This window comes from Pholcus phalangioides, unplaced genomic scaffold (genome assembly GCF_987345545.1).
Source record: "Pholcus phalangioides strain wild (caught in Gottingen) unplaced genomic scaffold, Ppha-v1.0 ptg000015l_1, whole genome shotgun sequence".
NCBI lineage: Eukaryota > Metazoa > Arthropoda > Arachnida > Araneae > Pholcidae > Pholcus > Pholcus phalangioides.
The window spans coordinates 88240752-88349845 of NW_028301608.1; the positions used below are offsets into that span (position 1 = coordinate 88240752).

General features: G+C 36.5%; 2 protein-coding genes across 3 annotated transcripts; both read left to right on the forward strand.

Annotated features, from left to right (window-relative positions):
* The first annotated feature begins 19070 nt into the window (after nt 1–19070).
* On the forward strand, nt 19071–78753 carry LOC149076971 (uncharacterized). 2 transcript variants are annotated; one of them, XM_089244698.1, is made up of 3 exons: nt 19071–19483; nt 43813–43937; nt 77446–78753. In XM_089244698.1, the coding sequence occupies exon 3, from the start codon at nt 77509–77511 to the stop codon at nt 77995–77997; it is 489 nt and encodes a 162-aa protein (XP_089100824.1). In that variant the 5' UTR covers nt 19071–19483; nt 43813–43937; nt 77446–77508; the 3' UTR covers nt 77998–78753. The 2 variants fall into 2 exon arrangements, with proteins under 2 accessions (XP_089100824.1, XP_089100823.1); XM_089244697.1 differs by lacking the exon at nt 43813–43937.
* LOC149076972 (uncharacterized) lies at nt 62963–64126 on the forward strand. Its single transcript, XM_089244696.1, has one exon. It carries the CDS (start codon nt 63261–63263, stop codon nt 64008–64010), a length of 750 nt encoding a protein of 249 aa, XP_089100822.1. The 5' UTR covers nt 62963–63260; the 3' UTR covers nt 64011–64126.
* Nucleotides 78754–109094: the final 30341 nt, after the last annotated feature.

The following is a 109094-nucleotide window of genomic DNA, read 5'->3' on the forward strand; positions in this document are numbered from 1 at the left end:
CAACCGTTTTATTGTAACGCTAGTTTTAGAGATATGCCAAAAGTGTTCAAATTATTTTCTTAGACATATGAGCCGTATGCTAACTGACAAGCACTTCACATCTACACAAACCTTTACTATAACCCCCTTCATAGCCATCAAGAGTCGCCAGGTGGACCCTCGGGCTGGGCAGCGACGAGAAAAATTAAACTCGGTCCGTCGGTCGGTTTTTTCCGAAATACAATAGTATCGGAATAGTTCTTTTCGCACTGGCATCTTATTACTGAGCAGTTACACAACAAACGTAGAATTAAAAAATCTCTAAATAGAAATGTATAGAAGTTATTTACGTATGCAGTATGTACGTAATACGTGGGATGTTTTTCGTAAATGAAATAGAGCACTACGAAATAGAAAATATGCATTTTGAACTGCATATTTCACCACTTTTTTAGTGCATTTGATCCGGGATCTACTCATAATATTCCTAGCTTGACGCCAACCGCGAAAGCTTGCATACAATCTTTCATTATATTCCTCTCTCTAAAAACCAGTCAGAAACATTATTTCCCGGAAGAGGATTAAAACATAATGAGTATTGATTAGGTTTTCGTTTAAAGACAACCAACCCCCTTTGAAAATTATATTGCATAAATTAAAAATTTTGAAAAAAAGAAACAAACTTCACTTCTCTCAGCAGCCGTTCAAGGCAAATAAATCCCTTTCTCAATATAATGAGGCAAAATTTGAGGTTTAAAATAAATTAATCCGGGGAGCGAAACTAAAGCAGAGAGGAAACGCTTAAGGGGGAAGGATAAGCACACTAATAGTAATGAAGTTAATGAATGTCATGGTTGGCAAAAGGAGAGAGAGAGATATAGGGCATGCGCATTAAAACACAAACATTAGACCGGAAAGGCTTTGAAATTCCAAACATAATTTCAACCTTCTTTAAACCGTTCGAAAGTAATTAACGAAATGAGTTTCCATCCATGGAATATTCAATACCCGACGATTCTATGCATTAGAAAATGAGTATGCGTGACATAACTTTTGAAACTGGGTATTTTCTAAGTAGTTTGGCATCAATTAAGTGTTACATGCAAATTTTCAACTCGTCTGTTGCTACCGTATTTTCGATGAAACCCAGTTAAAATATAAGGTGTCCCATAAATTCCGAAAGTTCAGTTTCAAAATTGATGAAAATTGTTTAACCCGTCCGCCGTCCAGTGTTTCTGACGTAATATTGCGTCGAGTGTTGAATGGAAGAAACAGAAATACCATTCTTTGCTGCTATTGTTATTCCACGTGTGTGCGCTTAACAAAGCAACCCTAAAATCAGTTTGGAATCCACACACATGGAAAAAAAATCGACCTAGAAATCTATTTTCCTCCTCCTTACCGCGAATAAATGTAATCGTATTTTCCGTTTTTGATTAATTTCGAAAAATTTTCATTTCGTCATCTCGTTTGAAGAATTAAGAGGATTTGTAACATTCGAGGGATTAAGGAACTCGTGTATATGAATGCGGAAAAGTTATTTTCACGAGGAGGGATTTTTTTTTTGGAACAAATTTTAGTTCAAGTTTTTATCGTTAGAGAGCAAGGGATATCAGTCCGGCAGGAGTGATTGGACCCGAACCTTTCTTTAATCACTTCTGTGTCCGAAACTTTCGATGAGTGGCCCATAAAGCAAATAACCACATCAGTAAGTGACAAAAAGAGTGACCCATCAAGCAAGAAGCTATGTCAGTGACCAAAACAGTGTGCAAGCACGCGGATGTCTAAAAGAGTGACTTAGAGCGTGTATGAACAAGGGAGTGATCAAAAGAGAGAGAGAGAGAGAGAGTGATAAGATTAGAGACACAGCTGTACTTGCAGGAGTGGGAGTAATTAAGCCAAGTGAGTTATAGTACAGGGTGTCGAATTCGAAAAAATATTATAAAAGGGTCCGTGACCTTAATTTTATCCGCGCAGGGAAGTGGTGGTCCGCGGACTTCATCTTATCGGAGCAAAGGCTTAACGAAACCCAGAACGTCGAAAGAGCTCACTGTATAGAAATACTTTTTGAAGAAAGCCGGCTTCAGAGATGAGAAAACAAAAAGCAGCCGACGGGCATCATGTGGCCTTAGGACTCGAGCTAAGAAGCCCCATCCTGTCTTCAAACCAGCAGCATAATTACTACATCTTGAACAAGCATAAATAAAATATGAAAATAAATACGGGACACATGCTGATGGTTTCTTTTTCCCCTAATGCTATTATAAATGCGCTTAAATATATGTAATTTCATGCTCGTCCTTACGATTGTCTGCGAGGAAAATAGCTAAAAGGTTCAGCTGTTTTCGCGGGGACAGCTGGGTATATTCAGCTCTAAATGCATTCAGTTTCATCTTTTTGTAGTTTTTTATTCTTTCTCTTCCTTTGTAAATGCATGAATATATAATGAAATGAGCAGAGCAAGGAATTTTCTTTCAACGTCCCGTAATTGCCTTTTCTCTGATGAAACGAGCTTCAAGTTAATCCAAAAAAAAACACACGTCTCTGAATAATATATAAAGTCTATGAACAAGAATTTAAAGCCGAAAAATACGCACTTATACAGTGAATAAATAGTTTATTCAGGATCGTGAACTGTCATCGGCGCGTGTATAAAATATAAAAATGCATTGAGATTTCTCTTATACACGATTTTTTAGGGTCCAATTCGCGCGATTATGTTATTTTATTGGCTTTGTTACACGTTCGTTGTTGCGGGGATTCGCAGATTTTTTTTTGAGATTGTGGAGGAGGGGGTGGGGCGTGTTCAATCCTTCTGGTTGGCAATACTCGGTTTTCTGTGTTTTTCCGATTTCGAGGAGTAAGTCTGAAGTGTTTTCTTTTTCTCCCAAAAGTCTGGAGAAAGTGAGCAATCAAACCCGCAAATAAAAAAAAAAACTGACTAATGGAAAGTTATGTGAAATCTCACTTCTTGTTTGGAAGAGGGACACCAGCGTTTCCTGAGCAGACATAAAATTTCCCACACGTGCCACTAATTTATAGCTTTTGCTTTCTTTGAAGATTCAAAACTTCCCGTATATAAGGGATTGTCTCGTAATGGGAAGGGGGGTTCTCCCAGTGCTTTTAGAACCGGTTTCACGTTTGAAATAGTCTCTCCCAATATATAGAGCTGGCAGACCCGCAACGTATACTTAAGACCCGTTTACATGTGTAATAAAATATCCCGAGAAGTTCCCGGTAACAGGGATTTTCACTACACCCGTTTACATGACATATAAGATTATGCCGGTATTCCCCCCCCCCTTCTTTTCGGAAGTCGCCACTGGTCACGTGGGTTGAACGGGGTGGTTGGCTCAAGATGGCAGACGAAGGAACTAACAGCAATTTTCGCGGCACAAAGGATTATGGGAGAAGAGGTTGAAGTCACAGACCATTATTCCGCAGCAAAGATGGGAGTCTTTAAACGGATCTCCGTCCCCCCCCCCTTCTCCGTCCCCCCATGAGGGGAAAAAAGTTGCCTTGCAGGTAATAATCACCAAAGCTACCCCCCGCCCGCCACAATCTTGCGCATAAAAAAGGGGTTATACATAACGTGAAATTTCAAACATTTACCTTCAATTCAAAATGCGGAAGACAGTTGGCAGCACCAGCAAGAACACAAATCAAGCACAACTCTGGCAACATAAATACGTTAGGGGTTATAAATACTCTCACGCATTCCAGCATGTATCAACTCCGATTCGCATCGCGAGGTCCTGAGCTCGAACCCCCACCGTCGTCACGGTGGTGGCTGGCTGAAGTTGGTTTTCTTTGGTTCCCAACTTCTTGGCGCGAATGCGAGCTGATCTTCCCTTTATAAAAAAATCACGCCACAGAGAGCAACAGACCTACAAACGATACAAATGTAATTCAATCATTACACTTCACTCAATTCCCTTCTGAGGTATAGATAGCAGCACTGAACAATCAGACACTATCTCAAACTGTTAGGTACACTCAATTACACTTCTAGAACAACTCACCAGGTAGTAAATTGCCCATAGATGGCGATAGACCTCAGTTGTGCTGCGTTTGAAAGAAAGAAAAAGAAAAGAATGTATATCAAAACTCGTTAGAAATTAGGCAGAGTAATGTGTACGAGGAGCATGTACAGTTAAACAGTAGTTCTATTCAACTGCTCAAGTTCCCTTGGAAGACAGAGAAGGAACCATTTTCTGGTCCGGTGGTGGTTAAATAGTTTATAGGGTTGCAATAAAAATACATGTAACGGAAGAAGTATTTCTTTTGGATAATAGATTCGAGTAACACAATCGCCATCAAGGTTTCCGTTCGAAATAAAACATCTGTGTTCCTTTAACGTCTCTGTTCTACGCCAAGCGTTCACCGTTTAAGATCACGCGGAAATCTCAGTTGTTGTGCGATTTCTTCATGGGAATCGAAACAAATAAAGTTAAGAGAGATTATTTCCGGATATTATGCCGAGGTAAACTCGGAAAGGAAACGTTGCGGGTCTCCGACGGGAATCGTAGCAATCGATGCAAGCGTGCTGTTCTATTGTGCACCACGAGAGACACGACTTTTTTTCCTCCCTTATATACAGAAAGTCTCTCTTCTTGATGTACTGTATATAGGACATAAAAAAAAAATCATCCCACTCTTTCTTTCTACCGTCGCCACCTGGGATCCGTTTGCTGAAGTAAAGGGAGAATCTCTCTCTCTCTGTCAAGTCCCTAATTCAACGCGTCACTCTACTGTGCGTGTTACAGGGAAACAGATGTCGTTTCTCTCGTTGTGTGCAAGACAAGCGCACTTGCTCGAATTGCAAGAGGACCGTAGTTCGAATCCACGTGATCAAGTTTTTTTTCCTTTCGAGTAAATCTCGGCATTATATCCAGAAGAAGAAGAAAAAAACCTTTCCTTGATATATTGTACTCCTATATATATATACTGCACCGCACATGCACCTCATCCATATTCCTCTGTGGAATTTCTAATGAATGGGCACATGTCGGATTGTTCGCGTATGTCTTGTGAGCCTAACGTGAAGTTTGTTTCTGAGGAATGCTTGCTATTTAGTTCTTGTGAAGTGGATGTGTAGGACTGAGAAAAATCCTCTCTCATCAAATCATTTTAATATGCACTAATATTGACAAATATTTCATTGGAGTAATATAAAATACTGTATCTCTATTATAGATACATAGATACAGTATTTTACATTGCACCACCAATGAAATATTTGCAGTCTTTGTACTACTACTTCATGCACCTAGTATATATACAGTATATATCCCTCTGAGGAATTTCTAATGAATTGGTGAATGTCATAATGTTCTTTGTATATATTCTGTGCTCCACTTGAAGTTCGTTTCTGAGTAATGCCTAGTCCAGATACGATTTTTTACTAATTTTCGCGAATTTGAATAACTAATTAGTTAATTAATTATGATCTTAATTAGCATCAAGATCGTTGTGATTGATAAATGAGAAGCTTTCAAATTTATGAAAATGAAAAAATTCGCATTTTTACTAATTTTCATGAAAGTTACTAAATACGAAAGTCAGCTTTTGCCGAAGTGCTTCGTAAAAGCCCGAAATGCATACGTTTTCCAGCGTATTTCAGGCTTTTACCAACTCGACTTGGTAAAACCTAGGTTTTACCACTCTTCGGACTTTTACCGTAACATATATATATATATTCGAATATATAAATGATGATACATTCGAAACGTTAGGAAAATTTCCATTTGGACCGACGCCCCAGAAACTCATCTAATTAGATATATTTTATATATATACACGCATTAATGAGTCAAAATGTTATCGATGACCGCATACGAGCCTTTATGAGAAAACGGTTGCAATTTCTTTACTATTTCCGTACAGAATTTATATATATATACGTACGTCGGGTACATTCCGTGTTTTATAATTCACGAGGCAAAACTCTGACATTGATGGATAAAGAGATGGATGTGAGGGCACATGTGTCCAGAGGTTGAATTTCGCATTAAAATTTCAAAATGGCATTTTCAGGAAGAAAAATGCCTCGGAAAGAAGCAACAACATCTTTCTCGAAACATTGAAGATGTGTCATATTTTAAAACTATATTTCCCGAAATAAATCCTCCTCTTTTCCCTATAAATTGATGAAATAAAAAAAAATCCATAGAAAAATATGTTTCCAAAACTTCTGAATATCCATTAATTTTTAGAAAATTTTCTAAAAACGAAGTGAGTTTAATAACTAAAGCGTATCAAATATTTTCAAATATCGACTTTGACATTCGCTATCTGTATCAAAGGACGTTTGAGGATTTTATGACCTCAACCTCCCCCCAACGTAGTCTCTGTCAAAATCTTTTCCAACACCAGGGGTTCTTAACCAGGGTTCTTTTGTGTTCCGTACACCCTTTGCGCCTATAAGATGGATCGCCGGGGGCCCCCCTCTTTGCCAATAAAATGAAGGCAATGGCCGCCTTCACATTGAATAACATTCAGCAATGTATAATCAATGTAAAAGCAATAAGTTAATTGTTTTCTCATCGAAGCTCATGACCTCCCCACCACGTTTCCCCTAAACCTTTCCATGACAATTCAAATTTCCAATAATACAAATACAAATACAACGCCACAACAGGCAAAATGCCCAACGAGGTGGCTGAGAAAAAGATGCCCATAAAAATATGGATGTCATATATCCAGAGTTTTTGTTTTTTTTAGTGGTTTTGTTTTAGTTGGGAAAAATTATTGTCGTTTGACCAGTTACATTGGTCGGGTTAGTAGCGCCATCTGTTATGGAAAATGATAAAATAAGTTAATGAGGATGCGCGAGTGGGCGTCTTGCTTTCGCATTTTTCGAATCTGGTAACCCTTCCTATACATGCAACGGTAAATGTGATAACTATTGTTATTTTACTTAACAACCGGCTTTTGAGCACAATCGCTGAGCATTTTTGTAAGTCGGATTAATTTTCATAAATTTATCCGTTCTACCGGTGATTATGGATAATACCCACACGCCATTGGTAAATTTGATAAATTTCCTTAAATTAATCGCTTTCAACGGTGATCATGCGTAGTGTCCAAGCGTCGTTGACAAATTTAATAAGTACAAAAAAATTATCACATTTACCGGCGATTATGCATAATACCAAAGCGTCGCGTCGTTGGCAAACATGATAAATAGTATTATATGATATACATCACAATTCATCACACATGTGCTATCATCACACATGTATATCACGGTACGATCGCAAAATTTGTTATCATTATATCGGGGTCCCTTTTCCAGATAACGTGTAATGACAGATATGTCATTCGTGTTTCAGGGATTGTATAGTTATTGAAATTAAAAAAATAAAATTTTTATACAGTCTCCGTGTACCCCAAAACCCAATCAAAAAGTTGTTGCCCTGTCTCTACTGATGCCAAGAAAAAGTTTATAAGTGAAATATTCACTGAGATATTCAAATTCGAGAAACGGATGAAATTTGGAAAAAAAAAAACAGCGTTAAATAGGGGGTAAAACGGTTTTTCCTCAATTAGAGCTGTTTTTTTCCCAAATTTCCTCCGTTTTTAAAGTCAAATATCTCTGTGAATATTTCACTTAGAAACATGGAATTTTTTTTTTGTTGGCATCAGGGCAGCAAGTTTGCAATAGGGTTTTGGGACACGCGGGGACTGTATAAAGAGTCGATTTCTTTTATTTTAATGTTTATACAATCCCTTTGAAGCATGAATGGCACATGTGAGTGCTACACGTGATTTGGATACTTTTTTCTAATCGGAAGTATACGGTTAACTTCGGTGGCCTTGTGTGTTAAAGGTCCGATTGTGTGCCATTCACGGATTGTATGAGGCAAGTGCTTTCTGGGAGCGTATGAATGATCTATCGGTTTCGAGATTTTTCATGCCGAATCAGGACCCGTAGGTGACTCACCGGTGACATTTATTGCATCATATCTTATCAGCTGTTGTCTGGAGGATTTTTTTAGATTTTGTTGTGATTTACACGAAATTTTTCAAATGCGTGTAAACCTCTCACTTTATGTTAACTTTAAGCTAGTGTGTGTTTCTTGAAAACTAGGTAAGTTAACATTTCTGTTTAGAAGTTAATTACGATTAGAAAAGTCTATTCGAATTGTAAAAATACTGCATTTTGGCAGAAATATGACATTAAAAAAAAAATAATAAGGATTCTGTGGTGATTTTGTGCCACCTGTTTTGCCAGCGTTTTTGCCCTTTTTTTTTTTCACTGGTTTGTTATTTTTTATTGTCGCACAGGAATGGCTTGCAAGTACGTGTGGAAGCCGGTGGTCGACCCTACCGCAATTACTAAAATTAAACATTTGAAGAGGCGCTTCGTGAGATAAGAAACAAGCAGATGCTCACCAATTTTGATCATAGTGGGAAAGAAGTTTGTAAGGGCCATGAAGAAAGTTGGCAAATTTTACTCATGGGTCTGACTCAGCCGATAAAATTGGGTATCCGAGGAACCAAATCATAATGAAAATCAAGAAATCTCCACCAATTAGCAGTGACAACAAGTTTGTAGTGAAAATGAAGAAATGAATGTTATATTTATAGTGTTATTTTCGAGTTTTGAGTCTTCTTTATTCTTGTTTATGTTTAAGCAAATTAAAATGTTGCAAAAAAAGTAAAAATAAACGTTTTCTTTACTTAAAAATGTCTATAAACTGGTTTTTTTTTAGGTTCCAGAGACCATTTTAGTTAACAATTCAAAAATGGCCTTATTTTGGGAAGCAATAATTTTGTTTTCAAAGGGCTCCTAGTAAAAAAAAAAAAGTCAACACACTCGGAATTCAATAAAACTGTGTGCGACAATGTGCCATGACTTGTTACCGGGAATTACAGGCGAGGAAAATGCGATGGCACGAGGAAGGGGGTGGCGACGATGTGTAGTACAAAAAAAGTTCTCTATCCCTTCCATGTCGTCATAATTTGTTTTTTTAAAACCAGAAATCGAAAGCTGAAGGTGTGAGGTTACCTTCAGTAAAATTCCCAGCCGCCTAGGCGAAGTATTAGCGAAAATATCAAGAAGGAACCTCAAAAAAGTGGCGCAAAGTCACCCCAGTTTACGTTGAGTCTGGATCAATGGTTCGTCAGTAAAATATCATACCCCTATTTGCTACGCACCCTGTACATGCACCGTAAAAATCCCGAAAAACCATACTTTTACAGCAATTGTATGATCCCCCCCTTTCTCTGTTGCTGTAGATTCGTGATCTATAACATCCAAATGTTTTTCTGGGCATTTTTTTAAATATTTCCTCCTTTATGTGTGTTTATATTTTTCATAATGCCATTTTCACATTTTTTTCTTAATCATCTTGTAAGACAATTCGTCTTCTTGTGACTTTAAAATTCGTATTATGTTAAATAAAAGGCCTTCAATCCTTTTTCTAGTCGCGAGCACTGCCTGTACCCGTCATCAAAAGAAGATCACCCTTACGGCAAAGTTTAACATATGAATGCATGAAATCAGGATATTTCAATCCTCGAATGCAATTTTTACAAGGTATTCTCATTGGAAAGTTGATCAAGTGCCCGCGAGCACGAAATCGAATGCGAGCATCGAACACTGTGGGCACTTCAAGGAGCAACGGGTTGGAGATGCCTGGAGTATGGGATGTATTTTTCGGATCCATCTTTATCCTATAACTCCCTCACCCGGACACAAAGAAAGTAAATCAATAAATATTCATCATACTGATAAAAATAATGCTACGTGCCTATAAATTTAGCGCAATGGCGTACAAAAAAAAGGAGTAATCAAAAACCGAAATACGATCGCTAATAATTTATTCACGACGCTTCACGCGAACCCTAAAAAATTCCTATCTCATAAATTTTAGTTAAAATTCCTCGTATACGTTATGACCGTGAGTAATTTTTCTTTATTTGCGACCTGGTAATAAAATATACGTACATGTATAACATGGTATAAATCTCTCGTAAAACCAGCTTGAGAGATCGAATCTTTCAACGAAAAAACTTACCAACATACGAATAGAGATATTTCTTGGAGAATATCTTCAATTTAAAAGAAAGCATCTCGTAGCTTTTTTACGGTGAGTTTGACACGAAAATTTCGCTGGTGTAGTATTCGTAATATATCCATGTTTACACGCAAAACATTACTCACGTTTGATGAATATGCAATGATTATGGTTCGTATATATGGCACACTGATTAGTTTCTGAAATTTCGGGAAAGATTAATTCATGACATCAATCTAATGATTTAGGCAGAACTTATAAATGCTTTTATGGATATAACAATCTCTCTTATACAGGGTGATCCATAAATTCGTAAACAGTTTAAAAGTTCGTAAAAATTGAAGGAATTGGTTTATTTGAATGCGGTTCAATCACGTACAGGGACATTTTTTTGTGCAAAAAAATAATTCAAATTTTAGTCGATAGAGAGTGCTGCATGAGATCAAACCTCTTCTACGTACGAAACGTTAGTAAAATCCCTAATAACTCAGGCCCTTGTCCAGGCCTACAACGGTAAAAATCTTCAAACATTACACTTCACTCATAGTTCGAAAAATATGTGGTAGATGGCAGCACTATAACATGCATTACACAGAAACAAGCTTCACGTTAGGTTCAAAATACGAACACACACATTCCAACATGTACCAATTCGTTAGAAGTTCTGCAGAGGAATATCGACGAGGTACATGTGTGGTTTTGCAGTAGCGATTTGTGGCTGAGGTAAACAACAACTTCATCAATAGTATTTTATCGAACAATGTCAACATCACAATGGAAACCTTATGTAAGCGCCAGAAACAGGAAAATTTCAGAAATGAGCTGTTAATTTTACACCCGGCATTTTATGACTCTGATTTGCATATATCCAGTGAGTTGGTTTCGTGCAGTGGGTTCTATCGACAGAAATTTAAACTCTATTTTTATCTCTGTGTACCAAAAATAAATAAAATTCTCTCTTTTTGTGAGAATTTAAAAAATTCTTAAAAATCGAACAAATTTACAAGTTTTTGAATGCACTTTGCGAAAGATATATTCTTACAAAGAGGAATTTTGTTTTTTGATACAGGAAAAAAAAATAGTTTAAATTTTTGTCGATAGAGAGCGATATGCACGAAATTAAATCCCTGAAAATATGCAAATCCGAATCCTATAAAATGCATAGTGTACGCTTAACTGAATTTTGAAAGTTTCTCATCGTAATATTGACAATGGTGAATAAAGCACTTTAAGTGAAGTTACCTCAGCCACATATCGCGCCGGCTAAAAAAATCTGCACGACGTTTCGGAAACTTCATGAGAAAAAGGTTCAGATCCGAAATTCGGTGATTTGCTTTTGCACTGTGTCCTCTGTTGTCAAAATTTTGAACTATTTTTCTGTATCTAATAGAAAACTCCCTTCGCGTGAGAATAACTTTTTCTCAAACCGTACATTCGCACGTACCAATTCCTTCAATTTTAATGCATTTTAAAACTATTCACGAATTTTGGGGGCACAATGTACTATATTCTAAAATGCTTGGATTATTTTGTGCATGAAATTTCTGAATTTGCAGGATTTTTCCCATTCATTAGCAATAAACAGATAATGATATAATTATTGTTCTTTCAAAAAAAAAAGGAAATAATTGAAAGGGAACAGAAAACTACTGGCGAAGTCATTGTAATGATGAACTTGTAAATGTGGCAACCCCTCTTTATGTTGCTAACTTGAACGCAGTCCCTGGAAAATGAGGACCCTCTCTATACCCTTGTACCCTGTATCGATTACCTATCTACCTGTTGACGTAACATAAACTCGGCTCGCGGTGGACGACGCTTCCTTACGTCATTCGGCGACATTTTTCGCGACGATTATGATAATCACCGTGAACGTGGAATTTTCATTTTCTCCCCTTGCATTACCATATTCTCCGGGCTTTACTGAAAATTTTCTGGGTTTTTATGTTCATTTCTCCAGCACTTCTTGGAAAAGGTTTACCGTGCATATGTACGAGGGGGATTCAAAATGTCTCTTTAGGCATACAAATTTAATTATTAGTGGATCGTAGATGGCTCTACGGGTCACTAATTATTTATTTCTGATTTATATTCTGTGTTCTGAAAGTATGGACAAAATTTTTTTTTACTTTACAAAACTTGAAAAATGCAACCAATAATGATAATGATAATGATTACATTCGAGCGAATGTAACCAATGGGTTTATTGGTTGTTGTTTCCAAGTTTTGTAAAAGATCCTTTATAGTGTAATCTTTAATTTTAATTAAACTTTTATAGTGTAATCCCGGCCTCAGACCGGGTCCGTCGAAGGCAGGTTTCCGTCTCATACAGTGTTTGTCTCGATTGGGTCCTTGGTATTTGACACATGTGAGTTTCAGTGTGCCTTCATGCATCTTATAAAGTCATCTTTCACAGAAGATTCCTTCACCTATATCACAAAAGACAATTGAAAAAAAAAAAGGACATTTTTTTACACTGCCGTTTTGAGAGAATCATTTCTCCGACTATTCCCGCAGTTTAAGGTGGTTAAAGAAATGGCGTCCGTTGGACCCCACGTAGGTGAAGAGAAAAAGTGTGCACAAAAGTCACATATAACTAGCTGTCCATGTTGAAATGTTAATGTGTGTGTGTTTGTGGTGTTGGCTCCTAATTTAGTGGGTTGAAAGTGTATCGTATGACAATTGTGTCGTCATCTTACATGCTATTGAGAAGGTCAAGAGTCACATTTAGGTTTAAAAAGAATATTTTTTAAGCCATTAGTGGTGCCACACTTCAAAACTTTCGGAACACTACGTATTTAAAGCGTTTTTGTGTTTTAATCGAAGTTGAAACGTAATTGGTAAAATTTGAATGATAGAGAAATAACCGCAATAGTCTGACACACGTAGCACTTATTTATATTATAATAAGAGGGTTATAATAATCTACATGAGTGTTTGGAATTCATTTATTCCCGTAACTCTCATCCAAACAGGAAAAGAAAACTGAAATTTGTTTCCGTCCTTAACATTTCAAATGGATTTCGGATTTCCCGAAACTTAACCAAACGGAAGGAAGGTTAGGTAGCCGAAGACGACGACAACACTGACATACACACACATATACGTATATCCGCAGGATAAACTCTATGATGTCCAATGTCAAGGACCACCCTAAAGTGCGCATGACATGCGTAGGATGAGCGTGACATCGTTATTGTAGTCGCGGAATACATTTCCGTTCGACTGACTATTTATTGTGTTACTTAAGAGAAAAGCACGTATAAGACTCTCTGGATGTCTCTTAGACAAGAGCAAAGACCTCTAAATGGAGGTAATAAATTTCACCGACCGTCCATGGAGAAGAGAAATTTACTCAAATTAAAGAGCGATAAAGACTACCTTCCATCTTCCGCAACGAGCGATATATTCTCATCGCCATCCTTAAATGCGATGCAGAGAGATAATTGAACCAAAAAATTATTTCGATATAATATTAATAATAATAATAATAATGCTCATCTTGAAACACTTTTTCAATAAATTTTATTACGATATTAAAATATATCAAAAAAATTCATTTTTCAGATTAATTGGGTAAATAATCCCCATTTCTGAACATATTACTCCTAATTCGAAACAGCTTCTGGATAGTAAATCGACAAAATCTTCCAATTACTTTCCTCCCAGGAATATAAATATCATTAGGAAACCAACGAAAAAATGAATTAAAGTAATAATAATAGCTAAGGCCGATACATAATAAGACGTTGATTACTGGTTAGAGTAGATTCCAAGCTATGGTAGTGTAATTTAATCTCTGTTTCGAGTAATGGCCACGGGGGGCTTATGTGGCAAGAGTGCGTGTTTGAGTTCTTTTGATCATCTCATCTGGTCTTTGATCAGCAAATATCTAACGATGTATCTTTGTTGTTACGCTTCCTACATCTTCTTCTTATTGTCATTGGCTGGAAGGATATCGCCGTGATCAAAATGAACGCTCCTCTGGATACGAATCCTTCCTTCTGGCTATCGGATACCGGACTGTTTGTTGTTGCTAGAAAAATTACTATGTATTTCTTGTTTATGCATTGCTTGCTACCCGGTTGGTTTTCTTCGTGAGTTTTATCTATGGCTATGGGCAATGTTTATCAGAAAGTTGTTAAATTTTGAGGGGATTGTCTAGAGATGGGAAAGAAATTGAGGGAGAAAAAAAATCAGTTCCGACGTTTACCGCTAGAGTGTGTTTTCATAGCAAGTTATAGTCTGTATGCTAATTTTTTGGAAAAAGTGTTTCAACTGTTCAGCTTCTATTTGATCATTTTTGTCGCACGGCGGTCATTTTTCTGTACACGAGAGCTAATTAGACCGGGACCTACAATTTATTGTCGATTCCGAACGGCAGGTTTGTCTTTTTTATACTCGTCGAGAGGTTTGTGAGCTAACCCCTCGATGGGATTTTGTTATCCTGCGGTAGCAATTTCTTTCTGTGGTCATGTCGCCGTTTTTGTTCTACCCCTGTGACAGGAAAGTTTTCTGACAAGGACGAACCAGGTATCGAACTCGCGGCACCTCTAAACATCCTTCGGTACTTTAGACGAGTATCTGATCGCCCTGGGCTATACCGCGCCCCTGTGCATCTTCTATTTCAGAAATTTTGGCTAAACTAGGTGTTCTCTCATTCCGTAAGCCTTTGCTCTTAGTTCTATAATGCTTGAGCTGATGTTTGAATTTTCTTAACGAGATTTGTCATAGATCCATTTTGCCAATACCTACTGGAGCTTTTTGAAGAAGTGTATCGATATATATATTATGACTTTTTTTTAGCTTCAATTGAGTGCTCTTCATAATCCTTTCCCCCTTTGGTACGAGTCACCAAATTTTCAGGGAGTAATCATTTGTTTTAATGGAATCTAATTGAGAAGATAACCAACTTGACTATTTTCGCTTGTGATTAAGATTGTAACGTTCGAGATGAAATTTTCGGCATCAACCCAATCCTTAGTCAGCGCAAATTCGAGCCGGTTTTCCTTTCGAAAACATCTCTCCACAGTAAAAAAAACAGACCTTTCAACATTTAAATTACGTTCATTAAATTTCATTTACTACTGGTTTTATCTTTAGAAGTTGGATGGCAGCACCTGAAACCAACGTGTTCAAAACTAAGCTACATAAATACATAGAGGTTTTTCACAGTAATTGATGTTCCGACACAGCCTCCTCCTCTTCGAAAGTCAAATGATTGTAAATTTTACCTATGTGACGATAGAATAGGGATGAGTACGAATTGGAAGAAAGAAATGAAAAAGCTCATGGAAGGGGTATCTAAACATCTCGACACAACAGAATGACTTTCTTTTCCATCCTCACTGCTTCACCAAGAAATATGACGTTGATGTTACAGGAACATGCTTTACGTTAAGAACCAAAAGTTATGAAGAGATTTTCTGTCTCTGAAGGGGGTTTCAAAAATTTTTCCTATCCCTTTATTAGGAAAGTTCCTAAAGTTTCACAATTTGTGCGAGTTGTTAATGCTGTAGACAACCCAGAATATTAACTCTCGTTAGTTGCACAAGGTATTGAACCCCTCAGTCGCATTAAATATTAGGAAATAGAATCGTAGACTCTTTAATTATTGACAATTCTGGATATACAGCTAATTTTAATAAAAGCGCTTATTTCAGAAACCCCATAACTGACAAAACATTCGAAATTGAGTTAATACTGGTTTCTTGTAGTTGATTGATTGACGCTTCTTTTAGTGCAGAAACCCACGGAAAAGAAAGTTTTGTAAACCCCCCATTACATATGTCCCTGAAACATTCGTTTAGTGCAGAAATCTCACAACAGACATCACTTAAGGGATTTCTGCGCTAAACACTTGATATCACTGACGGAAAAATCCCAATACAAAAGAAGAAAAAAATTCATAATCTGCTAAAGTTTGCTAAACATACCACAGACTATGTTGAATTCTACAGCATGATTTTGAGTTGGCCGATATCTGAAGTTAAAATAAGGATTGCTCTGACTATGCAGAAAGCGAATGATGTTACACATGATTCTTTTATTTATTCAAAAAATATCTGTAATTCACCAAAGTAAAATTCAATATTTCGTTATACATGCGAGAATATATCCTCAAATTAACAAACTCCTATCAGTAAATTATCATGGTTTCATGCCCGAAAGATCTACTGTGACCAATTTGATGAACCTAAACCTTAACAATAATTGAATCAATTGATAGAAATGACCAATTGGATGTCATTTATACTGATTTTGCTAAGGCGTTCGATAAAATTCATCATTCTATTTTATCTGAAAAAGAACATTTGGTTTTGATTGTGAACTTGTGGATTAGTTCAGTAGTTATCCCCAAGGCAGAATTTGCTATGTATTTCATTGTTCCGCATTAAGCAAAAGTGTTAATGTAACATCCGAGGTCCCTCAGGGATTGATTTTAGGACGGTTATGCTTTTCAATTTTCATCAGTGATCTTGTTGAAATCTTTGAAAAGTGCCTGATGTTTGCCGATAATTTAAAGATTTTCAGAATTATTGATAATGTTGAATCCTGCAATAGACTACAACAAGATACTCGTATAAATCTTCTGTCTGCATGGTGTGATCGAAATTATTTGTATTTGAATATTGATAAATATTTTGTGATCTTTTTATAGTCACAAAGTTTCGCCTATAACTCATTCATACCATGTAAATAATATTGCTTTGTCAAGGACGGAATCAACGACTGATCTTGGTGTCTTATATACTTCTGATTTTACTTTCTCAAAACACATAAATGATATTGTTTTCAGTTCTTACAAAAAAACTTGGCTGCATTATGAGAATGACCAGAGATTTTGGAGATACTGAAGTTCTAACTGTGTTGTTTAACTCTATTATTTGATCTAAACTTGAATATGCATGCATTATTTGGAACCCAGTTCCTGATTACCAAACAAAATTATTGAAGCCTGTCCAATATAAATTTCTCAAGTATTTGTTTTTCAAACAGTACGGTGCTAATCATGATATTCTTTCTGGTACGTTTTTACGCTCGTTATTTCATGTTGTTAGTCGAAGTGATCGAAGAGATTTTTTATTGATATCATTTTTTGCATATAAGTTATTTCATAATAAGATTGATTGCATACAAATTTTACAGGAAGTGAATATTAATGTTCCAATGTATCGAACGAGATTTTGTAATTTATTCGCAGCTAAGATCTACAGATCCAATTTATGTCATTTTGATCCAATTCATCGATTCAGTCATCTATATAAGTGTCGAACATGGCATCTAGATATATTTTATTCCCCTTTGGAGAATTTTAGAAATAACCTTTTTAAACTATAATTTTTTTATGTTTTTATTCTCAATTTTACATATTTTATGTTTAATTTTGCATTTATTTTTTATTTATTTACTTTTTTTCATTGCATTTTAAAATCAACTTTATTTGACGTTTTAAACTGTTTCAATATTTTAGTCCCTATGAAAGTAATTGTATATTTGCTTTCATTTACTTTTTAAATTTTTTAAATTTTTGTTAATTTATCTTTTTATTTTGTGTTGTTTTTCTTGTGCATTTTCTGCTTTTTTTTTTTTACTTTCTCTAACCGTAACTGGATATTTTCTCTGCTGTTGGAATGATGAATAAATAAATATCATTAAAAAGTTAGCTGTCAGCTTTGTTGATTTTTACGCTTAACTGAACTTATTAATGTCATAAAAATGGTAAAACAGTGTTGTAAATTTATTTTAGTGCAGAAACTCCATAACTGCAGAGGATGGAATTTTTTTAAACCCCCCCCCCCCCACCCCGAATTTTAATGAATATATCACTTTTTCATTTTACGTATAGAACCGTCTTTCACAGTCGGGAATTTTTTCGTAAAAAAATTATGTGGTTTTATTTAAATTAGAGGGTTTTTCTTGAATATCTCAAAAAATTAAAATTCTGCACTTACGGGGTTTCTAAAAAAAAGCGATTCAATTGGAAAAAACATGTACATATGTTTTTGGTTTTCTAAGATAAGTTATTCAATTTTCACAGAGTATGAATGAACATGCAAATGTTCTTCCTATATCTCATGCAATCTCTTTAAAATATTTTCTTTTATGGTTGGTTAAAATACAGTCGAATCCCGTTTTAACGAATACGTATTATATACGTATTATACGTACGGCATATTAACGAGCGTATATATGCCGAACGGAACCGTCCATTGCACGGTTCCGTTCGGCATATATACGCTCTAGCGAAGGAAAATCTCTATCTCCTCTGTAGCTTAGTGATCAGAGCACTCGTCCGGCAATCGAGGGACCCGGGTTCGACTCCCGGTAGAGGCAGAGATGAGTTTTTTCCTTCCTTAAAAAATTAACATCTCAAATAATAAATATCTTCACAACATCCAGTCTTCCGTATATCTTGTAATAACAAGTGGAGAGCGACATTCATGTCATATATGCCAATAATGTTTTTTTGTCACATTCAAGCAGACTTGATTTAGAGGACAACCGAACAACATGTTGCAGGAAAGGATAGAACCATTGTGTCCTGTAAAGCTGGACGTATGTTCTGCGCGTTAAGAATGGTAGAGTGGCCATGTGTCTCGAAAGTAGTCTTCATTGTGGCACAGCTTGGGAAACGTTACTTCTAAAGCAACCTTTCCCAAGCTGTGCCACAATGAAGCATTCCGCAACAAAACGAGACTTCATCAAAATTTCGTTCCGGGAACTTTTCACTCAGACAATGTATGTATGAACCCAAGAAACAAATAATTGATTTATTCATAGCTATACGGAATAATATGACAGCAAAAACAAAAAAAGTTACGAACAGAAGTGACTTATAGATCCATGGGACATTCCTAATATTTTCTGTTGCATGGGTCAACTAATCTATCTTTTTCCGTATTTTTCCCAAGAGATTCCACGGACTGATAAGTTGTTAGCTTTAGGAAACTAAAAGAAGCAAATGTTACAAGAAGAAAAAAGAAATGCATGTATATATAGAAGAGGCAACAGGGAGCGCTTGCATCTTCCAGGATGAGAGAGAGAGAGGATGGATCGATCTTTCTGCATGCTTATATCTATTCCCGAGTTTTCCGTTCCAGTGTACAACTGGAATTTCTCAGTGAACTCTTTTTCGGTTCTTTCCACGAGATACTTCCCACATTACCACCAAATATCCAAGGCTATTGCTATTCACTTTCTTTTTACCTTTTTGCATACAAAAAATAATTTTTTTGCCCTTAAGATTCGAGTCTTTTTTGATAACAATATATTTTTTCCTCTCTTAATATTATTATGACTCTTGGCGGTGGTATGACGTATTTTTGGCGATAATAATCTTGAATTTCTATTTATAAGGAGAAGAGACAGACCGTTGTAATAATTTACAGACTTATATATATATTTATTTACCCGCGTGTAGTTTCGATTTTACGGCAACTGTATTGCATAATACTGTTTTGAAACTGATATCGTAGGTAAGTACTGTTTTGCTGTGTTGTGAAAACTATACGCGTTTTGTGTTTTTAGCATGCATTGTAATTATTTAATGGAATGCAATTTATATCGTTTTTAATGTTTTTGTGTAATTGATAATTTTGGTTTTCATTATATTTATAACCCGTGAATGAATATTCTGGTAGATGCAGCAGTCAATTTGTTGTGTAACCAAAAAAATACATAATTGCGGATTATAATTATTAAATAATTATGAAATAAAAGTATTTTTTTATTAGCAGGAAGGGTATGGTTCGTAAGTACCATTTTACAAAATAATTTGTATATTCGATATTCATTAACAACAGGGAATTAATGGGGGGGGGGGGCATTATGAATTTGAATGCATAATCAATTTCAGAGACTAAAATTTTCTTCTTGTTGATAACACTACTACTTTGATAATACTTATGCTTAAATACTAATTGGATTTCTCATTTTTGCATGAATAAAACATCAAGTGTGTTAATTTAGCTTTTACTTTAGTATCAATAACGAAACCATTGTGTCCCATGAAAATTTGAATGTAGGTTTATTTGAAATTTTTAAATGCAAAAAAACTATATAGATACCAATATATTCTTACTATAAGATTTCGTTATAATAGAAAAAAATGCATTAATAAAGTACTTGCATCATTAATGGTAGGTCAAATCACACACGTATTTAGTAGTACTAAGAAATGCCCGGGAAAAAAGAAAATAATTATGAACATATAATTTACTCGTATAAAAAAATTTTTGCGAAATTTTTTTACATTTAATTCAATAATATTGCTATGACAAATTGAAATTTGAAAGAGATCATCGCTATTAATTGCATCAAAGTTGAAACATTTTAATGTAAATTTTGACAATGAAGAAATGTTTGTACATCAAATATTAAAATGAGTATAAAAATTATAAAATTAAAGATAAAAAGAATGTTTTTATTTCATAATTATTAGTAAATAATTATGCAATACAAATATATTTTTTTATTAGCAGTAATGGTATGGTTCATATGTATCATTTTTGACAAGTAATTTGTATGTTCGATATTCATTAACAATGTAGAATTCCATTATGAATTTGGATAAATAATAAATTTTCAGAGACTCAAATTTTTTTGTTGTTGATAATAATGTCATTATGTTGAAATAATTATTGGATTTCTCATTTCTGCAACTGTTTTAATTTAGCTTTTATTCCAGTGTCAATAACGAAACAATTATCGCATGCAAATTTGAATATCATTTTACCTAATACTTTAATGTAAAATTAACTATATAAATATCGAATATAATAATCTTATAATATTTCGTTATATATAATAATAAAATAAAAGTGTATGATATAATATTTATTCATAAACGCCTTAAATCATTTAGGATACGCAAAATAGTGTGTTTAATATTTCCGAGAAATGTCTAGGAAAAAAGAAAATATTCATGAATATTTAATTTAATGGTTTAAAAAAATATTTTTCAATTTTTTTAAAATTTAATGTTTCGAAATTGTTGCTAATACCAATTGAAATTTAATAAGGGATCATCATTAAGAATTTAATCAAAATTAAAACACTTTAAGATATATTATGAAAATTTAAAAAAATGTATCAAATATTAAAATGATAATTTAATTTGTGTTGATTTCCATTTGATTTGGTGACATTGAAAATTCAAAATAAGACGAAAGTTTAAATACATGAGGAAAAAAAATTTTTTTTAGTGAGAAGAGAAATCGCTTTCGAAGAGGGAATAGCTTTACAATAATTATATTTTTGATTGTCACTAAATTTATTGTATTGTTTTCAATAAATTGCTCTTATTTTTTGTTTTTATGAAGTTCCATTTGATGAAATTTTTATTTAAAATACACAGTATTCCGAATTTTAAAATAATTATAAATTAAAATCGATTTATTTTTGCTTAATTTATACGGAGGACTTTAAGCGCATTGGTGCATCCATTGCTATACAAAGTATTCCGTGTTATTAAATGTTGTAGCATTTTATTACAAAACCACCGTTAAATTTTTCTATGTTATCCTTTTAAAGTTATTATTATTGATGACGTTACGAGATTACTGTTATTAGTAAACTTTTTGTGTATTTTTTAAAAATTCATTGAAATCTATTACTGCTCTATTAATACCCCCTCTCTCTCTATTTGCTATATACGCTCTATTTAATACTATATAATTATTGTGTCTGTTAATATTATTTCTCCTAAAGATGTTCTTAGAAGTTTAATCTTACTAAAAGCCTTTTCAGATATTTATTACTGCCCAGAACGTTCGTATTGCTGCTTAAAGCATTCTTGCAAAGGCATGTTTTTTCTAGGACATTATTGAGAAAGCATGTTCTTTCTAAAAGACATTATTTGAGAAAGCATGTTCTCTCTAAAGGACATTTTTGCAAAGGATATTGTTTCTAGAGCATTCTTGGAAGTCAATCATTTCTTGGAACTCAATTTTTTAACAGGGCATTCTCAAAAGCTTATTGTTTCCAAGGGTATTCTGCATTCTGTTATTTAAAAGGGCATTCTTGAAAAGTCTGTTCTTTCAAACAATATTCTCAAAATATAATTGTTTATAAGGACATTCTCAAAAGTATATTATTAAAAAGGGTATTCCTAAAAGTCAATTGTTTACAAAGGAATTCTTAAAAAGTCAGTTGCATGAAAGGATTTTTTTTAAAGTCTTGTTGCTCAGAGCATTCGGTGCATTCTTAAAAATCTATTGAAACTTAGGGTATTAAAAGTCCAATATTGTTGAAGGCATTCTTATAAGAGCATTATCTCTCGGATAATACTCGGAAGAGTATTGTATCTGGAGTGTTTTAGTAGGTTACTATTTTCTATATCATTCTTAGAAGACTATTCTTTCACGGATAGTCTTCGAAGGCAAAACGTTAGAACACGTTTGAATAAACGTTATAAACACAGGAAGTTCAATTCTAAAACTTATTACTAGACTTACGGTTTTAACTAATTACAACTTAGGTGTAAAGTGTTTGTTTCATTTCGGAGAACATACTTACAAAACTAATTACTGCTAAGTAGGCCATTCATTGCTGGTAAGACATTGCAATATTATTATTTCAGTAACATTCGTAGAAGCCTTTTGTTGATTTACCTTCATGGCTATCGTTATTTTTACTTACTATTTTGAAGCCACTGTAGAGTTTACAAAAATACTTTTCAAGTCCAATTGGGTAACTGGTAGAAGATATTTTTAATTAGAGTTACTTTTTCAAAATTATTCGATGATATAGTTATCTTAGAGCATTTATCCCACGAAAATTTTCTGTAAATTTCACTTTTTATGTGTAGTCGAACTTGGTTAATTCGAAGTCCAAATCATTGGGAAAAAGTTCGAATTATCAAAAATTCAAATTATCTAATTAATATACTCCTGATTTGCAAAATGACTACAAATTGAAACTTAATAATCAATATTGACATAGGATAATAATTATCAATTATTACAATTTTCCAAATTTTAATATTTTATAGTTATAATAATTGATCTTAGCTGCTGGGAAATTTCAGCATCACGACAGAATTTCTTGGCCATGTTCAAAGCCTGATTTACAGTAAAAGTTCACTATCATGTGTTACGAAACTATTTCCCAAATTTTGCTTATCATTCTTATGCTATCAAGAAAATATAATCTCATTAACGTATTACAGTCTGAACTTTCCTTACACTTTCCACACTCTTTAATAACGATAAAAACATTCAGATTTTGAATGTTATACCTTGATCTGTCGGTTGAAAAGCATGATCAGTTTTAAACGGTGCACAGTCTCAATGTACATCAGCTGAACAATGTTAAAATGGGCACCAACTTATCAAAGAAAGAGTTGAGAAAAACAGAATTTTCAAACCTATTAGTCTTTAAAAATTTGTCGTTTTATAACTTCATCGAGAAAAGCAAAGCTTGGCTTGTTGTAGATTTTTCCGAACTAATTTTTCTCTCATACAAAAAATTTCCTCGGACTTCGAACTATCCAAAAAATCGAAAAATTTCGAATTGAACAAAAACCCCATTAAATTAGATAGAAAACTCTCAAGGGGAATTTTTAAAAAAGTTCGAACTATTCAAAATTCGAGTTAACAAAGTTCGACTTTAATTCAATGCAAACAAAAAAAAAGGAAATCGAAACTAATTCATAAAAAAAACCCTACAAAAACTATCTTAGAAATACTTTTGCGCGAATGCTTTTGAGAACAATAGACCTCTAAGAATGCCCATCAAACATTCCATAGACTGAACCAACGATCCCAGGATAGTTCGGAGCTCGAAATTAACTGTTAGCTGTTGGTAATATTTTTCTCCTTCAGTGGAAAACTCAATATAAAACGCGTTCCATTTTGAAAGTTAGAATGATTTTCGTTCGGGTTTTTAATTACCGATTTTCAATTTGGTTTCATTTTACGATCTTTCGATGTATCACTTTCTCTCACAGCAGCTAAATATCGAGAGCAAATTTCCATTCAATCATCGCACAGATAGATAGGTAGTTAGTTTTCTTTGCCCCATTCGGAAGCCATCACAGCCGAAAGTATAATGAGATTAGTTCAGTAGCGTAATTAGAGGCGAGGCATTGTTTTCGTATCCCTGTGATTAGTTCCTTGATGAGTGTACGCCTTGAAACAGTTTATACGCAAAATCTAGATCGTTAAACACTGCTGTAGAAACAAATAGAAAAAACATTGTTGACTGACATAAGCCTGGAATAGACTGTCTGGCGTCTTTCTTCAAGTTTGAAAGACATCGTTTAATTAAGAATAGCTGGAAGTTGGTTGGTGGTTGATAGTGTTTAAATGCTTAATCAGTGTTTAGATAAAATGCCGGACTGTATTCTTGGTCATTTAATCGTTCAGGTTCACTTACACTGAGTGGCCATTTTATTATGGCCGCAGCGTCAATATTTCGTTGGGCCACTTTTAGCCTTTAATACAGCTTCGATTCTTCTTGGCATAGACTCTACTAGATGTTGATAAGTCATTCGTGCAATATAAGGCCACGCTTGATAAATAGCACTTCCCAATAGTGTGAGAGATTGGATGGTTGTAGAGTAGATGTAGATGTCTGATGGCTCTTTCAACTTCATCCCACAAATGCTCAATGGGATTAAGATAGGGATTGTGGTGGGAGGGGGGTCGCTAAGCGACCTCTGACCCAGTTAGAGAGATCCCCCCCCCCCTAGAGATCCGTGAGTACTCTGTGAGGGGTCCGCGGCATGGCCCCCCACATCCTGAAGCAGGGCCCCTAGGCTGGGATATTTCACGGGCCCCCTTATGATAAATTTATAGCGTGATTAACGAAATAAAAAGATGAAAATCATACCGGGCCCCAGGGCTGGAGCTTTGTCAGCCCAGCGCTTGTGGGGGCCATGGTCCGCGGGATCATTTCTATTTACTATCATTGCATGAAAATGTGATCTCCATTTTTTTATGATATGAAAATTAGAAAAAAATACATTTTGGAATTCCGGGGGGGGGGGTGTCGAAATTGATCTTCGGACTCTACAGAAGGTTTGCGACATCCAAAAAGTTGGGAACACTGCTCTAAACTATCCTGTACAATACCAGCACTATGGCAGGACGCATTACATTATTGAAAGTAGCTATCGTCATTGGGATGAACCATAAACATAACAGGATATACTTTCTCAGCAACATATACGTTCATATACGTTGTTCTTATCTTATTTAGACATTCATGAACACGAATTGAAGAGTCCAAAACGTACCAGGGAAAATCATCGCATTGGCCTCCACCAGCTTGAAGGGTTGTAGAAATGCACTTGCATTGGCGTTCATGCTTTTTTGCTGTATCCGTCAAGTTCTCACTTGCCCATATGCACGGTTTACTGAGAACGTGATTCATCGGACCACATAATTTTGTTTGAAATTATCTACTGTCTGATCATTGTGCTTCTGAGTGAGTTCGTTTTTCTTATTGGTTGCACACAGACAGCAACTATGTCCCACCAGGCCTTCGGCTTCCATATCCCATACATTATACGGTGAACCGTTCGTTCAGATATCTTATAAGACGATCCTTCATTACCATCTGATGCTATCTGCTGCACTGTTACCGTTCTGTTGTCTTGCACAAGTCTAAAGGCTCCCCGTTCCACAGGAACATTCACAAGTCGGGATGGCCACAAGTTGCACGTTGAGACTCTCGCCCAAAGCTGCATTAAGAGTTTCTTTCAAGCGGCTTTGCTCTCGCCTGGCCGTCCAGTCTTTAACCACAGCTGCTCTTGAACGTTTCACAACCGCGGCTTTTTATGCTCATACTCACTTCGCAGCACCGAGCTCGTACAATCACGACATGTTCGTTCAAAGTCCGTCAAATCACCATCCCGGATAGATACTCCCTTCCTAATATACAGAACTTTACCATCAGATTGAGTGGTAAAAAGATTTTCTCAAAAATTAGTTTAATAAAGGCGTACCACCAAATACCGATCAATCCCGAAAAGACATTCCCAAAATCACCATAATTACGCCCATTAAGTTATACGAATGCGTTTATATGTGTTTCGGCCTGAAAAATACAGCTCAAACGTTTCAGCGTTTTCAACGTTCAGACAAAGCGTTTCATGATTGTTGTTACGATATCTCGTCGATTTGTTAATTTCATCCATTGACGGAAAAATCTCATGAAACTGAATTTAAACGTGTCTTTGAAATACTAAATGGTCATGGTATCGTGATAAATCCATCCCAGAGGTGTATTTGGCACGTAAACATATTTTGACACATTTCGTCTTTCCCGTATCTTCGCAAACAATTCACCTATTCTACTGTCTCAGAAACGAAGCTTTCCTTTTTTTATACTAGCCTAGCTTTGTAGTGGCAACTGCGTAAAGCTGTTATTCATTTGCTCAAAACTGTCAACTAGTCATAATAAAGTGGCCACTCAGCGTATAAACCATGTTGTAGTCATAATCACGAAATTCATAACCTGACGAATCGTCCTATTTAACTCCTCTACGATCACGGACGAAATATTTCATGCAAACGCCCGTGCAATAAATTTAATTCATTTCTCCGTGTTTTCGTTCCTCTCTCCTCACCATCGAAAGGTTTTATTACTCTATGTGTGTGAGCAGAAGTTTTTTTTCCCTCCTCGTCTTTCTATATAACTCTTAGTGACTTTTCCCCCACATATAATGTATCTTCTACTATATGCATGTAAGAGCGAAAGAGATCACGTAGGGTGAAATTGGAAGAGGAATCTTCTTTCTACTCTCTTATCTACTTATATAATAAATACTGTTTCCCCCTTTTCTATTTAATTTTTCTTCCTTTTTTCATATATTTTTTTTCTTCCCCTTCTTCTTCCTTTCTCTAACGTGCGATTAATTTAGCACAAGGTTACCACATTTATCACCGATTCGTCTAATATAGATCATCCAAATTCGTTGCCAAAAGCTTGTACGTAGAATGGGATAAAGGATAAAGCGCTGGTTTACTTGACACGGAAATACTAACGATCTCAACAAATATTGACACAGAATTGAATCGCAAAATACTAATCAGCGTTTTAATCGAGCAAAAATGACAAATTTCTAATTACTTGTTTTAAATATTTTAATTTTTTTTCTGATTTAGAAGAAAAAAAAAACATTTTTTTTTCAATTATAATTAGAAACTCAATTAGAGGTTTCAAATCATTATTTTTCTGTTCTAACTTTGCAAATATTTGAAGAAAAAAAATTGTGGATTAATTATTTAATGCCACATTAAAAGTCAGGTTAATTAGCTTAACTAAATCTTTATAATTCGTTTTTCTTCTGATAGTGACATTTGTTAAAAAAAAAATTATGATTAGCATTCATTTTTGACGTTCCGAAAGATTTAATTGCATGCATATTTCATTATTTGATTTCATACTCACTAGTAGAAATAATTTCTTTTAAGGCTTATGAGTTCCTTGTATAATGTTAATTCTAAAATTGAGGTACACTATATGACCGAAAGTATCTGAAGACGTACGTTTGTGTTTTGTTGAGTATGTATAAAAACATATATATAGAAGGATAAGGTTGTGCTTGTGCCACGATCTCAGCCCCTACACTCTGTCTTTTCTAAACCACACATGGACCTATTTTTCCGCACATCAATTTCCCTACCATATCGGCGTATGGCAATTTCCAACCTGTGGAGTTGTGTGGGAAATGCAGGAGCCAGCTATCGATAGTCGCTCCAGGTTCGGTAGATAAAGAACTTCTTTTTCATGTTCTTCCCCAGATTCAAACCCGTGGGCCTGGACGGTAACCTTCATGGCGGAAGACGAACATTTTATCCCCGTCCTACCCGGGAACAGCCGATTCCTGGCTCTTGCCGGAATGAACTATATATGTACTGCGTACCTAACGCGCGTGATGTTTGTTTCTTAGAAAAGTATGTTATGTGCTCAATAACTGCTGCCACCTGTCTATCAAATTCAGAAGCAAATACTCCGCAGGTTGTTTTGCCTAGTATTATGTGTGAATTTTAAAGGTTGCCCCGATTGGTCTTCGTGGTGGGACATTTTTTAATGCGAGACCGGCTCTCACTCTATTTGAAAGACTGTTCACTATTGTGGGTCGAAAAAAAAATGAAGTTTTTATTTTCAAATTACTATCGTGCGGAGAAGTTTCCTTCTTTATTAAGAAAAAAGCTTTTAAATCGGTTGGCATCTTTCGTTCGCGCATCGCACTGAAAGTTTATGGAAATTGACGAAAATGGTGATTTTCTTATATTTTTTAATATTAGCTAAAATTCTACGATCCACATACAAAAGTATGGTATGCTTATTTCATGGTTAAATAAAGTGAAATATAAATTAAGACGTTATTAATATATTCCACTTTTTATCGCGAATAGGAATTGACCAAATTTTTGTAAGTTTCATCGTACAACTCTTCGCCCGTCGACCAAGAACTCACCTCGAGATGGCTGCACGTCGACTTCCAACCACACCCTACCCAATCAACCACCCAAAGTAGGCGCGTGTATGTGTGATTTACATTATATTTCAAAACTAGTTACCGAAATAAACTCGTTCGTGGGGAACATTTGGGACTTTTTCTTTTTACTTTTTAGAGAAATCGGGAATAGCTGATCCTGATAATAGTGTAGATCTTATGTAGCCATCTGTAGCTTCATGCCTATATACTTTAGTTGAGGCATCGATAACAAGTTTGATAATTGTTGTATCTTCCCCCAATGCTGCGGAAAGTATGTGATGATCATAGTAATTCATCAATTCGGACTCTAACAGCAGTTTCCCTGTCACAGTCGAGAGATTCATCAATCTCTAGACTGTCTGAGTATAACAGGGAAACTTTTTGATGCCTCTGATGTGGTTAGTACTGTGGGACTGAGAATGATATATCATTATCTTTCATGATAATATTATATGAGGATATTATGTGCCTGTTGTATGAGGATACAACAGGTCAATATTACAGTAGGATTATATAATCTCAGTGCAATCGGTAGCTTCAAAGTTTATCTTAGATAACACGAAGTGTCACGAAGTGTCTTAGATAACACATTACACTGACGTGACGTGATTTCCCGTCATGTCAGAGACGTTGTGAATTCTGATTCGTGAAAAGTCTGTGATCTGGGAATTCCACGTCACATAAAAAAAAAATCGCAGAAAACCACCCACCACTGTGCTCTGAACGGGGTTCGCACCTGGATCTTCACGATATGAGCACAGCTCGGTGTCTATACGGCCGCACAGCGACTATCAGCACTGCTATTGATCAGGGATGACAATGTAATCCAGATTGAAGCTGGAATGTTCAGTTCATATCCGATTGCTTTATGGGAGTGAGATTAAGACAATTGCTCACACAAAATCAATACCCTTTATACTAGCTCTGTAAGAAACGCAATGTTCGACCAGGAGTAATATCATGCTAGAGTGCAACCTTTACCAGGCTGATAACGACGTTTCCAATAGACTTCAATTTAAATTTCTTTCAGTATTCTAAAATAGTTTTTTTTCCAATATTATACGATTTCCATGAATTAGACAGTAAACGAAAAGATCGACCAAATACACTCATGTCCATAAATTAAGGATAATGCCAGCACCGGCAAATAAAGGTTCAGAAACAAAACAAACGTTACTTATTCATAAAGCCCATTTATTAAACAAAAGATAAAGAACAAAAACGATGGTGTATGTAAGATACCATTCATAAAAACTGCGATTTTTGCTCCCTGGAGCAATTGTAAAAAATATCTCCTTTACAAAAACTTACTATTACATGGTTGGTATGATGGTTAATACATTGTATGTCTCCCATGCGATGAAATACAGTCCGTACAACGCCTAGGTATGCTGAGTATCAAATTATCGATCTGATCTTGGGGAAGATCACTCCACTCAGCGAGCAATGCTCTCCGAAGTTCCGGTACACATGTAGGAGGTGGTTGACGGGCTGCAACTCGTCGGACAAGCATGTCCCACACATGCTCTATCGGATTCAAGTCAGGTGAGAATGCTGGCCATTCCATACGGGTTATATATTCAGATTCAAGGCATTCGTTTACGATGTTTGCTCGGTGAAGACGGGCGTTGTCATCCATAAACACAAATTCTGCGCCCATGGCATCCCTAAACAAATGTACATGTTGTTCCAGAATGATGTCCCGATAAATTTGGGCTTTCATGGTTCCGGTTTGAACATGCAGATCTGTTCTGGAACCCAGTATAATGCCACCCCAAACGAACAATGCCGCACCACCGTAACGGTGTCGTTCAATGATGTTGTCTTGGTGGTAATGGGTACCTGGCGTTCTCCATATGAAAGTCCGACGTGAATCAGACTGCAAGCTAAACCTGGACTCGTCGGAAAACATCACACAAGCCCACTGTGACGATGTCCACGTTGCATGTTCTCTACTCCAGGCTAATCGCTGCCGACTGTGAGCGGAACACATCTGACAGACCTGCGAGCATATATACCAATATCTCCCAAACGTCTGTACACTGTTTGCCTTGAAACTGTGGTACCCGTAGCTGCAGATAGCTGACGAGACAGGTCGGATGCTGTGCTCCGTCTGCTTCTTTTGGCAGTTACTGCCAAATACCGGTCTTCATTCGGTGTTGTAACTCGGGGGCGACCTGTACTGTAAGGTCTACTGACATTTCCGTTATCTCGGAATCGTTGCCAAAGCCTAGAGATGACACTTTGGGCAATTCCAAGATCCTCGGATACTTCCATCTGAGTACGCTCACATTCCAGGCGGCCGATAATTCTACCACGTAAAAAATCATCCACATTCGTCCTCTGGGCCATAACTATTCGCTTATGGCACTGAGCGCCTTACAGAACTCTTGCGATCAATTTTACTTCTTTGCCACCATTCCTTATATACTTTCCTCTTGCACTCTCGTCATTGTGACGTACTATCGGCATCATCTGGTGGCGTCCTGAAATTTGCATATCATTCTTGCAGATGTGTGTGATAATTCTACAGGTGAAATTTTTACTTTAGATTTCGATTTCCGTGTGATTCTGAATTATTTTTAATTTATGGACATGAGTGTATTTGTCGAGCAGTTGGAACAGTAAAATCTCTCAAATACAAACATCCAAGGTACCAAAAATTTTGTCTACTAGCGGGGAGTGTCCGTTAAAGGGGAGGTATGATATTCAACGATATTCAGGTGCAATACGACTTTTAAATTTATGCGACGTTATTTTCGGTCGCAATTGGTTCCTATACATTTTAATATTGTATTTTAATATGTGATACACCCCAGTAGGGTAATGCATAATCCCCATAGGTGTCAGTTTGATTAAATTTCACATTTTTACCACGTTTTCCGGCGATTATGCATAATTCCCAAATAAAGTTGCAAAGTCTGATAAATATAGAACACACACATATTTTTGCACAACACATATTTAAAAATAAAAACTAAACTAAAATGAGTGTGAAAAGAAGATTAAAACTATAATCAGTCTTGTAATGTTCGTACTCTGGTGGCTCAGTGGTGGAGCCCGCCCTGACTGTAGCCGCGTAACTAGTCTTGTAATGTTGGCTTTCTTCACACGTATCAACACGCGCAAAAAAACCAACACACACATTTCCATTTAAATTCACTATCCTGGTGATCAAAGTTATGTACAGATTATTAAGTAATTAATTGACGATTTGTCATATTTAGCAATACAAGCTTGGGATAAAACATAATATTAGTTGAATATGATATTCACGGTCTAGCCCCATTGGGGATATGCTAAAACTGTCGGATGGTGATAGAGCATGAATGGCGTTCGGTTTGTAAGAAAAAAAAAGTTGAATATATATATGAAAATTCTTGATTTTTGACAAAAAATAATAAATTGGAGTTTAGAAAAAAAAATTGAATTCACTTTATATTTTACTGTCCGCTATCGAGAATGTCCGCTAACGGTGAGAAATGCATTAAAGCGGCATTCCACGCGTCCCGGGATCACAAAAGTGTCTATTAACGGGAGGTATATCCGTTAAGGGAGCTTTCACTGTAGCACTCACTGACTTCCATTCTATTATAGCACCATTAGACGGGACAAACGCGTAACAATGCCAAAATTTCAAGAACTGATTTTCCACAACAGTAATATCCAATAACTTCCCAATCGTTTAAAGTCATAGCGTTTTCCTTCCATTTTACGTTTGAAGAGTTACGAATTTCACGAATTACGAACTCGAAAGAATTACGAGTCAAGCGATAGAGAGATCGTGATTCTACATTTTTGAAGAAATCATGAGAAACGATATTCGAATTTCGTATCTATTTCAATGTTCTTTCTTCTTCAATGAAGAATATAAATTCTCCTAAATCGATCTAGTTGTGGAGACAAAAAAAAACTAATACGATCGCATTCTAGGTAAAATACCATCTCTCTCTCCTCATTGTTATATCCTTACAAAATACCATTATTCTATTTAAAGAATTTGGTATAGTAAGTTGCTTACGAGCCAAGAAATTGCTATCTATCTAACATGTTATGTATGCTAAGAATGAGTTAATACCGAAAACGATGTTATTTTGGCCCATTTTTAAAAATTTTAAAAATTCACTTTGCAATAAACCCAATAGTATTATTCGTATAAGGTTCTGGTTCCTTGTTTTTACATCGATAAACAATCTTTTACAGTATTATGTAATAATACTTGTAAATAAAAAAATACCTTTTTTTATTAACTTATGCTAATTTAAAAAAAAATGAAACATTTTGGGCCAATGTGTGTTAACCTTGTATGTGGGAAACTTTGGCCCACTTCACTTTTTCCTATCTTAATCAATCAAATGAAGAGCTAATGCATTTCTTGAACCTGAACTCATAACACGACTTCAATTTTTTAAAGAAAACATTTATTTGAACTTGTATTGATCATACAAATAGCAACAGTTACATGGTTTTTTTTCATAAAAATCATTTATGTCTAGCAAATTGACCAAAACAACACCTCTTCTAACAAGCTTCATAATGGATAACGGCTTGATTATTAAGAATTAACAATCACACATTTTGTTAACGTGGCTAGAAAATCAATTTTTTTTCCCTTTCGAAGTAATTTCAATATTTATATGGAACAATCCTTCAAGCAATTTGAGTTAAGTACAGTGATCTCTCGGTTATAAGAGGATCTTCTGCACTCTAGTTTTGAAACAGAGATTCGCCGTTGCACGTCCTGAAAGGTTTCACGTCCTGAACTTACAGCAACCCATCAGTGGAGGACTACTAGTTAATGAATGAATTCAAATGAATGAAAAATAACGACCGAATTCGTTATTTATTTATTCCAGATTCCCACTGCCCGTGAAATTACTGGAAATTTTTTCAACATCAGAAAATGTCTGGGCTTGTGAATGCTAAAATAAGGGGCAAGAAAGAGAGATTCACTAGATATATATCTCGTCAATGCCGCAAAAAGGGTTAAGTACACTGTGCCGGTTTGCAAGAGAGCCTGGGTTTGAGTCCCGGCGGAGACAAGATGAATTTTCTTTCCTAGTTCACTTCAGCATGATATCTAGAAAATATATGTTTTCTTGATACTGTGTGTAATTTAATAATTTATCTAACACGATTAACTTTATTCAAAATATAATGATTACAGCTTTTAAAATACTTCTGGTGATAAAAATTACTTAGGTATGTCTAGTTCGGTATAGAAATTTTATCTAGTTCAACCTACTCTTTTTCAAGGATCCCGGGAAATGAGTTCAGATTCCCAGGAATTTCCCGATGGCAATCTAAGTGCCGAATCCCTGGAGAGAAACTCTAACACATACTACACCGTATGAAACTACTGTAGAGTCTCTACATAACGAACTACTTTGAAACGTGTTTTATACAAAACTAAATTTCTATCCAAACGTTCAATCCCCCTACCCCCAGGCTGGAACCTTTTGTGGAGAGAGACTAGAACCTCTTCCATAGGGAATTAAGAAACAGAAAATGGTAAGAATCGTCTCGGCCACCGTCCTGTGGCCAAGAATGAAATCGTAAAAAATGATTCTTTTCGTCGTGCGACATTGTAGCAGCGAAGAAAGCGCAAAGATCCATAGAAACACTAAAATGAATTGAATAACGTACGACGACGAGCTATTTCAAAAGTGTACCTTTTCAATGGTGCAAAATGAGAACTGGAGAAAAGCAAACATCATGATAGAACATCTGTTCTTTCTCGATATTAATGTTCGCGTAAGAAGACGTTCAGCATGTTTTGCAATCATATTAGTTGAATATTTCTAACTATCGTTCTCGGTAGAACTTAATTTTATCACTAAACTAGGTAACCCAGAACATTTATATTCTAGGGATTTAAGAGTCTTAATAAGATAAGAAAGGTCATGAAATTTCAACAACATGAGATAAAGAGCTCGGTTGTAATCGCATGTCAAAGTAGCTTTGCGGTCAAAATGGCCGCTTCCAGTGTTAAGAAAGTCTTTGCCCAAATAGGGCATTGTGAAAAAAGTACGTAAATGTTTATAAACAAGGGGTAAACCTTCCGACCTCCTACATAGTCTGACAGATTGATAACGAAACTCACATGAAAAACGATGGGCCGGGCTCAATCTTAATTAAGAAATGTGCAAAAAAATTTTTTCGATGAAGAAAAAATTGATAACATAAACCAAAATCCCGATTACAACATAAGAATTTTTTCCCATGTGTAAATGGTAAAATGGTAATAAAAATGGTGTTTGTCAGTTCAGTACCTTGCGGAAGTGATAAAAATACCCGAATGACAACATTATACATGATTCTAACAAGTGCTGCTTGTGTGTATTACATATTAAACTGATAAAAGCTTATTGTACTCATCTTTCTCTTTATTGCATTGAGATGTGAAGTTTTAAATACAGCAGAAGTTACGGAAATCCTTATAAAAAGCTCACGTTACTTATGAACAAAATTTTTAATTTGATAAATTCTTGTGGATATATATATATATATATATTATGTAAAATATTTTTATTCACACAACAAACACGCAAATAACAGAATTAGTTATAATACATTTTAGATAACACGATTCAAAACATACATAGATCGTCAACAAAATTTCCCAATAGTAATAAAAAACACAAAATTCCAGTATTTTACATCGCAAGCGAAGACAGTCCCCTGAAAGTAATTCTTCATGAAGCACAAAATAATGACAATTCCCTTCAAAAGTGAAAAGCAAAATTCCATTCCATTATTTCTAAATGAAATTATCAAAGAAAGGCACTCACCATTACAGTAATCCAATTATCTGACATTAGCCATTCAAACAAAGAAACGGATAGCAATAAATATTAAGTTAGTTTCTAAAACCATTTTATAATTAATTAAAACTGAGTTGCTGATTAATCGTTAAATAATATAATTTCGGAAAGATTCTCCAAAGTCAGTTTTTAATTAAATATTGGCCAAAATCAAGTGGGTTTACATCCACCGGTTTTGAATGTTATTTAAAATCCGTGAAAATGTTCTATTTTTGGATTTACCGTTTGATTAAAATTTACACGAACTTCCCCTTTTAGAAAATTATATGTTTGTGAAAAAATTTAATGAAGAGGAAATATTCAAGGGAAAATATTCTCTCATGTGAGAATTCAAAAAGAAAAGAATCTTCTCATGAAAAGAACTCGATGAAAGAAAATGTAACATAAAATATGGAATTTTTCGATATTATTTTATTTTATAGAAGGTGTTGAAAAGAGGATTAAGCTGTCAAAACTGTCAAGACCCAAAAAGCAAATATTTAAGAAACTTCAAGAAGAATTAATGCTGAAATATCACTTTAAATAAGTCGCAGGAAAAAAAAAAATGGGGGATGTTCAAAATTTTCTTGACACTAAATTTTTTTTTACAGATATACTATTCAAAGAAAAAAAATTCCTGAAAAGTTATAAATTTTTTTTTTTAATTTAAAAAAAAAGTCAGGAATTCATAATCACATATTAGACGCTTGTATGACTGAAATGACACGAGATTAAATTATATTTGAAATTCGTAAGATGTTCGAGGAATCAAATATTTGCAGGTTGAGCATGAAATAAGATGGCCTGTTTCGATCACTCAGTAGTTGCAGGCGAAATGTGCATCAACTGGAATCAAATTGTACATTGCATCCGCCAATTTTATAATTAAAAAAAATTGTCATATTCACCTTAACGGATAGCATTTTTACAGATGATGAATACAGAACAAAAATGTCATAAACTGAGGCGGATACAGATTTTGAACATTTTTTGTATTATCTCGTCTATGAATTAATATTCTTTTACTAAAAGTTCCACCACAAGAGAAAAATAAGAGGGCTTTTAGTTATTTGTTTATACAGGGATAATTGTTTTGTTACTTAATTATGCAGAAAAATCAGCGCAAAGTGATAGCCAAGTCACCCCTTTGGGTGGGTTTGTTTGGATATGGAGCCCCGATTCCCAACGTGCGGCCCACGCCACACCGAAAGGCAATATGGTTTTTAGGGAGTGGGGACTGATATTTATCAGGATTCATGGAAAAATTTATATTTAGAATAACTTCTCAGAATTAATGAAAAATTCATATTCAGTGTATTCAGTGGTGAAAACAATTTCACAGAATTAAGAAGGAATTCATATTTGATAAGATAATAATTAAAGAATTAATGAAAGTTCATGTTTAATGATAAAATGATCTCACAATGAATAAAATTATCCAATGATGTAGGGCTCCCTATTTCACTAGAAGCCCTCGGGCCCCGTAGGTCCACCTGTTAAGACGCCATTTTGTGAAAAGAGATACCCAGTATGTGTGACTTACTGCCACACTGGGCTTCACTGAAATTTCTTTTTTGGCCCGCACTGTCTCAGAAGGTAAAAACTCCTGCTTTAGATCAGGTTGATAGATTTTTGGCTTCCCCCACGTGTGGATAGGAGATCCCTTTTCAATTTTCAAATAATAAAAACTGCAGTAACCCTCACATTCCACACACACACAAACACGTTCCCTCTTTAGCGGACACCTCCCAATAACAGATGCTTTTTGTTTTCAATTACGTCGAAGGGCCTAAGTATACATTCCTGTCAATTAACGGACATTTTAGCGTACAAAATTTTCGGACCCATGGGTGTCCGTTATCGAGAGTTTCTACTGTATATGTCACGGAAAAGAGGACAGGAGCGTAATTAGCCCCAACTTTCGGGAGGGGGGGGGGAAGCACACAAGTATAAATCTCTAGGGGGGTTGATCTGATTTTTTTAAAAGGACGTGTATATATAATAAGTAACCTGCACAACATATAAACTTATTTTATGCTCACCATCTCTCTCTCTCTATCTCTACAGCTATATAAAAAAGTGAAAATTTTCCAATATTTGCTTCGAGACGAAGCGAGAATGTAATATTTCGGCAAAGAATCTATACTTTAGAAGCCAAAGACGGGCAGAAAAAACAATTGCAAAAAAAAAATTTATGTGAAAGTAAATCGAACAATAAAAGCCAAGAAATCTCAGAGAGAGAGAGAGAGAGATTTCCTCGAAAAACACGCCTCCTAAGAATTACTTTTTTTCTTTCGTACCCGGTGTAAGATCTTTTTTTTTCTTCAGTACTTTATCCCCGGGCACAATCTTTCGATGTCTTATCGAATGGCCATTTTTTTTTTTTTAAATAAAATAATTCGAACATCGAGATTTAGAAATAATGAAGGAATCGTCGGAATCCGCTTGAAAGAGCAAATCGTTCATTTATTTGCATATTTCAGATTCGTTTCTAAAGTCTCCGCTGAGCTCAGTAATTGCTCGGAGTTATAATGAAACTGACTTTTCTACTGATTTCAAGGAAAAGCAAATCAAAATTGAAAAACTTCGGGGTTTTTTTTTTTCTTCTCTTTCTTTTCCCCATTATTATAAACATGAGGAATGTGATTATTATCCGTATTTTCTAAAATACGATGCAGGACGTAAAGGTAGCGCTCGAAAGTCTTTTGTTGAATGCAACGATGCCTTTAGCGTCAATTCATTAGCCTGCATTGCCGTGAACTCGGCGTATAATAAATATGGCATTTGTCGACACCCTGTAGCTGAATTTCGTTTGTTTGTGGTTACTGAGGTTTTATTGTTCGATTTTTGTTTTTGGATGGATCGAAAGTGTTTTGACAGATGCAGTTTAATCATATAAAGAGGTAGTTATAATACTTGTACAGGGTGTTGCCTTGAAGTGGTGACAAACTCAGAGAAGTGATATTAACTATCAAGACGAACAAAAATTGTTATAGACCATGGTATCGCAAAATACATTCATTCGGTGAAAATTGCAAAAAGTACTTAGGGGCCATTCAAGTATTACGTAAGGAGATTTTCAGCCATTTTTGACCCCCCTCCCTCGTTAGCAAAATACTTAACCCCCCCCCCTTCCCCATGTCAAAATTTCGTCAGCAGCTTATAATATTTCATGTCTTTAAAAGGGGTGGTTGATGACGTAAGCAACCTTGAAACCCCCCCCCCCCCCTGTCATCAAAAGTCAGCAAATCCGAAACCTCCTCCCATCTCGATGCTGACGCAATACTTGAATGACCCCTGACCCCTTATGAAGGGCGTGACGTCGAGTGGGACAAAAGGGAGAAAAGGGCCAATAATAAGTATAAAACAAATTTTATTTGACAGCGTGATTGTGTGTGTGTGTGTGTGTGTGTGTGTGTGTGTGTGTGTGTGTGTGTGTGTGTGTGTGTGTGTGTGTGTGTGTGTGTGTGTGTGTGCGCGCGCACACACACAGCCTGTGGTGTACAAAATAAAGTGCAATGATGAATACAAAATCTCTCCTGTAATCAATTTCTCTTCGTCTACTTCCTGACATTGAACTGTGCTGCACAGGCTGTATTTTAATCATGCTGTCAAGTAAGTGGTTTTTGTACTTATTTTGTAGTGGCTGTGTTTTTTTGTTTTTTTTTGTAATTATGCTGTCAAATAAATGTTTTTTTCCTACTTACTATTGGTTTTTTTCCCACCCGATGTCACACCCTTCATAAGTATTTTTTGCGATTTTCACCGAATGAATGTGTTTTGCGATTCCATGGTCTATAACAATTTTTGTTTTACATTATGTCTAACATCACTTCCTCTGAGTTTATACATATATCATTTAAATTTAAATAAGAACTATGAAGTAAACATGTTAAACACTAAAACGTAATGGATATTTGGTGTATTATTTTCGAGAGAACGCTTTAGGCTTTAAGGAAGGGATGTGACGTCAAGCTCAGCGAAATTTTTTTTCAGAATTCCACGACCTAATTAATAAGTGTGTGGAACTGCGTTCAATAATCTCAGAACTTGTAAAAAGCAATTTTCTTTCAATACGACTTAAGAAAACAACAGATACCTAGTTTCCCACAAAGGACTGCCTTACTTTAAAATTAAATAACTCGGAAACGGAGGTAGATAGTGGTATGCTTATTTCGAAAATTCTGATACAGGAATTTCAAAATTAGTTATAAATGGTTTCAACAGATGACGCTGTATACGTCATATAGTCACAGTGCAGATCTATAAAAAGAGCGCTGTGAAGCATAGAGCGATAAGTCTTCGGACAGTTTCAACGCAGGTCAGCGTACTGGAAGACCGTGACCGTGAACAAGTGATACAGAGCGCCAGATCAAATAATATTTAAATTTTAGATCTACATCTCCTTCATCATGGGTTTTCACTACTAACGTGAAAAATTTTAATTAGACCTTATGTTATATTCGTATTTCGTAGCGCAACGTGTTTTACTGGTACTCGAGTATCACACACGCAATGTAAATCGCAGTCCTACGGGAATAAAACGCAGTTTTCAATCCCGATTTAAATTTGAAAAACGACCTGCTGTGAATACAATTCACCAGCTTTTTGTTAAATTTCAACGGTCAGGCAGCGTGACTGATGAGTTATTGGGAAATGTTGGCCCCAGGCAATCTACAGTTACTCATGCAAAAGTTGCGACAGTTTCTGAAGTTATTCAGGAAACAATCCGAGGAAATCCATTCGAAGAGTGGCAGCGGATTCCGGATTAAAGTGATCCAGCATGCACTGGATACTAAGAAATACACCCTACACACGTTTCCGTAGAATAGGGGCTTTCAAGCTGTGAGCCCCAGTGCGGACATTTGTCAGAGGCGCCGTGGACCGGCGGCGCAACAAAGGATTTTTGAAGAAATTCTTTGTTAAACTGCTCTGGGGAGCCGCGGATAAAGTTAATTAGAGTAAGGGGCGCAGAGGGTGGAAAAAGTTTGGGGGAAACCCCCCCCCCCCATATCTCCAATGGCACCAAGCAATACCAGATAATCGAGCTGTACGACAAAGAGGGGAGTCAGCGAACGATATGCTCACAATGATTGGCGATGATGGATTCGATGTTGGTTGCATATGGTTCACAGGTGAGGCCCATTTCCACCTGGATGGTTACGTGAGCAGAAATATCCGGTGATTTTGGGGTTCTGAATACCCGCATTTGTGCCAGCACATCCATTACATTACCCAAAAGTTACTGGTTGGGCTGCATTATCCAGCAAAAACATCATTGGTCCTTTTTTCTTGCGAGAAACAATAACTACTTAATAGTACACAATTGAAATACATGGAAAATTTGTGGCTGCAATACAAGCATTGGAGGATCGACGGATACTTCGTGGTTCATGCAAGATGGGGCCCGCGACCACACCAGCGGGTTTGCCTTTCTTGAGGAATGTTTCTGGAATAGAGCCATTGCTTTAAGCTATTCCACATTTACAGTAGCAGGCATGGATTGGCCTCCATATTCACCCCCTGTGATTACTTTTACCGGAACGATCCTGCAACATTGGACGAGCTTCAAGATTTAATCTGTGAGACGTTTTCGTCCATTTCTGTTAACGCACTACAGAGGGTAACCGAAAATTACATTCTTCGTTTACGCTATCTTTGTGCTGCGAAAGGTGCAGATCTTGAATCAATTGTGATGTGATTGCAACGGCTGCTTGTAAAGTTTATAGCGTATTTTTCGGACAAGTATGGCAAATGCATAGTGACATCTGTCGGCAACATTTACAGTTGATTTTGAAACTTTATTAAGATTCTACCGCTTTCAAAATAAACATCATTTGTTTCATTGTTCTATTTATTTTAGCATTTGAGTGTTTGATTGGAAAATAAAGCAGTTTTCTTTGTAAATAACACTTGATACAATAGATAAAATAATTAACATAAAAGTTAAACAAAAAAATTTAAATTTTAGTGTAAAACATACAAATTGTTTCTGTAAGCGTACGCCTGAGCATTATGGAGTTGCCTATTTTCGCCAAGCAAAATAACTTTCATTAATGAAAGGAAGATTATAGGTATGAATTATGTATTATATAGCATATCATGTATCTATCTGATATGTATCTCAAAAGACATCTTCAACCTGTTGCTCGCGAGCACTACGATGCTCCCTGAAGCACCCTTAGTGCTACCCGTGTCTAATTTCATGCTGGCGAGCACTCTTAATCAACGTACAGATTAAACACCTTGTAGGAATTGCATTCAAGGATTAAAATCACACTGATTTTTCGCGAATTCATGTATCAAACTTGCAGTAAGAGTGCTGTTCTTTTGATGATGGGTGTAGGCAATGCTCGCGACTAGAAAAAGGTTGACCTCTGTATTGCAGGTTCTTACCGTCGTATAAACACGGAATCGTGCCATGGTCATTGCGATGCTTCCTTTGTTTAGTGGTGCAATAACTTTCCTTTTGGTGTCAGTCCTTTTTATCAAAGAAAAAAAAAACACTATGGACTGATTCTGAAAAAAAAAAAAAAATCTACATTAACACCTTAAATGCAACTATATATTTGGCTAACAAATAGAGACCGGGTACCGTTTGGACATTTGCAGCAAGGCTATATAATAAGGGCTGTTTCATGACTCGCCGGAGTCTATATGAGCTGGCGTCATGTCCAAACAGAACCGGGTGTGCTTTGCTGCACTGTTAATTACGGTAGTTTGCAATCGTTATACACGGGCCATTTTACTGAATTATTTCCCAAATAATCTTTTCGGTTATCGCCATCAGTGGCTATATATTTACTGGCTTGCTTTGTTCAACCATTCAAAATAAGAAGTTTTGCCTGTGAGGGTAACTTCTACTAAGAATATTTTTCTTGGATTCATTTCAGTTGAACCACGTACGTTAGTTAATGGGTTGATTGAAAGCTATCTTGAGAGAGAGATGGATGGATAAAACATATATAATTTCATAATCATCTTTTTGAACTTTATAATAATTTTTTATTATATTTTTTTGTTTTAAATGAATCAAGTGTAGCTGTTGGAGACTTCGTTGTGACCAATACAACTGCAACATAAAAACATGAGAAGCAAATATTAAAAATAAATCCTAATAGGAAATGTTCGAAGCTATTATCATCATTTTGAATGCTAACATAAAAAGATTTCTTGGATTGAATTCATTTCTTAGTGTATAGATGATACAAATACCACACGTGCATACCTGTGGCACTAAAACAACACCATGAACGAGATATCCACTCACTTAAAACAGTGGAATAACCAACAAAAATGCAAAAAACTCCATCACGTTTTGTGTGCTGAAAAAAATGTTTGAGCATTGACGTCATGAAGGCTGTAAGCGTGACCTTAAAGGGATGAAACAGTCCTTACTACATAGCCCTGCATCTACAGATCCACTAAAGATGCTTACAATTGAACTTTATTAACCTTTAAATTTTTTTTACTGGAGGAGTTGCCTTCTTCAATGCAACTTCATAACTAATCATGTATCGTTCTCTCACTATATGCTATTACTTTTGGATTCAGCCCGAACATCCTGTATACAGGGTGTCCCATCAAGACCGCTCAAACTCTGCACAGCCAGATTCCTCGCTTGGAATACATAAAAAAAATGCCAAGAGAACTGTACCTGTACGACTCATAGTTTTCGAGAAAAATGTAAAACAAAAGTATGACGTCATATCCTGTGCTATATCAAATAAAAATACAACGCCACAACAGGCAAAATGCCCAACGAGGTGGCTGAGAAAAAGATACCCATAAGAAATATGGATGCCATATATTTCAAAAATACAGCAACCCGATTAAAAACACAATCACAAAAATTATAAACAATATATACAAACGACGGCTTGACGTCATTCCACGGAACGCGCATGCATGCCTCGATATGAGTGGTGGACATTTTGAACATCTGCCTATGTAAACATATGTAAACACCGATGTTCATGTTTCCAATAAAGTTTCCCCCCCCCCCCCGCACAGGATATGACGTCATACCTCTCTTACGCATTTTTCTCGAAAACCATAGTTCGTTCAGGTACAGTTCTTTGGGCATTTTTTATGTATTCCGAGCGAGGAATTTGGCTGTGCAGAGTTTCGATGGGACACCCTTTATATGTGTGTTAGGTAACCTTGTATTGTAGAGGCTGATATATATATACCCAAATAACGTGTTGACCTCAGATATGTCGTTCATATTGCATGGGGTTGTTTAGTTATCAAAATGAAAAAAACTCAAACTTTATATTTGGTCACCCAGTTCGAAAAAACCCAAGTATAGAAAGTTGTTGCCTTGTTTCTCCTGAGTGCAAAAAAAAAAACATTCTATGCATTCAAGAGCAATATTCCCTGGTATATTTTAATTCAAAAATTGCTGAAAATGAAGGAAAGAATTGCATAAACTAAAACGGACACAAGCTCATTCTAAGCTTCCTAAGCTATTCTTTCCCTCATTTTCAAATTTTTTGAATTCAAATATCTCATCAAATATTGCTCTTAAAAGCACGATTTTTTTTTTCAGGAGAGACAGGACAAGAACTTTTTCTCTCTGACTGGGCGATATGAATGTGTATAGTGTACACGACGTCTACAAGTTATCACGATGTTTTTTCCCAATTGAAAGTAGACTTCTAGGATCAATTATTCGTGAGTTATTCCAGAATAAAGGGACTTTCCGATGTAATAATAATGGCATACTGATGAGTAATGTAACTATCATACAGCTAAAATGATGTATTAAAACTTTAACCGGGCCATTACACATTCTATTCGGACTGAAATTAATGAACAGAATATTATCAGAGGAAAAAACGTATCTCATATATGTATTGAACATATAAAATCACTTTTTGTAATATTTCATATAAAAATATTCACCCTTTGTTATTTTTCCCTCAAGAGAGAGTGGAAACACGATAAACAGTAATTCCAGGAGAGGAATCAATAGAAATCCCGATGAGAGAATGTTTCTTAAATATTTCTTTCCCCCGAAAGGAAAAAGGAGAACATTTTCTAAAAACAAAGTCGATATTTCCTTTTGCGAGATAACAAATAATGCGTTATTTTTGTTACGATAAGAAGAGGAAATATTTTGACATTGTCAAAATTATTGACCTGGTTCGAGAAAAAAATTCCAACAAGATATTTTTCTTTCCATTTAACTTTGTTTTTCGAGTAAGACAATAAAAGGATGAGAAAAATGTAATGATTTTTTTTGGAACAACATGCTACTTAGCCATTGAATTTTTCTTATTCATTCGTACATTCTTTGTGTTTACCTTTAATTATTTGTCTTTATCCTTGATTTTCCTTATTTGTATTTTCTTATCTTTCTATGGAGCATTGTTTTAGTTTGAAAGGAAAGAGAAATATTCAATTTTAAGTGATTGTCTATGGAGTAAATTGAAAGATAAGGTTTCTTGTGTTATGATAGTGTTATTTAGTACTAGCTGTTACCCCGCGCTTTCGTTCGCGTGGATTTGGTAATCTGAAAATTTTTCGACGATGATTCCCTCCAATAACATTTGAATCCCTCATGACCAGCTTGGGTGCTGCAGAAATCCTGTCTTGGCGAGTCTCTATATTATAAAATATAATACTGAACGAATTTCATATTTATAGCTTTAAGTGCTTTGGGCTCAGCCACTATTGATTGATGAATCAGTCAGTGAATCAGTTGGTCAGGACATGTTATTATCTATATATATATAAAATTAATTTTCTGTGTGTGCGTGTATGTTTCCTATACATATCTACAATGTTAGATCGATCGTCGCCAAATTTTGCATAATACTAAACGGGGCCCAACTTGAACGATAGGCGAGTATGTCGGAGCAGGGAAAATGCCCGAAATGGGCGAAAAACTCACAGGCAAAAATGGTTTTTTTGGGCCTCAACAATCATTTTAGGAATGTTTATTTTTATTACCGTGGTTCCCTAGCAATGCGTTTCTGACTTGTATATGCTTTTACAATGGTTTGTCAATCCTTTAATATGCCAGTATTATGTATAACAGTTATATGCCTTTATAATGGTTTGTCACTTTTTCAATCCTCTCAGTAATTGATATTTTATGTTTATAATCATCACAGATTGAATTATTACATGATGTGAAACATACAGGATGTCCCATAAATTAGTTTCGAATTTTTTTCGATAGAGAGCGCTTTAAACCAGTGAGGCAGTAGTGATTGAACATTTTTCCCCAATGTCTTCTGTGCCCGAAAAGTTCGTAAAGCTTCACCCGGTGATTGGTGGCTCAGATAAAACAACTGTACCAGTAGCGCTTTATCTACCAATGGTCAACATCACTATGAAAACCTTGTATAAGTGCCAGCATAGGTGCTGGAACCTGGGCTGAGGCTATTTGAGATCACGTTCCCCCTGAACAAATTTCATGAGTGGGTTGACCCCACGCCAAACAATTAATGAAGTATACTATGCAACGCACCTTTCCCTCCTCCCTACGAGCTTGAATCTCGTTCATACGGGATCACACCAATACATGGGCGGAGATACGGGAGGGGGGGGGCATTGCCCCTCCCCCCCCCAGCGTCAAAGGTGAAGTTGACTGATCTAATGCATATATATGCATATATGAATTGGCATCATCATCGTGCCGCCCCCCCCCAGACTTCCAAGTCTATCTCCGCCTATGCACCAATAGTGCTTTATCCTCACTATTGTGAAATTCATGATGAAAACCTTTTGTTTGCGCCTACTTTCGGTGAATTTTCCTAGCGATAAATTGTTGTCGGTGAATTTTCCGGACACGATTATAAGATTGAATACGAAACGGCTTTATGGTAGATCCTAGAAAACGTTTGCAATGGATTTCCACTACAATTATATACACATAATTGCGTTTTTAGACTTGATGCGAGAAATTTTACACTCGAAAACAAATCGAATCAATTTTGTGCGCGCAGTTAGAATTTCTACCCGAGAGCATAAACGTGAAATTCCATCATCAAAGGAAGTTTTACGTAAGACTAAAGACCACCACTCTCTCTTGGCAAGAATAATAGTTCATTTGTATTCCACCAAACAATTTGCAAGTGGCAAATTCCAACGCATAATTTCGCCACTCACTCTCTTCGATTTTCACGGAGAAATCGGGGGATTATCAAAATTTGTCATCGGAATGGAATGTGAAAAGCATTTCGATGAATTCATTATCTCGAATTCACTGCGCGATCTCACTTCTAGGGAAGGAAAAGCTTTGAAAGGAATTTAATTTTGTCTGGTTAATATTCATGGCGTCCGAATCGGAGAGAAACGAATACAGTTGTGCTTACACAAAAAAAATTTAGATGCTGCTACTTTCTGTTTGTAGAATTAATGTAATGAATGGTCAAAGCATTGCTATGGTAATATAAACGAGGTGCTTAGTAATTTGAAACAGTATGCAAATAAATCGATACAATGTATCATTTGAAATTAATGCAAAATTCTCGAATTTCGCTAGGTTCATAGCAGAGCGGGAAATGTGTATGTTACGGTGAATGTGTGAGAAATAAATCCGGTTATTATACATAATTGCCGAGCATTTTGGTAAGTTTAATAAATTTCCCTAAATTTATCACTTTTACAGGCTACTATGCATAATACCCAAGCGTCGCGTCACTAATAAACATGATAAATCGTGCTATATGATATACATAATAATTCTACATATATTCTATCATTATATCGGGGTACGATAGTAAAATTTATCATTATCGAAATCCAATTATATTCACACATACTAGACTCATTTAGAATCTCTTTCATATTTACCAAATTCACCAATTGCACTAGGGTATTATGCATTATCACAGATAAAGGCGATAAATTTCAAGTATTTATCAAATTTATTAATGACGCTTGGGTATTTTGTATATTCGCTGGCAAAAGTTACGAATCTGTCAAACTCACCAAGATGATTGTTAAGTATGCATAATAACCGGTTACTATGCGTAATAACCGAATTATCACAATTACAGTAACATATACAGTTTATGTATAATTTTATACGAGAAGTTTATTTGTTGTTTCAAGATTATTTCTAGAGCCAACTATTCTTCAAGTAAAATTGACTGTTGGTTTTATACCGGTGTGCAGCATGAAAATTAACAATTCGCAGTATGATACTATATATTGCTTATTTCCATGCTGCATACCTTACACGCCATAATACAAGTTATCATATTTTTATGTTTACCGCAAAATTACTTTTTTGTTAAACGGAAAAACACAGTGACCGGTATTAAACAAACATACATACATACTCCTTTACAATGATTTGTCGATTTTTCAATCCTCATATTAATTGAAGACAACCCGGGCAGCGCTGAGTATTATAACTAGTTATCATACATAATTAGTTATAGCATCAATTACCATCAAAATATGACACCCATTAGTTCCTGTGGAGATGGCCGGTAAATCTCGCGGTGAAGATGTACTTCCAACCACATTTATAAATTTTTCAACATCTTAGAGACGGTATAAGATGACTCTCTTAAATTGTCACCATCTCCTATTCTCTTACACCAACCGTAGCTTTAATGTACAGCTGTATTTAATTGGTGGATCGATGATGAAGGAGGTTTGAGCTGTTAAAGTCTCATCTATGACACCCCGATGTACGAGTGAAGGTTCTACGACCACCTATACTATCGTCGTGGACAACGTCTGGTCCGTAAGCAATAGATTGAGAAACGCTGACATAAGTGAAAATAAACATTTCCATTTCAAGAACACAGTACACATGTTTTCAGTTACTGAATGTCAATTTAAATGTATATAAACCCAATTCAATCCCCTTTTAAACTTAAAATTCCTACTTAGTCCATAGAAAAGTTTTAACTCAACGAAAGGAAAACAAACTTTAATGCTATATTTATGAGCGTCTCGTGATTTAAAACAGAGATTTTTTAGATGTTATTATTCTGAGGATTTTTCCCCCCTGGGGAAATTTCTGTTGGGATTTAAATTAAATTACGAATAAACTCTAGATGGAGAAACCTGAGGAAAGACGAGATTTTCAGATCAATATACAGGTTTTATCGATCATCATTGTTATCTTTTAAGATTTATCCCTTGTTACATGGAATATCAATAAAACTGAATTGATTTATTGTTTCTAATGGGAAACGATGACAGTAAATAAAATAATATTGAGAGATTGTCACGTGTGTTATTATCGAACATTACATTCTGAATAATAACAATATTATTATTATTCGGATCAAGCGAGATTTCTAGATTATTTTCGAGACAAATCAAAACAGAAAAATATCTTATTAATGATGCTTTTAGTATGCATGTCAATTATCTTGGTTCTATCACAAGGAAAGAAAGATAATTTGTTTATCTCGTTATTTTCATTCCAGAACCCCAGTGACATCTATCTATATCTATTCTATAATATAAAATCACAAACAAACTCGAAAAGGGCCTGTTGCTAAGCAACCGAGTGACGGAAACTCTGTTACGGAAGTGGGTTCGATTGATATATCGATATTCACATTCATATATCGATATGATATCATATATCATATATCGATATTGGGTCGATATTCACATATCGGGACCCATTTGACCCATCGGGACCATGTTATGTGCATGTACCAAGAGGCTCCTACATCCTACAGCAGAGCCCTTAGGCTGGAATTTAGATTTCGAGCCCCCAAACCAGCTTTTCAGGGGCCCCCCTGTGATTAATTTATAGTGTGAAAAATCAAAAAGTGAAAAGAATCGTTGTGGCCCCTGTCAGCCCTTCCTTTGTGGGGGGGGGGGAGGTTCATGCCGAGAGGTATATATATATGTGTAATATACACACACAACAGCAGTGCTCCCAACACAGGGTCGGGGTACGCGGGGAAGATTTCACGTATAAGTAAAAAGTTTTCATTTCCAGGGGCCCTTGATGGATCTCATTGTTTTCTTGCTGCTTTAACGTTGAAAAATTTCGATAGCGGAAGCAAAAGATATATCCAGTCTGGGGCCCCACCAAAAGTATGCGAATTGGTGTCCCGGGTAATTGGTTGGGGGGTCCTGGATTTTATTTGTTGGTAAAACGAATACAAATGAAAATTTTTCATGGTACTCGCTCCATGGGATGGCCGACAAGCTTCCAAGTCGGGGCCCATGTTTACAGGTTTCATTTTGGGTGCCCTGGATTTTATTTGTTGGTAAAACGAATACAAATGAAAATTTTTCATAGCACTCGCACCGGGGGATGACCGACAAGCTTCCAAGTCGGGGGCCCCATGTTTACAGGTTTCATTTTGGGGCCCTGGACAAATCTCATTCTTTTCTGTTGTAGAATTCGCAACAGCGGAAGCCCGAGATAAAGCCAGTCTGGGGCCCCACCAAAAGTATGCGAATTGGTGTCCCGGGTAATTGGTTGGGGGCCCTGGATTTTATTCGTTGGTAAAACGAATACAAATGGACATTTTTCATGGCACTCGCTCCGGGGGATGACCGACAAGCTTCCAAGTCGGGGGCCCCATGTTTACAGGTTTCATTTTGGGGGCCCTGGATTTTATTCGTTGGTAAAACGAATACAAATGAAAATTTTTCATGGCACTCGCTCCGGGGGATGACCGACAAGCTTCCAAGTCGGGGGCCCTATGTTTACAGGTTTCATTTTGGGGGCCCTGGATTTTATTCGTTGGTAAAACGAATACAAATGAAAATTTTTCATGGCACTCGCTCCGGGGGATGACCGACAAGCTTCCAAGTCGGGGGCCCCATGTTTACAGGTTTCATTTTGGGGCCCTGGACGAATCTCATTCTTTTCTGTTGTAGAATTCGCAACAGCGGAAGCCCGAGATAAAGCCAGTCTGGGGCCCCACCAAAAGTATGCGAATTGGTGTCCCGGGTAATTGGTTGGGGGCCCTGGATTTTATTCGTTGGTAAAACGAATACAAATGGACATTTTTCATGGCACTCGCTCCGGGGGATGACCGACAAGCTTCCAAGTCGGGGGCCCCATGTTTACAGGTTTCATTTTGGGGGCCCTGGATTTTATTCGTTGGTAAAACGAATACAAATGGAAATTTTTCATGGCACTCGCTCCGGGGGATGACCGACAAGCTTCCAAGTCGGGGGCCCTATGTTTACAGGTTTCATTTTGGGGGCCCTGGATTTTATTCGTTGGTAAAACGAATACAAATGAAAATTTTTCATGGCACTCGCTCCGGGGGATGACCGACAAGCTTCCAAGTCGGGGGCCCTATGTTTACAGGTTTCGTTTTGGGGGCCCTGGATGAATCTCATTCTTTTCTGTTGTAGAATTTGCAACAGCCGAAGCCCGAGGTAAAGCCAGTCTGGGGCCCCACCAAAAGTATGCGAATTGGTGTCCCGGGTAATTGGTTGGGGGCCCTGGATTTTATTCGTTGGTAAAACAAATACAAATGAAAATTTTTCATGGCACTCGCTCCGGGGGATGACCGACAAGCTTCCAAGTCGGGGGCCCCATGTTTACAGGTTTCATTTTGGGGCCCTGGACGAATCTCATTCTTTTCTGTTGTAGAATTCGCAACAGCGGAAGACCGAGATAAAGCCAGTCTGGGGCCCCACCAAAAGTATGCGAATTGGTGTCCCGGGTAATTGGTTGGGGGCCCTGGATTTTATTCGTTGGTAAAACGAATACAAATGGACATTTTTCATGGCACTCGCTCCGGGGGATGACCGACAAGCTTCCAAGTCGGGGGCCCCATGTTTACAGGTTTCATTTTGGGGGCCCTGGATTTTATTCGTTGGTAAAACGAATACAAATGAAAATTTTTCATGGCACTCGCTCCGGGGGATGACCGACAAGCTTCCAAGTCGGGGGCCCTATGTTTACAGGTTTCATTTTGGGGGCCCTGGATTTTATTCGTTGGTAAAACGAATACAAATGAAAATTTTTCATGGCACTCGCTCCGGGGGATGACCGACAAGCTTCCAAGTCGGGGGCCCTATGTTTACAGGTTTCGTTTTGGGGGCCCTGGATGAATCTCATTCTTTTCTGTTGTAGAATTTGCAACAGCCGAAGCCCGAGGTAAAGCCAGTCTGGGGCCCCACCAAAAGTATGCGAATTGGTGTCCCGGGTAATTGGTTGGGGGCCCTGGATTTTATTCGTTGGTAAAACGAATACAAATGGAAATTTTTCATGGCACTCGCTCCGGGGGATGACCGACAAGCTTCCAAGTCGGGGGACCCATGTTTACAGGTTTCGTTTTGGGGGCCCTGGATGAATCTCATTCGTTTCTGTTGTAGAATTTGCAACAGCCGAAGCCCGAGATAAAGCCAGTCTGGGGCCCCACCAAAAGTATGCGAATTGGTGTCCCGGGTAATTGGTTGGGGGCCCTGGATTTTATTCGTTGGTAAAACGAATACAAATGGAAATTTTTCATGGCACTCGCTCCGGGGGATGACCGACAAGCTTCCAAGTCGGGGGACCCATGTTTACAGGTTTCGTTTTGGGGGCCCTGGATGAATCTCATTCTTTTCTGTTGTAGAATTTGCAACAGCCGAAGCCCGAGATAAAGCCAGTCTGGGGCCCCACCAAAAGTATGCGAATTGGTGTCCCGGGTAATTGGTTGGGGGCCCTGGATTTTATTCGTTGGTAAAACGAATACAAATGAAAATTTTTCATGGCACTCGCTCCGGGGGATGACCGACAAGCTTCCAAGTCGGGGGCTCCATGTTTACAGGTTTCATTTTGGGGCCCTGGACGAATCTCATTCTTTTCTGTTGTAGAATTCGCAACAGCGGAAGCCCGAGATAAAGCCAGTCTGGGGCCCCACCAAAAGTATGCGAATTGGTGTCCCGGGTAATTGGTTGGGGGCCCTGGATTTTATTCGTTGGTAAAACGAATACAAATGGACATTTTTCATGGCACTCGCTCCGGGGGATGACCGACAAGCTTCCAAGTCGGGGGCCCCATGTTTACAGGTTTCATTTTGGGGGCCCTGGATTTTATTCGTTGGTAAAGCGAATACAAATGGAAATTTTTCATGGCACTCGCTCCGGGGGATGACCGACAAGCTTCCAAGTCGGGGGCCCTATGTTTACAGGTTTCATTTTGGGGGCCCTGGATTTTATTCGTTGGTAAAACGAATACAAATGAAAATTTTTCATGGCACTCGCTCCGGGGGATGACCGACAAGCTTCCAAGTCGGGGGCCCTATGTTTACAGGTTTCGTTTTGGGGGCCCTGGATGAATCTCATTCTTTTCTGTTGTAGAATTTGCAACAGCCGAAGCCCGAGGTAAAGCCAGTCTGGGGCCCCACCAAAAGTATGCGAATTGGTGTCCCGGGTAATTGGTTGGGGGCCCTGGATTTTATTCGTTGGTAAAACGAATACAAATGGACATTTTTCATGGCACTCGCTCCGGGGGATGACCGACAAGCTTCCAAGTCGGGGGCCCCATGTTTACAGGTTTCATTTTGGGGGCCCTGGATTTTATTCGTTGGTAAAACGAATACAAATGAAAATTTTTCATGGCACTCGCTCCGGGGGATGACCGACAAGCTTCCAAGTCGGGGGCCCTATGTTTACAGGTTTCATTTTGGGGGCCCTGGATTTTATTCGTTGGTAAAACGAATACAAATGAAAATTTTTCATGGCACTCGCTCCGGGGGATGACCGACAAGCTTCCAAGTCGGGGGCCCTATGTTTACAGGTTTCGTTTTGGGGGCCCTGGATGAATCTCATTCTTTTCTGTTGTAGAATTTGCAACAGCCGAAGCCCGAGGTAAAGCCAGTCTGGGGCCCCACCAAAAGTATGCGAATTGGTGTCCCGGGTAATTGGTTGGGGGCCCTGGATTTTATTCGTTGGTAAAACGAATACAAATGGAAATTTTTCATGGCACTCGCTCCGGGGGATGACCGACAAGCTTCCAAGTCGGGGGACCCATGTTTACAGGTTTCGTTTTGGGGGCCCTGGATGAATCTCATTCGTTTCTGTTGTAGAATTTGCAACAGCCGAAGCCCGAGATAAAGCCAGTCTGGGGCCCCACCAAAAGTATGCGAATTGGTGTCCCGGGTAATTGGTTGGGGGCCCTGGATTTTATTCGTTGGTAAAACGAATACAAATGAAAATTTTTCATGGCACTCGCTCCGGGGGATGACCGACAAGCTTCCAAGTCGGGGGCCCTATGTTTACAGGTTTCGTTTTGGGGGCCCTGGATGAATCTCATTCTTTTCTGTTGTAGAATTTGCAACAGCCGAAGCCCGAGGTAAAGCCAGTCTGGGGCCCCACCAAAAGTATGCGAATTGGTGTCCCGGGTAATTGGTTGGGGGCCCTGGATTTTATTCGTTGGTAAAACAAATACAAATGAAAATTTTTCATGGCACTCGCTCCGGGGGATGACCGACAAGCTTCCAAGTCGGGGGCCCCATGTTTACAGGTTTCATTTTGGGGCCCTGGACGAATCTCATTCTTTTCTGTTGTAGAATTCGCAACAGCGGAAGACCGAGATAAAGCCAGTCTGGGGCCCCACCAAAAGTATGCGAATTGGTGTCCCGGGTAATTGGTTGGGGGCCCTGGATTTTATTCGTTGTAAAATTGATAAAAATGAAAAATTCTCACAGGGGGGTGTCCGACAAGCTTGCAGGTCAGGGCTTCATGGAAATGTTGGCAGGTCGTAATTCGGTGCCCCTGAATGTATCTCATTGATTTTTGTGGTTTAACATTGTAAAATTTGCAACACATCGGTAGCCCAAGATATATCCAGTGTGGGGCCCCACTGAAATTCGGCGAATTGAATCTGGGGACCCCCATGGGGAAGTTTTCTGGGGATACTTGATGAATCTCATTTGTTTTTTGTTGCTTTATTATTATTTTCATTAAAATTCGCTTCTTCAGTAGGCTGGTGCTTTCACACGTCCCTTTCCCCTTTTCCATAGCACGCTGATGAAGTGGGACGAAATAAACAAGATATGTCCGGTAGAGAAGTGGGGGGGGGGGTTGGCCGCCAAAGGCGGCAGGGGGGCAGAGCCCCCCTAGTATATATATATAATTGACTTTCTGTGTGTGTGCCAAATTTTGCACATATACAAAATGGGACCCGACTTGAAAAATAGGCTACGTTAAAAGTTCGTCAGAGCTGGGAAAATGCCCGAAATGGGCGAAAAACTGTCGGGCAACAATGGTTTCTCGGCGTCAACAATCACTTTCCGAATATATACTTCGATCACCGTGGTTCCCTACTCTAATGCGTTTCAGACACGTATTTTCCTTTACAATGGTTTGTTACTTCTTTGATCCTGTCAGCATGTATGTATAATAGTTTATATGCCTTTATAATGGTGTTACTTTTTCAATCCTCCGAGTAATTGAGTAAAACCCGGGCAAGCGCCGGGTATTACAGCAAGTGAACAAATAATTTACTTAAGGCACTTAAGTAATCGTGATTGGTTTTTTACAAATTACATGATCAATAGATGCTAGTTCTTCATTAGCTAAACTAAATCGATACGAAAAAAAAAGATTGTTTTTGTCTATGGCAGGGAATGCACAAAATTTTCAGCCCACGGGTTGGATATATGTTGTATTTATGCCTCTCGCGGGCCAGAAACTTGTATGTGGGGTGACTATAAGACCCGTATATTACGCGATATTGCAGTTTTTTCTGCCCGAAAATTTTTGTCAAATGTCTCGTATTTCCCGAAAAGTCAAAGACGATATTTCAGCAATAGTCAGTAACTACAAATTTTGATAATTTGTATGGATACAATTAGCAAAAAGTCTTTACTTGCCTTTGACAATTTCTTAAGCTACTTGCCTTTCTTTTGCGATAATTTGCAATATGCTATTTTCCCATACCTCTAATCTCTAATAATAATAATCTCTCTAATAATCTAATATCATAAGAAAATATGCTCAGCCTACGTATTTATCGTGGTATGTATTAATATATTGCAATGAATGCTTTTCTACCGGAACACCTTTAGCAGGCCGGAGGTTGTGCTCTTCCTGGTCTATGAGGTTTCGGTATTCGTATCCAAAAGAAATGTGGCCGAGTGTGTGTGTAAATAAAAAGAAAAAATTCATAGTGAATACATTTATTTTCCTCTGAGATGTAGAAACTCACCCGGAAAAATTACTAGAAGAAAAAAAGTTTTCGTAGAGACTTATTACACGCTAGCTGCGTATAAGCCGCACGTAATATTGGTTCAAGGGTTTTTTTTCTTTTTTTGAAAAGTTTATAGTACTGCTGATTAAATATCAGATATAATCACATAAAAATGTTCATGAAAATTCATTAAAATCCCTTGAAGTTAGAATACTGGGGGGGGGGGGTATGTACATGGTCTATCCAAGACCATGGCTTCGAATAAGCAGCAAAAGCTTGAAATCACCTTTATTTTCATTCATGGGACCCTTGAAACAGTGGTTCTCAACAAAATGCTTCATGGGTCCCCTTGTGGTCATGAAATATTCTAAGGTGAGCCATGGATGAAAATCTGGCGAAAACAAGACACGACAAGTTGTGAAAGAGGTTGGGTCACAGATACCTGTGAAGAAAATAAAGCTTTCAATTAAAATTTTTTTGGGGGGGGGGAAAAGGGAATGGGTCTATTTTCAGAATATAGAGGCATGTTAACCCCTGTCCCCATGTAGTTATGACCAGCCCGTGGCTTCATAACCATGGGGGAAGTTTCCTACATGATAATATTTTGTATCAGTGTTTTCCAATACGCATCGAGATGCCTGATTCACGCATCAAAATTCAGTTTTACTCCTCATAATTTCGTTAAGACTCAAAATTTCAGGTAATATTTTTAGTAGAGATATTCTCCCTGATAAAAAAAAAAAAATGCCCCTACTTTTACAGAAATACTCTTAAAATTTTGAACAGGAGTGAAATTAACCTTCAAAATTATATTTTTGTATAATTCTGTTTGGTACTATGATTTTCGAGTGTAAGTAATATAAAAATATGTAAGCTGTTACTTCCAGCTAAGTATAGGCCCCAGAACATTACCCAGACACCCATGATGGTGAGATGGCCATGCATAGAACCCCTCAAGAAAGAAGCTCAATGAACACAGACCTTGATGATGAGTCGAGAGGGGCGATTGATTGTGTAGGTTCATTGGGTCGTCCCGTATTTTACATAGTCTTATTTTTCACATCTAAATCAGCTCTTGAAAGGGGATGATCACCCACCTTCTGTTACCGTGCCTGGTTCAGGGCTCGAGAGACACGGCGCTTATAAAATTGTTTCTCATTAAAAATTCAGTTTTGACTAAATCCAGTTCAGTAAGTTGAAAAGGTCTCATTCTTGTATGGGGTTAGGGGAGACCGGGGCACGGGAAGACAATATAGTCCGTGGGGGGGGGGGCGGAAATGGGCAAAAAATAAAATAAAAACGCTTCTGTAGAATATCTCGCAGTTTGGCTCAACGTTGGGAACCAATGGTCTGTATTTCGGTTGAATATGCATTTCTGATCATCTTGAAATGCCGATTAAACAATGCAGTTCTGTCCTAATTACTCCAACTAGTAATCGAGTCTCTACTGCAATAGAATATGCTCCTCATAAATGTTCCTCCAGGGAGCTTTCAATGATTAATGACGAATAATGCACAACGAATGGGTGATAATGGCTGATGAGTGAATATTTTAATAAGACTTTGAATATTGATGAGCAATTACTTTTTAGGAAGAGGAAAAAAAAAAAATTCAAAAGAGAAGCTATGTGTAAGTTGTTATGCCCATTAATGCCAAGAAATATTAATTAATAAAATACATAAAATACAGTGAACAATAGAATTCAACAGTGGGAAATAGTTTAGCTTCTGATTCTTAAAACAGATTTTAATCAAAGGTGGAATTTCATGACACACACACACACCCACACAAACGCATGAACATAGATTACAATTTTTTTTTCAACGATATATGGGGGGAGGGCGTTAAAGTCAGATTACTATTGATTAATCCTCAATTTGGGAAAAAGAAGGTTTACTGGAATTGTTTTCACTGAGTCCCATGGGTTGAAAATTGGGGGATTTCACAATCTATGGTCAAACTACTCTGAAGCTGTGTGAGTCTTAGTTCATTCTTTCCTTCTAACAGTTTAGCTCTTCTAGACTGTATTTCTGGACCCAAATCTGAATTTTGACTGAAAATTACACCGACTTTAATTCCCTCATATAATACAAATACAAATACAACGCCACAACAGGCAAAATGCCCAACGAGGTGGCTGAGAAAAAGATGCCCATAAAAATACGGATGACATATTTTAAAAATACAGCAACCCAATTAAAAATGCAATTAACAAAAATTATAAACAATATATACACATGATAAAATATTATGCAACGCCCATAAAGAATACTTATGGTTGTCTCATTCTAAGAATGGATAGCTTCTCGCTTCACCCCAACATGTTTATCGTATTTTTTTTTGAACGTATCAATTGTGTTACAATTTACTAACTCCGGGGGTAAGCTATTCCATTTATTAACAACCCTATTAGAGAAAAACTCCCTGCGACACCATAACCTTGCATTGTCCCTCACCAATCGATACTGGTGTCCCCTTGTAAAAGCAGTCGATTGGCGGTGTACTAAAAGTTCATGGTCCATTCTATCCATCTCATTGAAAATTTTGAACACTTCGATGATATCTCCTCCACACCTGCGTTCATCCAATGTGAACATATAATAATAGTTTATACATTTTGTATTTTGAAACTATGTGTGAACTACTGAGACAACACTTTTATGTAGTAGGTACACGACTTATGTAGTACAAATTGTCATAAACATGAATTATGCACTGTTTGTGTGGCATTTTACGTGCCCTATATGTTGACGTTTTTGTGATAAAATCCCATATGTGAGTGAAATTTGCACTTTTCTAACTTTATGAAACAAAGTATTCTAGGCCCATGCTAATTATTTCGGTGCAAAACTATAACTTTTTATGCCAATTGGTTGATTTGTTATTAATTTTTAAAACATTTGTCCAGGACTTCTCGTCCACCCTGTAAAAGGAGTTTCAAAAACTTCCTTTCCTCTTCTCTACGCAAATATCTTGTTTACTTTGATAACTTAATAATTAAAAAAAATTATATATACAAGTGTTACAAATTCGTAAAATTTCGATACACCCAACTTTAGGTACGCGCCTTTTACCAGTGTTTCAACCGTTAGTGGTTCGCACAAAATTTCTCCTAATCTATGTATCACTACATATAATTTAGATTTAAGAAAAATGTCTTAATCATCGATGTCTTAATATTTTTAACATACTGGTTTATAGTCCTTTTAGCACAATTTATAAATTATATAAAATACCTTCATCTCTGATTCTAGAAAGGATTACAATTAGAGTAAATTTAGTCCCAAAAACAAAAAAACTAGGAAAATGGGGCATTTTTTTGTAACGGAAAAAATGAGAAAGGACGAAATTATGGAGAAACACAGCAATGTCCCTGTCCCGTGTGGGTCACGTTAACTAGGAGCTTTGACGGAACGCAGATTTCTTGAAATCTTTACTTCCATCACTAAATATCAAAAATGCCGTAAAACGACAGAAAATGCGTCATTATATCCGAGTTCGTGACATTTTCCATCGACGTTATAATAAGCAAGATTGATTAATATTACTCTCTGTATGGAAATCAGCCCAGACCACCAAGTTTTGATGTTATAACCGAAGTCGTAAAAACTGAGTTCGACTGTACTTTCACTGGTCTGCAGGTTTAAAAATTTCGAAGAACACTGGCCCTATATACCGCGAAATAGGAAAAAAGGTTCGATTTTTTTCATTAAAAAACAACGTTTCTCTCAACCACCGGGGGTTTTTTGTGTCATACTCTGTCACCAGTATTTCTTTTGGACTTGAAGATATTCACTTCAAGTTTGTGGTTTTTCAGAATTCTTAGCAATTCCCATGAATATTTTATTGAGGCGTGTAGCTTGCAGTCACCCTTTATTGACATATCAAATTCCCATTTCGTGAACGCTGAAAGATTTTTTTGATGCTTGTGGGGATATTTTTCTGACCACTCAAGTATGTTGGCATGTTTGAAAAATCACATAACAGTCGCTTTTATCTTTTATACAGAGCCTGTAGGGCTTTAGACATCTTTCTCTTAGTATTCCGATATTTCATAAATATAGGATACACTATTTCGTTTGATATTGTATACTATGTGTTTCACGCAGATTGTCTTGAAGCGGGGGTCTTCAACGCATGTCCCTTGAAGCTTTTTGTTGTGGCCCATCGACTATTTTCGAAAATCAGTAATTAATTAATGAATAATTAATCAGAAACTTTTCAGAATTAGTTAAAAAAACTATTTTAGAACTAATTAAAATTGATAATTAATAAAAAATAATTTAAGAACAAATAAAAGTCTTCAATTATTTTGTCCCTGTATTATTCGGGGACAAAATGGCCCCTTCTATTAAGGCAACTGACCACGTTCAAATGATGACTTTTTTGAAAATTTTCGAAAATGGTCTTATAAATTTGTTTGAAAGATTGTTTTACACAGATCCAAAACTGTTTTATATTCTTATACATGCAATAAATAAAGTAATGACTGATTTAAATCATTTGAGACAATGGTTTTAAAGGCAACAAACAATTTCCAAACGCGTTTTTTGAAGATTTATTTTTCCGTTACATTATTTCGTGTGAAACTAAATTTCTCAAAAACTTAACAAGATATTCTCATGAAACTTTTCAGCAGCGTTTCAGATAGCATTAGCTGTGCAATGAGCTAGGATCTTGTCTATATTGTTCGAAATATAATATTTTTTACAGCTGTATGAATAAAACAATGTTTGAATTTTTTTGTTAAATTCCTTTGTTTCACGAAAACAATCATATCTCAGACAGTATTTTGTGTATCTTATAACTTTTTGTTCATTGTACAGGTAACAGTTATAGAAAATACATCACCAAAACTATTAGAATATATGCTGTATTTTTCAGTGCAGAACGTCTGGCGTTAGTGCTGCAAATAAATTAATTTTGATAACATAATGTGAAATATGTCAAAATGATATAGAAATATAGATATTATATATAGAAATATAGAAATATAGCTATTATATATAGAAATATAGAAATATAGCTATTATATATAGAAATATAGATATGATATAGAAATATTTCAGAAATTTCACTGGATTTTCTTGTTATATATAGTATTATGATTAGAACCACACGTTTTGTAAAAACCACATAGTTTTAAAAAAAAGGTACCCCCCACACGTAGTCAGTAGCCTTAAGATGTTACTAAATTGCATGAGTTGGTGGCCCGAGGGCTTCGTGGGAAGTTTCAATTCGTCCTACCATGTCTGAACGGCTAAAAGCCTCTGTCTTAATGAAAATTCTACTGCTGAGATTCAAAAATTGAAGTAAAACAATAAGAAAAAACAATATAAGCTAAAATACATAAAACTCTGCCGCAAATTAATAATTGAGAATAGTAAAAAAAAAAAATTATACGATACTAGTGGGAAATATTTCGATTAATAAAATTTGCACCGATTTTTATTGCGCTGAAAAAAATTATAACATGGTATTTTTATGTTAAAAATTCACCGAGATATCAGCAATTGAAATTATTAATTTCGATTGATAACTGCACCAAAAAATTTTAGATCTTCAGAGAAATGATTTAAACATTTTAATAATAGAAACATCTACGAAAACTTTTATTGAAATTTTACTGGGTAAATATATATAGATTTTTCAAATCAATTTAAATTTTTAAATTTTTAATCAGTAAAATTCGGACACAATTTTAACGTTATAGTTTTGGATATAAAAAATTCGTCGAGATATCTATTCATTGATATATTTTTTTCATTTTTTCCGATAACCGTATCAAAAAAAATTTTAAAGCGTCAAAAAAGCGACGTGAAGTGTCAAAAAACCGAAAAATATCAACCACCCGATATCTCAGAGAATTATTATCAAATATTTTCAGGGTAAATGTTTTTTTAAGTATAATAAAGAGAAATAACGATTTACTTTATCAACAGTTTTAATTAGAACCATATGATTAATCAAACCATACTAAATATGCAATGATTATTGTTTTTGCGAATGTTAAATTCCTGTCTCTCTTTGCTCTGTTATTTTAACTTCAGAATCAACTATAGAATTTGTTTCCTCTTTTTGAAACGCTCCGTAAATTATTGTTACATTTTCCGAGTAATGGTTCTAATGATGTTTCCGTTATAGTTAGTACAGGGTGTCTCATAAAATCGTAAATAGTTTGAATATTCATAAAACTTTAGGGAATTGGTGTGTTGAATACGGTTTGCGAAAAAAAGTTATTCTCACGGGTGGGGGGAATTTTTTTTTGGTATAGAAAAAAATATAAATTTTGTCAATAGATGAAGCTGCACGAAAGCAAACCCTAATCATCACATAATAAAGTAATAAAGAATAAACACAGTGGCTCATAAATTCGTAAACTTTCTCAAAATACATAAAAATTGAAGGAATTGACATATTTTGATGTTATATTTGCGATTAAAGATATTATTACTATATTCTTTTGGTACAGGGGGAAAAAAATTTGTTCAACTTTTTGTCGTTCGAGGGCGCTGCGCAAAAGCAAATTACTTTAAATGTGCAAATCCGAGTCCTACAAAATTCAGGCTATACTGCTCATTTCAATATTTTTCTGTTACTGGTGCTTGCATAAGGTTTCATCATGATGTTGACATTGCTGGAGAAAGCAATATTGGTGAAATTCTTTTACTTCAGCCGTGAAACGCCGACTGAAGCTTTACGAACGTTTTGGACACAGAAGAGATTGAAGAAAGGTTCTGACACAATCACTTCTGCCGGACAGATTTATCGTGTCCTCTATCGAAAAAAATTTGAACAAAGTTTTTCCTGTACCAAAATAAAATCCCCGTTGATGAGAATGAATTTTTCGTGTACGCCTCATTCAAGTATACCAATTCCTTCAATTTTTATAAATTTTTGACTAATTACGAATTTATGCGACACTCTGAGTATGAAAAATAAAATAAAATAAATGATTATACAATTCCCATTTATCACAAAAATAATTCTAATAATTAATTTAAAACATATTTACCAAAAATCTTTCATTTGATTTGTAAGCACAGTTTACACAAAAAAAACAATAAACAATAACGCTCCATTATCCGAATAATCTTAAAAAAACAATAAAACACTGCATTTATTTTAATATTTGAAATTCAAATTCAGATTCTTTTATGCAAATTATTACTTACTTTCAACACATTTTTTGATTCTCATACTCGGAAAATATTCCCAACGCCCATCCATGTGTTTTATAAATAATGTGTTTTCCTACATGCGATATCGTCGCATTATATGGAAATGATACGCAATGAATGTTGCAGATTTTGAATATTTAAATTATTTATGATTTTTAATGCAAGTTCCGCCTCGTGTGGATATCGTGACTATTTCGGATTACAATGATACGAAAAGAAATATATAATGGTACGAAATATATATGTGAAAATTCTGAAAGAAACGGAATGGCGTCTGATTTTTTTCTTCATGACTTTGAAATGGAAGTTCGGTACACGATGAGCACATAATGAAGTAAACGCTACGAATTAATTTTGTAATTTATTCGATGTTAGAGAGATGTGTGTTTTGATAGTTATGTGGCGTCGCCGCCGACGTGTGGAAAAGAAAGCCACTTCCTCAGAGCGAGGATTAATGTACGCGCTCAAAGCGCCATCAGGTGATTATTCTAGTTATTGCGCAGTTCGTTTCTCGTCATGTATATAGGATGTTGTGTGAAATAAAGTCCGTCCCTTGTGTAAGATATGTCTCTGTAACTACACGCAACCGATGCATCTCATAATTCCCGATAATGGTGACCTTGGAAAGTCTGATCATCAGTTGAGACATTATATCTAAAAAAAGAAACAGCGGACGCATCTCAACGGAAACAACACGTGCTGTTGAACATTCTCGCCCACGCAAAAGCGAAAGCATGGCGGACGTGGCAGCGGTAAAGATACCACCGTACAATTTCGCCGATCCTACACTGTGGTTCTTGATGTGCGAATCAACTTTCGAACTGGGGATTCCGAAACCGGTAACGGACAGTCGCACAAAATTCAACTACATAGTGGCCCATCTACCACCGGAAGCAGCTTCCGTCATCCGCGATGTCATCACGAATCCAACTGCAACAGATCCCTACGGACACGTGAAATCGGAATTAATCAAGCGCAGTGGTGAATCGTCACAGCAAGAGATACGGAAACTTCTCACTGGGGAGCAACTCGGTGATCGTCGTCCAAGTGAACTTTTGCGCGTCATGCGGCGTCGCGCGGAATCACACAGCGTTCCGGACGAGCTCATGTTGGAACTGTTTCTTCAGCATTTGCCAACATCTATGCAATCTATCCTGGCTGCAGTCACACCACTAACGTTGGACAAAGCGGCCGAAATCGCCGATCGCGTCATGGACGTAGCACCACAAGCGGTAAGTGCCTGTTCTAACTCTTCCGCGAATTCCATCGAGGAACGTTTGTTGTCGGAAATCGAAAAGCTCCATGTGCGAATCGACGAGATTTCCCGAGGGCGAAGTCGTAGCCCGTACCGAAATCGCTACTCGCGACAGCGTAGCAGATCGAAAAATCGCGACGAGTGTTGGTATCATCGACGATTCGGCACCGATGCCAAGAAATGTGTCTCTCCCTGCAAATATTCGGGAAACGAACTCAGCAAAGAGTAGAGGCGACTTGCTCTTTGCCATCTACGTCACGTCGCCTGTTTGTGAAAGACATGAAAACGAATCTATCTTTCCTCGTTGATACGGGCAGTGATGTTTCGATCTTGCCGGCAAGCCTTTCTCAGCGCAAACAACGGCCTGTTCAAGCGTTCGCAGCCGCGAATTCATCATCCATCGAGGTGTACGGCCAACGTATTCTTTCCGTGGATTTCGGCTTGAGACGAAATTTTTCCTGGCCATTTTACATCGCCAATGTGTCAACTCCTATACTGGGTGCGGACTTCCTTCATTATTTCGACTTAGTCCCGGACCTTCGCAACAAGTTCCTACGTGACTTGAAAACGAAATTGAAACGTCCCGGACGCGTCTCAAACGCAACGTGCATTCATTCGGTGAAAACGATTACCGGTGACTCGGCGTATCACAAGCTGATTTCTGAATTCCCGGAGATCACTAAACTTCCTAATCCAAATGCACCAGTAAAGCACAACACCATCCATCATATATCCACAAAAGGACCGCCTGTGGTGGCGAAACCTCGTAGGTTAGCTCCAGACAGATTAAAAATAGCGAAATCGGAATTTCACAACATGCTGCAACTGGGGCATTTGAGACCTTCGAGGAGTAATTACGCCTCACCACTTCATATGGTACCAAAAAAGGGTACCTTGGAATTTCGACCGGTCGGAGATTTCCGTGCTTTAAATGCACAAACGTTAAAAGACAAATATCCCATTCCTTGCATTGCTGATTTCACTGCTGAACTGCATGGTACTAAAATTTTCAGCCATGTGGATCTCATAAAAGCCTATCATCAGATCCCAATAAATCCTGATGACATCCACAAAACAGCAATATGCACACCTTTCGGATTGTTTGAGAGCACCAGGATGCAATTCGGATTGTGCAACGCTTCTGCAACCTTCCAGCGATTCATCGATGAAGTGACCAGAGGACTTCCTGGAGTTTACGCATTCGTCGACGACATCCTGATTGCATCAAAAGATCCTGATGAACACATCCATCATCTCAAGACTCTCTTCAACAGACTTCAAGAATATGGACTCTGCGTCAACGTCTCCAAGTGCAACTTCGGTAAAGAAACCATCGACTTCCTTGGATTCCGGCTATCTACAAGCGGCATCGAACCTCTGACAGATCGAGTTCAGTGTATCTTGGATTATCCACAGCCAACGACCTTGACACAACTTCGAAGATTTCTCGGTATGTACAATTTTTATCGACGTTTCATTCCGAAAGCTGCCGATTTGTTACATCCGTTAATAAAATTTCTCGAAGGTCATAAAAATAAAAAATCACCTCGTTCTGCTCGTGCCAACGACCAACTCGCGTGGACCGATGAAGCAACAAAGTCGTTCACTTTGGCCAAAGATGCCATGGCAAATGCCACACTCCTGAGACATCCACTTCCTGGAGCTAAATTAAGTGTTTGGGTAGATGCTTCAGATGTCGCAGTGGGTGGTGCTCTCATGCAATTAGCCGACAAATGGGAACCCATCGCATTCTTCTCTATGAAATTGTCCAAAAGTCAAAACAAATGGTCCGCATACGACCGAGAACTATTTGCAATTTATTCATCTATAAAAAAATTCAAGCATATGCTCGAAGGCAGGGAGTTCATTATCTACACAGATCAGAGGCCCCTAATTTATGCCTTCAAGCAAAATCCAAACAAATGTTCGCCGCGACAGCTTCGTCATTTGGACTTGATATCCCAGTATTCAACCGATATCCGTCACGTCCAAGGCTCTCAAAATTATGTCGCAGATGCACTGTCAAGAATCGAAATCGACGCAATAACTGGTTCTAAGGACATTAATTTCAAAGAATTCGGGGAATTTCAATCAAGCGACCCGGAACTGAAAGAAATTTTGAAGGGTAACAACACATCTCTACAGCTGGAACTGAAGCCATGTCATCTAACAGATGGTGAATTATGGTGTGACATTTCAACTGGCTCACCCAGACCTTTCGTTCCAGACTCGTATCGAAAGCTGATTTTTGACCACCTTCACAATCTATCGCATCCCGGAATCGCTGTAACAAAAAACCTCATTTGCTCACGATATGTGTGGCCAAACATGAACAAAAACATCACAGCTTGGGTACGCTGCTGCCAATCATGCCAGCGATCGAAAATCCAGAGGCACACAAAAGCACCTCTGAGCACCTTCGCACTTCCCGACGCTCGTTTTTCACATGTGCACATTGACATTATAGGCCCTTATCCACCATCAAACGGGAACATCTACTGTCTTACCATGATAGACAGATTTACAAGATGGCCCGAAGTAACACCGATACCGGACATACGCGCCGAAACCATCTGCAAAGCATTCTTTGATTCATGGATCAGTCGTTTTGGGTGTCCCTCAACAGTGACCACAGATCGTGGAACTCAATTTGAATCTCATCTCTTCCAGCAGCTCGCAGCACTACTAGGAACAGATCGCATACGAACCACTGCATATCATCCAATTGCCAATGGTCTGGTCGAGCGATTTCATCGCACCCTAAAAAGTGCCATCATTGCTCACGACAATACCAAATGGTCAGAATCGCTTCCGATAGTCCTCCTGGGTCTACGATCCGCTTTCAAGGAGGATCTTCAAGCTACCTGTGCCGAACTGGTGTATGGAACCACTATTAGATTGCCATCTGACCTACTTTCAGATGAGGTGTCCAAATCTACACCAGACGCTACCTATGCATCAATGCTGTCTTCGCTCATGAGGAGTTTATCACCCATATCTCCATCTCATAAGAATACTTTCAAGATTTATGTTCATCCTTCCTTAAAATCTTGTTCTCATGTGTTCTTACGCGTAGACAAAGTTCGACCTGCATTAAGCGCACCCTACACTGGACCATATCCTGTAGTGCGAAGGACCGACAAAGTTTTTGTAATCAAAGTAAATGGTAAATCTATCTCAGTGTCTATTGACAGAGTCAAACCTGCATTCGCCATGGATGACAGAGAACCACCTGCAGTCACCGAACTACCAAATGAGATCAGTTCTAAACAGGACTCCAAAAGTCCAGTGTCAACGACAGAAAAAACAGTAACAACTCGTTATGGACGAAGAGTTCATTTTCCAGAACGATTTGTTTCGTATTTTTGATTGCATATGTTTTACACCCATTTATATTCTTGTGTTATGCCTTTACATTTTCGCATATGTGTACATATTATTTTCGCATTTCTCGCATAAGTGTTAATTTACATTATTTATTTTTTCAAATCATTGCAAACATGTTAACATCGTATATATTCGTATTTTTCATTCGTCTTAGCAAAATATTGAATTCTCAGCTGTCGCAAGTATTTATACACACATGCACATTGGTTATTATTTGTTATAATTTTGTATCATCAATATGTGAATGTCAATCTTGTATTTCCTACATTAGCGTTCGCTCGCTCACTGGGGGGATAGTCTGTGGCGTCGCCGCCGACGTGTGGAAAAGAAAGCCACTTCCTCAGAGCGAGGATTAATGTACGCGCTCAAAGCGCCATCAGGTGATTATTCTAGTTATTGCGCAGTTCGTTTCTCGTCATGTATATAGGATGTTGTGTGAAATAAAGTCCGTCCCTTGTGTAAGATATGTCTCTGTAACTACACGCAACCGATGCATCTCATAATTCCCGATAGTTATGAGTACGGCTAGGATTTTTATGAATTCGCATGTTTTTTATGATTTTTATGAATTCGCATGTTTTTTATGATTTTTATGAATTCGCATGTTTTTTATGATTTTTATGAATTCGCATGTTTTTTATGATTTTTATGAATTCGCAGGTTTTTTATGATTTTGCATGTTTCGCTATTTTTATGCGATATAGTATTTTCTATATTTTTCAGCGATTTTAAAGAATATTTTCGCATCTTTTGAGCATATATTTAACATATTTCAGCATTTCAATGAAAATTGTGTTGTTTTTTCTTTTCGCCTACAGAGCTGAATTTCTTACTGAAATAGCTTATACGAGATTCAGATAGGGGATCTTCTTGAGACCCTCTTTCACTCTGAATTTTTTTCCCTACAAGAACACAACTTCTTTACTTTTTCCAAAGTATTGCGTAGTCCGTATGCATTATACAATAATTTCAGTTTGGAAGGGACTAGGTGCCCCCCCCCCCCACCCAGATCTATAATGGACAAGTGGTGTAATGAAATATTAGATTTCCCCTGAATGGACGTAGACCATGTTAACTCTCTGGGGTCGCTAAGAAAGAAGAGAAAATTTGACGTTTTTAGTTGTAGTGGTGAACTGTGAAGTTGTAGTGCTGTCCCTTAATTCCTCACTGAAAATCAGTGGAAAAGCAATTGAAAGCTATCAGTGTCTTAGTGTAATGGCCGGCTGGGGACCAAAGTACTTACGACACAGCCTGGGTGTCTTGCGGTCTCTCCAGTTTTTGGTCTCCGACTTTGATATCTGACCATTCATTAGAATTTTCAGAATTGAATTTTTAAAGTTTAAAAAAATATAAATTTCAAAAATCTGAATTCAACATTCAAAATACTTCCCATTAGTCAATGGCTAAACTTTTCTGCAAAACTTTAGAATTTTTTGGCAGTATTTTTTTTTTTTCAATCTTACGGATGACCTCAAAAACTGCAATCTGAGAAAATCGCGTTCAAAGTGCTTTTTCTATTATACGTTTACACTATAATTCAGTATTTCTTTCTTTTATTATGGAAAACAAATTAACCGATTGACACGAAATTTTAAGTATTTTATTTGCAATTGAATGAAATATTTTTTGAAGTCATTTTTGAAAATTCGACTTGAAGGGTCGTGAGACCCCTTAAGAGAAAAAAAAAATTGTGGACTAGCAAAAAATTGTAGATTTATACAGCATATATCTACAGCAAATAATTTGCGGACCAGAAAAAATAAATAGGAGAAATTATTTCAATTCATTAAAATTAACATATATGTACTCTGTTCTAACCAGTGGGTGGAGGATTCCAACATATTTGTCAAGCTCAGATAATTCAGTTATATCCTGTAATTTCATATGAATATCATAGGCCTAGTCAATAAAATGCATTGAGTTTACTCAATTTGATAATTCACCTCCTTCGAAGCTCTGCAACTTCCGAATCTCTATAAGGGTAGGCCACATCTTCCCGATTTCATATTTTCCTAAAATGATTTCAATTGATTTGATATATACTGAATCTCTGAGTGCAGCAGTCTGCTATTGGCAGACGTCTCATACACGTACACTCACACGCCCAACTATCGCATACAAACAATTTCATATCTTCTTCATTCAGCTCGTACGGGGAAGCTTACGAGGCTCTATATACTCGGTACGCCCTGGGAAAATGCATCTACCTCAGTCAGTCAGGAAAATAAAATAAAATAAACAGGACGAATAATTTGTGTACCAAAAAAAAAAAATTGAATGATAGGAGAAATAATTTTCGGACCAGAAAGAATAAATAAATATGGGAAACAATTTGTGAAACGAAAAACTAAACAAAAACGAGAAATGATTTTCGGACAAGCAATAGAAGAAATAGTTTGCGGAACTGCAAAAAATACATGAATGGAAAAAAATGACTTGCAGACTGGAAAAAAAAAAGGAGAAATATAAATATAATTTAGGACCGGAAAAATAGGAAAACAATTTTCGGGCCGGCGATAAAAATACATAAATAAGAGGAAATAGTTTGTGGAAGGGCAGAAAACACATAAGGAAGAGAAACAATTCTCGGAACTTGCTGGCCACCCAGACAGAAATTAAAATCAATATATAAAACACTAGCTATAATATCCGGCGCTGCCCGAGTTTGCTTCAATTGCATTCACTTTTCATTGAAAAAGTGACAAACAATTACAAAGGCATGAATTAACATGCATAACACTGCAGCATTAAAGAAATGCCAAACTATTATAAAGTAATATGCATGTCTGGAACGCATTGTTTTTGAACCATGGTGACCAAAGTAAACATTCCGAAAGTGATCGTTGAAGCCCAGAAACCATTGTTGCCCGTCAGTTCCGGCAGTTTTTCGTTTTTTTCGGGCATTTGCCCTGCTTTGACGAACTTTTAAAGTAGCCTATAGTTCAAGTCGGGTCCCATTTGATAAATATGCAATATTTGGCGACGATAGATCTAAAATTGTATATTTGTATAGAGAACACACGGACGGATTACATACACAAAATCAATTTTATATATATAGATGTCACTGGTTCTTTAATGAAAATAACAAGATAAGCTAATTATTATCTTTCTTTCCTTATGATAGAACTAAGATAATTGATATGCATACTAAAAGCATCATCAATAAGAGATTTTTCTGTTTTGATTTGTCTCGAAAATAATCTAGACATCTGGCATGATCCGAATAATAATATTATATTATTATTCTCCGTTATTATTCAGAGAATGTAAATGTTCGATAACAACGTGACAATCTCTCAATATTACTTTATTTACTTTCATGGTTTCCCCATTAGAAACAATAAATCAATTCATTTTTATTGATATTCCATGTAACAAGGGATAAATCTTAAAAGATAACGTGATGATCGATAAAACCTGTATAATTGATCGGAAAATCTCGCCTTTCCTTAGGTTTCTCCAACCTAGAGTTTATTCGTAATTTAATTTAAATCCCAACAGAAATTTCCCCAGGGGAGAAAAGTTTCAGAAAAATAACATCTAAAATAAATTCCGGTTTCAAATCACAAGACGCTCATAAATATAGCATTAAAGGTTGTTTTCCTTTCGTTGAGATGCACACACACAGATAGACAGAAAATCAATTTTATATATATATGTACTTATATATATATATAGATAGATATTTTGTTTATTTTAAATATAACATTATGCAACGACTTACTCAGAAATCATCTAATGGTGAGTTTTAAAGAAAAAATTCTACTTCCATTTCCTTCCATTACATCATTAAGACGTTTTTCGAAATGTAATTAAAGAATTCGCAGATAACACATTTTAAACTACGATTCTGAGAAGAGAAAGCTCGCTTCTCTTTCTCTCTCTCGATTTTCTCTATAAATATCCGACTAATTATTTTACTACATTTAATTTTTGACGCTCTTGAATTTTTTTCTCTCAACTTACTACCGAAAAAAGAAGGTCATAAAGCACCAAAATATCGCAACCTAAACCATTCTCTGAGCATGCTGAAACAAAAGCAAAAAACCTGATACAAACATAATTATGACTCGCTTCGAAGTAATTCTTATGAAGCAAAAAAATAATCTCGTTCCTTATTTCTGATATTCCCTTCGCCTTAATTATCTTTCGTAGCTAATTGCATCAGACTTCATTCGAAGTAAAAGATAATTTAGTTATCGGTAATAGCAAACGAAGAAGAAAATCATTAATGTGTTGACGTGAGTCAATCATTTTATGGGATTTCCTTCTTGTTTTGTTTTTTTTTGTCTTATAAGAGACTTTTCCCGCAATGAAACAACATTATATATTAACATGGAAAATATATTCATATCTTTCCTTAGTTTTTGTATGTCAATAAATGCATAAACCCCTGTCTAGACTTCTTTAACATTCTTGTAAATAATTAAATTGATAATATTCTCATATTGATCTCATCAAGCAATCAAAAATTTAACTAATACCTACGACACTTAAATTCGTTAATATTAATGTGATTTCATCAATATAATTTTAAACGTATCTAAAATGAGCTCATTAGTGTGTCGACGCATCGATTTTTTTCCATTTTTTACATAATCTGAAATGTGTCCTATAAATTCATAAATTGTTTAAAAATTCACACACACACATAAATTGTTTAAAAATTCATAACAATTGAAGGAATTTGAATGCTGTTTGTGTGCAAAAAAGTTTGGTCCAGTCCCCTCTAACGGAGGGGAGTTGTTTTTGGTACAGAAAAAGAAATGGTTCAAATTTTTACCGAAAGAGGGGGGGGGGTTGCATACTAGTTCAGACAGTAAAATTGGACCCGAGCCTTTCCGATCTCACCTGTATCTGATACGTACGTAAAACTTCAACCGGCGATTCGTGGCTGAAATGAAACAATTTCACCAATATCAACACAAAGAGCCTTACGTAAGAACCAGTAACAGGAAAGTGAATGAACTGTTAATTGTTCGATTGGTGAGGGGCAATGCAAGGCTATGGTGTCGCAGGGAATTTTTCTCTAATAGGGTTGTTAATAAATGGAATAGCTTACCCACAATTGACACGTTTAAAAAGAAATACGATAAACATGTTGGGGTAAATCAAGAAGCTATTCCTACTTAGAATAAGACAACCATACGTATCCTTTATGGGCATTGTATAATATTTTATCATGTGTATATATTGTTTACAATTTTTGTTAATTGCATTTTAATTGGGTTGCTATATTTTTGAAATATATGATATCCATATTTTTATGGGCATCTTTTTCTCAGCCACCTCGTTGGGTATTTTGCTTGTTGTGGCGTTGCATTTGTATTTGTACAGCCTGCATTTTTTAGGACTCTAATTTGCATATTTTAGGTAATTCGCTTTCGTGCAGCTCTCTCTATTGACAGCTCTGGGCGTGAGCGCTCATCAATCAATCAATCCGTCTATCGACAAAAATTTGAACTCAATTTTTTCTAGCGCTAAAAAAATTTGCTACTTCAGAACATTGTTGAGATTTGCTGTTCTGTCAGAACATTTTTGAGAACATTGGTGTCAATTTGTTGTTATTCTGAGAACATTTTTGAGAACATTGGTGTCAATTTGTTGTTATTCTGAGAACATTTTTGAGAACATTGGTGTCAATTTGTTGTTATTCTGAGAACATTGATGAGAATTTTTTGTTATTTTGAAAGGCAGAACATTTTTGAGAACTTTGCTGGTATGCTGAGAACAGTTTCCACGTATTAGACCATAAGGTTAAGTGGTGACAAGTTTTTTTAAGGACAATGCAAAGACTATGTTACGTTGGGATATTTAAACTCAATTTCGGATTTTTCCACATTTTTAGATTTATGTGTTAGCCACTCGGAGGGAGAACCTCCTGTGGTACATATAAGCTGTTGAAGTCACCTAATGCTCTTGAACAAAAATGTTCTCAATAACATTTTCAAACAAGAATTAACAGTAAAATTCTCAGAATAACAGTAAAGTCATAAACAATGCTCTGATGAAGCAAAAGCAAAACTAAAAACGTTCTGACAGAACAACGCCACCACTAGATTCCGACTCTGTCGAATGTTCTGCCAGAACAACAGAAAAACTGAAAAATGATTTGACGGGGTAATGCACAACTAAACGCCAAAACCCAACATAGTCAAATCTGAAAAGGGCACTTTTATTATTTTCACATTTGTTTTTCAACAGTGGAAAAACAAATTAAATCCATTTGGAATAGATTAAACCCTAGTGGCGTGGTGGTAAGATACTAGTCTACCACCGTGAAGATTGCCGTCAAATCCCAGGTTCGAAAATGGGGAAGAATATGGATAGCAAGATATTTTTAGCAAGAACATTTCTTTTAGCAAGAACAATGTTTCCCTACAACGAGCTTGAGGTTACCACCGATAGATGACGCTTTTATTTCCACTGCAACTCATTAATGGCAGTAAATTGCAATATAGCGATATGACCTGATTTGGTGTTTGTTGAAGTAGTAACAATATTGGAATAGTTTAAAGCACAACTGGCTTTAGCATTTATACATTAACCAAAACGTTCTTGTCATCTAGAGTCATTTAAACGCCATAAATGACATGCAGCAAATATCACATAAAATCAGTCCCCAAAGTGATCTCTACAGACCTCCAGCGATTTTTGCCATTGGTTGCAAAGAAAATGAATTAAAACGAGATAATAATTAACCTCCTGAATAATCCTGCAAGGATCTTAAATTACTCAAACTATCTAAACAAAAACTCCGAGTCAAAAAAATTCCAAATTCCATCATACACATTCTCAATCTATTAAAGAATCGCTTTTTTTCTTTTTACATCAGAAAGGAAAAGTTTCTCAACATGGCAGTATTTTTATCTCAAAACTACCAGAAAAATTTCGATTGAAAAATATGCAAAGGCGGTGGTTCATTATATTGAATATCTCGCTGGAAAATTTTTTCAAACTTTTATTTATTAGATGGGGTGAAAAGAAGGCGAATAATATATACATATACATAGAGCTACAGCTTGAATACGAGGCTCTTAAATTTCCCATCACATACCGGAACTTAATTCCGTCGCTCCAATCACTTTTTTTCGTGGGAAACGATATTATTATTAGAGCATTTTATTTCTTCACTATTTTTTTTTTATTCGCTTTCGCTTTATTTCGCTTCTTCCTTTTTAAAAGCAAGTTATTGAATTTCGAGTTCCATCGCTTTCATTTTTATTAAATTGTACGGGAAAAGCAGACACTGCGAACTTATCTCGCCTTATCTCTAATCACTTTCCGCGAACAGCGAAACTAAAATTCGTGTACGATGAGAGAGAGAGAGAGTGAGAGTACTGAAGTAAAGGAATCAAGAGAGTGAGTGAGTGAGAGAGCGATCCAATTATTAACATTTTCTCAACGGTGGGGACTAAATGCTCGATATTTAGTAAAATTAAGCTTTCCAGAGCTGTCACGTCAAGAGAAGGGTGATTTTAATTCTTTTACGTTTTCCAATTTAAACGGGAAAGAGCAAATTAATTCCAGTTCGGAATAATTCCGAAGGAAACTAGCTCACATCTATAAGATAGCAAAACAAAAAATTTCTTGCCGTATTTAATCGACAGATACGAAAAGATATGCAGCAAATACAGTGAAACGATTACGTAACGGTACCCAAGGCATCGAAGAAACCTTTTGCTTACCTACAGTATTTACAAAGAAGTTATCGCTACAGATGGAAAATATTAACACTTTGAACGCATCCGCCTTTGCCCATAGATTGAGAGACTAGGGTCAGTGAGCGGCCTAGAGAGTTTGCAAACAAGTAATTAAGAAAAAGCAAAAGATTGTGCAAGCACGTGGGTGAGGAAAAGGGTATGCAATAACTTGAGTGAGCAAAAGAGTGACCTAGAACGTTCACGCATGTGAATGACCAAAACAGTGTGCAAGCATGTGAATGACCAAAACAGTGCGCAAGCATGTAAGTGACCAAAAGAGTGCACAAGCATGTAAGTGAACAAAAGAGTGCGCTAGCATGTAAGTGACCAAAAGAATGACTGAGAGACACAAGCATATTTATGGGGGTGGTGGGGGGGGGAGCTAAGCCACTTATAGCACAGTGCTGCGAATTCGAGGAATAAATTTTCAAGTAAACTAGAATGAGAGAAGGGAGGAAAAATTGGGTTTGCCCACAGCCGGAAAAACTGTATAAATACGCCTCTCATTCTTCAGAAACTTTCGCTGGTTTTTGAAAGAAAGAATCACAAAATATGGTGCAAAATGAGTGCTGGGTATACCTTTTATATGGCGCTTAATAGGTTCAGTATACTGACACTATTCACACCTATGAAGCGCCCGTACTGATGGAGGTATTCCATTGGGGGAAAATTTCAATACAAAAACTTTACTTATTCAACTTATGATCAAAGATTGAACTATTTTTTAATTCCATAAATCCCTCTCCTATGGTCTCATTAAGATATCAAATTTAAGCAAATTTAATTATCAAATTAAAAATTTGCCTGTAGATTACTACTCAGCGTACGGGAACTCTAATAATAACCACCCTGTATGTAAGTATGAAATAGTAGGATTTTTAATCGGGAGCCAATGAGAACCAATATACATGAAGATACCGCTCCAATCTGTAGTTGTTCAAGTTCAATCTTCCGATATTACAGCAAACCAAAAGGAGTTTGTGTTTACTGGCCAAATGGCAGGGCGTTGAGCAGGTGTCGTAAGAACATTTTTGAAACGTGTCTATTATGGTCCGAAATGAGCAGGTTTCCATTCGAAGACGCTATTCACGATTGGGTGTTGGATATAGTCTCTGCAAGGGCTACTTTGGGTTGTCAACAGATGAAGAGATTCTCTCTATGCCATAGGGCACGGATAGCCAACTTCTTTGTATTCGAGGGCCTAACAACATGGTTAGCTGCAGCGTCGCGGACAGCAGCAGGACAAAATCTCCGGTGCATAAACCGCACTATGGTAACATTAGACTGTGAAGAAATAGGATCTAAAAAAGATTGAGCCTGAAAACTCGGCTTACGTCAATCGTTTATCTGGTTGTGTTGCAACAAAATAAAAAATTAGTCGGATAATATTTTTCCAAATTTTTCTGCAATAATTGTTTTCTTGGCACCCCACCTATAGCGGCAACTTATGTGGCAACGGATTGAATAGACGCTTGAAAAATTGATTTACGCACCGGTAGACTCGCACAGGTTCTTGGAGAGCGGGATAAAAGAGTGTCAAAAGCCAGTTGCGTGGATAGTGTTTCACCCCTCGGAGTGAGTAAACACGTGATGTTACCAAGTGTAAATGGTACCAAAGTAATGTGGATCAAACAAACTATTGTAGATATAAAAAGATCCACGCGCGGAAGACTACTTTACGTCCTCAAGATTACGCGAAAATCAGATTTACGATACATGTATTTTAATTACCTTCTTTAACCAGAATGTCGGTGGTTCGGTTCAAAGAAGTACCAGTCTGGTGTAACTTTGAATGTCACTAAATCTCCATGCACAAATAATCATGGTGTTCAGGAGTGGAACTCCCTTCGTCAACGGCACAATATCAACGTGGTGGTGGTCTTAACGATCAGTGGTGGTCAACAGGCAGGTCATGGTGACTATAAAATCGTTATTGGTGCCCAAAGTTTTCTATATTTGATTTCTAAAGCAAAGTGTAAGCACATGACACAAAAGTTTCTGATTTCGCAATGATGTGCCAATTAACATGAAAAGGGGCCATTAAGTCTCTGAGAGATCGAAAAAATTTATTTTGCTCTGGTTTTACTTGAAGAAAAACTCGGTGTGGCGATAATTTTGTTTTCAATTCACCAAACCCTGTTTTACAGCTAGGTGGAAATAAATGGGGAAAATATCCAATTCCAAACCTTAAGAGCAGTTTGTGTGTTCAAAAACGCAATATGGTGAGAACATAGTAAATTATTCTCATTCCTAGAAATAATGAAGTGATGAATATAATGATAATAAATGTGTGGTTGGAACCAATAACTCAAAGAATGACCATGATTTCAATTTAGTACACAGTATTTTTACCTAGTCGCGGGCCAGCTGTTGGCCACCCCTGCCACAGCATGCCTAGAGACTTTTTGTTTTGTGCGCGTTCATTCAAACACATTCAGTGCTAACAGTACTACCTAAACCTTCGGCAAAACAGTCAGAAATAATGTGTACGTTTTTAAAATACTAGTGGATATTTTGGATAATTTTATTCCATACCTCGCTGTCATTAATTTCTAATTTTTTTATCAATAGGTTCCGAAACCAAAGATAGAAGTTCCAGGGCAAAAAGAAGGAGCTGAAAACCATCATGTGGCGATGGCTTCACACGATCCAGTGTCAGAATTCGTTCTCGCTGTCAACAGCACGCTTCTCGCGGCGGTCACAGAAACCACAACCACTGCCAACCTGGAGACGATTACGGTTGCAGCTGGTAGACCACCGCTGGTGTTCATCATGAAAACGTCTACGATATCACCTGGACATGCGGCAATTCTCGAGATGCACGCAAACAGCCGATCAAACGCCATCATCTATATAAGTGTGGTGCTGCTTCTGTATATAATAGGAATGACGGTGGTTCTGATCAAGTATATACGAACGGAAAGGTACGAGGCGAGGCTGACTAGATTGTTTCAGGACTTTGTTCAAAGGGAGCACTTCTTCCGGGTATCCAGGAGGAGGAGATCTTCCGTTCCGAAGAATTCCAATTACGAAGCAACGTCGTGTCTCGGGGAAGAGTTACCACACACTTCGAGCTTCATCATACCAGACACTACCACCGTCGATATAGAGAGCAAACTGTGAAATCACATTCCGATCCTTTAGGACTATTCCTAAAATTTTGATGTATGTCACTCACACACTTCCAAGAATTCTCCCCCCTCGATTCTAAGATCCATTTCTATATGACGTAAGAAGAGAAAAAAACTATACTGCATATCTTTTTTCTTGTAAAAAACAATTCAATCCGACAGACAATCCGCTAGGCAACTTGTGCCAAAAGTACAAATAATCGTGTAAATATGCTGCTTTCACAGTTTGAAATTTGGATACAATGACTTCTCTATTATTACAATTAATTAATTCCTGGTAGCTCATACCATTATAATATTTTCTTGATTTCGCGCCAACCTCAGATTGTGGTATATTTCTCCAAAAACCAGCCTGGACTTCGACACATCCCATGGGTCTATCTGGGAGGAATGGGTCAATAGGCATGAAGAGTCGAAAGCACCACTGTTCTATCACACTGACTTCTGAGCATTTCGCTCAGTGTTTATACCCGGTTTGCAGATACCAGGTTTTGTGGATTGTACTTTAACCTCATCCCTATCTTTTGCAAAGACAAACGGTGGAGAATTTTACGTCGTAGTTCGTATGCTGTCTTGACAAAAATTTGTTTCTCTCGCCAATTCTTTTCCGTTGTACCCTCACTGTCGTTATGCTATGGTACTACAAAAGCTAAACTTTTATAACATTTTAAAATAGCTTTAGACCCCAAACAAGAAAGATTTGAGACACAGTTGCTGAACTGCTTTTTAAGGTTGGTTTACCGACGTTGAGTCACACGACATCTGACATCGTCCACTGAAAATGATCTTCAAGGTACTGCACACTATTTTGACGTGACGTAGGATCACATTTACACCACCCATCTCATTTATATACTTGACGTTAGATCACATCACGTCAGAGTAGTGTGTATATGCCTTTACACGCTACTCACTTCGTGACTGCACTTCGTGAAGACGAATGATTTTGTTAATAATTCTCAAGGAATAAAATCGTCCGATGCCATAGGACGTATCGAAGTCCATCCTCGTTCTTGAGGTTCCATACATCCGGAAACAATGGAAATCTCTCCACTGTGTGATTATAGATTGTGAAATACAAATCACCTATTTAAAATTTGCATACTTGAAAATGCCAGACTTGTCAGTGGAAAAAAAAACCAATCTGTTTTTGAAACCTATTTTTCTAAGGAAAAAATATACGTCTTATACATTGGCAATTATTGAACGTTTCAGAATTTACTATAGAAAAAATTCATTCACAGTATAACTTACACAATATTCCAGTACCAGCCTGTTTTTTAAACTGTAATTTTAGGCAGCATTTCCACAATCTCACACCGATGAAATAGCCTCAAGGATGAAAAAAAAAAAACCTACAAATTTTATGTAAGTTATGTAATTGTTATATAACTATGCACTCTACTTTTGCACATTCAGAATGTGTACTCTGATTTCTCACGAAATTCCAGCCAAAGCGGCATAATCTTCGTATGTTTCGGATCACTTAGAATTATACCGAGAACATACACGCACAAAGAATTCCAATTTGCGTAAAGCTTTAATGAGCACTTGCACGCATATGTTATTGTATACACTATAGACAGAGTGATTCTGAACTCATGGTACACACAAAACTATTTTTTTTTAAATTAAAAGAATGCATGAACAGATGGGCACTAGTGGCGCCGTTAGGCTCTAGCGGCCAATCAAAGAGCTTGAATGGGCTTTTAGTTGAAAACAACATCAAAAACATTAATAAAAATGTTTAGATTTTTTTTCACATGTAGATATCATTGTTTTCTTTTTTCTGTATGCATAGAAAAACGACGTCTGAGTGATAAAAGTTTTTCAATACGTTCAACGCGTGCCAAGCCACAACTAAAAAAGACATTATGAATGCTGTAATTGAAAAATTTATAATTTTTTCCATATTTATTTTCAACTAATAACATATGATAGTATCTTATTAGGTCATCAAAGCTTAAATACGGTTAGTCTCATGCAATTTATTTGACAGAAAAGTTTTTATTTTAGCTTGCTACATCATTTCACTCCTTAAAGTTTGAACTGTGAGTTCATAAGATCACCATGTGTTCACACGAAATGTTAGGAACAAAAATAATGTACATACACATACCTTTGTAACTCAATCAACACGATCACATCTTTACCAGGTGTATTTCATACCATAAATTGAAAATAAAATCTGATAATGCAAATTTTAAAATGTACATAAAATCATTGAATATTTCTTTGAGCTTCAGATTACAGCTATGCTTCTCGGTTACCGACAACGTTCTTCTCGTAACAAAAGAAGATCGATGAGGTATTAAACGATTATTTCACAAATGAATGTCTTCAGAAATTGATAGTGTTTGCGTGGAAGATATCCATGGGTTAGATGGAGAAAAAGGAAATTATGATTTATTGTTCCGTCAAAGACATTACGGATATTAAAATATATATTATTCTGAACACTGAAAATAAAGTGGAGGGGGGAGAACATTATTCAAACGTGAGATTTACATTTTAATCACATCTTTTCGAACAAAAAAAAATTAATCAAAGGAGAATGAAATGTCATTTTCTTGAAAAAAAATCAAATATTTTATTATTTAATCTCCCAATTCACCGTCCAAATTGTTCTCGTACATTAGTAAATGTTTGAGCTTTTGTTTTGTGTTCAATATATTTTTATGTACATGGTTATCGAAATCATACTTCCCCCAACTCAGAGGGTTGTGGAGGGCGTTCTACTGGTCCGAATGATATTAAACACGAACAACAGAAACTTCAGTTAATTCGTTTGTAATTTATTAATTTAAAAAAAAAAATTAAAAAGTACTGGCGTTTATTTTCAATTCATTCCGCATCTAATCCCAAGAATATGCCGACGAATGTTGTCCTTCAGATGTCTCATGTTGTTGCGGGTTGTTCTCGGTGGACCTGCCAATACAAAGCACTGTGGTAGACCAAACAGGAATGACATGCTAGAAATTTACTCGACCTTCCCCGAATTGTGTATGTGAAAATGTTAAATAGAAAAAAAGGTATTAGAAAAGACACATTGAATATGTTTATAATGATTTTTTTTTTTTGTGTCGATTGCCTATCGGAAGTTGTTTTGATACTATTTTTTCCCCCATTTAATTAATAGCAAGTGCATCATCTAAAACGGTGGTTCCCAAACTTTTTGAAATGAGATAGGTTTTTGACAAAAAATTTGTAGACGACCCCAAACGTGCACCAAAAAGCACTTTATCCGATGCCCATTTCTCTTGGTTTTGATTTGTATATGAATGATGAATGAAATCAAATTATTTTTCAGTATTTAGTTGGCGTAACTATTTCATCATGAAATTTCAAACTACCCACATCAATCTGATTTATTGATTATTGCACAAGTGGACTTTCATGAAATTACACCATATGATACATGGTAAGTTGCTCAGCTGAGTAAAGACATTTTTTTTGTTTAGACACATTTTTATTTAAGTTGTAAAAAATAAAACTAAATTTCTTAATTTGAACGTTTTTATTTATGAAGAATTTCTCGTGAGACCCCCTTGGTTCACTGATGCGGCCCACGTTAGTTCTTGGTTCATTGACGCAACACTTTTAGAACCACTGATTTAAAGTATCTGTCGACCAAATTTGTTGTCATTTGTACCAATAGAATTCTCTCTGGAATCCTCTGATTTGGTGAAGTTCAATTTTGATAACCTTGTGTCTTATAAAATCCATGTGTGTTATTAGTGTCACGTAATAAAGAAACATTGTTTTTATTTAATTAATGACTACAATGTGTTTTTGACCGTTGCTCATATTTAGAAATGTATATGTTTATTCAGCGTAAATGTTCGTGATTGCACGATATCTCGTACTTAACTATTTCATTGTTTTAATTAAATTATTAAATTTTTTTTCTTTTCGGCTCTTCAAACAAAATCAGATTTAAAAAGTCGTTCATACATGACTCGGTTGAAAACGGAACTTAATCATAAGTTTCTCAGCAATAGATGGCGCTCTAAGAATATCCCCATCGGCATTTATGTAGAAATCATTATGAATAATGATGGGAGTTTTAATTGCAATCGAACCCCGATTCAACGAATCAGAAAAAGAACATTTCAGTTCGTTAAATCAAAGAAAAACGTTGATATCAACCGCAATATTTGGGCAGGAATTTCTGTAGAGAGATTGTTAAATCAAGGAATTTACTTAATCGGTTCGTTTTAGTGACTCCTCACATTCTTCTCTGATAAGATATATCACAAAGATCAGAGGTTTTAAACCTTATGTCCCATGGACGCTTTGTGTCAATGAGACGGAAGCCTTTGACAATAAGATGAAGGCCGCTGACCCCTTCACTGAATGACATTCAGAACTAAATAATGTTAATAAAAAAAAGACGATTGTTTTTTTCATCTAAGCTCACGAACACCCTGAATAACCCCTAACAATGGCTTATAGGCTTTCGATTGGACTTAGTCAAGACTATGAGGCCGTTGGGCAGATATTTCTTCCAGAATATGAGAAAAATATTGATGTATGTGAAAAACATAATTAAGTCTTATTCTATCACTTTGGAGCTCTTTTCCCTGGAAATATCGGTTCTCTCCTCCCCCCCCCCCCCACCGAAGACATTTCTGGCAACGGTCCTGAACTACTACTACTACTACTTCTGTACCGCGCATGCAACTTGTATTTATCCTCTGAGGAAATTCTGACGAATTGGTGCATGTTAGAATGTGCCGTGTATGTGTTCCGTATGACCCTGGACTAGGTGTTGGATTGTCCAAGTTGTCCGAACGATGAGTAGTGCTTCTCAATCAATTTTTCAATACAGTGAAACCTCGTTGTAACGATACTCTGCTGACCAACAAAATGTCGCTGTAGAGAGGCTATCGTTACATTGAGAGGTAGCATTATCAGCAAACACCGCCAAATTTATTTTGTTGTTGGCATCTATTCTGAATTGGCGTTGTTAGTACCACCATAAAATGCACATTTACTATATATATTGTTCATTCACAACAAAAACATTTCAATTTTTGTTGATGAATAAAATTTAGTAAGTTGTTTCAACCCTGTAAAGTAGTTCATTAAACAACTACTCTTTCGTGTATTGCACAGAAAATAGGTTCACGTAAACTTCATTAACATTTTCAAGGGGTTGACAAGGAGAGATAACGGGGTGTTATTAGACACCCTCGAAAGAACAAAACTGGTGAAAAATTTGAAAATATATTGAAGGTGATTTGGAGTGAATTTTAAAAAATATCGCCGGAACAGTTTCACAAAATCTCTTCAAAAAATATCGTTATAGAGAGATTTATCGTAGTAGGGAATATCTCATTGTATCAGGAGTTTAACCTTAGACCAAGGGATTTGAAACCTTTTCCCACCCGAGACATCCCTTACCCTAATCAACGCTTATCCGTGGCTCCCCAGCAGTATAACAAAGAAACTCTTCGATAAATTTTTGTCGGGCCGCCACTCTACGGTGTCCCTGACAAAGATTGGCGGAGCACAGTTTGAGAGCCCCGGCCCTAGACTAGAGGCAATTCCAAATAGGATCTGGAAAAATATCTTTATAGTGGGATTTATCGTTGTATCGAGTATGGTCGTAGCGAGGTTTGACTGTATTTAAGATCAAAGCGTCTCGGCATTGTCATCCGCATATCATTGGACTTCTTAGAAGAAAATGTATATTTATATGGATAAAAATGATCATATCAAGTCCACTGAGACTGACTTCATTTTCTTGGCTCACAGTATTGATGATCCACGTCTAGTCCAACAGAAACAACTCAAATCAACATCAACGTGGCAATTACCAGATAGGATCAGATCATAAATTTTAATCAACTCACATCATTATTAGGCAAGTTGTTTCGTTGTTTTGATTTAAACTTCATTTCACAATACGTCTTGATGCATTGTGAATACTCAAAAATATATCTAGTGGTAACCAATAATATAAACCTTGGAAACGTAATTATATACAAATGGAAAATGTATGAGGGGGGAAATAAACTGTGTGTTGATTGAAATCCGTAATAACACATGCTTAGAATTTCCGCAGTTTTATGAATATCGCATTCAATTAACTATAGCGTATACCGAGACAAATAGATTCAGAAAGATAAATAGATTAATCGAATGTTCGAGGGACAAGTTAACGGTAGTAATTGAATCGCTAATTTTATCATAACACCGAGTTCTCTTTTCGTCCTCACGGATATCATATAAAGGATTCTAACCCAAACTTATAAAGATGGCCCTCAAGAGCTACTTTTCGCATTCCAGCGGCGTTATAATATACCTTTGAATAAACAGAGTCTCGTGTACTTTAGGTCGAGAGGCCATAAGAGTCGTCGTAACTGTCTCAGCTCCACTTCTTGACAAAGCCATCGCATGTCGGCTATTAAAACTCCTCGACGAGTAAATACCTTAAACAAGTATTTATCCTCGCATGGGTCTTTTGTACCAGGATCATTCGACTCGCGTAAAGAAAAGAGGACGTGCAATGTATGCTTTAACGGACCCTGGTCTGGTCCGTGTTTGTCCAGCTCTACAAGACTATCTCTCGAGTATATGTAATCACTCGGGATAAAGCAAACACATGTTGAGATCCATGTTTGTTTCTACAAAGCATTGGTGAGGATCTCTTTTCATCTACAGTACACTCGACGTGATTTCGAACTTTATCCCTCATGGGAAACAGAATCTCTACAGAATTGCTTGTGAATGTCATTATTATTATCATGCAGTCGAACAAGGTTATGAGGACATCATTAAAGTGTGGAAAAAATATAATCAGATGCTATCAAATCCTATACATGAAGTTGTTGTTGTTCAATTGGAATTAGAATGTCAATATTTAAGAAAGGGAAATACAGGAAATTGGAATTATAAACAGAAACCGGTATATTTACATCGGTATGCAACATGAAAATAAACAATATATAGTATCATACAACGTACTATTTGTTTTCAAGCTACACACCGGTATTAAACCAACCGTCAATTTTACTTGAAGAATTTATAATAATATTCTTTTATAATTTATAATTTTTTGGTTTTATTTCATAGGTGGCAGCAGGGGTCCCAACACAACGATTTTTTATTTTAATCAGTATTTGGGTGCATTTTGCTTCCATACAAAAATATTGGAATGAGAAAGGTGAAAAGAATTCGAACTCATTCATCAATGTTCTAGGAGAGATAACGGTTGACAGAAGCTACAGCCATCTATCAGCGGGAATGTCTTCATACAGTGAAGGACGCTCTATCCAGTACTAGTGAATTATGATGCGATAGCAATGGACTGCAAAGGAACTAAAATGACGTTTCATACTCCAGCTGAGAGATGTAAGACAAATACACAATTTCTTTCAAATCGTAACATTATTACAACTACAGTCTGCCAACGTTGAAGCGGTGCTTTTTGCGCATTTTCCTTTTAGGTAATTTATGTAATTTGTTTTTTTTAAACTTGGCATCAATTTCTTCTTATAATTCTACAAATTGGTCATGCACTCCCAGTAAAAAAAAGCTGTGGACTCGAATTGGAAATCGCTGTTCTAGGCAACGTAATTCACGTTACGAGCAAGTCTCCTTAACATTTTTTTTTTTTTTTTTTGAAATATCAGTCACCCGGGATCATCAATTATTGACGTTATAGCGGAGGTGTTGTTACAACCGGGGTCGTTATAACTGAGAGTTTGACTGTATGGGGATCCCCATAATCTCATACTTTACAAAATGGCTGAGTACGACTACCGTCATGATTTCAACACTTTAAACTTGTCGACTTGAAATCACGAATGAAATTGAAACAATGGTCCATTGAATTCTACATTCAAAACAATCTCCAAGAATCTAAGTAAAATTAATTTGTACTTGTCATGAAAAGACTATCCCTTTCATTATAATTAATCGCTTTGAAACGTTCAAAAAAATTTAATCAACTTAAAACATCCTCTTGAGAAGTCTCTTCCATTTACTTTGATTGGAAATATTCCCTAATATTTTACTTTGATGAGAAAAATCGAACGAAAGAGATCGATAAAATGTTACCGTGATAATATCGATAAAAGAACAATAATCACTTCGTAAATATTGCCCATGGGATTTTTTCAATGGATATTCAGATGAATATAATGATTCGCATACGTAAATTCTGAAATGTAGATAAAAATACGAAAATGTATCACTGACAATCACTGTTTAAATCAAGGATCTTCAACATATGGCCCGCGATCCACACGTGGCCCTCGAAGCTTTTGGCAGTGGTGCGTCGACAAAAAGACTTATACAGTTGCAGAATTTATAGAAATGCTGAGGAAAAAGCCTAAAGGAAAAAATGTATTCCATAAAGAAGTATATAATGTTATTTTAGAAATCATTCAGAACTACTGAGAGAAATAATTTCTTAATTGTTGGAAGAAAAGAATTGAGAATTATTGAAAGAAATGACTTCATAATTATTAGAAGGAAAAATGATTTTATAATTGATGAGAAAAATGACTCAATAATTGATGAGAAAAATGACTCAATAATTGATGAGAAAAATGACTCAATAATTGATGAGAGAAATGACTTGATAACTGATGAGAGATATGTGTGGCTTCATAATTATTAGATGAATTGATTCGAGAATTTTTCAAAGAAATGACTATAACTTTTAAAAGAAACGTCTTCATAATTATTGAAAAAAATAACTTTCAAATTAATTCGAGAAATGACTTCATAATTTGCTGAAAAATGATTTCATAATTAATTATAAAGATGACTTCATAATTAATTGTAGATATGACTTCATAATTAATTATAGATATGACTTCATAATTAATTATAGAGATGGCTTCATAATTAATTATAAAGATGACTTCTTTAGTAATTATAGATGACTTCATAATTATTGAAAGGAATGACTTCATATTGAAAGAAATCATTTTAGAATTGATGACAGAAATTACTTCAGGATTAATGAGAAATGATTTCATATTTTATTGAAAGAAATACTCTCAGAAGTAATAGATACATATTTAATGAAAAAAAACAATTCAAAATTAATGAAAATTCATATTCAATGAAACAATAATTTCAGAATTGATGAATATTCATATTTAATGAAAAAAAAATCAATTCACAGCCAATGAACATTCATATTCGGTGAAATAATAATTTCGAAATTAATAAAATTCATATTCAATAAAAAATGATTTGGAATTGATGAGATTATTTTTTTATGAAAAAGAACTATATGCTAATAACTAAATTAAACAAATAATATCGTGCCCCCCCCCCCCTGTTTGACTTGGAGCCCTTGGGCCGTCGAGCCCATCTGTCAAGATGCTACTATGTGAATCTAGATGTCACAGTATCACGAGTTGGCCCTCGGGCTTCATATAATTATTTTCGGCCCGCAAAGTCTTAGAAGTTGAGGATCCTGGTCTTGGAAGAGCAGTTAAAGGATTATCGCATATTTTCAATCAAAACTGAAGCATTAATTAGAATCGTTCAGGTATCATTTCTTTGTTGGAAGTCATTGAAATGGCAACAAGGATAATTTTTAAAAATGTCGGGAATATTTTTACCTACCGTCCATATGTAAATATTCTCTTCGTTAATCTGCATATTACACGATCAACCCATGGCCCCGCCGGAGTCATCTGATGTGGCCTGCGAACCTAACTTTGTAAAAATGATCTACATGGTGTATTTATAGATCAATATAAAGTGATCAGAGATGCAGTTACACATCATTTGAGTGACGCACGGCGCAGATCACACATCCAGATCACTTTTAAGGTAGTTAACATCTGTTAAGGTAGCATATCTTTTATGTGGTCTACAACACCTTTCAAGATGATTTACAGAACCCCCAGCATATTTACAGACCACTTTAGTGACTAGGCGCAAATCATATACAAATAACTTAAATGACTCCCAGTATATTCAAAGACCACTTGAGTAACCCGCGACACAATTCCAGACGGCTTAAGCAGCACGCAACCCATTTGCAGATCACTTAAGTGACCCACGGCGTATTTACAGATCACTTAAGTGACCCACGGCGTCTTTACAGATAATTTAAGTGGCCTGCGGTACAGTTCCAGAGCACTTAAACGGCCCGAGCGAAAGGTCCACATCACTCAATGGACATGCGACTTATTCACAGACCACTTGAGTGATCCGCGGTATATTCACTGATCACTTGAGTAACCCGTGACACTTCCAGGTGACTGAAGTGACCCACAGCACATTTACAAATCACTTTAAGTGACCCACGTTGTAACCACTTAAGTAACACGCGACATATTTGCAAGTTGCCGGCAGCACGTTTACAGATTATTTAAGTGACCCGCGGCATGCGGCATATTTACAGATAATTTAAGCGACCTGCGGCACACAGTTCCAGAGCACTTAACCACTTGCCTGATTTGTCCGTGTCAGACACGTGCATCGTAATCCTTGCCCCTAGAGGGCGCCAACTTTTAACGAAAATCAAAAATTTAACTATAATAAATCTACACGAACGCAATGGCTCCATATGACATTCGCCTACAGGTGGTGGCACTAGATAAAGGGGGTACGGACTGTGCTATTGCAGCTGTATTTCGGATCCCGATAGACCAATTATGGTCCTGGTAATCTTTTACGCTTCTGTTCTGATTTGCCATCGTTTTCTGTTTTCGCAATCTTTGCCTCTAGAGAGCGCTAACGAAAAGTAAACATTATACTGAATCTTCACAAACGATATGTCTTCGTGCAAGAGCAATGTAATGATATGTAGATGCACAATCTTGCAACATAATTGATACATAATCTAAAAACTAGATTATTTACGGTATAAAAAAAAATCAACTAAGAGCTTTTGAATAATTTCAACAAAAGGTAATAAGTGAATCAAAATTTTTAGGCTTTTAAATTTAAAAATTTAAGTATGATTTTCTGCAATTTTCCTTTATTCCTGGCCGTCGACATATGAATAGAATGAGCAAATAAAAAAACCTGACATTTTTTTGCGCTGAGAAAGATTAAAAACCCGTCAAGCGAGTGGCTAATAATCAACCCATGCTTCAGGTCCCTAAAAATAGGACAGTCGAATCCCGTTATAACGAAACTCAAGAGACCTGAGATATCACTTCGTTGTAACAAAATTCCGTGATAAATTAATTCCAGGTTTCGGCATTGTTCCTATATAAACTTATCTGGGGGATTAGAAAAGTGCTCGTCACACTAAACAAGATTTTCGATATAACGGTATTCGTTAAAACGGGATTCGACTGTATACGCGCAATCGGAAAGGAGCGAGCTCAAATCCGATTTCGAATGCGGGCAAGACCCTGTTGCCTATTCATCATTCTTCGAGCACGTCCAACATGCTCCGAAGTAATAATATCTTCCTCTTCTCAAGCTAGGGATTTACTGTTGAAAGAGTCCAGTACATATAGACCATGGGAGAATCGGGTCATTTCCTTATCACTGTGTCTTCTTTTGATACGTGCCCGACTCCCATTCATAGCCGTTATTTTACATGGCTCTTGTACCACTGACATGAATCCGGATACACAGTAAAAACATAATACACACATATAAGTATACATAACATAATTCAGTCGAATCAAGTTTTAACGAATACCGTTACAGCGAAAATCTTGTTTTCAAGAACACTGTTACAATCCCCCAGATAAGTTTACATAGGAGCAATGCAAAAACCCTTTATGCCAGTGCCAGTAACGGAAGAGAAATGAGCTGTTAATCATATACCCTAAATTTTATCAGACACTGATTTGCCTGATTACAGTTATTTGCTTTTGTGCGATGCCTTCTATCGGCAAAAATTTGAACTTAATGTTTCTCCTATAAAATTTATGGGACACTCTATTTTCCGTATTTCTTCCTATTAAAAATTACCTTCACTAGTTGTTTCGTTTTGTTTTTTTAACTCGATGTTCGTGCAAATTTTTCCGCCCTCCCCTTGTTCCAGCCTATTTTCTCTTGAACCTATCATCCCAACATTTACCTGTGATCCGATTCGAAAAAAATGTGCGGTTTTGCACTACAATACTCATCATGGTGTAGATTTCTTTTCTTTTTTTTATCAATTTAAAAAAAAGTTCAAAGTTCACTCACAGGTGGCACTGTGAAACAAAAAACTCGACAAAGCACATAAATTGCAACACAAACAGTGAATAATTAATGTTTATGACAACTTGCGTTACACAGGGTGGGCAAAAACTCCGTAAAAACTTTAAAAATTCATGAAATTCGGAAATATAACAGAAATAAAAAACGTTTGCAGGGTTAGCATCACTAGGTCATGGGAATTTTTTAAGACAGGAAAAAAAATCAAAACAAGCCGATAGATGGCGCTGGTACAAGTTACTTCAGTAGAAATATGTAAATGAGACGGTTATCAGAAATTGAACTCCTAATCCACAAACAGTTCACCGTATTTTTGTATGCATTCGGACCTGCTGCACTCTGCCGGTGCTGGATTTGTGACTCGCCTGCAATATGTTGAAGCCTGTGGTAGTGGTCATGTAGAACACATACTGCTGTAATAAACGATTTGGAGGAATTCTGTTTATTATTTGCGTATCTCTCTGTATTAAAACGTGGTAGTTTTATGAAACGAAAAAGAAACACCAATTATGCACAGTTTGTGTTGCATTTTATGTGTTATGGGGACGTTTTTTACGGCGCCATCTGTGAGTTGAATTTGAATTTATTTTCAATTCATGAAAAAAAAAAACTCCAGTGACGGGGCAAACTTCTTTAGGATCGGGAAAAAAAATTTGGCTGGCCGTACATATTTGGACATTGATTCGTTATTGGAATTTTTACGCTTAGAAATCAATTGGCGGGATGTGTTGTGAGCTTCGAAGACTTCCACGGTTTCATTGCAAATGAGAGAAAATAGTTTATCCTTTACACAACTGTAAAAAAATAAATAAGTATATTTTAATGACTTTGAGGAGCACGTGTGCCAAATTTTACAAATACAAATACAAATACAACGCCACAACAGGCAAATTGCCCAACGAGGTGGCTGACTTAAGAACATCATGGATCCCCGAGCCATTTTTTGGAGTCCCTACCTACTACTGCTACACAACACATGAACCCCCCCCCGCGGAACCCCCCAACGAATCGGTACATGCGGGAATGTGCGTGTACGTGTAGTGCAACCTAACGTAAAGTTTGTTTCGGTGTAATGCTTGTTATGTGTAGTGCTGTCATCTGCCCCCAGTTTTTTTTAACTATGAGTGAAGTGTTATGGTTGAATGATTTACCGTTGTAGGACTGTTGCTCTCTGTGGCGAGACTTTTTAACGGGGAGATCGGCTCGCATTTGCGCCTTGAAGTTGGGAACCACAGAAAACCAACTTCAGCCGACCACCACTGTGGGGTTCGAACCCGGATCCTCGCATCACGAGTCCGGCACTATAACCACTCGACCACCACAGCGGCATTTACTTGCTCATGTAAAAGTTTTTTTTAAACCAATTCGTATTCAAATTCTCACTATTATATTTTACCCTATCAAAAAATGAAACCCCACCCTTTTAGATGAATTTATTTAAAACACTGAAATTTAAAATTTCCGCACCATTACTTTGAAATCTCTGGTGGGCCAGATAGAACTTCCAAGCGGGCCGCATGTGGCTCCCGGGCCGGAGTTTGCCCACCACTACTCTAAATCAGGGGGTGGCCAACAGCTGACCCGTGAAATGATATTGTGCGGCCCGCGACAAGGTAAAATTGCCATGAAAAAAATTAAATTTCTGATCATTATTTGAACTATCAGTTCCACCAGTAGATTTCTTGATTAACAAACTGCTTACAAACTTCTTATTTCTAGTGACGAAATTAATTTAATAACTAACTAAAATTAATTCAATTAATAATGGAGCGGCTTACAAACCGAAGTTGCACCACTGATGCGGCCCGCGACGCTATAGCTGGCCATTATGTTGGCCCGCGAACAGAAAGTTGGCACACCCCTGCTCTAGATCATATAAGTAATTGTAAACTGCACCTCTCCATGTCAATAATTTATTGATTTGTAATCCATTTTTAAAATGTGTCCAGGACTTGCTCACCCTGTATTTGTCGGATGTTTGATTTGATTTGATTTTGGCTTTTGTGGCGCAAAGACCAATTTGGTCAAGCTGCGTCAAAACAAATGGCTATTTAAAAATAAGATAAAATTTATTCTCTCTCTCTCTCTCTCTTGTCGTGTCAAGGAATTAAAACTACGTTTGTTGATAAACCAATGTTGCGTGAAGCGTAAAACAATGGCAGATTGTAAAAACTATAAATTTGTCGTATAAACCAATAACTTAGACGACTTTAAAAATACGAGATGCATCGCAATATATACAGGGTGATTATAAAAAAACTATCCCGACGTATGGGCCCCTAACTATCATACTATTCACAGAAACTGAATGAAATTTTGGCATAAGGTATTTTGATGTATGCGCTCAAGAATGATATGGAAAACAACAGTGTCACTCTAACAGTTACGGTTACAGTGAGAAAATTTCGAAAATATCAAATGGCAACACCAAGTTTTTTTGTACTGGAATGCAATCTCCATACTGAAAAACACTAAATAGCGTTCGAACGGCAACTGCAGCATGAAAATCACCGGCGATAGATAGGCTAAAAGTGAGGACAACCAATAAGGACAGAGAAGCAGCATAAAATAAAGCATTTTATTGTGTTTCACAAATTTTCCACATGACCTTGTGGAGCACTAATCAGGCTGGGATCTCGGTGTGACGAATGAAACGAACATTAATGCTCTGGTGCACGGCAAAGTCCCCTTTTTACTTTTTCCTTGCCTAGCTCCGGGGATTTTCGTGCTACAGGTGCCATTCCAACGCTATTTAGTGTTTTTCAGTATGGAGATCGCATTCCAATACAAAAAACTTGACCTTATGCCAAAATTTCATTCAGTTTCTGTGAATGGTATGATAGTTAGGGGCCCATATGTCGGGATAGTTTTTTTATAATCACCCCGTATATATGGTTTGTCGGATGTCGGAAGAATATCCTCTCTCCCGACAGATATAAATGGCTATTTAGAGAGAGTTATGATGGCGGGACGTGTGAGAATTTGCTCAAAATTTCGCGCTCGCGTTGAGATCTCCCGACGCCATAAGCCAGCAGTAAAGAAAGGGTAGATGATCGAATTCGTACGGAATTCTATAAAACGAAGCAATTTACGAGGAGATTATCTGAGCATAACTTTAGGGCAAGCACGAGTTCACGCTGACGGATTAATTAATTAACTGGAAAACTGCCCCGCGAGTTCGGATTCGATCCGGGTCAAGGTTGATTTAAAGCAGCAGACACACACGAGCCGTATTAATATTTTATAAGCAGCTTATATAGTCGAAGGAGCTTCTCATCTGTTTGACGTACACGTGTCCTCTGAACAGTTTTGGCGTATCATTGCAAACACGCGTATAAATCTGACAGGTATGTAAATTGATACGCTATAAAGTTTGACCTGGAGCATGAAATCATGTAAATTATGTATCGATTGAGGACCAAGAACCCGAAAGAATCCGTTTCGAAACTCGAGACTCTTGATCATCATCAGAAAAATAAATTAGAGAGTATATGAACATACAGGGTTGACCGAAATTAATTACAGAGGATTTTCAAGATAGACGCTAATTACCATTTTTTTGACTAATATGATCTCTTTCAAATGAATTCTTTTTTTTTTAAATTTTAAATACTGGAATTAATTAGAATATTCCCAATTGCAATTAAGAATTTCCAAATTCATAAGGAGATTGCAATTATTATTATGATTTTTTCTTTGTAACTTATTTTACTCTCTTTCTCTGTTTTTAATTTTAAAAAAAAGTTTTCCCATTTCCAATTAATCATCTATTTGTTATTTGGGAGCTCGTAGAGAAAAACTGTTTTCTCAATTCATTGCGGGATGTAATTGAAATTTTTAAAATGGAGTAACGCATAAGATACGCCAGAGGTCTTCAATGAATGGTTCACGGACCACGTGTGGCTCTCCAACCTCTTTGGCCCACCGCCGAAAAAGCTTACATAGCTACAGCGTCTATGGAAATGCTGACGGAGGGGGGGGGGGGGCGGGCGGAACATCAGTTTCTGAAAAAATACATCCTAGAATTGGTGAAAGAAGTAATTTCAAAATTACCGTTTGAGACAATTAATTTCGTTATTATTGAAAAAAAAAAGATTTTAGATTAAAAGAAATAACTTTAGAATTGGTTGGAAAAAACGATTTTAAAATTCATGAAAATTCATAATTAGTGGAAAATATTTTCAAAATTATTGACGAAATATAGAAACATTTGGAATTGATGAAAGACAATTAAGTTCTGAAATCGCTAAAAAATTAGAATTAACGGGGGAGGGGAATTTCGTAATTGATGAAATACAGAATTAACGGAAGAAATAATTTCAGAATTGATAAAAAAAATATAGAAATAACGGTAGAAAAAATCCCAGAATTCATAAAAAAATGCAGAATTAGCGGTAGAAAAAATCCCAGAATTGATAGATGAAAATTCAGAATAAACGTAAGAAATAATTCTAGAATGATGAAGATACAGAATTAACGGTAGAAAAAATTTTCGAAATTGGTGAGAATTCAGAATTAACGGTAGAAAAAATTTTCGAAATTGGTTAGAATTCAGAATTAACGGTAGAAAAAATTTCAGAATTTATACAAAAATTGCCACGTTTTCAAGACAAATAAATTCAATTGGTCAATTGGTCGAAGCGTTTCGGCTCTTCAATGGGGAGCCGTCATCAGGACCTCGTGGTCAGAATTCACAGGAATGAGTCGTGGAGGGGTGATGTTTACGCAAGGTTTCTAGAATATATATATAGATGATTAGGTCTGGTCATGGAGGAAAGAATGACGTCCGAAGAGTTCGCCTTTGTATTTGTTGCGTCCGAGTGGTCTTTGGATGTGTATTGGGGAGCCATCTGTTGCAAAGTGTTGAAAGTTTTTCACGACTGAGGTTAATAAAGCCTGTCCAAGCTGACGAAATAGGTGGCGTGTTTCTTCCATCATTAACGAGGAAATTCTGGCATGTTCTGATGAAGTATCCCTCGAGAAAATTCAATTCAGAATTGTGTGTGTAACTTTCAACACTTTGCAACAGATGGCTCCCCAATTCGCATCCAAAGACCACTCGGACGCAGCAAATACAAAGGCGAACTCTTCGGACGACCAGACATAAACATCACTCCACTACTCATTCGTGTGAATTCTGACCACGAGGTCCTGATGACGGCTCCCCATTGAAGAGCCGAAACGCTTCGACCAATTGAATTTATTTGTCTTGAAAACGTGGCAATTTTTGTATGAATTAAAACCAGGCAAAGTTTCTCATTTTTGTGATAGTTTCAGAATTGATAAAAAATACAAAAAAATTAACGGTAGGAAAAAATTCCAGAACTGATAAATGTGATAATTCCAGAATTGATGAACATCCACAATAAACAGAAGAAATAATTTCAGAATTGCTGAAAATACAGAAATAATGCGAGAAATAATTTCAGAATTGATGAGAGCACCTCCATTTAGCACACTCCCAATGGACGATTGTAATTGAGCACCTGGGTGCTCGCGAACGGCTGGTTGAAAGTGCGTAAAAAAAATTTTTTTTTTTTTTTTCAAAATTATATATAACTGATTTTAAAATAATTATCTTTCGCAGGAAATACGGATAAAAAAATATTGAAAAAAACATTTTGAAAGCATTTTCATTGGGAAATTCTACTTGAAAGAATGTACGTAAGGGTAAATTTAAAAATGTTCGCAAATTTCATTTGCAGACACGAGGTGGAAATGATTTTAGAGAGTGGCTTTTACGGACACTCTTCCATGAGATCCCTGGGAGATTGAAGAACATCCCAATGTATTAGATTTTGTGTTTTCTTTTTAAAAGCCATTTCAATTACGCAAGTATTTCCAGGGAATGGCAAACATTTCTCAAAAATGCTTTCATCTTTCCCTTCGAAGACATCTTGAAGCTGTGATAATCCCCATTGCCTTTTCCCCCCTTAAGGGATATTATCTGAGTCTGAACTTCAAGCGACAAAAAAAAAGTTATTGCATTATATGTTCTTTCGTTGGTAAATGATTGAAATTTATTGAAGGTCATAGAGAGATCTTCAATTTACGTGATCATTACCAAATGTATCTCTTTGAAAAAAATATATATTTCTCATTTATATTTGTGTTGCGTATTGTAAGGATAAATGTTTTTAGAGCGAGACGCTTGCTGTATGATTTTCCCCCTAAATAAATATGAATCGAATATATTCCATTACTCCATGTTTTAGAAATCGTTCTGTAACTACTCGTGTTTCCTCTGCCCTTATATACAGGGTGTCCATAGGCGGCGGAGATTGACTTGGAAGTCTGGGGGGGGGGCAAGGTCATTATTGCTGGGTGGGGGGGCACGATGATGATGTCAGCTCATATATACATTAGATCAGTCGACTCCACCTGTGACGCTGGGGGGGGGGGCAATGCCCCCCACGCCCCCCCCCGTATCTCCGCCCATGAGGGTGTCCCATAAATTCGCAGACAGTTCAAAAATTCATAAAAGTTGAAGGAATCGGTACATTTGAATGCATTTGCGGAGAAGTTATTTTCACGAAGGAAGGATTTTATTTTGGTAAAGAAAAAAAACAGATTTTCGTTGATAGAGGGCACTGCACGAAAGCAAATCACTAAATATGAAAATAAGCGCTGAGTCTTTTAAAATGCAGGATGTACGATTAACAGCTCAATTCTGAATTCTGTTACTGGTGCTCACGTAAGGTTTTCATTATGATGTTGACATTGGTGAATAAAGCACTACATGAAATTTCTTCACCTCAGCCACGAACCACCGGATGAAATTTTATGAACGTTTTGTACACAGAAGAGATTGAAAAAAAAGGCTCTGGCCCAATCGCTTCTGCCGGACTGATTTTTCCCGGTTCTCTCAAGCCCTCATCAGAATAGCATCTGCCCTGCTTGGAAGCAACTCGAAGTCGTGTTTACTGCGACTTTGTCAAAGCGTGTAAATATGTGTGGGAGAAAAAGAAGATTCTTACTCACAACTGATGATGCGCAATGTGTTCAACATTGCAATTTTTTGACTAAAAGGACTAAAAGGAAAAATGTCAAAGAATGAGAAGCACTAAAGTGACGTCAAAAATGAGGATACGTCCTCATGAATGTTGAGATATCTGGCATATATAAACCTAAGTTTAATTTAATCAACCTACTGTATTCAAGTTATATCTATGAAATCGTAGCTATATAAATAAATAAAACACGATCCTGTACGTCCGTTATTAGTGATCTGGTTCTCATTGAAATTCCCATGTGACAATAAAATCTAAACATATATACATAAGCAAGTGTTCGAACAGTCATTTACAATGATTTTCAGGTGTTATAACTACGAATATGCAATCTAATTATACACCCGCATACATTCTTTTAGGAATTCGTAGAATCATTAGTCAAATTAGGACCCGAGTTCGAGTCATGATATACAAATTTATTCATCACTGGCACGGCATTTCAATTCGCGGCTCTGGTTCATCACATTGTATTCAAGTACGCCATCTGTTTGGTTTTGGAGTGATAGCGCTACAGATGTGCGCAATTTCTCCATCGCACTCCTGCGGGATACTTGTCTACAGGATATGCCAAGTGACTACCAGATCAGGAATCATCAGCCTATTCATTTCGATCGCTTCGGTGTTTGAACTCTTAATAAGTCCAACAAAACCCCTTTGGTGTATTCTCCTATATATTCTACAACTGTATGGTCATTCTCTTCCTCTCCCACTCCTTCTTCGACGATAATTGTGTAGAATCAGTTTCGGCTATTCACAAAAGCTGAGTTGCACAGCAAGACTAAATGTTTCCAGTGTATCGAATACATGCATGCTGCTACATAATTAAGGGCCGAAATACACGAGACGAATATGCGTTTCGCATTTCAAGTAACCTATTCAGAAATTAACATGAAATATAAACATGACGTCTAATCCACTGCTGATGATCTGAATTCGACGTATAAAATTATATTCCGTGCACATTTGAGTAAAGCATAGAGAATGAATTCAAAGAGATTTCTATCTGATCACTTATATAGTATGGCTTACTATGAACTGTGTGCGCTCGACTATAAATTATACTTCTAAAGAAAATAGATTTCTATGTTTTATTTCGCATGGAGCTTAATGATTTCTAGGCTATTCCACGGAAGCCTAACAAACATGAATATTTCTCTGAAATGAATGTCTCTATTGCAACAACTAGATGCTTACTGAGTCACAGAAAAGCTCTCCTCTGAAAACATACCTCTATTAAATATGTACGATCATTCGCCTTAATATTATTTCGTGTTCTGTAAGTGCAGTCACTCCCAAACTAACGAACGATTGACTATTCGAGTTAAAAATTGAGTTGCTGTATTTTTAAAATATATGACATCCATATTTGTTATGGGCATCTTTTTCTCAGCCACCTCGTTGGGCATTTTGCCTGTTGTGGCATCGTTGTATTTGTATTATTTGTATAAAAAACAAAATACAGTTGAGCGCTCGTTATAACGACCTCCTTCGTTGAATGAAACACGGACGTAATATTGGGAGATCCTTTTATTGAAACATTTAAAAAAAATCAAATTTATATATTGTATTCACGAAATAAAAAAAAATCTTTTATTTTTCTATAAAGAATGCAATAATTATAATGTTGCAATGAAAATGTATCTGGGTGGAGAGAAACAAAATTCAAATACATAATACAGTATGTACACTGTACTTACGGAAATACTACATTCCATTAAAAAAAATAGGCTGCCGTTCGGGATCGCCAAGAAATTGTAGGTCCTGGTCTATTTAGCCCTCGTATGCAGAAAATAACCGTGGTGTGGCAAAAATGATCAAATGAAAGGAAGCTGTCTGTAAGTTTGGGACAGGACGCGTATCCTAAAAACGTGATTGAAAAAATATCAGAAAAAGAGTACCGCTTCTATAATCACTTTAGCAAGCTGTACAAAACTCACGTTTCCGTACATACGTCAAGCACAAAGAATTCTGCAACTCTCTCGAGATGTAACTCCTTCAGAAATGTTCTTTTAGAGTAAGTGACTTGTATGTAACCCGAGTGAATAAAAGAATGTCGTTAGAGCTTTTCTGAGAACGAGATTAATAAACCTAACCTTCAGGATCCTCCGATTGCACTGGAGAGAGTATTACAACACTGAAATTCTAAGATACTTCTCTGAAATGTTATCAAACTTCCCAAATTGAACGGTTATATTTTCCCTGAAATGAATTATTCTCCTCGAAATCGTACGCAATAATATCCTTCGTAATCGATTTGCGCTCTTTTGGTATATTGAGCTCAGTCGAACATTAAGCATGTAGCGGAATAGTTAAAGCGAGTTCGTAAGCAAATCTAATGGTTGTGGAATGTAGATTATCTTCGACTGGCCTATGAGTTTCGTTGCTGTCATCTCGTCATCCGTCACGCAAACCTGAGATGTGTCTTCGCAGTAGTTACGTGTGGAAATGAATCTCATTTCTGGAGAGCGAATGGTCTTGACTAAATGACATTTCGTCTCTCTAGTCATGAGATCTTTCTCTCTTCTCGACTGAGAGAGAGTAACGCACACGCAACACATTCGTGAGATTGTCCAACTATTCGCAACTCTTTTCTGAAAAAAAGTCGACACGCGAATAATCAATTAACACTCAAATCTAAAACGAAAAGTTCTTTTTCTTATAATTTCCAACGTTATTCTTTTCACGGTTGTGGTAAACATTTGTTCCGCACATAAATGTAGTTTTTAATGACTATTAATACAAATACAAATACAAATACAACGCCACAACAGGCAAAATGCCCAACGAGGTGGCTGATAAAAAGATGCCCATAAAAATATGGTTGTCATATGTTTCAAAAATACAGCAACCCAATTAAAAATGCAATTAACACAAATTACAAACAATATATACACATAATAAGATATTATACAATGCCCATAAAGAATACTTATGGTTGTCTTATTCTAAGAATGGATAGCTTCTCGATTTACCCCAACATGTTTATCGTATTTCTTTTTAAACGTGTCAATTGTGTTACAATTTACTACCTCCGGGGGTAAGCTATTCCATTTATTAACAACCCTATTGGAGAAAAATTCCCTGCGACACCATAACCTTGCATTGTCCCTCACCAATCGATACTGGTGTCCCCTTGTAAAAGCAGTCGATTGGCGGTGTACTAAAAGTTCATGGTCCATCCTATCCATCCCATTGAAAATTTTGAACACTTCGATCATATCTCCTCGACACCTGCGTTCATCCAATGTAAACATATTCAAAAAATGAAGTCTTTCTTCATAACTCAAGCCCTGTGTGCCAATAAGGACACGCGTAGCTCTTCTCTGCACCCCTTCAACCAAGTCTATGTCCCTCTGTAGGTATGGTCTCCAAAACCTTACAGCATACTCCAGTCCAGGACGAACTAAGCCTCGAAAAAGCGGAAGAATGACTTTAGGAGAACGCGAAGAGACCTTTTTGAAAATGAGACCAAGCATTCTATTCGATTTTTTGACAACCGCTGAACAATGTTCAGAAAACTTAAGTCGCTCGTCAATGAGAATTCCCAAATCGGTGACTCTAGTTGCATCCGGGATAGTGACACCATTCAACTCATAAGAGAACCGTGGGTTGTTCGAACCAAAATGAGCGACCATGCACTTATCTACGCTAAACGTCATGCTCCAATCATTTGCCCATGCTGCAATCTTGTTTAAGTTGGTCTGGAGCAACTCCCTATCGCTTTCATTCCCGATTACCCCCATTAGCTTCACATCATCTGCGAATTTGCTAGTAATTCCATCGATACCCTGATCGAGTTTATCGATAAAAAGTGAAAAAAGTATGGGGCCAAGGACACTTCCCTGAGGAACTCCACTTGTGACGTCTGTCCAACCAGAGAATTCCCCGTTCACCATAACTCGTTGCGACCTATCTCTTAACCACGATTCTATCCAATTCAGCAAGTTGCCCCCTATTCCAATCTCGTGTAAACGCTTCAAGAGTTTGCCATGTTGGACCCGATCGAATGCCTTCTGGAAATCAAGGTAAACAACGTCGACATTTTTGCTCTTACCCAAAGCCTTAGTCACGTAATCATAGAAGCAAAGGAGGTTAGTTACACATGACTTCCCCTTCCTGAACCCATGCTGATTATCCGACAATACATTATTCTCTTCTATCCACTTCACAAACTGCCTTTTGATGATAATTTCCAAAATTTTCGAGAGGGAGCTCGTCAAACTCACTGGACGATAATTAGACACCATTTCTCTACTACCCTTCTTAAATATCGGAACAACGTTAGCCAGTTTCCAATCTCTCGGGACGATACCCTCAGCAACACTACTCCTGTATATCTGTGCGACTGGCCCCAACAATTCATTAGCACCTTCCCTGAGAACCCTGGGATAGATATCATCTGGTCCTGGTGCTTTGCTTGCACATACATTTCTTAGAAGATTTAGGACCTCCACGTCTTCCACTTGAATATCGTTGAGCGTTTTATTACCCCATGCAACACCCGTATATCGAATATCATTATCTCCATTAAAAACCGACGCGAAAAAGTCATTGAAAGCACTACACATGCCTACATTGCTCTCTACTTTTGAGCCTCCAATCGAGAGGGGGCCAACTGTCCCCTTACATCCATTATTGACGTATCGAAAAAATGATTTTGGGTCAGAGCCAATGTTATCTGCCAACCTAGATTCAACTTGCTTTTTACTATCCCTTATCGCTTTCTTCAACAGTCTTCTTTTATCAGTAAACAATGATAGGTCACCTCGTCCACTTTTATACTCTCTGAATGCTCTTTTCTTTTCAAGATAAAGGTTCCGCACGCTATCCGTGAACCATAGAGGGTGTGATGTACAAACACGCTTTTTTCGAACAAAGGGTATGACGTCGTGCAAAACAGAGGACAGCTTCGTACTAAATTCTTCCCATTGACTTACCACCCCTACTGATTCCAACCGGTCTTTGAAAACTTCCGCTAACCTTCTTCGCAAAACATCAAAGTTAGTTCTCCGAAAACAAGGAACCAGTCTTTTGTTATCAACCTTACCCGAGGAAAAGTTACAGAGAAATCTGACGATACGATGATCACTGGAAGAAAACTCTTCCCCCACCGAAACATGTTCAACTAGATCCTCAGAACTAGTAAGAACTAAATCCAAAATAGCAGTACCCCTAGTGGCTTCTGATACAAGCTGATACAAAAAATTTTCGAGCACCAACTTAAGAAAGTCTCTTTCATACTGATTTCCAGATGAAAGGTTCTCCCAATCAATACCCGGGTAATTGAAATCCCCTAGTATGAGAACCCTCTTTCGCTTACACATGTAGGAAATTTCATCATGCATTTTGGCGATATAGTTTTGATCCCTATTCGGTGGATTGTAACAAACCCCAACAATAAGCTTATGACGTCTTTTGTTCTCAAGTTCAACCCATATGGTTTCAATATCACTTCTCTGCACGTTACACTCTCTAGCCTTCAAACATGATTTCACGTATATCAACACTCCACCCCCTTTCCTATCAGATCTATTTCTCAAAAAAGTATCGTATCCGGAGATGTGTAAGAAAGATTCATCCCCATCGTTTGCCCAAGATTCTGTAATGACTATAAGATCCAAGTCCTCCACAACTATCATAGTTTCTAAAAAATCTTTCTTGTTACCCAAGCTCCTGGCATTTATTAACACACATTTTAAGTTAGCTTGCAATTGTTTTTGGACTGAATTCAAAAATACTGAAACTGATACTTTTCCGTGTTGAATTTTCGTTTTTCCTTCTACAAGCTTTCCCATAAATTCGTAAATAGGCTACTATAGTTTGAAAATTCATAAAAGTAGAATGAAATGTTATAGTATTTTAATGCGGTCTGCGAAAAAGTTATTCTCACGAAGGCCAATATATATACAGTGTGTCTATATATATATTTTTTTGCACAGGGAAAAAAAAGTAGGAGGACGCTGCATGGAAGATCACATGATCTGGACCTGAATCTTTCTTCAATCTCGTCTGTTTCCGAAACGTTCGTTATCCTTCAGACAGCTATTCGTGGCTGAAGTAAAACTTCACCAATAATGCTTTATTCACCAATGTCACCATCACAATGAAAACCTTAAGTGAGGGCCGGTAACAGAAAAATGGGTTGTTAATCGTACACTGCATTTTATAGGACTGGATTTGCATATTTAAAGTTGTTTGCTTCCGTGCAATGCCCTCTATCAACAAAAATTCGAATTAATTATTTTTCCGAAAAAATCCGTCATTGTGAGAATAACTGTTGCAAACAGCATTTGATGTACCAAATCCACAATTTTTATGCATTTTCAAACTATTTAAGAATCTATGGAGCACATTGTATCTTGAACTATTCAGAACACAAGAAATCCTGAAACAATTCCTCGTTTTATTTACGTCCTCGTCCAGGATAATAATAATAATAATATTACTTGCAAAATATTAACTAAAATCATATCACATTGTTTTTTCATGCGGCACATCAATCAAAAACCAGTCGCTAATTTTAATCGAAGAGAGATAAGTTTATTTGATAGGTGGGGAAGGGGATTCATTGATGTTTCTCATACGTAATACAGGGTGATTCAAAATTCATGGGACAAACTTTAAGAGGTGAGATAAGACACCTAAAAAAACATTTTTGATCATGGAATATCGAATCGCATTAGCAAAGGCGGTAGAAGATGGTTTTTAGGGAGTGCACAACGATATTTTTATATTTTAGATACGTGCAATCAACCATTCGAGGGTGCATTTGCGCTTTCTGTCAATTAATTCACAGAATCTTTAAAAGTATTCTACAATACTACTATACAAAAAAGGGTTTCTCATAAATTCGTAAATAGTGTACAAATTCATAAAAATTGAAGGAATTGGTTTGTTTGAATGTGGTTTGCGAAAAATTTATCCTCACGAAGGGGATATTTTTTCTTTTTTGGTACACATAAAAAATGATTAAAAGTTTTGTCAATAGAGGGCGCATACGAAAGCAAATCACTGGAAATATGCAAATCAGAGTCATAAAATGCAACGAGTACTTTTGACAGCACATTTCTTAAATTTCCTGTTACTCAAACTTTCACGAGGTTTTCGTTGTGACGTTGACATTAGTGGATGAAGTTGGTGAAGTTGTTTTACTTCAGTCCCGAATCACCGACTGTAGCTTTACGAACGTTCCAGTTACAGAAGTGATTGAAGAAAGGTTCAGATCTGGAATTCGGTGATTTGCTTTCGCGTAACGTCCTCTATCGAATAAAATTTTAATTTTTTTCCCTCTGTACGGAAAAAATCTCTCCCCTGTGAGAATAACCTTTCCGCAAAAACTGCATTCAAATATACTACTTCCTTCCGTTCTCATGAAATTTAAACTGTTTAAGATAAATTCTCAAATAATGGGACATCCTGTATTTGGGTAGTTGAATTTTTAAATATTTAAATTTATATAAATTATGGACATTTTTCACTTTTGCACGTCATGACTCCCATGTAATGTTTTTTTCCCCTATTCCACTTCGAATAGATGTTGCTAGCTGCAGATTGTGTGACCTGCTTCTGTGAACTGTGATGACATTTGCCTGCATATAGCCAGATCATGACTTTTCACCAATTTGACCAGTTCTTTTTACATACACTACACATTCATGCAAACACATATCTATCTACAAACATGTACACATTTTCTTCTTCACAGGCCTTCTTGGCCAGTTTTTATGCCGGCAGTTGGTCCTCGCGGGCTGGGAATCGGCTTAAAGTTCAATTCTGGTCTGGTCTGGTCACTTTTGCATTTTTACTCGCATAGGATCGGTGATCTGAATCGTAAAAATTCAAGAAATTAATTGATAAAGATCATTTACAAATACAACGGCCCAACCAAATGGCGAGGTGGATTTATTTTTGAACTAGTACCTTCACTGAAAATAATGATTATTACTTCGCCCGAAAAGATGAGTTTCATTGTACATTCTCAAAACATTGAAAGCATCATGAGCAGGAAGTATGTGACATCTGGGGAAAAAAATAGACATATTTCTTGTGAACCACAAACGAAATTTTCATTCTAAAATAGTCCGTTGTTTTCTTATGACATCAAATGTTAAAAACATTTTCACTATTTTCCAAGAAATGTTTTTATTTTTCTATTTTTTGCATTGAAAGCGAAAGAAGAAATGGATACGTTTTTTCATTTTTCGCTGTTATTTTGATACACGAAGGGGAAAAAAATAACAATACATTCATTCCGATTTTTTCCCTCCTTGTAAAATGAATCCATGAAAGTTTTTTTCCCTCAAAAAACATAGTTTTTCTTTTCTTTTTGCTTTCGACATTTTTTTTAATATATATATATATATATATATATATATATATATATATATATATATATATATATAAATCCTGTTATTTTTTGAAAAATATACTTCTATTTATTCTGAACATAGTTACTTTTATATGCCATTTTCTATATATATATTATTGTGGTATAGATTAAGGGGTGTCAAAATACTTCATTCAATTGCAAATAAAATACTAAAAATTTCGTGTCAATCGGTTAATTTGTTCTTTCATAATGAAAGAAATAATGAATTATAGCGTAAATGTATAAAAGTTTGTATGTTTTTTTTTTGTTTTTTTTTTGACACTAAATACTCTGCCACGAAGCTGGGCTGGAAGAGATCTCGGCAACGGGATAAGTCCAGTGGCAAAGTTCTGGCGTTCATTCATTCAGTGTAAATGTATACAAGAAAAAACGCTTTGAACGCGATTTTCTCAGATTGCAGTTTTTGAGCTCATCCGTAAGATAAAAAAAAACTACTGCCCCAAAAATTCTGAAATTTTGCAGAAATATTTATTGAATATGTGTTAGTAAAATGAACCTTGCATTTGAATATCAGACCTTTTCGTTAGAATTTCATGAATTTAAGAAAATATATAAATTTCAAAAATCTAAATCCAACATTTTTTTAAAAGTACTTCCCATGAGTCAATTGCGAAATCTGAATTCCATTTTACTAACACATGTCGAATAAACATTTCTGCGAAATTTCAGAATTTTTGGGGCAGCAGTTTTTTTTTAATCTTACGGATGAGTTCAAAAACTGCAATCTGAGAAAATTGCGTTCAAAGCGTTTTTTATTGTATACATTTACATTATAATTCACATTGTTTCTTTCTTTTATTATGAAAGAACAAATGAACCGATTGACACGAAATTAACATAAATCTCTGGAAAATCGCCAAAAGCTGGAAATGAAGCATCACTGTAAATTTGCTGTGGATTAAAACGATTTCCACCAAATGTATATGAATACATTTTTTACATACAGTTTTTACACTTTTTCTGGTAGCATTTGTAATTGGGTTGCTATATTTTAGAAACATATGGGCAGTTTTCATGTTGTTGCTTTGTATTTATATTTGTATTGTAGGTTAAACACCACAAGCGGTTTTTGGAACTTCCTCAGTGAAAATCACTAAGCCTTAAAAAAATTGGCCACCTGTTTTCAAGAAGAATATTTTCTTTCCCGATTATGTGCGGTGATATTGCCCCCCCCCCCCCCTCCAAAACCGAGGATAATAATGATATATAAAAAAGCGAAAACAAGGAAAATAAATACTCTATCTCTTTTTGTATCATTTCTTGTGTACGCGTATTCTTATACTCTACGAAAAAAAAAAGGGGGGGGAACACATTGGCGTACGCAAAGGGGGAATTTTAGGGTTCTAATTCCCCCTTTGAGCCAAGATTATAGAGTTATTTTCCAGGAAAAAACGTAACCCCCCCCCCAGAAGGAAAAAAAATCTGAACTCCCCCCCCCCCTCGAGAAAATTCTGCGTACTCCTATGGGGAAACACCGTCTCTATCTTGTGTTATCTAACTTTGAACAACAGCTGACTTCGCCTACTAGCAGCTGATTGACAGGACGGGGCGTAGGAAGGATAACGTGTTATCAGCAAAAGATGCTATACAGAGCTAGCTGGACTCGGGATTTTAAGAAGGTGAGATACAGTCAAATCCCGTTAGCTTCAATAACTCCAAGAGACCGGAAAATCACTTCGTTATGAAGGAATTTTAGGTTTTTGCATTGTTCTTATGTAAACTTATCTGGGGGATTAGAAAAGTGTTCGTTAAAACGAGATTTTCTCTATAACGGTATTCGTTAAAACGTAATTCGACTGTATTTCGGAATTGCTGAAATGAAAGGCATCAAGTTAAACGAGGTGTCTAGTCATTACCGCTATAAGGGTTAACATGAAAATTATGTATGATGAATATTCATATCTTTTTTTTTTTCAAACCGAGCACAACTCAGGTCTATCGCCATAGGCAATTTACTACCTAGTGAGTTGTGCCGGAAGTGTAAGTGTGTGTGTACCTAACAGTCTGAGTGTGTATCTAGTGTTGTGTATGATTTTTCAGTGCTGCCATCTATATCTCAGAAGTGAAGTGAGTGATGTGTAGTGACTGAATATTTGTACTGTTTGTAGGACTGTTGCTCTCTGTGGCGAGACTTTTTAACGGCGAGATCGGCTCGCATTTGCGCCTTGAAGTTGGGAACCACAGAAAACCAACTTCTGCCGACCACCACTGTGGTGACGGTGGGGCTCGAACCCGGGTCCCCCATTATGACCACTCGACCACCACAGCGGCCGAATATTCATATTAGTATAGTTGTAGTTATAAAAAGAACGAGTTCAAAATAGTTTCAGTCCTTCATTCCAAAAAAGAAGAAAGAAAGATTCAAATTGGCTTCATTGAAAATACGTGCAAAATCGAGACATTTTTACAAAAAAAAAAGAAATCGGGATTATAGCTCCAATGACCATACGTCCCCTTATTTTTTGAATTCTTCCTGAATTTCAAGAAATTTTGGCCATCCCGACATTTTGTGTAAAAATGCCTTATTTCTCCACGTATTTTCAACGAAACAAACTTGAATTTTTATTCTTTTTTGAAATCAAAAATTAAAACTATCTTCCCTACTCATAAATACAATTTTTATAATTACGACTATAAATTATTATAGCATTAGAAACAGAGCCCGTATTATATGCAAATACATACGTGCATATGTATTCGAATATTTTGGCCTTTTAACATTAATGGATCAAATACTTTTCAGAATAAGAGCATATTTTTTTAATGTTCATTTAAACTCGATCACTTTTCTATCATTTTCAAATAAATATTGCTAATAAAGTTTCACAACATTGGTTTTTTTTTTTCCAGAGGTGGGATTTCGTGAATTAACAGTGATGAAGACGGTACTTTTCCTAACATCAGCCGTTTTATCGTAACGTTATTTCTAGAGCAGCGATACTCAACTTTTTCTAACTCAAGACGCCCTTTTTAGTATATAATTAATATGGTGAAAACCTTTAAGCCTCTTTTTTTTTTTATTTATTTATTAAATTTACTGATTGATTTTACTTTCCTCAAACGGCTGCGGAGCCCTTGGGATGTGCACACGGAGCCCTCAGTGATCCGCTAACCACCGGTTCTACTGTTCTAGAGATATGTCAAAAGTTTTCCTCCTTTTTAGAAATAGTGTTGGAATTCTTTTTTTTTTTCTGGTATTTTGTTACCGAGTAGCTGCAACGAACTAGAAATAAAATATGGCAAAATGGAAAATATGTAGAAGTTATTTGGAGATGCAATATATGCATATGTGGGAATACTTTTTGTTAATGAATATGCACTGAGAAATAGAGATTATGTTTTTAAAAACATTCTGCTTCTCTTTTTGTTTTGCATTGAAATTTTTTTAATGCATATTTTTTTCATTTCTGGTACATAATTGAGAATTTTCAATATTTTTCGGGATTTTTAATGCATAATTTGGCATTCTCGAGTGCATAATTTGGCATTTTCAGGTGCATATTTCGTCACTTTTTAGTGTATATTATCCAGGATCTAAATATA

Bases quoted from the DNA above. Each gene is read 5' to 3' on its own strand.
- LOC149076971 (XM_089244698.1), top strand. From the start codon at position 77,509: ATGGCTTCACACGATCCAGTGTCAGAATTCGTTCTCGCTGTCAACAGC.
- LOC149076972 (XM_089244696.1), top strand. From the start codon at position 63,261: ATGGCGGACGTGGCAGCGGTAAAGATACCACCGTACAATTTCGCCGAT.